The sequence below is a fragment of the Aethalodelphis obliquidens genome, unplaced genomic scaffold (assembly GCF_003676395.1).
Source record: "Aethalodelphis obliquidens isolate GAN/ISIS:26980383/991018 unplaced genomic scaffold, ASM367639v1 scaffold89, whole genome shotgun sequence".
In the NCBI taxonomy this organism is placed as follows: Eukaryota; Metazoa; Chordata; class Mammalia; order Artiodactyla; family Delphinidae; genus Aethalodelphis; species Aethalodelphis obliquidens.
Genome location: NW_020838033.1, coordinates 1,568,663 through 1,700,811, shown reverse-complemented (window position 1 = coordinate 1,700,811; position 132,149 = coordinate 1,568,663). Strand labels below are relative to the sequence as shown.

Here is a 132,149-nt window from a genome sequence, read left to right as displayed (position 1 = left end):
CACACACACACACACACACACACACACACACACACACACACACACACGGAGATGCCATGAGAAGATGGAGGCAGAGATCAGGGTGATGCTTCTATGAGCCACGGAGCTCCAGAGATTGCCAGTAACCCTCCAGAAGCTAGGAGAGAGGCATGGAACAGATGCGCAGCCTTCAGCAGGAACCAACCCTGTTGACACCTTGGTCTTGGTCTTGTAGCCTCGGGAACTGTGAGACCACACATTTCCGTTGTTTAAGCCACCAAGTTGGTGGTACGCCATGGTGGCAGCCCTGGCAAACCAATACATTCCTTGATCTCTTGTGACTGGCTTTTAGATCTCTCTGAAGCCTCGGCGAAAGGTGGTACAGCCACACGCCAGGGCTTTTCTCTACGCCAGGGTGTGGCAGCCATTTCTGCATTTTAGTATCTCTTGCAACCTGGATAGGCTGAGAATTTCTCCGATCATCAAGTCCCAGTTCCTCTGAACGGTTCTTCCCATAATTTATTTCTCTCCTCTTGTATTTTACTCTCAGCAGCAAAAAGAAACCAGAAACCTAGAAAATCTCTGCTAACTATCCACATTCCTCGCTTACAAGTTCTGTTTTCCACGTAACTGCTAGACACAACCCTGCTAAGCTTTCTGCCACTACGGAACGAGGGTTACCTGCCCTTCAGTTCCAATAACATATTCCTCACTTCCATCTGAGCCCTTACCGTCAGCGTCCTAAGTTCATCTTTCTATTAACGATCTGTTCGTGGAGACGGAGGCTTTCTCTAAGGCAATTTAGGATCTCGACATTGTCCTCACGTTCTTTTGACCTGCACTGTCTTTAATGTACATATTTCTACTAAAAGTCAGTTCAAGGCAATCTACCTTTTTAGGTATTTGTTATGGCAGCCTGCTTCCAGGTACCCACACATGTTGTAGTTTCCTATTGCTACATAACAAATACCACAAATGAGGGGGACTTTCAACAACACAAGGCCCTCCGGCTTTCACACTTGCCTTCAGTTGGTGGTTAGACACCCTTGGCCATTCATTGTCTTTCCCTAATGCGTCAGTGGTGCTCAGGACAGCCTTCAGATTCCACTGTCTTTAGAATTAGTACCTCCCCCGCCTCTCAAAAGCCTGTGATATCGCCACCCCCCCACCCCCTGCCACCCCGGAAGTGCATTCCCTTTTACAGGGTCACCACTGATGACAGTTTGAACAGTTGTCCCACCTATCACTAGTGATAGTGTCTCCACCAGCTGCCTGCCAAGGGTACAAAATCCTGTTTCTGACTCTGCTTCCCCTAGCCAACCCTGGTACCAACTGTATTAGGTCAGGTTCCCAAGAATCAAAACTTGGAAAGTCTTCAAAGAAGAAGGATTGGACAGAGGTCAAGTTGGGCCGAGTTGAACCGTGATGAATTCACAATAAAGGCCTCGGCTGATCTCACAGGAGCTCAGGAGAGGGCAGCTCTTCAAAATTTCCCCTTGAGGCAACAGGTCCGGGTCATTACACCTCTGTGCCAGCTAGTCATTGGATGTGGGCTGCCCTTGGGGAGGAGAGGAGGTGTGACTTTGGGGCAGGTGGCTTTCTTCAGCTGAGAGCCATTCCTGGAGAGAGACTCAGCTGAGAGCTGTCAGCACAAACGCTCTGGAGCAGCTGGGAGAATGAGTGCCTCGACCCTGAAGAGGGGAGACTCTGGGAAGCACACCACAGCATCCGCTGCAATCATTGTTTTCTCCATCTGCTAATAGATAGCATTTGTACTTCATATTAATTTTCTATTTCTGCACAAATTACCCCCAAACTTAGTAGCTTAAAACAACAAACATGTATTATTCCATAGTTCGTTGGTCATGAATCTGACCTCAGCTTAGGTGTCTCTGGCTCAGGGTCACCAAGCTACTGGCTTGGGCTAAGTCACTTCTAGACTCTACTGTGCTGGAGAGCCCACTTCCAAGCTCACTCATGGGGTTGCTGGCAGGCTTCCGTTCCTGGACACGTCCTCCATGGGCTGCCTTAAGTATTTTCATGACATGGCAGCTGGTGATTGGAGAGGTAGAGACCATGACTAAGAGTCTTTTTGTAACTAATCTTGGAAGTGACACTGCATCACTTGTCATATTCCATTCCTGAGAAGCAAGTTGCGAAACCAGCCCAACCAAAGGCGAGAGGATTGCACAGGGTGTGCCTGGAGGTGGGGGCCACCCTGGAGCGGCCTGTCACAAATACTACCTGGCAAACACCAAGCTGAGCATTTTACCTGCACGGCTTTATTCAATCCTCACGGTGACCTTAAGGGAGTTGCTATTAATATCCTCCCTTGCAGATGTGGAAACAGGCGCAGAGTGGTTAGATAACTTACAGCCACAGAAGTGACCGTTAGGGGAGAAAAGGTCGAGCCCAAGTCTGTCTGTGAACAAGCCTGTGTGTTTCTAACTCTTATACTGTCTCCTCTGATAACATCTTGGGAAGGTCGATGTCATTGCAAAGATTGAAGCTAAGTAAGGGGCTACCATGCTTTAGGTGCAAGGACTGGGGGTGAGATGTACCAGTCACAGGGCTCTAAACCCAGGCAGTACCTAACCCAGGAAGTTCTGGGAACACAGAAGAGCAGGCCAGAAATCTGGGTGGAGGGCAATTCTGAAATGGTGGCGTTCTTGATGAAATCAGCTGTGGACATGAGGAAACCCTCCTTCCTCTCCAAGTCCACAGTTGCTGAATAGGGATTGGAAATAGAAGTAGCAGGGTTACACATGAGCTAAAACTGTTACTTCGTCATGCCCCCCAAAGTTCTTGCATAACGGACTGTGCAGAATTATAAGCTCTTAGTAACTGTTAGACCTAAATCTGAGGGCGTTTCCAGGTTATCTTATTGCTGTGTAACAAACCACCCCGAATCTTAGTGGTTTCTAACAAAAATCATTTATTTCTGGTGATTCTTTGGGTTGTGGGGCAGTTACTCTGCTGGCGTTACCTGGGCTCTTAAGCATGCGTTTAGTTGGAGTGTCGGCTGACCTGAAGGGCCTGCTATGGCCTCAACCACGTGCCTGGAACCTTGACAGGGACAGCTGGGACCTCTTCTCTCCACGCAGTTTCTCATCAGTCAGGGGTCTCACCTGAGCTTCCTCAGTCACGTTCCAAGAGAATTAAAGGCAGAAGCTGCACAGGCTCCAGGGCTTGCAACATCATTTCCCCACATTCTATTGGTCAAAGAATTCCTAAGACCGGCCCAGATTCAAGGGAGCTGAGAATGGCCACACTTCTTACTGGGAGTTTAATGGAAGGAGGGGCAAGGACAGACTACAGAAGGGTGTGGACACAAAGAGGCGTGACTCATCGAGGATCATTGTACCGGCGGTGGGTTAGAGGCCCCATGAGACAGGACTGACTGCAGTGTGCCCAAGATTTGACCTGTCTCCGCTGCAGGGCACCGGAATGAGAGATGGCTAATCTGTGCAGGGAGCTTCAGAGTTTGGACCCAGGCAGAAACAGAAACACGTAAGACTTAAAATGTTAGAAGATCCAGTTAAAACAACCCGATTCTGTGGGAAATTGAATTCAAGCTGCTGCTGGAATAAAATAATACACATATACACTGCTTTAGGAAAAGATTCTTCAAACTGCAGGTAGGGCTTAGTGGGTCTTAAAATTAATTTAGTAGTTCATGATCAGCATTTAAAAAATAGAATAGAGGGCTTCCCCGGTGGCGCAGTGGTTGAGAGTCCGCCTGCCGATGCAGGGGACACGGGTTCGTGCCCCGGTCCGGGAAGATCCCACATGCCGCGGAACGGCTGAGCCTATGGGCCATGGCCGCTGAGCCTGCGCGTCCGGAGCCTGTGCTCTGCGACGGGAGAGGCCACAACAGTGAGAGGCCCACGTACCGCAAAAAAAAAAAAAAAAAAAAGAATAGAAAATATCAAAGTGCAGCACAAAGATATTTTTCTTGGATTTTTAATTCACTTTTATAAATAAATTCATAGATATGTATATTGGATAGCCAAGTAATGAGAAAATACATTTCTTACTATGGGTCACAGCCAAAGTTTGAAAGCCACTGATTTAGTATACACTGGGGGTAGGGGGAATATCTACTTTATATTCATGAAAAAAGTGTGTTAACATCAGCATCTAGTCAGAGTTACAAGATGATAAAGAATAAGAATGGTAATTCTATGATTTGGGCAGCTTTGTTCCGTTCTAAGAGGTTTGAAACAAAAGGAACCTTGAACAAGATTTCCTTTCTCTGTGCTTAACTCCCTCACTGGAATCCTTAGACAGAAAGAAACGGTAATCCTGAGCTTGAAAGGCTCGGTAGAAAATAGTCGATCCTCCAGTGGCTACAGTAATAGCTCTGAGGGCAAGCCTCACTGTTGGAGAATTATTTACTTGTTTGTTGTCAGGTTTCCTCCACTGGAACACGGGCTCCATGAGAGCAGGGACTGTGTCTTGTTCATGGCTGAACCCCCGGTGGCCAGGTCAGGGCCCAATACATGTTAGGCACTCCATAAACATTTGTGGAGTAAACAAACGAGGGCACGAATTAATGGGAATAGGGGAAGGAAAAGGAGCCTCATCCAGGTACCACATTTTATAATCCCTGCTTTTCACTGAGTGTACTTTGTAAGCGCTTTCCATCTGTCTTCTTTTTCTTCAGACTGATTCAGAACCCAATCATGATCCTTTTTTTCAAATACTGTTTTCTAGGATATGTTCAGATTATCGTTCAGCTAGACAGAGTAGTGCTACTGAAACCAATCAGCACTGAGCCAGGCAGCACAGAATAAGAGAGAACTAATCACTCTAACTTTGGCCAGCAGCCTTGAAAACATGTTACCCTTCATGAAGAGGTCAGCAGGATTTGTGGGCTGGCCAGCCTATTATGAGGACTGTCACATGAGGATAAGGAAGGAAGAAATGAAGTGAAGAAATACACACAATGGATATGACTACTTTTTTTTTTTTTTTTTACTGTGAACATTAGCATTAAGTTGGTTACCGTACACATCCAAAGGCCCAGCATCTCAGAAATATCATGAAGTGGCACACCTTGTACCAGAGTCTCATAAGAATAAAATAAACAATGCTACATCAAGTGGTTAAAAATACACAAAAAAGTAGTTTTAACAGTCTATAAATTTTTTATACTTAAAATCATGATTGAGTTGAAATTAAAAAGTGCATTTCAATTGCTAAAAAAATAATATTGGTATAGTTAACACAAGGGGGGAAAATCAGTACATTGAGGGATCTGACAGGATGCTGGAATACAGAGGACTCAGGGAAGCTGGGCAAGTTTGGGGACTCAGGAGGGAAGCTTGGTTCCCCCTCCCTACGGTTCCCTGGGGCCAAGCAGCTCTCCTCTCCCCAGTATCTTTCCCATCTTACGAGATCCTGTCCTATTACCTGTCACCTCCCCAACTGGAAGACTCCTCTAAACTTCTTTGCAGCACGAGAGGTACCTGTCCTACATGAGTCCACCTTCACCTTCAATTGCGTCCTCACAGAGGTAGGAGAGGGACACCGCCCTCTTCTGGACTTGACACAAGTACCCCAGCTACATGGCCTTAATCCTTATGACCTAGCAGGCAGAACAGGGACCAAGCAGCTTCTGTTTTGTCAAACTCCTTTGGACAAATGTTCAACATTCAACAACAAGCTTTGTAAACCTAACGCTGAACAATTCCTGGCAAGCAAACTGGATTTTTTTCTTTAAGAAAACAGGAAAAGTGCAAGTGATTTCAGTACTGTTGGGGAAAACAAAAATACAGACAGACAAGTTACACCTGGCCCCCTTGTTACCTAAACCAATCACAGCTTCAGTTTTGTTTTTTGCCAAGTGCTGGGGTTACAAGTGGATGCCTCTATCTGTCTGTATTGCTCAGGGTCAGACTTGGCTGGGGAAAAAGGGCCAGGCAGGTATCTGTTCGCAAGGCCATTCCAGGTGCAAATGCCTCCTGGCTCTAGGGTCTGGTGTCTCCTCTTAGTTGACTACTGACCTGCTTCTTGTGCGGAAGATGCTGCTATGAGCACAAACAAAACTTGTGGTCAGAGAGCTGGTGAGAGTTAGGAGCCCTAAGACAAGTAACTGACACAGAGGGAACACACACTGAATCCTACCCGGGAGGAGCGGCTGCTGCAGGGGACTCCCTACAGGTCAGGACACAGGGCTGACCCCGCTGACTTGGTCCCTGCTGTAACAGACATCTGCTTGGAGCAGAGAAGGTAAGAAGCACTTCCTCATTCATACTCCAGAGCTACCCCTGCCGCTCGTGTCCTTCTCAGAGATGTAATGGCCCTGCGCTGGCGGTGGGACTCGGGAGACAAGAAGTGAGGAGGGTGGCCTTCCTGCTCTGCGTTTAGCACACAACAGATCCCCCATGGGAAGGTTCTGGCTTTCAGTCTCTGGCACCAATATGTAAAAAGGCTAATTCAGATGCCTGACCCACAAGGACCTCTGACCCACATATCAACCTTTGTTTCCATCATGAAGGCTGAGCACTTAGTAATAAGGGAAAATGTCTTAAAAACCAAGATCTATAAATAAATATTGAGCCTAGAGAGAATATTCTATAAGAGACTTAAAAGCGGGATCTTTCTTTAGAAGGCAAGAATAAAGAAGCTAAAGTATTTTGTTGCTCCCTTGTGGACAAAGCCAGTACTGCTGGTGGAGCAGAATCATGCTGCCCATGTCAAGAGGAAGATGCATATTCGAACGTATGGAAGATGGAGAAGAATTCATCTGATTTTCAGAGGCTGCATAGATATGGTTGGGGATACAACTTCAGCAGTAAACACCAAAACTACGCCACACGGTTTCTTCCTTTTTTACTTTTGGAGCAAGTCTAATGAGTTGAATAATGAAGCACAGAAAAGATATTTCTAGGATGGGCTGGAGCTTCTAAAAGAACAAAATATTTCCCACCAGCTTCTGAATGCGATTAAACGCAGCCTCAAGCCCTACGCAGAATGTGAGTTGGTGTCTCTGGCCTTGTGATCACACGGTCCCTTTTCACCTGTCCAAGTCAGGTAAGAAGGAAGCTGTGTGTGCTCAGAGGAGCTGGATATTTAGAAACAACTTGATTCTTTGGCACATCCGCTCTAGAGACAGGCTCTTTGGTTGATCAAAACCAAAAATGCAAGTTCCAGATTTCCTTCCAAAGTTAAGCAAAATTCAGCTCCTACCCCTTCTTGCCCCATCCCCAAAATCATTTTCAAGTAATTTGTAACATCCCTGATCTCACCAGGGAAGCTCACATGGTGTGAAACTAGAAGGTGGAGGAGATACTTCTTAGAGGCAAAGGCCCTTTGATACTCGTGCCAAACGTCTCCTACGTACAAAGACATGAAACAAGCCAACAGTCTGTCTCAGGGATGTGGCTCCTCAGGTGTGAGCGCCCCCCTCCCCCACTCCCCGCACGGCTCCCACTGCTGTGCTGCCTGAGAGTCCCAGGAGAAAAGCCACAGATTCAAAGTGGTTACTTTAGGTAGCCAGTGACCACCTAAAAGAGGCAAACTTCTAGGTTTGGGGACTATCAAGGCATACTAAAGCAAGAAGATTTCAAACAGCAAGAAACTCTTGTCACTTATTTCTGTAGAAATCTACTTTTTGCATTTTGTAAACGAGTATTCCCATTCCAAACAACCAGTGACATCTTCAAATGTCTTGAATTTATTCATTATCAAACATAAGCATTCTCACAATATCACACTATCCCACCATAACATACTGTCGCCAGATAAAAGAAACAAGAATTTATTAACAGCTGCCTTCTTAGACTCCCACTTCACGTGGTTGTTAGTTAGCCTTGAAAACCTGAGTATTAGTATCATCCACTTTAAGGAAAGAGGCATGACGTTTTAAGTCAGAAAGGAAAAATTTCGACTAAGGCCAAAATACTCAATAGCTTTCATTCACTTAAAAAAAAAGCAATCTAATTTCCTCATTTTAATGAGGTCTATTTGTTTTCAGTTTGGGAGGAGAACTGAAAGGGAGCAAGACACCTGTACGCAGCACGAACTGCAGTTCTGACCGTGAAAGATGAGCCAATCGCTACAATGTTTTATCAGTAAGGTGCTCATATCACATGGAGAACACACCGAAACCTCCTTTTTATGACATCCTTCATATACTACGTATCAACGATATTTTAAAAATTAATTAGATGTGAACAAGTAGAAGAGAGTAACCGGAAGTTTTTGAGGGACAGAAGGATGAGAGAGGCAGATCAAACATCAGTAAAGGACTTCTGATAAACCCAGAGAGCAATTTTAAATTGATTTGACTAAAGTAACATTATGGGTACAACCTGGCCAAATGTTTCTCGAAGAGAGAGCGCGTATCAGAACAGGGCATAGCAAGAGCAGCAATCTAGATCCCTTAATCAGAAAGGGGAGGCATTTCAGGAAGACTAAGACGAGAAAAAGATGTTCAAAAGAGATACTCAATGACCTTTAATTTGAAAGGAACATCTACTTTCTGGTGAAAGAAAGGAACATGAGCAGTTAAGATAAGGATAAAGCCTTTCCTCACTAGAGATGTAATACGTGAAGAAATAAGATATACATAAAAGTTTAAAACGTAATCTAAAAGTGACATGGGGGAACAAAACAGAAATACATAAAAAATTCACATCCAAGGTTTTAGAGCTAGTTTGTAGAGACAAATCAATTGGAATAAGAGTGAGTTCCAATACTCATGGAGGATGAATAATCAGAGGTAGGATTTAGATCAGGAAAAGAATGTTCCATGATGCTGGCTTTTTGAAGGCACTCAAGAACAGAGTGAGAGAGACTGAAGCTGCAGTGAGATAATACAGGACTAGTGAGAGATGTACACGCACTAATCTGTCATAAGGAAATAAAAACAACTCCAGGAACACTATGACGAGACATATATTATCAAGTTATACACAGAGTCTAACAAGGTAGAAATCCGCTTTGTAAGTAGCTTCTTACAACAATATAGCTTCTACTTAGGGAATGAGAAAGAGAAGTTTGTTTTCCCGATATGCAATTCTGCAAAATAGTTTAATGAAAAAGTTGATAAGTGGTACATTATCTAGTTCTTTAAACACATTTACTGAGGCTAAGGCTTCAGAGCTGGGACAACCAAGGAGTTTGATTTTCCTTTGAATCTTGCAAAACCTATCCTCTAAGACAAAAAGATCTGATCACAAAGTCTATAAAAAGTCTAGAGAGTATAAAAGTACAGAACTATGAAAGTAGATATATCGATGGCAACTTTTATGGCTTCCATAGAAAGTGTAGAGAGGATCTCTGGTTTGCTTTATCGAGGTAGCGTCAGGGTTGGAAGGTCATTGTTATGTGTTATAAACACTACAGATGACAGAAGCAGGTTAGCTAGGGTGTCGCTAGTACATAATAATGCCAGTATCTCTAGTGGCTAATGACCTTTCATTCCTGAAAAAAATGATCTTTTGGGAAATTTCCTATCTTGGTTTAGGTAAATGAAAATTAAAACCCAATATTTACTTGCTCAATTTTATAGTCTGAAGAATTCCAAGTGAGTTGATTTTTGTAATGGGAGATAGTTGATAAAATTCTTAGGTGTAACTCATCCCTTTTTCATCAAATACTTCCCATACGGTCTGCAACAGCATCGAAATGTTCATATGTGGATCAGTGATGTAATACAAGTTGTCTCTTCTATGCAGTAGCTCAAACAGATGGGTTTCTCTAATTAGTTTTCTTCTCTCTCTCTCTCTTTTTAAACATTAAAACCCCACCTACCATTCTGTGTTTCACTAACGGAAATCTTCAAGATGTGGTAAATATAATACACGTCTGCAGTGGATTTCTATTTCTGCTTGATTTTCTTAAGATTTAAAACTTCCAGTGAAATAAAAATTAAGCTAAACAAGCATATCCATTCAAAAAACATAAAAAGTGAAAAAAATTTCAAGAAGTAGAAAAAGTGTACAAGTATCTCTTCAGAGTATTTTGCCTCCAGTTAGTATATAAGGGACAGTCAAATTACAGGGAGCATTCTAACCACGATGAAAAGGTACTTTCAACCAACGTAGTTTTACAAAAGATGGTACAACTGTGGTAATATCCACGCTCAGTCATTAATTTAGAACGGTTAATGGAAAAACGGCAGACTGTAAAAGTATACATAACTGATTTGCAAAGGTTACTTTGAACTACTGTAGTAAAGTTTTATGTGGAGACTTCCCTGCTTGCTAAAAACAAGGATCAAATCACAAATATACACGGAAAGGAAGCCACGTGCTTTTAAACCGTTCATCTTATTTTCTTCATTCAGATGTAAAGTCTGACTCAGTATGAGCCCGCCCCACTCAATTTGAGAAAGCAACAAGCAGCCTTTCATTCAGGCTAAGGAAGAGTTTATATCTGAATGATAAATCTATGAGAAAAGAATAGAAAAGTGCAAAAAAAATTTAAAAAGCAATAGCAACTCAAGCTGGGAATTTTCAAGTCAGTCTTAACTCTAGCAATGATACAAGCCTTTGAAGACAGTAGAATTAAGTCAGGAGAAACAGCCTCAATTTGGTATCTACGTAATGCTGAAATGTGGCCTTTGTTGTCTTTAAAATTTAAGTACAGATAAGGGCTGAGAACTCAAACTCCTCCCCAGTTCTTTTTTTCATAAACAGATAACAAGTAGTTAATAAGTTTTGAATAAGTCACAGGGTGCTGTACTATAGGTGGGAGGGAACACACCATGTATAAATGCAACTTTTATTTTAGTAAAGGACCCCAATCAAAATTTTAACCCTGAGTTTGAGTCTTAAGCGTGTTAAACCTGATGCACGTATATGTTTAAGGCTTAATTCTTCAGTTCTTCTATTCAGAAGCATTAATGGTATGAATATTCTTAATGCATTTCATTAGGCATATGTCATATGACACTGGTGAGGAGTCATTATATTCTGAGCAGTCTTCCCGAAGACCACAAACCCCAAATCAGGGAGGGTATGCTTATCTAGGGAAGAAAAATTGGAAGTTTCCAGATTGTTCCACAATACATTTCACTAAGAAATGTACTGTTTGACAATGCTGATTTTTAAAAAAAGATAATCCTTTCTTTGCTTCTGTTAAGGGTGGTGGTGATTATTTGCTTAATATTGGTTTTCCTATGTAGTAGATATTTTCTTATGGCTATATTCACTTGAATGGAAAATCAAATACGACTACCTGAATTTTCCAGTGTGTAATTATAGTACACCTCATAAAATGGTTGATTCAATGGTCTCAAGTCTAGAATTCAGAACTGCTGCCCAATATTGTAAATTTATTTAGAACAAAATAAGGTATAACCAATTAACTAAGCTGTAATTTACATCTTAAACATCATTTTAATATTACAAGCTTGGACATGAAATAATGGTATGTCCACACATATACCACACATGGTATATCCACAAACTTGTCATGGAACGCCAAGGAGACTGTGTGAATAAGGGGAGGCAGCCACTAAAGATATAACAGTCATAAATAAGGAATTAACTTTTCTTATTGGTTTGGGTACTTGAGTGTTCCAAGAATGTATACAAATATTTAAAACCACATTCCTTAGAAGTTAATCCAGAAGCAGGAAAAGTATGTCTTGAGATACTTTTCCACCTCATTCCCAAATTCTCCTATGCTCATTATAGAAGACAAAGGCAGTAATCAGAAGGAAAAAATCTGGAAATATTAAACCAAAAAGCTAACAGAGAATGCGATATTTTAAAAATAGGGACTTAACCTCAATGGAAAGAGTTCCAGTTTTCCTACCACAGAGCTAATCAGCCAGAAAAAGTGCTGTAAGTCTATCTGCACACTTAATATTAAAAATAAAAAAATAAATAAAAGTCAGGGTTCTGATTCAGGCAAAGATTTAAAACCTTGAGGAAAGAAAAATGAAGAAATTTCAAGATTAAAAAAATGAGGGGGAGAGAGAGAGAGAGAGAGAGAGGGAGAAAGAAAGACCTCGCTTTGAAACTCAGTTCGCTGAGATGAAAAATTACAAAATTTTTATCTACACTGAGTCTGGATAAATGTGATCAGTTAAATATAACCAATCCGTCAGCCCTTCTGTTCAGCCTTTCTTATAATGAGCTCCTGACTGACCATGCTCTTTAGAAGTTACCCAAACTCTTTCAAACCTGCCCCATTTGCGGCTCTCCTTATCACCAAGAAGGCTGCTATCACATCATCGCTTGCAGAGGACAGGGCAGCAAAACGTCGTTTTCTCCCTCTCACCACAATTTAAACTGTGTTAGAATAGCTCGAAGTTGTGACTACATCCATGGATAGAAGAGACATTTTAAAAGTCATAACCAATTTGTGTTCTTATCCAAATTTCTCAGCCGCTATCAGGCAACATCATGTTTGTGATTTTAGTGTACTATTTTATCTTTTTGTGACAATTAGAAAAATAAAGCAACCTTAAAGTGAGCAGTGTATTAGGAGACTTCAGTTGGTCGTCCCACAGAGGCTGAACCTGAACACATTTCTGGGGGAAGCGAGACGTGACTGAGAGGAAACAGCCTCCGCCACCTCCTCCTCTTGACGGCGAGCAGCTTTACTCAGATTTTCAAAACAGGCCAGCTTCAGGTGACCTCCCTGGAAAAGGCTCAACCCTCTGCAAATCATTCCATTCAACGTACTAACTGAACCGAACGAAACATAGAGGACACAGCATGTCCGTGAGCCTAACAGGCCCCCGAGTGTTAAGCAGAGATTAAAAAACTACCAAGGACTTATGCCAGATTCCGAAAGCAAAACCTCATTTTCGCAGTAACCTGGTCTGGAGACCCTTTCAGATACATCTAGTCTCTGAAGCACCTTTGAGTTGTACGGATGTAAGAATAACTTTGAACTATAGAAGTTATATGCATCTTTAAGAATCACATTTTGATGATTATAAAAATTTTTTCTATTTTACAACATAGGTCCAGCTACACTGAAAAAATTACACTGCTTATTGAAATACATTTCATTTTAGAAACAGACTACTAAAGAAGTCTATACAAAAACTCTAAAATAATTTCTGTAGTAAAATAAAGAGTGCATTAGGAGAGCTACACAAAGAAGAAAATTTCTGTCTTTCTCTATAATGCTTGATATACTGTGAAACATGGCTAGCTCGACTCCGAAGCCAGCACCGAAAGCTGAAAAGAATGTTACGATACACAGTGATACAATTAATGCTCTGGATTAATGTCACAGCCTTCCCGATTAGTACAAAGGAAACCAGGCCTGTCCCCTCTTTGAGGAGAAGTCCAGGATATAAAAGCAAGCATACCTCATCAGCTGATATGAAATTATAAAATTCCACAAGTCTGAGTATTTGAAATTTATAAAAGTCACCAGAAAATGCAAGCAAATTGGGCTTTAGTTCGGTGGTTCCCTGGTTCGACAGTTCCCTCCGTGAGCTCAGGGTCTTCTCGTCCACTCCCTCGGATGTGCCGATTCACCAAGACAATGACAAAGCTCTGGGTGGAGGCTGAGGAGAGTCTGACAGCTACAGAAACGCTCACCAACCCCCACTCTGCAAACTCACACCGGGGGCACGGAACTCGCGGAGAACACGTTTAAGGAGATGGATGTTAGTGATGCTGGGCTGAACTGTTCTTCTCTGCCAGGTGCCGCAGAAAGGTGTCCTCACCCTGGCCCCTGTTATTTAAAGGCTCACTCTTAAAGAGAGCTGGAGGTGGGGGGAGGTGAGGGACTGGGGGGATAGGAAGGTGGTGTGGGTGGTGAGGGTGTGCGTGGATGTGAAGGTGCGAGAAGGGGTGGGGCATGGGCCGAGGGGTTAGCGTGCTGACGGGGTTCATGCTGATGGGAGGGGCGGGGGTCGTGGGGGTGCTCCCCACAGAAGGAACTGGGGTGGCCGGGGAGGTTGTGAGTGGGATCTGGACAGCAGGCGGCACGTTCACGGGGCTGGTCACCCGAAAGCACTTCTCCTTGTGGGCCTTAAGCATGTTGGAGAAGCGGAACCGCTGGCCGCACACGTCACACGGATAGGGCTTCTCGCCTGTGTGAGTTCTGCGGTGCCTCTTCATGTTGGGGCGGCTGGTGAAGCTTTTGCCACAGATTTCACAGATAAAGGGTTTCTCTCCTGAGACGAACACAGACACAAAAACAGGATTAACACACCAGGCGGCAAGTATGTGCCCCAGCTATTCCTCATCCTAAAAAAGGAGGTTACCGCGCCTCTCCCTTATGGCATATTACATTCTAGTAGTCATAAAAGCGTTCCCCAAGGTTGGGACTTCACAAAAAGGAGCAGATACAACGAAAACTTACTTACAACCTACCATCTGGGCTTGGTTAAAAGAACAAAAAGGGCTTCTACAGTAGTGATCTTCCACATCCTACAGGACGAAGTGTTCAAACGGCTTTCCTGTGTTCCAGGGAACCAAGCCCACAGATGAATCTCTGCCTCTAAGCATAGGCGAGCTGATCTGTGAGCAATTTCTGACATTCCAACCCAGAGTAGGACTTTGCTGAAAATGTCTTGGGGAGGACGTAAGTCTCCGCACGTCTACTCGAACGTAATCCTTAGAATGCGGCTTACGCTGTGCTATCTGGGGAAATTCTGGACTGACTCACCCTACAACACAGATTTCGCACCACAGTGTTTCTCTGCAGGCGGCTCTCCATTACGTGGGGCTGTCTGTACACCTGAAGAGCGCTCAGCGGTCCTGGCGCCAGACTACTTATATGCCCCCAAGAAATTCTGACCATCAAGAATGTCCCCACACCATTTCCAAATGCCCACGGGTGTGGGGAGGGTTGAGCGGCAGGCTACCGTTCTTGGTGGAGAACCACTGGGAAAATGAGCCAAAAAGGAAACAAAACCCCCTAGTTCTAAGGGCACTTAGGGAGGATTTGGGTTTGGGTTTGGGTTCTAAGGGCTTAATTTTTTAACTTCCTAACTTTCCTTTGGGCTTACTGCTTAGTTCTATGCTATGTCTGCCTGCCTCTCTCCCCAGGCCATAGGGAGAAACAAAATGATGTCTGGACATACACGTCCATGGTCACTGCATCCAGAATGCTGTGGTGCGGTGCGGAATACCTGTCCACGTGTGCTTCAGTGACCATGTGCTTGTATTTAGCAATTCCTTCACCAATGCTCAGTGAATGTCGCTTGTATCTCTACTGTAGCTCCTGCTGCAAGAGTTTGCTCTCACTTCAATGATTACTCCCTTTGTTTCTAACAGGTGTCCTTATTCTACTCTGTATAAATAAGAGCTGTTGTGTATGGAGTCTTACTGTGTGCTTGGCACTGTTCTAATCCCTTGATACCTTATTAACCTCTGGTGATCCTCACAGCCTTATGAGGTAGGTACGCTATTATCCCTATTTTACTGATGAGGAAATCAAGAAACTTGCTGGAGGTTCTACAGTCAGTGGAGAGGCAGGATTTAAAACTCTGCAGTCTGGCGCCAGACACGTAAAACGACGGCGCTTCACACCTCAACGTTCTGTGCATTCCTGAACACACAAAGGAATGTTATTTTCTTACTGTTTTCCTCCACTTTGGGACTCCTTCTAACACTACGAGCAAACTCCCCTTTATCCATATTGTAGTCCTTATTTCTTCTCTCTGCCTTTGAAAACTGACATCTCCTGTTGCTTCCTTCCATGGAAGCCAGACTTTTCCTCACTTCCCATGAGAGACTGAATCGAACCGTCAGGGGGGATCAGTTTTCTCCATAGTTACCGGTACTATTTGCTGACTATAATATTTCTTTTATCTTCCTACCTTTCGTTATTCAATCACTGCCACTGCTAGGCTCTTCACTGTGATTCACACACATCTTTCTAGATAAATTCTGTCCTGGCTTGTGTTCCTTCCTTTTAATCCATTTCCTCCAATTAAAAACTTCAAATTCTATGTTAAATGGAATTGATTAAATCAGCTGTGGTATGCCCAGCTAATGGAGAGTACCACTAAAAACAATATTATAAAAGTATAGAAATGTAGTTACTGACATGAAAATCTATAATCTATTATCTATAGTCCATTAAGTAAAACAAGCAAGTTATGAACACGTACGCATGGTATTATCCATTTTTAATGAAAAATACGTGTAGGAACATATGGAAAGAAATACAACAAATGTTACCAGTGATCGTCTCTAGATAATGGGATTATGAGTGACATTTTACTCTATTTTTAAATTTATTTTTATTTATTTATTTATTTTACTCTATTTTTGATGCTTATATGTACTTCCTGTTTTCTAAACTAAACAGGATTTACTTGTATAATAAAATGTTTTAAAAGCACACCTGTTTGATAACCTATCAATCCCCTTGACCCCTTCCTCCTTGACTCTCCAGAGTTAACAGTCTTCATTGCTAACAGCCATGCGGAACCAGAGCCTAAGGACCTAATGTTTGAATTATTAGTCTAATACAAGCAAACATTCTCCACTTAATTCACTAATCACTTCCTAGGTTCACTAGACACTTTATTCATTGACAGTTTACTTAATGTATGGACATGTAACTTTCTGTTATGTGCTCAAACCCGGATCCAGTCCTGGATCTCTCTCATCATCCATCTCTCATTTGTAGTCTTCTAGGCTATAATGATTTGCCGCAGAAAGACTAAAAACTATTAGAACTGGCCTACCATAAATCCATGTATTCAAATTTAAATGGGTCCTTTTAACTACTTTTACCCATTTCTTGATGTCCTACCAAATTTTCCACATTTGTTACTCCAGACATAAACCCACCTAACTCTAACTCTCATTATTCATGAGGTCCCATCTCCTAACTGTGCTAATGACTGATGATAAGGTTTCCCTGAAACCTCAAGGTAAGATTACAATGAGGCTGAAACAAGGAAAAATCAAAATGTAACATTTGAAATCAACCACCTGCACAATGTCCCACTTTAAGGAAGTGCTAGTAAATGGGTGGCTGGAGGAGGTACTAACAGCTAAGTCCATCAAGGTAACTAGAAAGCACGTATGTCAATACATCTTATGATGTAACCTAACTGTTACATACAGATAAAGCTAACCTAATGATAAGAAACGGTACTGTAATGAGTCTGAAGAACGCACATAACAAATGAAGACAGAATCTGCAGGGAAGATAGAAAGAGCAGGAATTCGGCTACTTAGCTGTCTTTTGAACTTTCAAAGGAAAAAGTGATCTGGCCAATGAAGACAAGCACCCCAGTCTGCTTATGAATATCCTGGAGCAGCATCAGAAATCTGTGCATCTATATATCTGGCCTACCATCACGTTACAATCGTTCACCTGGATTACTGCAATATCCACCCGACTGGTTTCACCACCTCTATTCTTGCTCCCCATCCTCCAATCCACTCTCCACACTGTAGCCAGAGCGACCTTTCAGATGTGTCACGTTCTGCTTAAAGCCACTGAAGAACGTCCCACTGTCCTCAGAATAAAGCTCAAACTTTTTTACATGGCTTATTCTGTGATGCGGTACTTGCTTACTGCTCTCCAGTACCGTGTCTTATTATACTCCCTGCCTCTCCTCCTCCCCCCATCCATCAAACTCTAACCAACTTCATTTAGTGGTACTTACTATGCTCTCATCACCAAACCACTGTTATGCCTTGCCTGTCTATCACCCCAACGTGACTATAAGCTCTGTGAATCTAGGGACTATTTCAGTCTTGTTCGCTACAGTAGCCCCGTTTAGTAGATTCTTGATTAATATTTATAAATAAGTATTAGTTAATTCTAAGACATGCATTTTCCCCCAAATATTTACATCTGTGAAACTGACATACACCATAACCATCGGTGACGTGTCATTCTTTAATTTGCAGCATTTTCTTAGTGATAGATAAATGAGGTTTGTCTTAAAACTGATGGCTTCTTGGATTCCATGAAGGATGGTACTCACAATTAAGATCACTCAGTTACCTTCCTTTGCTGTAATTTTCTGTCCCTGATGATCTTGTGATTATAATTTAGCTTCTCATATAAATTTATTTTAGGCAAAGAATATTCAGACCAAAGAACATAAGAGTTCGGAAGCACTTGTCACTCAGGCTTTTCACTGTAAATTAGCAACTTTATTTATATATTATTAAGATTGTTTAGCACAGATCAATCCCTCTGGCCCTCATCTGCTTGGGTACACTGACAGATTCTGGAAGCTGAGAACCAGACTCTGGGGTGGTGCTCTTTGCCCTCATGATGTCCTGCGTGTCCCTCCATTTTATTACTTGCTTCATTAAATTTGTATCAGAGTAACTAAGTGTGTGTTTCTGGAGTCAGACTGCCTTGGACAAGTTCTTTACTCTCTGAGCCTCATCTGAAAAATGAAGATAATAATAATAGGTTATTGCAATAAGTTAGAAATTCGAAGAAAGTGCTTAGAACAGTATTTGGTACATGGCAGACATTCAGTGCATTTTAGTGCTGCTATTATCATCATCATCATCATCACTACCACTGGACTGTAAGCTCCTTGAGGGCAAAAAACAGGTCTTAATTCATCCTGTATCCCTCGGCACTGAGCACTGTGCCTGGTACAAAGAGAATCAACAATTATTCTATGTTGAACTCACCCCATGTCCACACCATCCCAGGAAACCCTGCCTGAGGGCTGGTCGGCTTCCCTAGATAAGATCTACCTCACTTCTCTTTAACTGCAAAGAAACAGCCCAATCAGTGTCAGTTCCTGCAATGGCCTTAACCCCCACCAAAACATACTCTAAATGTGGTTTCATCCAGCCTTAAAAGACCTATCCCTTTTCTTCTTTAAAAGCTAACCCTTCTCGGATCCTTTCAGGTACTATTGTAATCCTTATTTAGTACCAAGGAACCAGAGGCCTACAGGGGTTGCATAATTCACTTAAGGTCACACTGCTAGTGAGCGGCAGAGCCAGGTGTGTCCAACTCCACCATCCAGCGCTTTCCCAGTGTGAGCATTACAAACGATACTAAAAGGCAGATGCAAACCAGGGAAAAGGATTTTAATATCGGTGTTAGACAAGGTCCCATATATATAAATATATACAAAGAGCTATATATATAAAGAGCTATCATAAACAATAAGAAAAAGCCAAACACTGCAATGGCAAGATGAATACAGAAAAGGCACAAGCAATTCAGAAAAGAAAATATACTGATACCCAACAAGCATATGAAAAAACATGTTCAATCTTACTTAGCAATTAAGTGCAAATTAACACAGTAAGAAACCATTTTTCACCTATTAATTCAACAATGATTTTACTTAGCATTGGATAGGGTTGGGAAAATGGGTATTTTCACGCGCAGCTGGTAAGAGTGTATGTGGATGGCTATCTTGCAATACATACCACCAAGTCTTAAAACTATACACATCCCTTTGCCCTAATAATCCCATTTCTAGGAATTTATCCTAAGTAAATAATCATGGCTGTGTTAGCCACAAAGTTGTTTGTCACAGTATTATTTATAACAGTAGAAAAATTGGAAACAGAAATCATCTAAATGTCCAAAAGGGAACTGGCTAAATAAAATAAAATAGAGAGAACATCCTTAGCAGGACCACCGTAAAGGTGATACTGATTAAATGAGATAATGTATGTAAAGTATTCAAGATAGTACTCAGCACACATGTGCCTAATAAATGATGGCTATTATTACAGCAAATTTATAAGAAGGACTATTATACAACCATTAAAATGATATTACTGTTAATGACATAATACAGTAAAATAAAAAGCAGGTTGTAACAGAGTGTAAAGACCCAACTTTTGTTTTTTTACTATATACATGAACGTATAAACACTTATGCATAGTATCTATATGTATATTAAGAAACTATAGAATTAAAAAAATATGTGCTAAAATGTTAACAGTAGTCATCTCTCATTGATAAGATGATAGATCGTTTCAATTTTCATATTTTCTAATATACTTTAATAAGTATGTACTACTACTTTTAATGAGAAAAATAAAAACTTAAGTGAATTTAGGTGGCTGTACTCCTTTAGAAGAAACAGGGAATGTTCAGCTTGCCTATTTGGTCAAAGAAGAATACTTAACATAAAGTTTTATTCAACTTATACATTAATCACAAAATGTACACTTCAGTTTCATATTATGGACATTCAAGGGCCTGAAGAAAGAAAGAAGGACAAAGGGGAAAGAAGAAAGAGTAAGAAACGCAGAAGGAGAAGGAGAGAGGGGGGACCCGGGAGGAAGAAGCGCAGGGAGACGGGCAGAAAAGAGAAGGTGAGCGCAGAGGCTTAAGTGGTGGAGGTTCCTTCCAATCTTGCGACAAACATTTACTGGGCATCTACTATGTGCCAAGCGCCGTGTGTAAATATGACACAGCTTCTGCCTTCAAAAAAACTTATTTTCTGTCTAGTTCCATAGTTTCCTGCTGAATTAACAGAAAACTGCACCCTAAAAGCTACTCAGAACTAAGAGCCTATCCAAGAGCCACCAGATTTTAAGAGGAGAATTTGTTAAAATACTCTGACATATCCTGCTATCCACTTAGGCTTCAAAGTTATCACTACCTTTTGAGATGTAATTTACGTAAACTCCTCTCATGGCTCTTCCTCTAGCTTATTCCTTGAAATCAGAGGTCCTGCTCTGAATGGGAAAGAAGCCCACCAGGCAGGTGTTTTTCTTTGGACTTAATAGAGATGGGAACTACAGAGGCGCAGCTACGGGCAGAACTTCCTCACCACTAGTTAAGCAGGGTAAGGAAGATAATGTCTTGTGGTTCTTTCTGGCTCTGCTACTCTGTAGACTAATACAACCTAGAATCCTGTGATTAGATTTTATTTAGAAACTTGAAATATGTTTCACACTGTTCAATTTGTGCCAAGACAGCTAATTCCAGAGCGTCAAGATAAGACAGACGTACAATGCCCCAGTGTTTACAGGGGGCTATTATTCTAACTAGCTTCCTGGAAGCTGTGTGATCCAATGCTTTCAAGACTCAAATCGACGCTATGAAGCATATACCTCTGAAAACACAATGTAGTTAAAATACTACTTAAACTCATTTGATGGATGCGTTCGTAAAAAGTAGTGAATTTTGGTAAATAAAATCCAATCAAACTTTAAGAATATTGAGAGGGTATCCTATTAAAAACAATGTCCTCAGGGACTTCCCTGGTGGTGCAGTGGATAAGAATCCATCTGCCAATGCAGGGGACACAGGTTTAAGCCCTGGTCCAGGAAGATCCCACATGCCTCGGGGCAACTCAGCCCGTGCGCCACAACTACTGAGCCTGCGCTCTAGAGCCCACAAGCCACAACTACCGAGCCCGCGTGCCACAACTAGTGAAGCCCGTGAGCCTAGAGCCCGTGCTCCGCAACAAGAGAAGCCACTGAAATGAGAAGCTCGCGCGCCTAGAGCCCGTGCTCCGCAACAAGAGAAGCCACTGCAATGAGAAGCCCGCGCACCGCAAAAGAGTAGCCCCCACTCACGGCAACTAGAGAAAGCCCGCACGCAGCAATGAAGACCTTAACGCAGCCAAAAATAAAATAAATAAATAAAACCAAAAAAAAAATGGCCTCCATTTTTTAAAGACCCAGAACCCTTTCCTTAGAAAAATAACACAGACACATATGCAAAACAAGTTTCATACAATTTCAGGAGATCCTGTGTCCCAAATAAAGAGTCCATCATCTTGAAGGAACCCACAGTTAAAAGGCACTAACAATCCTTTTTTAAATAAATAAAATTATGAAAGCCTAACTTTTCGGTATTATAAATTTGTATTTTTATATATCAGGTTTATTTAAAGCGGAATTTGCACTTATAATGCAGACTCGTGGCTTAGAACTTTAAGTAAACAGACTCACAGGTGATCATTAACAAGTGCTTGAGACATATCTGTACCTTTCCCAAGAAATTCTTACCAGTGTGTGTTTTCATGTGTTCGTCGAAGTACTGCTTCATGTTGAAATCCTTGCCACACCACTGGCACATGAACTGTTTGTGCCCAATGTGGATGCTCATGTGGGAGCGTAGCTGGTACTTGTACTGAAACCTTTCGTCACAGTTCTGCATTGGACACAGTGGAGATTTTTGAATGCCAAGCATAGCAGCTCTACCTGCGCCCACCCTACATAGCCTGAGATTAGGTATATTTTTCATACTCAAAATAGAACCTGCTTGTGTCAACTATTTGGCTCTGCTATATTTCCGTAGCTGAGTTATAACAAAAGGGAAAATTTCCCAAATAATTATCCCTGGAGTACATCTGACTTCTCTGAATTACTGAGACAAGTAAAATGACTCGTCACGTGTTATTCCCAAACTTAACCTAATCTAAGTGAGTTAACTCTGTGTTAAAAATGACCGCTCTCGGGCTTCCCTGGTGGCGCAAGTGGTTGAGAGTCCGCCTGCCGATGCAGGGGACACAGGTTCGTGCCCCGGTCTGGGAAGATCCCACATGCCGCAGAGCGGCTGGGCCCGTGAGCCATGGCCGCTGAGCCTGCGCGTTCGGAGCCTGTGCTCCGCAACAGGAGAGGCCACAACAGTGAGAGGCCCGCATACCACAAAAAAAAAAAAAAAAAAAAATGACCGCTCTCTATCCAGCAGTGAGGTAACGCAACGCTCAGAGCACGGGTCTGACGGCTCTGGGGAAACGCAGCCTCGTGCCTTGCACGAGGCACACCTCTCTCCCACGGCTCACCACGTAAACATAAGCCAGCCCCCATGCCTGGGCCTGGTGGGCAGCACGTGCCTTACCTCGCATCTGAAGGGCTTCTCTCCAGAGTGCTGCAAGGAGTGCACCTTGAGTGACATACTGCGTTTGAATGACTTTCCACAGGTTTCACAGGTAAATGGCATGTCTTTCGTGTGTGCTGCAACACAGAACGCACTTATACTCAAAAACAGTCCACCCAAGGGCTCAAATGGGAAAAGAGAGATGTCCTGCTGTCAGGTGGTCCTGCCATCTTAATTGACTGTTCTCTAATCTGTGAGGCTTTACCGGCAAAGTTCTGAAGGAATAAATAACAACGTTGCAAAGAAACCTGGGTGTGGAAGGCTCTACCATCCAATTTGGTGATGCTTACCGAAGACATGTTGTATTTAGTTTCAACAAGTCAAAACTGATTCAAATACGGCAGTTCCTCATATCCTGCCCAATCCAAAGTATAAAACACACCAAAAAACGAGGGAAAATTATAGGTGTACGAGAAAAGCAACAGAAAAGACTTACCAACCATGTGTTTCCGTACGTGAGCCATGGTATAGAATTTCTTCTCACAAATTTCACAGGAAAATTTCTTTTCTGCATATCCATGGACGATCTTGATATGTTCGTGAAGGGACCAGAGTTTCTTGAATGATTTATTACAGGAAACACACTGAGCAGGATAAATAGAAATAATCTTTATTTATAGGAGCTTCCAGAAAGCCACGCCTGCTGACTGGCAGCTGAAATGGGTGTGCCTTATTATTATTATTATTTGGCCAAGCTGCACAGCTTGCAGGATCTTAGTTCTCCTGACCAGGGATGGACTGAACCTGGGACACGGCAGTGAAAGCGCCGAGTCCTAACTACTGGACTACCAGGGAAGTCCCAGGAAACGGGTGTGCTTTAGATTCGTGGCACAGGCCAGAATCCAAAACAAATCCACGGAGTCCAGATTCCAACACCAGCGTCCTTATGTTCTATTTTCCAAGATGAATTTTTTTAGAGACACTTTGGGAGTATGAAGACAACGGCAAAACATAAGGCAAAAAGGAAGTTCCACTAATGTCAAAGAACTGACTGAATTAGCGTTATACCTTTGAAAAGAACCTTCAAGTTTTTTTTTTTAATATATGGATTACCAAGAGCAGCTGTTTCCTACACGTGGGTTACTATGCAGTTAATACGTGTTTTCCAGAGAATACAAACTAATTTTAAATTAACATAAATAAAAACAAGATAAAGCGTACGTTAATGGTTATATATCTGTAGAAATAGAACAATGTTTTTGTAGCTTAGAGAATGCACTTGGAGCCTTCATTGACACAAATTATTGAGATTTTATTATATTTTCCCAAATCTAATTTTCTCTATTAAACATTCCCCCCCGGCAGAATTTAATATGACCTCTCAGCTGTTGGCCTCATCCTCCCCTTTCCCGGGGAGCCCAGCTCCGGATCGCTCACATAGGCATCTGCAGGAGACACAGGCGGTCCTGCCTAGTTCCCTGTACGATGGATCATCACTAGTCTAGGCTATCATAACATGTATCAAAATAAAATGGTTAAAAGCAATATTAGGAAGTTCTAGGTAACCATCGGACTCTGGGATGCTGAAGGGAGCAAGTTGTTGTTCACTGTAAATAAAGATCTCTGAACACATTATCCCTTCAGGAAACAAGGACTCTGAGAAGAGTCACAGAGATAAGCCTCCGGTGGGATACTGTTCGAGAGAAGGACAGACAACTCCTATAAGCTATTTTGTAGGGCACGGTTTTAATGTTTACTTGTTACCAGGTCATCAGGATTAGAAATGCAAAAAGAGTTCCTTTAGCAGAATCCACAAAACCTAAATACAAGTTTAAATGAAATTATGGTGAGGAATAGTGAAGAAAGTCACACAAAAAAAGGATTTATTAAATGGTTTCTGTACTTAATGAAGCAAATTTGAGTAAAAAAAAAAAAACTATATAACATCAAGATCAAGATATACCTTTTTCAGCCACGAATCATTACAGAACTAAGTTTGACCCCTAGGGTGCAGCACAGCATTGCACTCCTTTTGGCCTGAACAACAGTTGCAACAGCAACCAATTCAGAACCAGGCCCGGGGCACCAGTAGTTATTGGAGGGTAGGCACCATGATTCAGTCTTCTTTTATTTACCAAGCGTGTCAGAGATCAAGTCACAACTGACGAATCAAAAAGCAGTGAATTTTTAGCAAATATAATTTATATTTTTAAAAAAACCTCTTTAAAGTAAAGCAATGATCTTGGTTGTCGATTAAAAGCAAGAAAGAAACGTGAAAAATAAGGAGCACTCCAAATCAGGAGTATTCCAAGAAACACACTGAAACAAAACAATTTCATCTTCTGAAAGAAGTTTAGCTTAAATATGGTACAAGAAATTTCTATTTTACATATCTTTTGGAGACATTAATAGACTTACCTTTTATGAATATTCATTAATATGCATTCACATGTGCAAACCAACATAGCTCAACATAATATAATTCACTCAACATGATATAATTAGCACACTTCTTAACCTATCACAATATAGTCCTTTCAAGGACTAGCCTGGTTTGGATACCATGTTTTGTTACCTTAACAATACTGCACAGTAGCATTATATAACCCTACTGCCAGGTGGGCAACATTTTCAACCAGCTCAGCCTCGTTTAAAGTCTGCATATTCCCATGGGCTCAGCCTCTTGACAAATTTAGTGTTGTCATCTCTCCACTGGCAAAAAGCAAACTCACTCCTGGAGATCTTCCATTTCCACCAGTCTGATTCATTATGGTTTTTGTCCCCATCAGCTGCACTAGCATCTGGCATCCTTTCAAACCTTAGAAAAGGACCTCTCTCTACTCCTGACCTTTCCTTGATATCTCCCACCTTGACAGAGAAGATGCCAGAATGAATTATATTACATGTCTTACAAGAGTAAATCTCAGTGCAAAGTCGGTGTTGACTTTACCTCCTTGTCAATCACCTATAACAGATCCCCCTTCCAATGTACCTGGGTTCCCACTAGTCCAGCGTCAGTTAAATTTAATGCTTTTGAAAGAAAATGTTAAGGCTGCTTTTGAAAAGACCAAAGCTGGGGCTTTTAAAAAGATAAATTGGTGAAAACTGTCCCTTCGGCCTCTATGGTATTTATTCTCTTGGGCAGATACCAGGTGAGTGTGAACAGCCAGGTTCTATCCTGGAAAGTTTGCCCTCTTGGTGATGAAACCTACCTGAATATTTTTTTCACAGTCTGTTTGCTGGTGAAGGGACAGCTCACTTTCCAGGACAAACTTCTTGCCACACTTATCACAAATCTGCATGCGCCTATGAGTAACGTTCATGTGCTTCTCCAGGTACCAGCGAGTATTAAACACCCTGGGGCACTTCTCACAGGTCAGAGTCTCTTTCTCTTCACACTTAGCTTTCTGGACTGGCGCTTTGGGCTCCTTTGCGGCCCGCTTCTTACGCTTAGGTGGCTCTACACTCTTCCTACGACCTCTTGTAGCTCTGGGAGTAGGGGAAGTGGCAGCTGCGGCAACAGAGGCAGCTCTCCTCGTTCTCCTTTGTGTAACGCTGACCTTCTCCACTATCTTCTCCTTTTTCTTCTGCCTTTCGTTTTCTCCATAGTCATTACTGTCATCCGTGGCCTCTTCCTCACTCTCTTCCTCTTCCTCCTCACTGCTTGTCTTAAGAACAGGAGTCTCTTTGGACTGAGAAGAGACACCCTTTTCCCCTTTAGATACATTTAATGTTTGATTATTAAGGTTTACCTCCACTATGATCTGCTCCCTTTTGTAGGAGACTTCCTCCTCCTCCTCCTCTTCTGTGTCATCAGAATTCTCCCGGTCTTCTTTCACAGCATGCACGTCAGACACTGCTCTTGTCTCCCTGAAATACGGCTGCTCCTCTGTTTCATGGAGATGTGGTTTGCTCATCTTGGTGTCCACTAACACAGAATAAGGACTTCCTGATTCCCTTTTGTACACTTTGGTGGACAGGTCAAGCTCCTGGTTGGCACCATGATAAAAGGTAGGTGGCCCTTGACCACGACGGCTGTCTTCTTGTGCCATCCCTGCTACATGCACAGCACAGTTTTCAACCAGCTCCTGACAAGAACTGACTGTGTGGCTCATTGGTAAGTGGCCTAATTTATGAAGCAGTTCAGACTATAGAGAAATAGCTTTAAAACAGGGTAATTATTAAGACTCAAATCCTTTTCCATCCACAAAGGATCACTCAGATGAAAAAAAAGGTATTCCTGGAACCTGTGTGCAATTCTTCCAGTGTTGCAGCACCAAAGCATAAGTCAAAAGGTTTGGTATTATGGCAAGAGCAGAGCACTAGTGATTTTTCTTTTGAAGAAAGCTGCAAATGACGTGGAGCATCTTATCTGCAAAGAAAAGCAAAGACAAAAAAGATCAGGTATCTCTTATTTCCTTCTTATAGCATGCACTGACATCATACAACAAACATATCTTAAAATGATTAAACTCTTCATATATACAATTCTTTATCCTGCTTAAATGGTTCATTGTGGGCCATCATTTTACTGGGTTACATGAATTCAACAAACATTCTGTTAGAATGTAAATTCTAAGACAGCAGGAGTTTACCTGTCCAGTTCACTGAGGTATTCTTAGAGCTTAGCACAGTGACTACCAGCACTTAGTAGGTGTTCAGTGTATATTTGATGACTAAGTGAATATCTGTTTTTGCATGGCATTCATTATCCTGGACATACTGACATGGCAGAATATATGGTCTGTGTCCCCAAGGAGTTTACAGTCCAGTTACACAATATGTGTTGTCCATGAAACATGTAAGGACCTTATGCTGGCTGGTTTTCTTTTCAATATGAGTCACCACCATCCACCACAGTGAGAGCTCATGGAACAAAGGTAGTAGCGGGCTAGGCACTGTGGACCACGAAAATAAAGCAGCGAATTGACAACTACAGAAGAGAGAGAAACGTCACTGGCCTTAAATAATTTATAATCTAGGTATAGAAATCATTGTTTTCAGGTTTCTTAGAATAATTTCAGAGTGGCTAAGTATTTTTAAATTTGTTCTATGCATAGCTCTCTAGATCCACTCAATGACCAGGTGATTTTTAATGTGTCAGCTGCACAGAAGTCTAAATTCTAAGAAACAGTAACCATAAGGTTGACATGGCTCCAAGAAAAATAAAACCATCCATTAAAAAAAAAAGATGAGAAAGGCACACAATTTGCTTTGTGACATACCTCACATTGCTGCTTAGCCAACCACCTAACCTCTGAGTCATATGAATATCACTGCAAGCACATACCCTATTGATTGACAAAAGGAAGGAAACGAGTATTTACTGAATACCTGCTATGTGCACAGAATTGTAAAGGTGCTCATTATTTATTATTTTTAGTTAATATTCACTACAAAACTTTGGGGTTGACTTTTTTTTTTTTTTTTTTGCAGTAAGCGGGCCTCTCACTGCTGTGGCCTCTCCTGTTGCGGAGCACAGGCTCCGGACGCACAGGCTCAGCGGCCATGGCTCACGGGCCCAGCCGCTCCGCGGCATGTGGGATCTTCCCGGACCGGGGCACGAACCCGTGTCCCCTGCATCGGCAGGCGGAGTCTCAACCACTGCGCCACCAGGGAAGCCCTGGGGTTGATTTTTAAACTTATTTTAAATTTTTTATCAAAGTAATCACTCAAAAAAATCATACATAGTTTTACAAGTCAAATATACTGCAACGTTTATAAAAAAGCAGCCATCCTCTGCCTGCTCCATCCCATCTGAGTCCCATACCTGAGACAAAAGTGTTCCTTTTAGCTGTTCCTCTTCCCCTTCCCCTTGTATTCTTCTTCTTTTTTAAAAATTTATTATTTAAAAAAATTTTTAAATTTATTTTTCATACAGCAGGTTGTTATTAGTCATCCATTTTATACACATCAGTGTATACATGTCAATCCCAATCTCCCAGTTCATCACACCACCACCCTCACCCCCCGCCGCTTTCCCCCCTTGGTGTCCATACGTTTGTTCTCTGCATCTGTGTCTCAATTTCTGCCCTGCAAACCGGTTCATCTGTACCATTTTTCTAGGTTCCACATATATGCGTTAATAGACGATATTTGTTTTTCTCTTTCTGACTTACTTCACTCTGTATGACAGTCTCTAGACCCATCCACGTCTCTACAAATGACCCAATTTCGTTCCTTTTTATGGTTGAGTAATATTCCATTGTATATATGTACCACATCTTCTTTATCCATTCGTCTGTCGATGGGCATTTAGGTTGCTTCCATGTCCTGGTTATTGTAAATAGAGCTGCAATGAACATTGTGATACATGACTCTTTTTGAAATTATGGTTTTCTCAGGGTAGATGCCCAGTAGTGGGATTGCTGGGTCATATGGTAGTTCCATTTTTAGTTTTTTAAGGAACCTCCATACTGTTCTCCATAGTGGCTGTATCAATTTATATTCCCACCAACAGTGCAAGAGGGCTCCCTTTTCTCCACACCCTCTCCAGCATTTATTGTTTGTAGATTTTTTGATGATGCCCATTCTAACTGGTGTGAGGTGACACCTCATTGTAGTTTTGATTTGCATTTCTCTAATAATTAGTGATGTTGAGCAGCTTTTCATGTGCCTCTTGGCCATCTGTATGTCTTCTTTGGAGAAATGTCTATTTAGGTCTTCTGCCCATTTTTGGATTGGGTTGTTTGTTCTTTTAATATTGAGCTGCATGAGCTGTTTATATATTTTGGAGATTAATCCTTTGTCCGTTGATTTGTTTGCAAATATTTTCTCCCATTCTGAGGGTTGTCTTTTCGTCTTGTTTATGGTTTCCTTTGCTGTGCAAAAGCTTTTAAGTTTCATTATGTCCTATTTGTTTTTTTTGTTTTTATTTCCATTACTCTAGGAGGTGGATCAAAAAAGATCTTGCTGTGATTTATGTCAAAGAGTGTTCTTCCTATGTTTTCCTCTAAGAGTTTTATCGTGTCTGGTCTTACATTTAGGTCTCTAATCCATTTTGAGTTTATTTTTGTGTATGGTGTTAGGGAGTGTTCTAATTTCATTCTTTTACATGTAGCTGTCCACTTTTCCCAGCACCACTTACTGAAGAGACTGTCTTTTCTCCATTGTATATCCTTGCCTACTTTGTCATAGATTAGTTGACCATAGACGCATGGGTTTATCTCTGGGCTTTCTATCTTGTTCCATTGATTTATGTTTCTGCTTTTGTGCCAGGACCATACTGTCTTGATTACTGTAGCTTTGTAGTATAGTCTGAAGTCAGGGAGTTTGACTCCTCCAGCTCCATCTTTTTCCCTCAAGACTGCTTTGGCTATTCAGGGTCTTTTGTGTCTCCATACAAATTTTAAGATTTTTTGTTCTAGTTCTGTAAAAAACGCCATTGGTAATTTGATAGGGATAGCATTGAATCTGCAGATTGCTTTGGGTAGTATAGTCATTTTCACAATATTGATGCTTCCAATCCAAGAACATGGTATATCTCTCCATCTGTTGGTATCATTTTTAATTTCTTCCATCAGTGTCTTATAGTTTTCTGCATACAGGTCTTTTGTCTCCCTAGGTAGGTTTATTCTTTTCTTTTTTTTCTAAATTTATTTGTTATTTTTATTTTTGGCTGTGTTCGGTCTTTGTTGCCGTGTGCGGGCTTCTCACTGCAGTGGCTTCTCTTGTTGCGGAGCACAGGCTCTAGGTGCATGGGCTTCAGTAGTTGTGACACGCGGGCTCAGCAGTTGTGGCCCACGAGCTCTAGAGCACAAGCTCAGTAGTTGTGGCACACAGACCTAGTTGCTCCGTGGCACGTGGGATCTTCCTGGGCCAGGGCTCGAACCCGTGCCCCTGCATAGGCAGGCGGATTCTTAACCACTACGCCACCAGGGAAGCCTCGGTAGGTTTATTCTTAGGTATTTTATTCTTTTTGTTGCAATGGTAAATGGGAGTGTTTCCTTAATTTCTCTTTCAGATTTTTCATCATTAGTGTATAGGAATGCAAGAGACTTCTGTGTATTAATTTTGTATCCTGCAACTTTACCAAATTCATTGATTAGCTCTAGTAGTTTTCTGGTGGCATCTTTAGGATTCTCTATGTATAGTATCATGTCATCTGCAAACAGTGACAGTTTTACTTCTTCTTTTCCAATTTGGCTTCCTTTTATTTCTTTTTCTTCTCTGATTGCTGTGGCTAGGACTTCCAAAACTATGTTGAATAATAGTGGTGAGAGTGGACATCCTTGTCTTGCTCTTGATCTTAGAGGAAATGCTTTCAGCTTTTCACCATTGAGAATGATGTTTGCTGTGGGTTTGTCGTATATGGCCTTTATTATGTTCAGGTAGGTTCCCTCTATGCCCACTTTCTGGAGAGTTTTTTATCATAAATAGGTGTTGAATTTTGTCAAAAGGTTTTTCTGCATCTACTGAGATGATCATACGGTTTTTACTCTTCAATTTGTTAATATGGTTTATCACATTGATTGATTTGCATATATTGAAGAATCCTTGCATCCCTGGGATAAATCCCACTTGATCATGGTGTATTATCCTTTTAATGTGTTGTTGGATTCTGTTTGCTAGTATTTTGTTGAGGATTTTTGCATCTATATTCATCAGTGGTATTGGTCTGTAATTTTCTTTTTTTGTAGTATCTTTGTCTGGCTTTGGTATCAGGGTGATGGTGGTCTCATAGAATGAGTTTGGGAGTGTCCATTCCTCTGCAATTTTTTGAAAGAGTTTGAGAAGGATGGGTGTTAGCTCTTCTCTAAATGTTTGATAGAATTCACCTGTGAAGCCATCTGGTCCTGGTCTTTTGTTTGTTGGAAGATTTTTAATCACAGTTTCAATTTCATTGCTTGTGATTGGTCTGTTTCATATTTTCTATTTCTTCCTGGTTCAGTCTTGGAAGGTTACACCTTTCTAAGAATTTGTCCATTTCTTCCAGGTGGTCCATTTTATTGGCATACGTTGCTTGTAGCAGTCTCTTAGGATGCTTTGTATTTCTGCGGTGTCTGTTGTAACTTCTCCTTTTTCATTTCTAATTTTATTGATTTGAGTCCTCTCCCTCTTTTTCTTGATGAGTCTGGCTAATGGTGCATCAATTTTGTTTATCTTCTCAAAGAACCAGCTTTTAGTTTTATTGATCTTTGCTATTGTTTTCTTTGTTTCTATTTCATTTATTTCTGCTCTGACCTTTCTTTCTTTCTTTCTTTCTGCTAACTTTGGGTTTTGTTTGTTCTTCTTTCTCTACTTCCTTTAGGTGTAAGGTTAGATTGTTTATTTGAGATTTTACTTGTTTCTTGAGGTAGGTTTGCATTGCTATAAACTTCCCTCTTAGAACTGCTTTTGCTGCATCCCATAGGTTTTGGATCATCGTGTTTTCATTGTCATTTGTCTCTAGGTATTTTTTGATTTCCTCTTTGATTTCTTCAGTGATCTCTTGGTTATTTAGTAACATATTGTTTAGCCTCCATGTGTTTGTGTGTTTTACGTTTTTTTCCTCTGTAATTCATCTTTTTTTTTAATTAATTAATTTTTTTGGCTGCCTTGGGTCTTTGTTGCTGCGCGCGGGCTTTCTCTAGTTGCGGCAAGTGGGGGCTACTCTTCCTTACAGTTCGCGGGCTTCTCGTTGGGTGGCTTCTCTGTTGCAGAGCATGGGCTTTAGGCGCATGGCCTTCAGTAGTTGTGGCATTTGGGCTCAGCAGTTTTGGCTCGCGGGGTCTAGAGCACAGGCTCCATCGTTGTGGCACACGGGCTTAGTTGCTCCGCGGCATGTGGGATCTTCCTGGACCAGGGCTCAAACCCGTGTCCCCTGCACTGGCAGGTGGATTCCTAACCACTGTGCCACCAAGGAAGTCCTGTAATTCATTCCTAATCTCATAGCGTTGTGGTCAGAAAAGATGCTTGATATGATTTCAATTTTCTTAAATTTACTGTGGCTTGATTTGTGACCCAAGATGTGATCTATCCTGGGGAATGTTCCATGCGCACTTGAGAAGAAAGTGTAATCTGCTGTTTTTGGATGGAATGGCCTATAAATATCAATTAAATCTATCTGGTCAATTGTGTCATTTAAAGCTTCTGTGTCCTTATTTATTTTCATTTTGGATGATCTGTCCATTGGTGTAAGTGAGGTGTTAAAGTCTCCCACTATTATTGTGTTACTGTCGACTTCCTCTTTTATAGCTGTTAGCAGTTGCCTTATGTATTGATGTGCTCCTATGTTGGGTGCATATATATTTATAATTGTTACATCTTCTTCTTGGATTGATCCCTTGACCATTATGTAGTGTCCTTCCTTGTCTCTTGTAACATCCTTTATTTTAAAGCCTATTTTATCTGATATGAGTATTGCTACTCCAGCTTTCTTTTGATTTCCATTTGCATGGAATATCTTTTTTCACCCCCTCACTTTCAGTCTGTATGTGTCCCTAGGTCTGAAGTGGGACTCCTGTAGATAGCATATAGATGGGTCTTGTTTTTGTATCCATTCAGCAAGCCTGTGTTTTTTGTTTGGAGCATTTAATCCATTCACGTTTAAGGTAGTTACCAGTATGTATGTTCCTATGATCATTTTCTTAATTGTTTTGCGTTTGTTTTTGTAGGTCCTTTTCTTCTCTTGTGTTTCCCACTTAGAGAAGTTCCTTTAGCATATGTTGTAGAGCTGGTTTGGTGGTGCTGAATTCTCTTAACTTTTGCGTGTCTGTAACGCTTTTGATTTCTCCATTGAATCTGAATGAGATCCTTGCTGGGTAGAGTAATCTTGGTTGTAGGTTCTTCCCTTTCATCACTTTAAATATGCCATGTCACTTCCTGCTGGCTTGTAGAGTTTCTGCTGAGAAATCAGCTGCTAACCTTATGGGAGTTCCCTTGTATGTTATTTGCCATTTTTCCCTTGCTGCTTTCAATAATTTTTCTTTGTCTTTAATCTTTGCCAGTTTGATTACTATGTGTCTTGGCGTGTTTCTCCCAGGGTTTATCCTGTATGGGACTCTCTGCGCTTCCTGGACTTGGGTGGCTATTTCCTTTCCCATGTTAGGGAAGTTTTCGACTATAATCTCTTCAAATATTTTCTCGGGTCCTTTCTCTCTCTCTTCTCCTTCTGGGACCCCTTTAATGCGAATGTTGTTGCTTTTAATGTTGTCCCAGAGGTCTCTTAGGCTGTCTTCATTTCTTTTTATTCTTTTTTGTTTATTCTGTTCCACAGCAGTGAATTCCACCATTCTGTCTTCCAGGTCACTCATCTGTTCTTCTGCCTCAGTTACTCCGCTATTGATTCCTTCTAGTGTATTTTTCATTTCAGTTATTGTATTGTTCATCTCTGTTTGTTTGTTCTTTAATTCTTCTAGGTCACTGTTAAACGTTTCTTGCATCTTCTCGTTCTTTGCCTCCATTCTTTTCCTGAGGTCCTGCAACATCTTCACTATCATTATTCTGAATTCTTTTTCTGGAAGGTTGCCTATCTCCAGTTCATTTAGTTGTTTTTCTGGGGTTTTACCTTGTTCCTTCATCTGGTACATAGCCCTTTGCCTTTACATCTTGTCTATCATTCTGTGAATGTGGTTTTTGTTCCTCAGGCTGCAGGATTGTAGTTCTTTTTGCTTCTGCTGTCTGCACTCTCCTCAATGAGGCTATCTAAGAGGCTTGTGCAAGTTTCCTGATGGGAGGGACCGGTGGTGGGTAGAGCTGGCTGTTGCTCTGGTGGGCAGAGCTCAGTAAAACTTTAATCCACTTGACTGCTGATGGGTGGGGCTGGGTTCCCTCCCTGTTGGTTGTTTGGCCTGAGGCAACCCAACACTGGAGCCTACCTGGGCTCTTTGGTGGGGCTAATGGTGGACTCGGGGAGGGCTCACGCCAAGGAGTACTTCCCAGAAGTTCTGCTGCCAGTGTCCTTGTCCCCACGGTGAGCCACACCTACCCCCCGCCTCTGCAGGAGACCCTCCAACACTAGCAGGTAGGTCTGGTTCAGTCCCCCCTGGGGTCACTGCTCCTTCCCCTGGGTCCCAATGCTCACACTACTTTGTGTGTGCCCTCCAAGAGTGGAGTCTCTGTTTCCCCCAGTCCTGTTGAAGTCCTGCAATCAAATCCCACTAGGCTTCAAAGTCTGATTCTCTAGGAATTCCTCCTCCCATTGCTGGACCCCCTGGTTGGGAACTCTGACGTGGGGCTCAGAACCTTCACTCCAGTGGGTGGACGTCTGTGGTATAAGTGTTCTCCAGTCTGTGAGTCACCCACCCAGCAATTATGGGATTTGATTTAACTGTGATTGCACCCCTCCTACCATCTCATTGTGGCTTCTCCTTTGTCTTTGGATGTGGGGTATCTTTTTTGGTGAGTTCCAGTGTCTTCCTGTCAATGTTTGTCCAGCAGCTAGTTGTGATTCCGGTGTTCTCGCAAGAGGGAGTGAGAGCACGTCCTTCTATTCCACCATCTCGGTTCCTAAACCCCTTCCCCTTGTATGTACTTTCATATTTCTAAACAATTTGATTATATTTCCTTTTTTGTTGGCCATGCCGCCTGGCATGTGGGATCTTAGTTCTCCAACCAGGGACTGAACCTGGGCCCTCAGCAGTGAAAGCACCGAGTCTTAACCACTGGACCACCGTGGAAGTCCCTGTGATTGTATTTCTATTTCCTGACTTTTTTTTTTTCAATTTTAGATAGTACCACTTGTCTCCCACTATAGTTTTCTTACCTTATTGCTCCCAACTCTTCCTTCATCCTCCCCATATAGTTGTATCACTTTTTTGTTAAGTGATTTATTGCTTACACTATTATGACTATAATACGTAATTCACAACTATTTCTATCATTCCTCTGCTATTGTCTCTCTTCCATTTTCTCTCCTTATGGATTTATTCTTTTAAAAAAATTATTTAGGGAATTCCTTGGCAGTCCGATGGTTAGGACTCTGTGCTTTCACTGCCGAGGGCCTAGCTTCCATCTCTGGTTGGGGAACTAAGGTCACACAAGCCGCGTGGTGTGGCCAAATCAATCAATTAATTAATTATAAAAATTATTAATTATTATTAATTATTAATAATTAATTATAAAAAATTATTTGACTTTCATTTTAGTAGAATTTCAGAAAGAAACGGTGATAAGTGCCACCATGTTTTACTTGACATCTGAATAGATATATTTATACTCTTTTGTATTTATAAAAGAGGAAATTATGCCTCTGAGAGGTCAAATTATTTGTCTAAGATCACCTAACTATTAAATGACAGAAGCAATGTTTGACTTCAGGCCTGCCTGACTCCAAAGCTCATGGTCTATTTCTACTATGACAAATGACATTCCAAAATAATTAAAACTCAATTATTCCTGTAACCACATACCTTTTTGCATCAGTTTTGTACCTTGCATTTTAAGTAGGAAAATCATAGTAGCTTTATTTTGTATTGCCCAAACTTCTGACCCGTGGAAATAATGTAAACTACTACAAGTACCAGTAAATAAACTTAACCACATTAATTATCTCAAATTAAGCAAGGGAGGGCAGACAGTAAAATTCAATTAACCAGAAAAAGAGAGGAATAAAACAAAATCATGAAGACAAAGAAAAATAAATGAAAGGATATCCTCTGTGGTAGTGGTCAATTTGTTTTTCTGAAATACCCCTGACCCTCAGCCTTCTGGGCACATGACAGACCTGCACTTTCTGACCCTGCCCCCTCCCCTGTAGTTGGGTGGGGCTGTGTGACTATTTCCAGCCAGTACAGCTGAGTAGAAGTGATACATGGAAGAGCAATGTGAGACCCTCCAGCCCTCTCTTCCCTCTGAGACAGGGACCAGCGATCCTTAAGGTGCTGACTGCTGTGATTGCTATCAACCTGGGACACCAAGTAACAAAATGACCCACAGGATATGCATAAGGCTGTGGATCTTTAAATTTTTTTGTTTTTTATTTAATTTGAAGGAGAGCATGTTTTCAAAGCCACTGAGATTTTTTTTTTTTTTTTAAATACATCTTTACTGGAGTATAATTGCTTCACAATGCTGTTAGGTGTTAGTTTCTGTTGTACAACAAAGTGAATCAGCCATATGCATACATATATCCCCATATCTCCTCCCTCTCAAGCCTCCCTCCCACCCTCCTTATCCCACCCCTCTAGGTGGTCGAAAAGCACTGAGCTGATCTCCCTGTGCTATGCTGCTGCTTCCCACTACAAAGCCACTGAGATCTTGTGTTGTTTACTGCTGCAGCATAACCTGGCCTCTCTGAGCTGATACAGGTGGAATCCAGAAGTGTGGTGCTGCCTCACCAAAAAACCTAAAGTATATGGTGAAGGCTTAGGAGCTGGGTAGAAGGAGGCAAGGAAAAAGTTATCAGAGGCTAAAAGGAGAGCAGCTCATATTGCACAGTGGTGACGAGAGTTAATATGCCATAAAAACTTAGAGCTCTAGTGGGAAAATGGACTATTAAAAGAGTGTGTTGGTTACTCTTGGCTGTATTTGACAAATTATTATTTGAAAAGGATGAATTCAGAAAAGAATCAGTCGGTTTCCAATCATAAAAAAAGGAGTCCAGAAGGTCAGTGATTTGTAGGGTTAGAAGAAGCAGGTGCTTAACACACAACTGAGAAGGTCTCTGAGCTACAAATGCTGATCAGAATTCAGTCTTGAGGCAAGGATCAAGTGAAAGTTTTGGCCTTCACAACCACTGATAAAACCTCCCAACTGATTAAGGCAGTGCTGAATAAAATAGCTTTTCTAAAAAGAGACTAAAGAGAGGTTCTCAAGCAGTCTCTTAGTCTGTTTTGCTATAAAGCACGTTTCTTTGATGTGAATTAGTTCAAATGCTATTAGTAAACAGGGAAATGATGTCAATATAACACAGAAGTCATGTTGGTTTATACGAAATTTTCCTGTTGGAAGTGATCAGGAGAAAGCTTTCCCAAATTAAAAAGAAAGCTTTAGCAATATATGAAAACACTAAGAAAAATGCTAAGCATCCCACTTCTGTACCTTCCTTTAATGCAAGTTGTGGCTGGTTCAGCTGCTTCATGAACCACTGCACTTTCCACTTTATATCTGGTGAAGTTGAGGGTATATGTTTTTCCTCCTGTGTTTAAAAAAGAAAGAAAGTTTTTGATTGCTGAAGCATACACCATACCATAGATCAAATTTTTACTGTAATGAAATTAGTCCTATTATACGTAAATGTCTTCAACACCCCAAAATCTCAGAGGAGGAAACAAGCACCCAGGGGACTGAGTCTGTAAAGCTCCCACCAACTGATGCTGAGTGCATATGCCGCTGGAGATTTAATATGCTACTGTTTTTATTTTAATTAATTTTGCTTTTATTAGTGCACTGGTTACAGTGTTCCACAGCTTTTGAGTGGTCTGCCCAATCCTGTTTTTCCCATAAGCCCTGTTTATTTTAGTGTGCAATTTTTGCAGAATTCAGGAAAGCATATACGGCATTATGGCAGAAATACCTGTATTCAAAATTAAGTCAAGGAAGAAGTATGAGACCAACAAGGCAGAGTTATGCAGCAAATCCATGAAGTATGGCTAGAAAAGACTGGTGGACGTGGCTAGGGCACATGGAGCTGACTGGAAACAAGTAAGTAAAAATCCAACTAAGTTTTTGAGAGTTATACTGCCAAAACGACCACCAGCCTGGGCTTGAGAGCCTATGACTATTCAAACCTCCTTAAAATGATCTTTGGGGTCCCAGGCATCTATGGCAGGAAGTGGACTAAGAAAGCTGTTCGTCCCCTTAAAGGGGTATATTCCTCATTGTCCATTTGGGATACAGCCAAGGAACATAATAGGAAAAAAAGGAGGAGGAGGTCCAATAAGATGGAGCTAGGGGAGCAAAGAAAGAACAGACAAGTTAGCTAAGGAGCCAAGTCTGGGCCTCTTCGAGAACATTCCCCATCCCTGGAGGGGTCCTCTCAATGACTGCTCAGAGGAACTGCAGAATTTGCTGCAGTCCACTGACTGCTATATGTCTCCTGTTCTTCCCCCTTTCAAATGGGACTGTTTATTTTTATCATCCTGTCGCTAGTCACCACTGTATATTGTATGTGACGGCAGCCAATCATTTGCCAATTTCTTTCACAAATCTATGGATCAGAAAGAGCAACATCTGGGCCTGATGTGGAGACTACTATGTGCATCATCTCCTCACGAACAGACCACCAGTCATCACATCCTTGCGTCACTCAGAGATCCTGGACTTCAAGCTTGATGCCATGATTTGATAGGACCTTGGGGTTCCCTACTTGGGGAGGAAGTGAGTGTATTTTGCCTGTGAGAGAGGGTAGATCGACTATCTGGTGACCAAGAGAACAGTGCTGTTTATTATATATTTTCAGCTGTCTCCCTGGCACCAGCAGTGTTGTGCTTCCTGGCCCTGCCTAGTTACATGGGACTACATGACTAGATCTGGCCATCATGTTGCGAAATAAGCAATGTGAATCACTTCTGAGCTAGTGAGAGACCCTCCAGACTTCACTTCCCTCTTAGCATGGTGACCAATAGTGTACAGGAAGGTGGTGGTTCCATCAGCCTGGACCACTGAGTGACACGGGCAGAGCTCCCCTGCTCATCTATCATGGCCACGTAGTGAGAAACAAATCCTTCACTGTTTAAGCCACCTAGATTGGGAGGTGGTTTGTTGCTGCAGCATAACCTAGCTAATGCAGTTCTTTATGAATATGTATTACATATATCGATGGTCTCAGTCTTAAGCTAGACAGCAGAGACAGAATTGCTAGGTGAAAAGTTTAAAAATCAGACAGATGAAGGGATCAATTCACATGGGAATTCTCTACTTAACAAGTTTGAAAATAAGACTTTTCCTTATTTAAAAAATGACAATTAAAGTGCTGTATTCTATTTTTTGGGGGGGCAGGGGCGTGCCGCCCTGCGTGGCTTGTGGGATCTTAGTTCCCCGACCAGGGACTGAACCCGGGCCCCGGCAGTGAGAGCGCTGAGTCCTAACCACTGGACCACTTGGAAATCTGCCCTTTTTTGCTTTATATGATTTTAAATGATGTACACATATATAGGATTACCATATGAACCTGCAGTGGAAGAGCTGAGTCTTAAGCACTGGACCACCAGGGAAGTCCCCCCATATGAACCTGAAAGTGACATCTCACCACTATTAAAATCAGGAAGGCTCATCGAAACACCAATAAATCACACTGTCACAATAGAAGACACCATCTAACTGTTCACTTTGAGACACATACGGGCACTCTGCCCACATTTTACTTTCTTCCTTTGGTTTTGGCACCTTTTCCCTTGTCTGAGTTTTGGTGATAATCTTTCTTTAGTCTCTTTCCAGAAAACTTAAAATATCTCCTAAGGGCACAACAGAGTAACCTTTGCAATACCAAAACCGCATTAGGGAAATTAGAACCTTCCATGTTCCATTATCCAACTCTTCATGCGTATCCTCAGTTCTAACTTACTTATTACAAATCATCTTAGTTTTTTAGAAGACTCTCTAAGTGAATGTATTGAGCTCTAAGAACCTGAAGGTAGACAGAAGAGGCAAATAAGAAATAACCCTCAGTGATATTTAAAGCTGCTTAAATTCATCCCTCTATGGTATTAAAACAACACAAGTTCATCTGTTCTTAAAGATAATTGTCTGAAGTGTCATAAAATAAGTTCCAAAATGAAGTGGGTCATTCCTTAGTGTCTTGCTACAATTAGTGTACACAACTTGGGGGAAAACGTGGTGTGTATGTCAGGGGTTCACCAGCTGAGAAGCAGTCAGTCCTAGTACTGTAAAAGCTGGACCAGCTACTGGGAAGAAAATACAGTTTTTAAAAAAAAGTTAGAACATATGACAGCATATATACAGATAGTAAAGTACAGCTTCCAGAAAGTGCTTTTTTTCAATGCCATTTTTTCCCCACGTGGACCACAAAATAAGTTTATACAGTCTTCAAGAGTGTTTATTAGTTTTAAAAGGAAAACAATTTTGTTCCCTGAGAAGTTTTAATAGTTACTTTCAACAAATTTAATTTTTTTCTATTAAAATATGTACCTAGGCATCCTCCTTGTATGTTAAAAAGACACTATTTTGGACGAGTCTTTGCAAGTTGAAAAGGCAGCCTGGTAAGGTATATCAGTCTGATACCCCTGCTTATTCCACTCCTTCAGAGTCATGGCCCCTGACCTGTTTCCAAAGCTCAAACCACCCATGTACTGCCAGACCTTGGTCCTGCTGAATGGAGAGGTTTCTAAAGCATACAACTACCCATGAGGATCAGGCCAAAACTAAAACCACCAAGAAATGGAAAGAATCAAGGAGGGAAAGATAAATACCTATCAGCAAAGTTCTTTCAAAAAGAAAAACAGATCCACTAGGAAGAACGGACAGGATGACATTTGGGTCTGTGATAGCAATGCACTGGTCTGATACTTTAGTCAAAGCTTTCCTGCTTTTGCTGAGGGCTACTCATTTTTTTCTCATTAGGAAACTATGTCAGTGATACATCTGTCAAATAACAACTAATCTCAAAGTCTTTGGATGGTCAGGTAATTATTTAACAACTACTATCTGCTTACTATGAGTAAAAAAAAAAAAAAACTAGAAATCTGAAAGTTTGGAAGAGACACTGCATGCAGGTGGGAAAATCAGTAAAAGTTTTGTGAAGGATAGTACATTTCAGGAAAACTTCAAGGGCAGGCAGGTTTTAGACTGGCAGAAATGAAGGCAGAAAAGGTCACTTCTAGTAAAGTGAAATTCGAATGGGGTAATAGTGAGGTATATTCTTAAACAAGAGACCGTGTAAGCTGTTTAGTTTTGCTAGCATATAGGGCTTGAGGAAGGGAGAGGTGGCAAGATAGGTGAGTTATTTATTTTATTTTTAAAATAAATTTATTTATTTATTTATTTTTGGCTGTGTTGGGGATCTTCATTGCTGCGCACGGGCTTTCTCTAGTTGCGGCAAGCGGGGTCTACTCTTTGTTGTGGTGCGCGGGCTTCTCATTGTGGTGGTCTCTCCTATCGCGAAGCATAGGCTCTAGGCGCGCGGGCTTCAGTAGATGCAGCACGTGAGCTCAGTAGCTGTGGCTCACGGGCTCTAGAGCGCACGCTCAGCAGTTGTGGCGCACGGGCTTAGTTGCTCCGTGGCATGTGGGATCTTCCCAGACCAGGGCTCGAACCTGTGTCCCCTGCATTGGCAGGTGGACTCCCAACCACTGAGCCACCAGGGAAGTCCCAATAGGTGAGTTATTGCCATATCGTGGCCAACCTTGAAGGCTGGACTGAAGAGTTTGTCGTTAATATGGATGACAAGATAGAGCATCAAAGGTTTTTAAGGAAGGAACTAATATAATTAGAGTTGTGTTTTAGGGGTCAAATTACATGACGACAAACAATTGTAGACCTATATGTAAGTATATCTTTGAAACATATATATGATAAAACAGATATACAATTAAGCAAAATAGAATAAACTTAAAATAAGTAAAGAAATTGAAGTAGAAAAGGAGTAGGAAAATAATACCAGGAATTAGGATAAAAACAAAATAAAAGCACAAACGATTTTACACTAAATCCTATATTAGTACTGACTAAAATAAAATTTAAAATATCCAAATTGTAATTCTAAAAAGTTCTCTACAAGAATGCATTCCTTATGAAACAATTAATTTCCCTACCTAGTAATTAAACTAAGTTTAAGACTCATGTCCACACTAAAACCTTAATTTTGTTTTTTTGATAATACAGTAGGTTCTACTTTCAGTAGGCCTAAAATAAATGAAATCTCACCATGTCCTGTCTCTTCCTTAAAAACAATCTGTAAAAGCAGCCACTATGGAAAACAATATGGAGATTCCTCAAATAATTAAAAATAGAACTACCATTCGATCCAGCAATTCCACTCCTGGGTATATATCCAAAGAAAACTCCTATGTTCAATGTAGCATTATTTACAATAGCCAAGAAATGTAAGCAACCTAAGCGCCCATCAACAGTTGAATGGAGGAACTTCCCTGGCGGTCCACTGGTTAAGACTCTGCGCTTCCATGGCAGGGGGGCACAGGTCCAATCCCTTCTCAGGGAACTAAGATCCTGCATGCCATGCGGTGCGGCCAAAAAAAAAAAAGATGGATAAAGAAGATACGGTGTGTATGCATACATATGTATTTACACACACACACACACACACACACACACACACACGAATATTACTCAGCCGTGAAAAAGAATGAGATCTTGCCATTTGCGACAATATGGAGGGATCTAGAGGGTATTATGCTAAGTAAAATAAGTCAGATACTGTATGATTTCACTTATATGTGGAAGCTAAAAAACAAAACAAGTAAGCAAACAACAAACCAGAAACAGAGCCACAGATACAGAGAACAAACAGGTGGTTACCAGAGGGGTGGGGAGCCGGAGGCGGGGGAGGGGGGAGGAGAGAAATAAATGAGGGAGATTAAGATCTTGTTATTTTATATTAAAAAAGCCATATTATTATGGTAAAGAATGTGTGACCATACAGGCTTAATGATGGGATCAATAATTAGGGTTCATTTTTTTTTTGGCTGTGTTGGGTCTTTGTTGTTGCGCGCGGGCTTTTTCTAGTTGCGGGAGCGGGGACTACTCTTCTTTGTGGTGCGCGGGCTTCTCATTGTGGTGGCTTCTCTTGTTGCGGAGCATGGGCTCTAGGCGTGCCAGCTTCAGTAGTTGTGGCACGCAGGCCCTAAAGTGCAGGCTTCAGTAGTTGTGGCGCACGGGCTTAGCGGCTCTGAGGCATGTGGGATCTTCCCAGACTAGGGATCGAACCCACGTCCCCTGCATTGGTAGGCGGATCCTTAACCACTGCACCAACAGCAAAGTCCCGGGGTTCATTTTTAACCTAAATTTTGGTACTGTCAACCCTTAAATTTTACCAACCTATGCCTCAGTCTGCCAACCTGAAAACGGGAGCCAAGAAAACAAACTGCAAAACTGAAAAACTTGGTAAATTCTACCCTCTGATCTACGAAACACATATGGTAGTGGTGACAGTTATATGCATTTATACGATACTTTAAATTACATAAAGCACATTTATCATACATTTGTTAAACATTTATTAAATGCTTACTTTCTAAAGGTGCTCACAAAATCGACCTGGGATGCACTAGAAAAGCTACCAACACCAACATGTAAAAGTCAACTTTACAATAAACAAAACCTCAAATGACATATATCATTGGACCATATTTTAGATAAACATCATAAAGTGTTCTCAGATGCCTATATTTTATACAGTTGAAAAACATAACTAGTTTTAATGCAATCTCATCTAACAAAATTTAATGTCAAATAATTATTTTTAAGCAGTCCATTTAATCCGTTATCTGTAAGAAATGAAACTGAGAAATGCCTGTCACCTCCAACTTTGGACAAACCTTTTGTAAAAATAAAATTTCACTGCAGTTTTTCACATATGCATTTATTTATTATAAATCTATTTATTTTGGGCTGTGTTGGGTCTTCGTTGCTGTGCGCGGGCTTCCTCTAGTTGTGGAGAGCGGGTGCTACTCTTCTTCGCGGTGCGCGGGCTTCTCATTGCGGTGGCTTCTCTTGTTGCGGAGCAGGGGCTCTAGGTGCGTGGGATTCAGTAGCTGTGGCTCACGGGCTTAGTTGCTCCGTGGCATGTGGGATCTTCCCAGACCAGGGATCAAACCCGTGTCCCCTGCATTGGCGGGGGATTCTTAACCACTGCGCCATCAGGGAAGCCCCACATATGCATTTAAATGGGACTGTCGTTGCGTTTCCTCAGTAATATGCAAGTGAAGCTAGTAGAAGAGTACAAAGGAGAGGTACTTTTCCTAAGCACTATCGAATTACCTTCAAGCATCAACAGTCTCCACATTTCCTTACAAGATAATAAAAACTAATGTGCATTACTCATCACACAGTGGCTTAAGCAACCTTAACTTTCACCAATAACCCCTAGGGCCAAAGACGAAATCTAATACTAAGTAGGTTACACTGCAGGACCTGGATGATTACAACATATTTTTACAACATCTTTCCATTATTCAATTCAATTCACAAAAGTCATCTACAGACAGGAGAATGTAATTTAAACAAAGGAGTTATTTTTAAAAGAAGAGTAAGAGTTTTGTATTACTTAGAAAGTCTCAGTCTAGCTTTAACCAAAGGTTGTTTTATGGAACGCAATTATCACATTTAATGCACTAGTCCATTTTCAAAATGGCTATCAATGTGAGTACCTTGATCATTAGTAGTTGATATCCTGCCTATTAGCTTTATTAAGAAAAATCAGAGACTTAAATGGCCTTGTGAATCTTACTTTTCTTAAACTCCTTAAAAGTAACACTTTAAGTTAGAACTGAGACCTGTTTAGCAGTTTCAGATGTTCACATTGTGGCTACCTATAATGTAAGCCATTGTGAGAGGCCTATGTATACATCAAGTTGACTAGATCATTGTGAATTTGAATTAAAAACTCATTTAGAAAATGAAAATAACTGAGAAATGCGCTCATTACACTCATACGTTATATTTTACAATGTGTGAACACCACCAGGAGATGTTGGAATTTAATTTATATATTTGACCTACCGAAAGACAAAGGATTGTTACCATTTTCTCATTAACAAAAAATTTTTGACACTTCAAAAATTAACATTTGGAAAAAAGTTTAACTGAACTAGTCTTAAACCAGGTATAAACAACTAATCTAAAACAAATTATTTGAAACCCTATGGGAAGGGTTAATCCAAACCATGACATACCCAAAACATGTCCAACGGAAAAAGATGAATTGCTAACATACAACTTGCCTTTTCCTTCCTAAGTCTGTATTTTCCTCTCCTTGGCTGTAATTCTTAAACTTTTAAGAATCTTTGGAAAACCACAAATCCTCTCTCCCCACAAAAATGAACACACAAACATTTACATGCAATTTCAAGGAGTCTGCCCATTTTGAGAAACCCATCCATGGATCCCCCTAAGGATCTCCAAACCCCCGTCTAAGAACTCCTGTCGTACAGCAGCTTTTACTTTTCTATATTTGTAATATACATTTAGATTAGGTTTGTAAGTTAAAATTTCCTCTACCTCCTTTGCTCTTCTTTCCTACATCTTTTTCTCTGAATCTCTCCAGCATATCTATGGTCATAAAAGAATTAACAGTTGAATGAAAGAACTGTGTTGAGTAACATCATTAAATGTAGAATAAAAGATCTTAGTATAAACCCCAATATGCTAATTAACCAGATGTATAACCTCAGAGAAGCCAATTAATCTCACTTGATCTCAGTGTGTTCCCCCGTAAAAGAAGAATAATAGTACCCACACCTATTTAATCTGATAACACAGGCAAAGTTCCCAGTACATAGGGGGCTTTCAGTGTTGGCTCCTTTCTCCTTCCTACTTGAGAGGATCATTCCTAAAGAAGTTATAGATTATGGATAGCAGAGCAGAGATTTATGTAATTTTAGAGTTTGTTGCATGCATTTTTCCACAGTGAACATGATGCAGGAGATGAAAGAAAAGAAAAGATGGGGAACGGAAAGTTTAAAAACTGAAGTAGGCCATAAGCAACCAAAGAAAGAATATAAACTGAACTTTATCAAAATAGAAACCTTTGGGGTGTCAAAGGTCACTATCAGAAAAGTAAAGAGATAACCCAGAGAATGGGAAAAAATATTTGCAAATCATAGGTCTGATAAGGGTCTAGTATCCACAATATATAAAGAACTCTTACAACTCAACAAAAAGATAACCCAATTTTTAAATGGGCAAAACACTTGAATAGACATTTCTCCAAAGAAGATATACAAATGGTCAATTTGTACAGGGAAAGATGCTTAATATCTTTAGTCATTAAAAAAATGCAAATCAAAACCACAATAAGATACCACTTCATACCTCCTACGGTGGCTATGATAAAAAACTGGAAAGAAGCAAGGGTTGGCTAGGATGTGGAGAAATTGGAAGCTTCATACATTACTGATGGGAATATAAACTGGTACAGTCACTTTTGAAAACAGTTTGACAGTTCCTCAAAATGTCAAACATAGAGTTACCACATGACCTGTCATTCCACTCCTAGGTATGTACTCAAGAGAACTGAAAATATACGTTCATACAAAAACTTGTATGTAAATGTTCATAGCAGCATTGTTCATAATAGCCCCAAAGTGGAAACAATCCAATTATACACCAACTGATGATGAATGCATATATAAAACCTATATCCACACAATGGAATACTATCAGTCATAAAAAGGAATGAAGTACTGAGAAGTGTACAGCATGGATGAATCCTGAAAACATTATGCTAAGCAAAGAAGCCAGACACAAAAGACAACACATTGTATGATTGCATTTACATGAAATGGTCAGAATAAGCAAATCCATGAAGACAGAAAGTAAATTAGTGATTGAGAGGAGCTGGGGTCAGGGAGGAGCAGGGAGTGACTGCTATAATGGATTCCAGGTTTCCTTTTGGGGTGCTGAAAATATTTTGGAAATAGATATTCGTGATGGTTGCACAGCTTTCTGAATACACTAAAAAACACTGACTTGTACACTTTAAAATGGTGAATTATATGGTATATAAATTATATCTCAATATAAATAAATAAATGAAATGAGATGAAATAGGCTATCTGGACATTAGTAGTCCAAAGATGGTCTGAAATAAAAGATTATCTGAAAATTAGGTATTTTATATAAAAATGACATTATTGATTTACTGGATAGGTCATAAGTGATGAACTGGGCTCTAACAGCAGTGATGCAATGAGATTGAGTGGAAAATTCAAAACCACCCACAGTGCTGAGCGTCACAGAATTTGGACTGGCTCTATTTGGGCCTTTTCCATACTGCTCTGGGCAGGTGACTTTACTTTTCGAACCCTCAGTTTTCTCAGCTACACACTTAAGGGATTCCCTCCCACCAGTGACACTTACTGTTTGTCCTGATTGTTTCTTTCCATTTTCTTGCCTAGCTCATCTGGTCACCTACTGCCACGCAGTATTCCCAACCTTTTCAACATTAAGGGCTTTAATGTTGAGCCCCTTAATTAAGGGCTCGCCACTCTTCATACGCCCCTCCCATGTTCCCATGGAGCACTGTTTTTTTTGTTTTTGTTTTTTTGCGGTACACGGGCCTCTCACTGTTGGGGCCTCTCCCGTTCTGGAGCACAGGCTCCGGACGCGCAGACTCAGCGGCCATGGCTCACGGGCCCAGCCACTCCGCGGCATGTGGGATCTTCCCGGACTGGGGCACGAACCCGTGTCCCCTGCATCGGCAGGCAGACTCTCAACCACTGCGCCACCAGGGAAGCCCTGGAGCACTGGTTTTAAAAGTTATGTCTCAGAGGGACTTCCCTAGTGGTCCAGTGGTTAACACTCCATACTTACAATGCAGGGGGTGCGGGTTTGATCCCTGGTCCGGGAACTAGGATCCCACATGCTGCGTGGCACAGCCAAAAAAAAAAAAAAAAAAAAGTTGCGTCTAAGAAATTGCATTTAGGTCATACTTTTTTATTTTTTGCTGACCAAATATAAAAAAGTAGCCTAACTTTTTGGTTAGACTCTCCAGCTTTTACCATAATTTCCATTTGACTTTCTGAATACTAAAATTAGTTTATTAATCTCAGGATGGGGATGCCTGAGTTAAGGGAATATGCTATCTACAATCTTGAAATAAGTATGACACTAAATGGGACTGGCCCATAGCCTTAACCATGGTATAGGTAACTTTTTCCAAAAACAACACTAGGTCTACCACACTTTCTCAGAGTAGAGAGAGGTATGACCACGTATAACACCATTCCTTGATGATTCTATTCCATCCTCTGCCTTGATCAGAAGGCGTTTAAGGCAACATGCCAAATGGGATGTAGAGGCAACCTATGAAGCCTCAGATAACCTGCCATATCCATTGCTTCCTTACTGTTAATAGTCCTTTCTTTTTAAAACGTAAGCTGTAGGCTGAGTAAAACAAAGCCAGGTAGCAATGCCACAACTGTGTCAAAATTAAAGGCAAAAGTGCCCAATCACTCTGTAGGTGGTGTAGAGCACAACTCTACCCGACAGAGGTGTTCTATGCTGGATGGCGGCAAACGGAGCCAATGGATCCTCCCTCCCTTTTGGGAAGTACAGCTGAACATAGAGAAGAGGTTGATACTGGGGTCTGGGTTGTAACCCTAACCACGCTGAGTTATGGTTAATGAATCCTCACGAGATATCCAGTGTGTCACAGTCTTGGAAGGGATAGGACTCTTTACTAAAATTGCTACTTCTCAAACATAGGGTCTATTTGTGAATGCCCAGATCTCCTTTTTTCCTCTAAAGAGAGATACAGCTTTTAACTTTTGTTTTTCTGATTATAAAGGCAAAGTTTATAGGTCAAACGGGTTTATGCACTGTGTTTTCTGTCCAATTACCACACTCCACTCTTCATACACAAGCTTTAACTATCATCTACACGCAAAGTACCAAGAGTCTAATATAAGAAGATATTTATTTATTTATTCCTTCAAATAATTATTGTATTGACCCCAGCCTTCACAAGCTTAAATTTGTTTGGGGAGCAAGAACTATACACAAAAGATAAGTCACAACTGGGTCTTCCCTGGTGGCTCAGTGGTTAAGAATCCACCTGCCAATGCAGGGGACAGGGGTTTGAGCCCTGGTCTGGGAATATCCCACATGCCACGGAGCAACTAAGCCTGTGCGCCACAACTACTGAGCCTGCACTCTAGAGCCCACGCGCCACAACTACCACAGCCACAACTACGTGCGCCTACAGCCTGTGCTCCGCAACTAGGGAAGCCACCGCAATGAGAAGCACGCGCACCGCAACGAAGAGTAGCCCCTGCTCACTGTGACTAGAGAAAGCCTGCGCGCAGCAACGAAGACCCAATGCAGCCAAAAAAAAAAAAAATTATAAATAAATTTATTAAAAAAGTCACAACTGCCAAATAAAACAAATGGTATTTTTTAAAAAGGTGCCACATAACTATTTAAAAGGGCAAGAAAGATGTAGAATGGACAGGCTATGGAAAGCCTTGTGAAGAGCATGAGATCTGAGCTAGGTCCTGAATGATGGAGGGATCTGAAGAAGCAGAGAGGAAATGAGAAGACAGGATGAGGAGAGCAAGGCTGTTACCATGAAGAAGCACAGTATACTTAGGCCCAGTCAAAGGGACTTTACCAGGGGTTAGCTGGTGATAAGGTTATAAACGTAGTCAATGTAGGGACAGAAGATGGAAGGGTTTGGCGGTAGAGCTGAGAGATGTGGGCATCACGAACAGTCGCAGAGAGAGTCAAAAAAAAAAAACAAAAGGGAGAAATCAACAGAGCTTTCTCATTAGATGTGAAGGATAAAGAAAGATATCAAAGATGATTTAGACAATTTGAATTTCCATACCCACATCTAACAGGAAGATACAGGTGGGAGAGCACATCTTTTTTATTACTGTTAAGACAGCGAGCCTCAATCCAGAGATCTAGCTCTATCTTTTGCAGAGTGACTAGATAAGTTTTTTGCTAAATATTCCTAACACTCCTTTGCAATGACGACCGCTACCAAAAAAATTAAGTCCAAACCTCCTTCAAGATTAGACCCCACACGCCACAACTATTGAAGCCTGCGTGCCCTAGAGCTCGTGCTCCACAAGAGAAGCCACGATGAGAAGCAACGAAGAGTAGCCCCCACTCGCCACAACCAGAGAAAGCCTGCGTGCAGCAACGAAGACCCAACGCAGCCAAAAAAAAAAAAAAAAAAAAAAAAGATGAGACCCCTCACTTTACCTTTCTAACCTCATCTCCCTCCACATCCCTCCACAAACTCTATTAAGGTCTGTCTACTCAACGTTCCCTGAGCGTGCCATATGACTTCTCATGCCAGTCACTTGTGTATCCTGCCCCATCAGCCGAGAATGCCCTTATTTCTCTCCCCATCAACTGAATCTCACTAATCTCTCAATATTCAGTTCAAACACCACTAACTCTTTCTAAAAATCCCCAGCCCCTATCACTTCTCCTGTGTGTATTTCTACTCTACTACTCCTGGCTTTATTATACTTATTTCATCCCGTATTGTAAAAAATTTGTTTATATGACCACATTCCCATTGCCAGCGATTGATTTAGAGGCGGGTCCATGATTAAGTTTTGGACAGAGAGATTTAAGGGAAATCAGCTGGAAAGCTTCTGAGAAAGATTTCCAAACTCTTAAAAAAGCATAAGAAAGCACTAACCACCACCCTCTGCTGGATGTCATCTTGTCTGGATATGATGCCTGGAACTGTGGTACCCATCTTGCATCCATGATGAGAACTGGCTAAAGGACAAAGCAGACAAGTCCAAGATGGCAGAGCAGAAAGGTGGAAAGAATGTGGGTCCTTGATGATGTCACTGAACCACAGATTTAAGCCAATCCTAGACTGAGGCATCTTGTTACTTGTTATGATCAATTTTCCTTATTTCCAAATTATTTTGAATTGGATTTTCTATCATTTGAAGCCCAAGGCATCCTAATTTATAGAGTCATGTTTGAGATGCAAATTAGACATCTATGCAGAGACATCAAGTAGTCAATTGGATTAGAAGATCACGGGAGAAGTCAGGACTGGACCCATATATTTGGGAGACAGCAGCATACAGAAAGAATCTACATTTCAGGGCTGGGAAGACAGGATAGATAGAGACAAGAAAGCTTTAGGGCACCCTATGGGCAGAGGAGAAAAAGCCCACAAGGAAGAGAGAAGAAATTAACACTGAGGTAAAATGAAAACACTAAACTGCAATGCGCAGAAGCCAAGAGATTCAGCTTCAAGAAAGAGCTGTTCAGCTGCATCAAATGCTGCTAAAACACTGAGTAAGAGAAAAATGACCACTGAATGTAGTGGCTGAATAATTCCTTAACATAAAGGCCACCTTGTCCTTCCACAGCCTCCTTCTCCCTGAAGAAACAGCCGTCTTGAGTTAATTAGTATAATGGTTAAGGGCTCAGACTTGGGCTGAGTTCTGGAGCTACCACTCCTAGCTGTGGGGCCTACCCTGTGAGGAGGAGGGAATGGCAGCTGAGGAATGGCAGCCGGAACTGGACTCCAAATAGACAAAAAGTTTGCATTCGGTTTTTAAAGATGGGAGAGACTTAAGCGTGTTTAAATGCTGATGGGAAGGAACACCTTTTACCACAAGGAACCCATTACAAGAAAACATTTTGGAATTTATTAGAGTAGGTTAGTTTATTAAGCTTTAAAAAATTATATACAGGGCTTCCCTGGTGGCGCGGTGGTTGAGAGTCCGCCTGCCGATGCAGGGGACACGGGTTCGTGCCCCGGTCCGGGAAGATCCCACATGCCGCGGAGCACCTGGGACCGTGAGCCATGGCCTCTGAGCCTACGCGTCCGGAGCCTGTGCTCCGCAATGGGAGAGGCCACAACAGTGAGAGGCCCGCGTACAGAAAAAAAAAAAAAAAATACAGATGAAAAAGTATAATAAAGCCACAAGATTAATCTCTACCTCATTTCAGAACCTATCAACCAAAAGAAAAAAGATTATCTATCACAATAAGTAGTAATAGTAAATAGTTAATAAAAAGTGCCTAATCTTCTCTTGGTTATACTAAAGATGATTCCAATATTAAAACACAAAGTACTAAATCATAAAAGCTCAGATATTTTTAAAGCTAAGGAAATCTATAACATAGCTACCTAAAACTGTTTGGAATACCCTCCTAAACACTTTGTCTTTTATATATATATATATTTATACAGCAGGTTCTTATTAGTCATCAGTTTTATATACATCAGTGTATACATGTCAATCTCGGTCTCCCAATTCATCACATCACCCTCCCCACCACCACTTTCCCCCCTTGGTGTCCATACGTTTGTCCTCTACATCTGTGTCTCTATTTCTGCCCTGCAAACCAGTTCACCTCTACCATTTTTCTAGGTTCCACATATATGCGTTAATATATGAGATTTGTTTTTCTCTTTCTGACTTACTTCACTCTGTATGAGTCTCTAGATCCATCCACATCTCTACAAATGACCCAATTTCATTCCTTTTTATGGCTGAGTAATATCCCATTGTATATATGTACCACATCTTCTTTAACCATTTGTCTGTCGATGGGCATTTAGGTTGCTTCCATGACCTGGATATTGTAAATAGTGCTGCAATGAACACTGGGGTGCATGTGTCTTTTTGAATTATGGTTTTCTCTGGGTATATGCCCAGTAGTGGGATTCCTGGATCATATGTTAATTCTATTTTTAGTTTTTTAAGGAACCTCCATACTGCTCTCCATAGTGGCTGTATCAATTTACATTCCCACCAACAGTGCAAGAGGAAAGGTTCCCTTTTCTCCACACCCTCTCCAGCATTTGTTGTTTGTAGATTTTCTGATGATGCCCATTCTAACTGGTGTGAGGTGATACGTCATTGTATCAGTCTTTAATACATTCTCAAATCTGAAGTATTTTTCCCCTTTGGTCTTATTGAAGAAATACGCTGTCCGGAGATAAGACTTCTATAAGCTTGTGTACACAGCCACATAAGAAAATATTAAAACATTTTAATGTTCACTTCAGGAAATTCTAAAATTTAAAACTACTCCAAACTAAAATATGACCACTTCAAAGAAAAGGGGATAATTTCAAAGTTAAGACAAAAACAGCTTTTGATACAAACCACGGCATGTTGCAGAAGCAGTAACCTAGTTTCACTTTGAGTGTAGTGTTTGTTGCCCTCAAGGGATCTGCAACTTTCGAGCAAGATTTTTTCATTAAATGCCATATAACAGGTAAAGCAGAGGAGGAAAAAAAGTCAGTACATCTTCATGCTACAACACATCTCAACTGTTCAGTTTAAGGGAAGAAAAGCACAGTACTTACGAACACATACATATACAAACACGCACACATATACACGTATCACATTGATAAGCTTCTGTTAGCTATTGGTGAGATAAAACTACAATGTTAACTCAAGGCTAACCTATAGAACATGTGGCAACTTAACAATCTGCTTGTGAGGCGCAAAACTCCCCAGCATCACACAAAATTACGCTTGACTATTTGCTCCCTGGTTCAATAATTGGTCAGTAATAACCTGAGCAGAGAAAGCTGGTGGAAGATGTTCAAATAGACAAAAGTTTTTCCACATAGAATTCTTAGTTACTTCTTCCCAAAACATGGTTCTCTATATTGAGCTGTGAATACTATGCATGTTTCAGAAAGACAAAAATCCCAAACACCCACATTTCTGAGTGAACAACCTGTTCCAAGACACTATCTCCCTATAAGCCCCAGAGAAGTTACTTGGAGGGTATAAAATAAATTAATTAGTAACAATACACACTTTAGACATTTATATTTTAACTGCACTGGAATGTCTAAAAAATGAGCCTATGAACAGCAAAGGCACTGAGCCCAAGAGGAAGTGAACAGACTCCTGGCTTGCAGACAAATGAGTGGGTGGAGGAAATATTTATGTGGGGAGGATGATTTTTTTACACGATGCTTTTCTTAATCTAAAGAAAACCACAGCTCTTCGCAATATAGGTGCTATAAATAGATGTAATCAGTCAAAAACCTGAATAAATACTTGTTTGCCTACTTGTTTTGTTTTCAAATAACTTTTGTCACAACCCAAATCCAATGCGTGATCAAGATAATCAAGCCAACGTGACCAAGCAGGTTGCCCAGTTAAAGGCCTGGGGACACAGGACCAAGACTAATTCCCCTGCACCTGTTTATGCTGAAGAAAATATTTTAATTAGTAATGTGGGTTTTTCTTGTAATATCTTTAAATATACTTCCCTCACCAAAATCAAAGAGTTTTCACACTGGTTCACATCAATGTAAAATTTCTACCAACTACTTTTGGCAACACCTTCAAGAAATGTGGCTAGGGCAATCAGAGTTCTGATCACAGAACCATTGTTCTAGTAACTGCTCCCTCCTTCCCCAGCTCCTCCCCCCCAAAACCCCACAACTATCTATGATCACAAAGTCCCTGTCAAGTAAGTATTAGTCTCTTTCATAAATAGAGGAAATTAAGGCCTGCTGACTAAAAGGTGAGAGGGGCTCTGAGAGAGTAAGAACTAGTTGAGTATATAACTGCTATGCTCTTTTCTCCCTTAAAATAAAACCCGATTGGAGGACAGATGACTTTTTTTGGAAGTGGAGGTGAGGGTTTCTGGTAAAGAGGTAATGTAATCTAGGTTTTCTAATATTTTTACAATGGACATGTATTCCTTTTTTTTTTTTTTAATAAATTTACTTATTTATTTATTTATTTTTGGCTGCGTTGAGTCTTCGTTGCTGTGCACAGGCTTTCTCTAGTTGCGGGAAGAGGAGGCTATTCTTTTGTTGTGGTGCGCGGGCTTCTCATTGTGGTGGCTGCTCTCATTGTGGAGCGTGGGTTCTAGGGGGGCGGGGTTCAGTAGTTGTGGTGCACGGGGTAGTTCACTGCTCCATGGCATGTGGGATCTTGCCGGACCAGGGCTCGAACCCGTGTCCCCTGAATTGGCAGGCTGATTCTTACCCACTGTGCCACCAGGGAAGTCCCTATTATTTCTATAATAAACCAAACAACTGATCCTAAACTTAAAAACTAAATGAATTCATCAAACCTATTCAGATTCAACATATAAGATCATTTAGATGCAAGTGTTGATGAAAGTGCAAACGTAAGTTAACTAAGCATAAAAAACACTTACATCTACACCAAGCCTCAAAACACCAGCAGACTTTCAGTAACACTCAACAAACATTTATTGAGTACCTACCATGTATGAGGTGCCACAGACATAACTACGAACATGATAATACGACCCCTGGTTTCAGAAGCTTACAATATTGCCAATTAGACAGGGTGGCCCCATATCCTATTTTAATGAGCAAAGTCCTGGTTTATACCTGTTTCTCCCAGAAAAGAGGGGACATATGACCAAGACTCCCTTCTCTCCCAGGGAAGCCCAGATTAATTGTTAATAATGCCCCTCTCACATATCCACAGTCTGGATAATAAATGGTTACCATTTATGCAAAAAACAAATATACTACTGTTCCTATATGGCAATAGGTTTGTAAAATGTGTATCATATCCAGATTTTATCTCTTTAAATTCATTTTATTCATTTTTATTACACATTAGATTTTCTTAAATTATGCAAGGTAACTTATTTTAGACCTTCGTCTCATTCTGATATATACCTGTCATACAATAAAATCAAAGATTTGCTTTAATCAAATAAGAGAAAATCAAAATCTGATTTTACCACATCAAAATGTATACAGAGGGACTTCCCTGGTGACGCAGTGGTTAAGAATCTGCCTGCCAGTGCAGGGGACACAGGTTCGAGCCCTGGTCCGGGAAGATCCCAAATGCCGCGGAGCAGCTAAGCCCGTGAGCCACAACTACTGAGCCTGTGCTCCAGAGCCCACGAGCCACAGCTATTGAAGCCTGTGCGCCTAGAGCCCATGCTCTGCAACAAGAGAAGCCACCGCGATGAGAAGCCCGCGCACAGCAACAAAGACCCAGTACAGCCAAAAATAAATAAATTTATTTTAAAAAAATGTATACAGAGTAAATAAATCAAATGAATAAAAAAGAAACTTTAAAGACTATAAGCCCCTTGAGGAGAGATAGTTCTTTTAAAAATACTACTTCAACATTCTAGCCTGTGTCTAGCTCAGTACTGAGAACATAATGAGGTCCAGATTGAGGCCTGTGCTCTAGAGCCTGTGAGTCACAACTACTGAGCCCATGTACCACAACTACCGAAGCCTGTGCGCCTAGAGCCTGTGCTCCACAACAAGAGAAACCGCTGCAATGAGAAGCCCGCGCACTGCAATGAAGAGTAGCCCCCGATCGCCACAACTAGAGAAAGCCTGTATTGTAGCAACGAAGACCCAACTCAGGCAAAAATAAATAAATAAACATAAATCTATAAAAAAAATTAAAAAAAAAAACACTCAGGAGGGACTTCTCTGTGGCGCAGTGGTTAAGAATCCGCCTGCCAATGCAGCGGATACGGGATTGAGCCCTGGTCCGGGAAGATCCCACATGCCCCAGAGCAACTAAGCCTGTGCGCCACAACTACTGAGCCCGTGCTCTAGAGCCTGTGAGCCACAATTACTGAGCCCACGTGCCACAACTACTGAAGCCCGCATGCCCTGAGCCTATGCTCCGCAACAAGAGAAGTCACCACAATAAGCCCGCGCACTGCAATGAAGAGTAGTCCCCACTCACCGCAACTAGACAAAGCCTGCACGCAGCAACGAAGACCCAACGCGGCCAAAAATAATAAATAAATAAATAAATAAATTTATATATTTAAAAAAAGACTCAGGAGCCAGCCTGATAAGCTCCTAATGGACAAAAACAGGACAACTGAGTATCAACAAGGATGAATAACAGTAATGCACTGCAACACTTCAAATGTGCTTAAATCCATTGGTCACCTTTAGAGGATGCTAAGAGAACCAACTCATTCTTCTGAAAACTGGTATGTGAAGGGCAAGAATCAAGCATTTAGTCTGCCATTCCTATCAGATCTGTACCTCAAGGAAACTAAATATTTGTTGAGGGGAATTTTTTTTTTTTTTTTTTTTTTGCGGTACGTGGGCCTCTCACTGTTGTGGCCTCTCCCGTTGCGGAGCACAGGCTCTGGACGCGCAGACTCAGCGGCCATGGCTCACGGTCCCAGGCGCTCCGCGGCATGTGGGATCTTCCCGGACCGGGGCACGAACCCGTGTCCCCTGCATCGGCAGGCGGACTCTCAACCACTGCGCCACCAGGGAAGCCCGAGGGGAAATTTCTTTTTATAGAAGCATTCCAGCTAATAATTGAAGAAGAAGTTATAGTGTTTGGTATTATTTTGCAACCCATGATGAATTAATAGATATAGGCAAAGATCATCAGTGGCTGGTAACAGTACCGAAGAAGAAACAACCAGCACTGTACGTCTCCTGGTAGAATTACACACCACCAGCTATTAGTCTTGCCCCGCACCCACAAGAAAAATTGAACCTTAATCTGATCAAGCCTGTAGATCTAAAAGCCAATTTACAGGAAGGCACCGAGGAACATGTTAACCGATATCACGTGGGTACAAGCAGCACAATCCAGACTATGGGAGACTATACAATAAATGATAGGGATTCTTCAACAAAAATTCCAAGGAAAAAGAGAAAGAAAGGAAGGAGAACTTATAAAGAGACTTAACAGACATATTAGCCAATCACTTCTTTTGAACTTAATTCAACATTCTAGCCTGTGTCTAAATGTTGAAAACACTAACTGAAAAAACAATTATGAGTCATTTGGGAAGTACAGACACTGACTGAACACTTAATGATGGTCAGGAAGTCTTTTAGTATAATCATAGTATTAAGTTGTCTTTTTTTTTTTTTTCACACACACACACTGTATTTTATTTTTACAGGAGATAAACTGACACCAAGCATTGTAAATGGATGACCACAACAAAAGCAACAATGATTGCAATTACCAAACACGAAACACTCTCATACTACGTCATAATATTGCCATTCAGTCCAGTAATCCTCCACTGTAACAGCTCCTTTACTTTGCAGTGAAAATTGATGTGTATATTTTTTGCCTCTGAGTCGTTGTGGGATTTTTTTTTTTTATTCAAACAGAAAGTCACAAAAATTATAATCATCCTCATCAGTTCACTCAGTCCCACGTAATTAATTTTTTTTCATTTTGATCTTTTGTTAGCACTTTTATGAAATCATCAGTTTTCCATTAGAGTTCTGAAAATGCTTATTCATTCAGTTCAGCAGTATAGTCAGTTACCAGAAACCTGTACTTGTCAGAGCCTTTTCCATGAATTCCTTGAAGATGAAACCCTTTTATAGGAACATTTTTGCAAAAGCATCAGAGTACACCCAGAACTGTCTGTAAATGACAAAAGACTTAAAAAAACACTGAACACTTAATGATGGTCAGGAAGTCTTTTAGTATAATCATGGTATTGTCTTTTTTTTTTTTTTTTTTTTTTTGCGGTACACGGGCCTCTCACTATCGTGGCCTCTCCCGTTACGGAGCACAGGCTCCGGACGCGCAGGCTCAGTGGCCGTGGCTCACGGGCCTAGCCGCTCCGCGGCATGTGGGATTTTCCCGGACCGGGGCATGAACCCATTCCCCTGCATCGGCAGGCGGACTCTCAACCACTGCGCCACCAGGGAAGCCCTGTCTTTTCTTTTAAAAAGAATTTTTGTATATAAAAATAATATGATATGACATTTAGAATTGCTTCAAAGTAATTGGAGGGAGGGAATTATAGTGAGGGTGGATATATATGAAACAAGATTAGCCATGTACAATAATTGTTGAAGCTGGGATATGGGTATATTTCGGCTCATTATATTTTCCCTTTTTTTATATTTGAGAATTTCTATAATATAAAAAGGGTTTTGAAAGACCAAAAATAATATCATAATTTAGAAACATACAGGACACTGTTAACCTGACAACAATGGAGAAAATATATTTTATGACAAGTACAATTAACTCTAAATTAATCTTTTGACTAAGGAATTACAGAAGTAAAATATAGTGTGAAAATCCCTCTGTATTATGACTACATTTAATATTCTTTTATACAACTTAAATTTTATATCTCTAAAAACTATAATGTAAGCAGTATGGTATATTTCTTTTTTTTTTTTGGCGGGAGAAAAAATATTTATTATTAAATAGAAATAAACCCAGCTATACATTATGGTAAGTGTAGAGTACTTTGTGTGTACTTTTTTTTAAATTTAATTTTATTTACTTTTTTAAACAGCAGGTTCTTATTAGTTATCCATTTTATACATAGTAGTGTATATATGTCAATCCCAATCGCCCAATTCATCCCACCACCACCCTCACTCCACACCAGTTTCCCCCCTTGGTGTCCATATGTTTGTTCTCTACATCTGTGTCTCAATTTCTGCCCTGCAAACCGGTTCATCTGTACCATTGTTCCAGGTTCCACATATATGCATTAATATACGATATTTGTTTTTCTCTTTCTGACTTACTTCACTCTGTATGACAGTCCCTAGATCCATCCACGCCTCTACAAATGACTCAATTTTGTTCCTTTTTATGGCTGAGTAATATTGCATTGTATATATGTACCACATCTTCTTTATCTATTCGTCTGTCAATGGGCATTTAGGTTGCTTCCATGTCCTGGCTATTGTAAATAGTGCTGCAATGAACACTGGGGTACATGTGTCTTTTTTTTTTTTTTTTGCGGTACGCAGGCCTCTCACTGTTGTGGCCTCTCCCGTTGCGGAGCACAGGCTCCGGATACGCAGGCTCAGCAGCCATGGCTCATGGGCGCAGCTGCTCCACGGCATGTGGGATCTTCCCGGACTGGGGCACGAACCTGTGTCCCCTGCATCGGCAGGCAGCCTCTCAACCACTGCGCCACCAGGGAAGCCCCATGTGTCTTTTTGAATTATGGTTTTCTCTGGGTATATGCCCAGTAGTGGCTGGGTCATATGGTAATTCTATTTTTAGTTTTTTAAGGAACCCCCATACTGTTCTCCATAATGGCTGTATCAATTTACATTCCCACCAACAGTGCAAGAGGGTTCCCTTTTCTCCACACCCTCTCCAGCATTTGTTGTTTGTAGATTTTCTGATGAAGCCCATTCTAACTGGTGTGAGGTGATACCTCATTGTAGTTTTGATTTGCATTTCTCTAATAATTAGTGATGTTGAGCAGCTTTTCATGTGCTTCTTGGCCATCTGTATTCTTCCATGGAGAAATGTCTATTTAGGTCTTCTGCCCATTTTTGGATTGGGTTGTTTGTTTTTTTAATATTGAGCCGCATGAGCTGTTCATATATTTTGGGGATTAATCCTTTGTCCGCTGACTCGTTTGCAAATATTTTTTCCCATTCTGAGGACTGTCTTTTCATCTTGTTTGTAGTCTCCTTTGCTTTGCAAAAGCTTTGAAGTCTCATTAGGTCCCATTTGTTCATTTTTGTTTTTATTTCCATTACTCTAGGTGGATCAAAAAAGATCTTGCTGTGATTTATGTCAAAGAGTGTTCTTCCTATGTTTTCCTCTAAGAGTTTTATAGTGTCCGGTGTTACATTTAGGTCTCTAATCCATTTTTTTTTTTTTTTTTTTTAGCTGCTCTGCGGCACGTGGGATCCTCCCGGACTGGCGCGCGAACCCGTGTCCCCCGCATCGGCAGGCGGACTCTCAATCACTGCGCCACCAGGGAAGCCCCTCTAGTCCATTTTGAGTTTATTTTTGTGTATGGTATTAGGGAGTGTTCTAATTTCATTCTTTTACATGTAGCTGTCCAGTTTTCCCAGCACCACTTACTGAAGAGACTGTCTTTTCTCCAGTGTATATCCTTGCCTACTTTGTCATAGATTAGTTGACCATAGGTGCGTGGGTTTATCTCTGGGCTTTCTATCCTGTTCCATTGATCTATATTTCTGTTCTTGTGCCAGTACTGTATTGTCTTGATTACTGTAGTTTTGTAGTATAGTCTGAATTCAGGGAGTCTGATTCTTCCAGCTCTGTTTTTTCCCCTCAAGACCACTTTGGCTATTCAGGGTCTCTTGTGTCTCTATACAAATTTTAAGATTTTTTGTTCTAGTTCTGTAAAAAATGCCATTGGTAATTTGACAAGGAGTGCATTGAATCTGTAGATTGCTTTGGGTAGTAGAGTCATTTTCACAATACTGATTCTTCCAATCCAAGAACATGGTGTACCTCTCCATCTGTTTGTACCATCTTTAATTTCTTTCATCAGTGTCTTATACTTTTCTGCATACAGGTCTTATGGTATATTTCTGATTTAATAAAACTTTAATCCCAAATACGCTAACACAGAATGATCAAAAGTATAAAAGAAAAATTAAACATGTTAGAAGTAAAACAATTTGCCTAGTAAGGTCATCACTCAGTCAAGATCAGAATCCAGCCTTTAGAGAGTAGACATTACTGTATCCCAGATACTAAGTTAGCTTTTAATGTTTCAGTGACAGGACAATAAAACCGAACCACAAACTTCGGTCTTCATGTGGAACTTACTATGTAGACCTGGCTACAGGTAAGGTTTTAGATCTATATTGCTTAAGCACATAGCCAATATTTTAGTAAGAACTGCCATTAAAGCTGCTTTATATGTGTTCTCCAGCTGATATGCTACACAGTACATTCTGCCACCTTCATACTTACAGGTCGAACTAAGAAACCATTATCCAAACAAAATACATGTATGCTTATACAGAGAGACTTGTGGGTGTGCAGAAGACCATTTTAGATGAGTTTCTAAATCTGCTGTACTATGAGGTGACCAGGATTCTCTTCTTATTCAGTCAGTGTTGTGGTGTTGCTATCACCGTAAGTGATATGGCCGTAAGCATTTCACTGTATAAAAGTCAGATGTAAGCACAGGTCATAGCCACGGTTCTCACCATTCAATGAAAAACTACCTTCTTCCTTCCTTGGTTTTCTCCCTCCATCATGAGCCAGCAAATATCATGTATTCTCAGTTCTAAGCTCCATTTTATTGTTTCTAAAACAAGGATGCTACATACTTACTTTTCCTCAGTTCTAGGATGCTATTGATTTTTTTTTTTTTTTTTTTTTTTTTTTTTTGCGGGTGGCCTCTCCCGCTGCGGAGCACAGGCTCCGGACGCGCAGGCTCAGCGGCCATGGCTCACGGGCCCAGCCGCTCCGAGGCATGTGGGATCCTCCCGGACCGGGGCACGAACCCGCGTCCCCCGCATCGGCAGGCGGACTCTCAACCACTGCGCCACCAGGGAAGCCCTAGGATGCTACTGATTTTAAGTTCTTATTTTATGGTCAAGTTTGTGGAAGATCCAAATGAAGCAGCTATAGTCTCTGACTGAGGATCCAAACCTCATATTCATTTGGGGCTTGTTCCTTCTACCTTACCCCAATATCCAAGGAACCAACAAGTCCTGTTTTTAAAAACTGCCCTGTCCTCCCTGTTCCAATTGCTAACGTAACCACTGAGTTCAGGCCCTCATCACCTCATACACAGATTACAACAGTCTGTCTGCCTCCCTCTTTCAAACCCCCTTACACAGAGATTTTTTAAAGTCCATTTTCCTAAAGAATTTGGATCATGTCACTCCCCAGCTACAAACCTTTACTGGTCTCTAGAGCCTTGGAGTAAAGTTCAGTTCCTTAGCAAAGCACTCAGAAGCCCTCCACAATCTGCGCCCAGCTGACTTTTTCAGTCTTGGCTCCCAAAGTCCTCCCCGCCCACCTAACATCCTCATGCTATTTTTCAAATGAACCTTGACTTTTTCCACTTCTAAACCTTTGACTATGTCATTCTTCCCTTCTACCTAGAACATTCTTCCCCCTGCCATCCACATGACCATAACATCCTAGCCGCCTGTCAAGACCTAGCTCAAATGCACCTTCTTCATGAAGCTTTCCTTGACCACCATTTTTGTCTCGTAGAATGCTTAGGAGGATTTTTATTTCCTTTTAAAAGGACGTGTAAGCTAATGGAAAGAATACTCAACAGTTCTGTTTAAACTGGGAGGAAAGTGATTTTTAAAAATCCATATCCATGTGATATTGTCAAGTTCTTCCTCCTCTTCCATAAAATAAACTGCTTCAGGGGATGATTTAAATTAATGTAGAGTTTGGATGTCATGGTTTGCCTCAGGAGGGATTTTCTGCATTAGCAAGCGCAGAGTGAAAGATACTCAAGTAGTACCCCATCTGTAATGGTATTCTGCCTCAAGACCAGCACCTTTTTCTCCTTCAAGAACTGCTTAATACTTGTATTCTCTCAGAGCCAGACACTGCAGACAGTGTAACCATCTGGCACAAGTTAATTTTCTAGTAAACAAAAGGTGGCTATTTTCCATGTGCTCCTGGAGACAGGGACCTGTAACTGGACTGAAAAGGGTTATCACTATGCAAGAGCTATACTCATCCATGTTATAAACCATTTTTCTGCATGGACACGAGAAGGGTGGGGAAAAAGACCTTCAAACTTACCCTAAAATAGCCTTGGAGAGAATGACTGTGAACATCAAAAGATAACTTTCAAAGATAATAATGTCAAAGAAAACTTAAATTTGTCTAAACAAATACAGACATCCAGATACATTATATATGGTATATACATAGGTACACTGTATGACTAAAATTAATCTGTGAACAGATATTCAAGCTTATTCAAGTATAGAGTTTAAAAGCTTTATTTAGGATGTTTCCAAATAGAAAACTGATGTTAGTTGAAAAACTAGTGAAATCTGAATTAAGTTTGGAGTTACGTTGATAGTAATGTACCAGTGTTGGTTCTTAGTGTATGTAAGACTGTAAACAATAACAGAACTAGATGAGGGGAACTACACTCAATATTTTGTAATAACTTATAAGGGAAAGAATCTGAAAAAGAAAAAATGTATATATATCTGAATCACTTTGCTGTACACCTAAAACTAAGATGACATTGTAAATCAACTATACTTCAATAAAAAATTAAATTAAATGAAAAAGTTTTTAAAAAGAGTAATATATGTGAAAAATATCTCAAAATCCTATACAAACGTTATACTCATTATTATGCTTTGTGTTTATATGGTTTTCTACTTTATTCATAAGATATAACCATCTGCAATATTTTCATATTTCTACTTTTATAACTAAACAAAATGTCAACACAGTGAAGTAATTTTCAAATGTTAATTTTCATAGTTTGCCAAACATACAATAAAAATGTTCCAACTTTAATGTTCCTACCATTTTATTTTACCTGTTCTAACAATTATAACAATGAATTTAACTAAGAATGATTTCAGATTAACTTCTCTAATATAAAGCACTCAACTTTTATAATATATGTGGAGCAAGTAATAAGCACGGAAATATGTAATTGCTTTTAAAGAAATATTTGTTTTCAATTTAGGTTTCAGAGTAATGTGGAAGACTAAATTATTTTATCTTAAATGGCTGTTAGGTAAAACTCTAAGTATCAGTAATAGGTTAGGAAATGGAAGCATAGTTATAGAAAAAAGGGAAATAAACTTTTAAGAGCACTGGACCTTAAATTCTACCATTATTCCATAAACCACAAAAAGACCACACAGTTATTAAAGGTTATCAATCATCATTTATAATATTTCTATATAGTTAGTTGTACTCTGTTATTATAATATTTTTAAGTGTAGATTTTAATCCAAGGTTTTCCTTTTATAACCAAGAAATAAATGCATATGTGTTCATTTTGAGGAAGAAAAAAGAAGAGAACTGGATGAGGTGGTATATAGGTACTCTCTTTGTAACTTTTCTGTAAATCTAGAATTATTCCAAAATTTTAAATTTTTTATTTTAAAAAAGAGAACCTGGGCTTCCCTGGTGGCGCAGCGGTTGAGAGTCCGCCTTCTGATGCAGGGGACACGGGTTCGTGCCCCGGTCCGGGAAGATCCCACATGCCGCGGAGCGGCTGCGCCTGTGAGCCATGGCCGCTGAGCCTGCGCGTCCGGAGCCTGTGCTCCGCAACGGGAGAGGCCACAACAGTGAGAGGTCCGCGTACCGCAAAAAAAAAAAAAAAAGATAACTTACTGGGATAACACAAATTGACATAATCACATTAATTAAAAGATTTTCTTTGAATTAAAAAAGTTGGTTTATTAGTTTTTCTCAAAAGTGAGTTTTTTTTAAACTTTTTTTGGGGGGGTGCGAGCTGTGCCGCTAGGCTTGCAGGATTTCAGTTCCCCCACCAAGGACTGAACTGGGGCCTTCAGAGTCTTAACCACTGGACAACCAGGGAATTCTCTAAAAAACTGTTTTTTTAAACTTTGATGTTTTTAAACTTTTTCAGGTTTACTTGGTAAAGACTATCAATATGAAACGGGCTGGGTTTTTTCAGCCGGATTCACCTACAAACATGTATAGGTATGTTTTACGGCTTAAATCCCAAACTGGCTAATGCCAAGATAACCTGACTGACTTCTGACATCAGCTGGTATGGCCGACTATAGCTCAGAATGCTATGTGAATATGGAATAACCTTCCTTAGAACAGCTTAGCACTATTTTCCTAAGTGTGAAGTGTGCATATTTTTGGACCCAGCCATCGAGAATTCCTCATTAGTAGATAATACGACAGGTATACAAAGATGTGTACACAAGGGCATTCGTTATAGCACTATTTAATATAACAAAAATTTGAAACATAAATAATGATATACACAGACACTGGCATACTACATAACCGAATTATGACATAGGTTTATATTAACAGACACAGAAATATGTCCACATGAAAAAAAAAAGACTAAAGAACGTGTGGGAATGGAATCATGCAATCTCACTATGTAAAACTATGCATATATATGCTCATATTGAGAGATATCTCAGGACAGGGGTAAAGATGGGGAAGGAGATATTTTATTTCTTTCTTTATATTTTCTGTAATCCTTAAATAATTTTTTTTTTTTTTCGGTACGCGGGCCTCTCACTGCTGTGGCCTCTCCTGTTGCAGAGCAACGGCTCCGGACGCGCAGGCCCAGCGGCCATGGCCCACGGGCCCAGCCGCTCCGCGGCATGTGGGATCTTCCCGGACCGGGGCACGAACCCCCGTCCCCTGCATCGGCAGGCGGACTCTCAACCACTGCACCACCAGGAAAGCCCCTTAAATAACTTTGGATAAACCTGTACAATTTTTTAGAAAAATAATAAAGCTATTCTTCATAATGCTATAGAAGCAATTTGTGTCACACTCAAATAAGACATTAAGTACCCAAATATGTAATTTTTAAAAAGTGATCCCCTGTTCACAACTGAAAAAGGCAAAATGTTTGTTATTAAACTTACTGTAAACTATAAACGTAGAAAGCTGAGAAATAGTTCTACTATAAAAACATCAGACATTAGCCAAAGACTCTAGGCTGTCAATGTTAACTGCAACATTAGCTATATAATAGCTAACAGACATGACACGTCACAGTATTATTATGCTTAGCTAGAGCTACACTATAGTTATAAATATCACGTTATTTCACATAGATTCTATTTATAAATATGTACCTTAGCTGAGATCAGTCAATAGATTTTTTTTTGGCACAAGCGACAGAAATCTGTCCTCTTGCCAAGGGTTTATCTTTCCATACCAATGAATTGGGGAGCTGCAAGAGAACTTATAACACATTCAGTATTCTCCATTATATGAGAGATGAGGGAAGAGGAGGCTTTAAAATGCTAAATGGTTCCTGTAAGGTCAACAGCTAGTTGATGGCAGAGCTGGGCCTGTCACCCAGATTCTGGTCATAAGGCTCAAAATGAATTATTCCTACATACCCATTAGGATGGCTAAAGTTAAAAATACTGACAATTTCAAGTGTCGCCAAGATGCAGAACAAATGGGACTTTCATGTGTTACTGGTGGAGATGCAAAAGGGCACACTTTCTCTGGAAAAGAGTTTGGCAGTCTCTTATAAAGTGAAACATACACACACCATAGCATCAAGCAGTCCCACTCCTAGGTATTTACTCTAGAGGAATGAGAACTTACATTCACCCCAAACTAGAAACAATCCAAATGTCCTTCAACCGGTTAATGAATAAACAACCTGTGGTACATCCACACAGTGGAACATTACTTGGCGATAAAAAGGAACACACTGTTGATCCACACAAAAACTTGGATGAATCTCATAGGCGTCATGCTGAGTGAAAGAAGCCAGTCTCAAAAGGTTACATACTGAATGATCCCACTTACATAGCATTCTCCAAAAGACAAAGCTATAGAGATGGACAACAGATCAATGGTTGTCAGAGTGGAGGGTGGGGGAGAGTATGAATGAAAAGGGATTACAGAAGGAGTCTTTGGGTGATGGACTTGTTCTGTATCCTGATTGTGGTGGTGGTTACACGAATCTATATAGGTATTGATACTCAAAGAACTGTACACATGTCAAAATGTCAATTTTACTGTACATTAATTTAAAAATTAAAATAGGGACTTCCTTCCACGCACTGCAACTACTGAAGCCCGTGCACTCTAGGGGTCTGTGTGCTGCAACTACTGAGCCCACGTGCTGCAACTACTGAAGCCTGCACGCCTAGAGCCTGTGCTCTGCAACAAGAGAAGCCACTGCAATGAGAAGCCCGTGCACCACAACAAATAGTAGCCCCCACTCGCTGCAGCTAGAGAAACCCCGCGTGCAGCAACGAAGACCCAATGCAGCCAAAAAAAACCCCAAAGCAACAAAAACCCCAGGGATTTCCCTGGTGGTCCGGTGGTTAGGACTCTGCGCTTCCACTGCAGGGGGCATGGGTTCAATCCCTGGTCGGGGAACTAGGATCCCGTATGCTGTAAGGTGTGGCCAAAAAAATACATAAAATAAAAAATAAAAAAATTAAAACAAATTACTTACTCAGTCTCTGGCTTCTAAAAGCCAGAAATATTTATGGATTTTTAAATTCAATTTTAAAATTAATTTTTCAATTAGCAAAATAAAATGATTTGATGGGTCTCTTCCTATAAAATCTCAATGCCAAGAAAAGAATACACTCAACTTGGCAAGTTACACAGCCTCATTTTGTCTCAATTTCTCCGTTGGCAAAATGGGGATAATAATACCTACCTCAAAGGGTTATATGAGAATTAAATGGTAGATAAATAAATAAATAAATAAATAAAAATATAGACATATTCACAGTATACATAACTTTGGGTATGGAAATGGAAGACAACTCCAACCGAGTAACTTTTAAGTTTTGTCCTTCCAGAGAACCAGGTTCTGATGATTGCTTTTCTGATAGAGCTGTCTCTGAAATACAGTCCAAGCCCGGCGTCTGATTTTCACATAGAAGTAAAAATTCACTATTGAGTCCTTGATGTATTTTTATTCTGTAACCACTCTACACAAATAAATTGTTGTTTAAACCAGACTCTGTGTTAAAGAAGATTACACTGTATATATTTGTATATATTTGTTTGTATGTATTTCATAGTCCTCTTAATTCTACCTAACTTAATGAATAGACAGGTAGCCAGTGCTCTCGTGTGTGTGTGTGTGTGTGTGTGTGTGTGTGTGTGTGTGTATGTATTAAGTAATAGTAGGTTTCCTACCTCTCAGAAGAACACAGTTTAAATGCTAGGCAAAATGAGAATCTAACCTTAACCTTTCCAAAGTTTCAGGTCTTTAAGAATTACCCCTCTATATGGAGTAAGGTCATAAGCATGATGATTTTCTTCATGCCACATTTCTTAGCTTTCTACTTTCAAACTCATACCTTTAAGCCCAGCTTTTTGTTTTATCACTCCCCCACCCCCATTTAATCCAGTAAGCATTTGCTTAGCACCTACTTCAAGAAAATACTTTTTGTTAAGCTCTATTTTGGGCAGTGATTTTCAAACTGTCTGTCCCAACCCAATTTTTACAAATGAAATAGAATAAAATAACAGACTGCCTCACGGATGGTAAGGGTAAATACTGTTTCATGAAGCTTTTGTTTCAGTTGTGGGTGGGGACATGTATGCGAGTGAATAACGTAGGCATGCATATACTGCTCTTACTGTGGATCATGGTCCAAAAGTTCGAGAAACAGTGTTACAGGGATTAAATAAACATCAGCTCTAGATTTAGAACAGTACAACCCTGCAACAGTTGGCTTCCCTGGACATGTTTTTTGGTACTCACTGCACCACCTGACCTTAGAGACACAAGTCATCTTAAAGAAAAAAAATCTAACTTTCCATTTGAGGTGATGAGAAGGTTGAGGAGATACTGAAAGGCAGAACAAACTGTCCTTTGGTTATTGTTACAATCCCCGACAAGTTGGAATGGATGCAGAAGTGTATACTTTCTTTACCGCAACCTGACAGGAGGAAACTAGCCATTTGAAATGAGGTAATTTTTAAATTAAAAAAAAATTATGTCGTATACACTTGCATGGATCAAAAATTTTAAATACAGAAGAGAATACAGTGAATAGAGCATTACTCATGACAGCTATACCAGAAACAATCCAAATGTCCATTAATGGTAGAATGGAGAAATAAATTATAATATACGCATACAATGGAATATTATACGAGAATAAGCTAATTATTCTTACATATAATGATATGGGTGCATCTTATAAGCCATACTCAAACGAGTACACACTGTATTACACTTACATATGGCTTAGAGATTTTCCATAGTAATATACAGTTTCTTCATTCGTTTTTGTAGCCATATAAAATTTATTCAATTGCATGAATATATGTTAACTTATTTATCCAATTCTTACTGATGGGCATTTAGGTTTTTTCCAAACTTTTGATGAGTTAATTTAAATGACTTTGCATGCTTGGTATGCTAAAAAGAAAACTGAAGGGCTCAGGATCTTTCAGGCAAGGTAACTTCAAACTCTAGCTCCTAGTATATTAATACAGGAAAAGTCCCTGGGCATCTGGGTCACAGTTTTAAGAGGAACTGGGAAAAAATACATATTTATTTATGCACAAAACTGAGATCATAAACACTCTCCTTGCCACCCCCTCAAAAAATGAAACACTTCCCATGTATTTCAATGTTTCTAGGCCACTGATACTACTCTAGATCTATTAAAATGATACATTCAGAAGGGTGAAAACAATTCATAAGGACCTAGTTAGAGAACTCATTTTATAGCTCACACAGTATAATTAAGAAGTTATATTCCATTGAATTCCCCAAACTGAATCAAAACTCCAAAGCTGAAAAGTATAAATGTGTAAAAGACTATATTCTACACTAGCATTAAAGACAAAAGGAATCACCTACCACTGCATATCTTGGTGAAATCCAGGTAGAGTCACAACCCTCTGACGCCACATGCGTAGTAAAGACCAAAAAATCAGGCTAAGGAGCCATTCTTGGCATCATTTCCATTCTTACTCTCTTCCAACAAACCCTTCTCACCACACACTGATTCATCTATCAGGAAACTGACAAAAGCAACTAGCTATCTGCTAAGCCATTTGACTCTAGTAAACTAGAAAAAATAGTAATTAAAAAAAATAGCACCCCTTTCCAAGAAAAATTTTACTTAGCAAAATGTATTATAGTTGAGAAAAAAATATGTAACTCAATCATCTAAATTTCATTTGTTTAGTCAGTCTGGGCTCACACAGCATTAATGATGGTGTTATTAATATTATACATTCTGGCCGAGGTTAAGTTCTTTCAAGTGTTCTGCAAAGTCTAAGGAGAGTCTAAGACCATTATTTGCCAATCCCTCTTTATCAGCAACCCAATACTAGTGACTGATTCCACTGATGGGCAAGCCCCTAGGTGGCTCAATAATAAAAGAAAATAAGGCTTAGCAGATTCCCTTGAGGTAAATTCTAATGCATTACTGATGGGTCTACCTTATCTGAAAAGTCTCTAGCTAACTTTGGTGGGTTCATAGACTTAACACAGTGATATTCTGCAAAAATGACAGAATAATTTAATTCTATAGAACCCAAGAAATCCTATTTTAAAAGCTCTATGCACTGAATAAAGCTGTATACATGCTCTTGAAACTACTTTTCAGAGTAACCAGTCTCTTAAACTATATTTAAAAAAGGAAAAAGATAATGTCATATTTTACCATAAAACTGCCTTTCTGACTAAAAACCTCAGAAGAGCAATGGGGATTCTTTAAGAAAAAATGTTCATAAGTGTCTTCAAAAATCAAAGGTAACTGCTATATAAACAAACAGATTAACTAAAGCATCTGATGTCTTCACTGATTCTACCAAGCACTTTATGGCTTGCATTAACCATGAAAATTTACACAAGGCTTTGCACGTGATTCAACTCTGGACACAGAACTTATTGAGCTACATTAATGTCCTAAAACACCCCTTTCACCGCATAAGCTCTGTAAAGGCTTAAAACAAGCACAGCCTGTGGGTAACACTGTAGAATTTGGAGCCAAGTTTTATTGTCTCCACGAAGTTCAGCCAGCCATAGAGCAACAAATCAAAGTTCCAATAAGCACAGTGCACCTGCAAGTCTTAGGTATGCTCCAAGTCAAATATTTGCAATTTTTTCATCCCAAATCAGCACAGATGAAAGTATGCAGATCGCAGAACCAGCCCCCTAAATCCTGGAAGCCAAAATGATCTGTAGTTTCACTCCCACATCACTTGTGTCCTACCATTTATTGAGTCCTTAATGTGCATATGTGCCAGGAACTGTTCTAGAAGTTTGCATACATTATCTCTAATACCTATAACAAATCCTGTTCTGATGAGGAAACTGAGGCTGGAGAGGTCAAGGTGACTTGTATAATGCCATAAAGCCAGTGGCGCTTTATTCAAACTTCGTTCTCCCTGGCTCCAAAGAGCCACCTCTGTGATCCTCCCTCAGCTAAAGTCACTAACTCCAACAGCAGCTCTCCTTTATCAAAGTAAATTCAAGGGCCAACTGTCTGAAATGATGACAAAGATGAGAAAAATATCATACCTAAAACCATGGCACAAGACCCAGGATTTCCCAGCGAGGAAGCTCAGTCACCTCCTTCAGAATAACTAGTTCCAAAGGCTATGATTCAAAATCAACTGACTTTTTGGAACAAGGGAAATGAAACTCAAGAGTGTATTCACATTTTTGGTGAAATTTTCTAAAACTCTTGAGAAAAAGGTGATTTCTTGAAGCAATTCACTTTTACAGTTTACTTCTTTGATAGGCTTCAGACATTCCAAAACAAAATCACATCCGCAGCATTACTAATCAACTTTTTTCTACAGACTTGAAAAGTATCTTCTTACCACACTACAAGATTACTTCCCATACTTAGAGCAGAAATGGAAACAGCTCTGGGTGTCACGAATCAGATCTTGAGGCCACAGTTGCAGAAAGTAGGTGCTGTTTCCCTTGAGTAGGAGCTGCTGATCTGAAACCTCCCAAGGGAAGGGTGTCTGAAGAAGGGTGTCTGACAAAGAGCATTGAAGAAACTAAAGCAAAAGCTGTTTGTATTAATGAGAGTGAGCTGCTGGCACCACTACTCCGTAAGTGTTTCACTGCTATGCAATTGTTTTCCAGCTTCCAAGCTCTGAATCTGGCAGAGAGAATGCTGTTCTCACAGCCATATGAGTTACATGATCAGCTGCTTTGTGGTGTGTGGGTGTTTAAGTAAGTGACTGGTTAGAAGAGGTTCTGCAATATTAAATCAAGGAAGCACACACTGTCCCCTGAGATTTTAATGATTTGTCACTATACTACACTGACAGAGAAAAGCAACAAATTTGCAACTTTGAAATACTTTTGAGTTTAGGATAGGCAAATAATTTCTGACAGTAAAACTTTAGGCATGACATGAAAAAAATATATAACCTGTAATATAAGCCACTTCAATCACGTTTATTGAAAATCCTTCCATTAAAACATTTAAAAATGGATGATTCTGATGGCAACATCACCTGAAAAAAGACATGAAATCATATTTAATAAAGTTGAAAAACATTCACAGAGCAGGTGCTCTATTAGGGGAATGATAAGGCCTTCTTTTAAGAGATGAGATCAACCTCAAAGAACACAAAACAATTCCAGATACGCATCACAAAACAGACCACTGACTGTTGTTGAAATTTACTACATTTAGAAGATAGTGCAAGGAATATACGTTATCAACTGGTCAAATTTAGGCAAGTTATTTTGAGTTCAGTTTTAACTTTTTCTTAAACTCTCACATACATCTCTTTACAGGAAGACAGGCAAATGATACCTTACAAATACCTAACTCACTGTAATCAAAGAACAGAACGCAAGGATACATATTTAATCTACTTTGTTGCTTATTGCTCAGGATCAAAGTAATGCCAATCCTCCAGAGACAAACAAAACAAAGCAAAACACAAAACTCAAATTCCTTTCACTTTTGCATAATATAGATCTTAACCTGAGGTCCCAGGACCAGGCTCAAGATGATTGTAATTGCATACAAAATTATGTGTGTCTATTTCACCGAGAAGAGGGTCCTAAAGGCTTCCGTGACTCCAAAGAAAGGTTAAGAACCACTGAAGTAGACTTTTCCAGAATCCCTAAAACTCAGCAGTGAACATTTTAAACAAAATTATACTAAAGGTAGTATCTATCTGAATACATGTGCACAGTCCTGATACAAACATCCAAGATGCCTGCCAGCCCTATCACAGTACAGCTCACCACTCTCAAATCAGCCCTTCACGGGAACATCACCTGCACACACTCTCACATGCCAGCCACAGCAGCTCTTCATTCCCTAAACATATACATGTGTCAACAAAGCATGTGCTAGTTGCCATTCCCAGAACAATATGGATCTGACCATCTCTGGGAAAAAATACACGTTCTTCCTAAAATATTACCCTATATATTTACTATGCCTTGACCATAGATGTTAAAAATTACAACAAAAATAAATGAAATTTAAAATACAATGAAATTCCCACACACCATATGTATGTAATTAACTGGGAAAAAAGCATCACTCAGGTATTACTGAGGGTCCATGGGAGATGCATATAGGGGAAACACTGTAATAATGATGCTTGAACACGGGACAATCAAAGCCAGACTCACGCAGCACCATCCTGAGAACATGGTTGTGGAAGGCACCCTTCTCCAAAGGCAAAAGCACATTCCTTTGATTGGCACAAGCCATTCCTGACAATGGATCCGCGATGACAGGGACTGTTCCGCAATCAGGAAGTGTGCGTGTGTGTTTTGTGGGGGAGGGATATGCTAGATGTGATCAAAGACTGGCTCTCTTCAAGAAGAGCATATGGGATCTTAAATCGTGAAGACAGTCTTCGAGGGTGAGGCAGGGGCATTTATCATTTCTACAGGAGACATTCCTCGACAATGAACATGTTCCGTGCAGATGTAACGCGGGTGTCACTACCTTTAGTGGCTCCCATCTAAGAATCTCAAGCAGAGCCTGATTGGAGGGGAGGAGGTGGTGGGGGTGGAGAAAGGTCTGCATTACCCTCCGGGTGAGTGTTGGGCGGTTGTACACTAGATACATTTTATCTCAGGCGGCACAATACTCCCGGGGGTTGGGGGTTTGGGCGCAGCCGCAGGGAAGGAAGGGGAGGTAGGGGGTGCAAGCCACCAGCTTCAGGGCAGGCGAATCCTCGGAGGAGGACCGGTGCAAACCTCCCCCTCGGCCCGCTAACCCGTGCAACACCAGCCTCTCCTCGGGCCGCGGGGCGAGCGGACTCTGCAAAACTGGAGTCCGGCCCGGGTCCGGGAAGGAGGGGGCGAAGGTGCAGAAGCGGGCGCCCCCGGCCCAGGCTCGGGGCCAGAAGAGCGCAGCGCCCCGGGCCTCCCCGCCGGATGGGGGCTGCTCCGGCCTACTGGACGCAGCTGCCTTGGCGAAGGGCTCACCCGGCGCCCAGAGCCCCAGTCGGCTCAGCGGGCGGCGGAGAGGAAGGGCTGCTGCCAGGGGCGCAGCCGCGACTGTGGCGTGTGCGTTGGGGGCAGGGGCCCCTACTCACCCGGGCCGGCCGCCTCCGCCTCCGCCGCCCCGACCACCGCCTCGGCGGTCCATCCCTGCGGCGGGGGGCCTGTAGCCGCGGCGCTCGAGTAACAACCGCCGGCCGGGCCGGCCCCTCCCCCCTGCCCAACGTCTGTCCTCAGGGCCGCTCCGCAGTCCCGGCCTCGGCCGCCGCCGCCGCCGCCGCCGCCGCCGCCGCCGCCGCCGCCGCAGCGCTACGTGGCCGCCGCTCCGACGTCTCGCGACTCCCTTCCGAGCGCGCGAGGGCGAGCGGGGCCGGCGGGGCGGGCGGCGCGCGGGGAGGGAGGCAGGGGAGGGGGTGTGCGTGTGTGCTTGTGTGTGCGGAGAGGAGGGCAGGGAGGGAGGGAGGGAGGGCGAGCGCCGGCGAGAGCGCGCGCGCGCCCGCGGCCCCTTCCCTCTCCGGCCCCCCCGCCCTACGGGGAGCCCGACACCTCCCTCCGCCCGCCCCCCTGGCATCCCGGCCGCTGGGCGCGGCAGCGCGCATGCGCAGCCCTCAGGGCCGGCCCCGGCGCACCTTTTCTCCCTCCTGCTCACATTGTGAGCGCTCCGCCGCCCACAAAACTGCCGATTCCCGCTCCACCCCCGCCTCCCCCACTCCACCCACTCCCGGGCACCCAGGTAAAGGCGTGGAGTGCGCGTGCGCACCGCTCTTCTTGTGTTTGGGGGCGTGGCTGCTGAAAGGAAGCCAAAATGTATAGTGGGAGGGAGCTTTGGGTTCTGGGGGGTGGGATTCCACGAAGTGGGGGGCGGGTTAAGATTAGGGAAAGGTGAAGTGAAGAAAAGTAGGCTCGAGTGAGATTTAGAAGTAAAAGAACTTCTTTGGTTTATGAAATAAGGTAAGAAAACAAACAACTTGACTCTGGCCTCCTTGTTACTGAAGAGCAGTGTGAGTGACAGAAGACAGAAATAAAAGAGGTAAAATATAAGCAGTAGTGGTCGTTCGCTAGAGTAATGGGACAGCTAATAAAGCGAGAAATTTAGAGATCACCCAGGGTGGCCAGAAGAACATATTTAGAGCCGTGCTTGTTCTGTGGCCAGAAATAGGGAAGGGGATATGTGTGTGAGTGTGTGTGCGCGCACGCGTGTGCGCTTGAGACAGGGAGCTGCTGAAAGAAAGGAAGCCTCCATTTAAGTATTATAGCATTATGACTAATTAGCTATTAATCATTAATATAATTAAGGGTACTATTAGCTAACAAGGTAGCATTTATCCAAGTTCATAGCCAAGAGAAGTAGTCCATAATTGAAAGTGCTTGGAGTACAGAGAGAGGAAATGAACCCAGCAAGGTAAAGGCCTTAGACGGAGTAGAACCAAGGCATGACCTTTCCCACCATAAACCAAACTTCCTTGATGATTTCCAAAGTTTAACTTTTTTTTTTTTTTTTAATGCGGTACGCGGGTCTCTCACTGTTGTGGCCTCTCCCGTTGCGGAGCACAGGCTCCGGATGCGCAGGCTCAGCGGCCATGGCTCACGGGCCCAGCCGCTCCGCGGCATGTGGGATCTTCCCAGACCGGGGCATGAACCCGTGTCCCCTGCATCGGCAAGTGGACTCTCAACCACTGCGCCACCAGGGAACCCCCTTTTTTTTTTTTTTAATAAATTTATTTTTTCATTTTTGTCTGTGTTGGGTCTTCGTTGCTGCTCACGGGCTTCTCTCTAGTTGCGGCGAGCAGGGGCTACCCTGTTACGGTGCATGGGCTTATTGCGGGGGCTTCTCATTGCGGTTGCTTCTCTTGCTGCGGAGCTCGGGCTCTAGGCGCGCAGGCTTCAGTAGTTGTGGCTTGTGGGCTCTAGAGCGCAGGCTCAGTAGTTGTAGCGCATGGGCTTAGTTGCTCTGTGGCATGTGGGATCTTCCCGGACCAGGTAGCGAACCGGTATCACTGCACTACCAGGGAAGTCCCTCCAAATTTTATCTTACTTGGAATTCCTTATTATCCTTCCGGAGCACAGTCTCCGGACGTGCAGGCTCAGCGGCCATGGTTCACGGGCCCAGCCGCTCCGAGGCATGTGGGATCTTCCCGGACCGGGACCCGAACCCGCGTCCCTTGCATCAGCAGGCAGACTCTCAACCACTGTGCCACCAGGGAAGCCCTATCCTTCCATTATTAAAAGCACACTTAACAAATGTTCTTGCACTGAGGCTGAGCTCTCAACATTTGGAAGACACATGCAGGTATTTCTCCCCAAAATAGCAGCCCCCCAAAAATTCCTGTGGAGAGTAAAATGACCTGAGTCTGGGAAAAGGTTAGGGAAGAGATGGAAACTTTATAAAGGGGTTTGAGGGTTAACTCCGTCCTTAGCTACTTTCAAAAACCTATGCTTGGTTTTTATTACACTTGGACTCCATACTCTAGGGATTGCAATTTAGCAACTTTGGGTCGTGTTCTTCAATAGTGAGTGTCTTCAGTAGGTAAACACTAAAAATGATATCATATTTTAGCAAGTAGAGAAAATCTTCAGGCAGAACAGGAGGAAGCAAGCATAAGTAGTAAAAGAAAAGACTTAGATTCAGTGTGAGAAATAACTTGGCATCCGTGGAGGCTGGTGAGCCTGGAATATCTGACTGAGGTGTCCAGCTTCGCCTTCTTGGACATTTGATCCATCCCCCACCCTCTGCCTGTCAGGGCTACCCTGCTTGGAAGAGGGGTATGCAGAGTGACGGATAAGGAACCAAGTCTCTAGGAGTTTCTACCCACAGGCCAAACCTCTGAAGGGCTCCTCGTCATTGGAATAGTAATATTGTCACCTTCCATTTGAAGCAGGCTTTATGGTTTTTGCAGAAAGGTTATGTCCATTATCAGATCTTGCAACAACCCCATGAAGCAGGCAGAACAGGTATTATTCCCAGTGAAGGAAATCCAGGCCAAGGTATGTTTACTGGCTCAGCCCATGTCACCCAGCCCAGTCAACAATGGAGGCAAAGCAGGACTCCCAATGTGCTGTCCTGTCAAAGGGTTTAACAGGCCTTCTCGGAAAAACAGCTACATATTCCTCTGGATTTAAAACAGGTAGCCTGGCCATGTGAGGGACGATAATTCTAATATTCAGTTCTACATCTGCATCTCCTTTAGTTCATGGTTTTTTTCATCCTTGCTCTCTCCAGGACCCTGGCACTTGCCCTGTGTATCTGAAGCCTTGGCAACTGTTACTCTGGAAGGCCCTGGGCCTGGCAAGGCGAGCCCAGTCCCTCTGCTCTCCCTTAACTCTTCCCCCTTGAGAAGCTACAGGAAGAAGGGCTGTCATCACTTTGCTAGTCCCAGTGCCTCCCTTCTTCGTCTTAGCAGTCATTATAGGCAACATTTAGCACCCACATCTGGCCTTATTGGAAGACGAGGCTTCTGTCATCCTGGTTTCCTGGCCCTGGATAGTTCTTCACTAACTTTCTCATTAAGGCCGTGGGCAGAAACCAACAGAACCCCCTGCCCCCCCCTTTTTCTTTTGGTCACGCCACGTGGCTTGCGGGATCTCAGTTCCCTGACCAGGGAATGAACCTGGGCCATGGCAGTGAAAGCCTGGAATCCTAACCACTAGTCCCACCATTTTTTTTTTTTTTTTGATTTAAAAATTTTAGTGAAAATTCTTTATATTTTGACAGCTCTGGAAACCTTCACAAATTTAATTTAAACAGCAGCAGAGTTATCTTGTTCCTGTAAGGTGAGCTGGACAGGCTGGTACAAGCTCCCTATTCACTGCGTTTCTTTGCTCCCCAAGTTTCCAGGGGTGTACCCCCAGTCAATTATAGTCAATAATAGTTCTTGCCACCTGTACTTATAGAGGGGCAGTGGTTGTGGCTCCCTGCCCACCCATTAACTAATGTAACCCCGTCCTACTGCACCGGACTTGGGGCCAGAGCCCTGGTCGTGGTCTCCTAGGCCCTAATACTTGTAGTGCTGTGACCTTTGTACAGTCACTCCACCTCTGAGGCTTTGTAAAAAGAGGGGATTATATGGCTCTTAGTGCCTTCCAGAGCTGATACCTAGGATTCTACTTTAGAAAGTTGACTGTGTTCGTTAATACCTTGGAATTCCATTCCTTTCCTAAGAGTTACTATCCAATTCTCATCTTTAAGCCCTTCCTATTGGAAACTGCCCCTTTTACAGAATGGATAAAGCTGTCCCGGACTCCCCTTTTGTATTCACTTCTTTTTTCTCAGATCTCTAAGCAATAATGTTTAAAGACAGCTCAGAAAGCTGGACTTTTGGCTTGTCTGCCATGGGGCTCGTACGTGTGCGTGCACTTGTGGACATGTGTATATGTAGTCCATGGGTGCTTTCATTCTGTGCCCCCTCAGCTCCCACCACCCCCACTAAAATTCCAGAGAAAAGTTAAAACAAATGCCAGAATGCACCAAAAGGCCAGGTATGTGAGTGGAGCTGTTTTGCTTTGGGGATGGAGATGAGGGAGGCCATTGAGATAGCCAGTGTCACTTCAGTCTCGGCTGGTTTTAGCCGTAGCATGGCCTGGGACCATCATTTGGTTCATAGTTCCCTACAGCTGTGGTCTCTATACATCAGCTTCTCCATTTGAAACATCTCAGAGTTTGGATCATGATTCCTCTGGTGTCCTTATCATCAAAATGCATTTCATAATTTAAAAAAAAACACACATATGGGGACTTTCCTGTTGGCGCAGTGATTAAGAATCCGCCTGCCAATGTGGGGGACACAGGTTTGATCCCTAGTCTGGGAAGATCCCACATGCTGCGGGGCAACTAAGCCCGTGTGCCACAACTACTGAGCCTGCGCTCTAGAGCCCACGAGCCACAACTACTGAGCCCACGTGCCACAACTACGGAAGCCTGCGTGCCTAGAGCCCGTGCTCCACAGCAAAGACCAGCCACCGCAATGAGAAGCCCGCGCACCGCAGCCAAGAGTAGCCCCCGCTCACCGCAACTAGAAAGCCCGCGCGCAGCAACAAAGACCCAATGCAGCCAAAAAAACCCCAAACCAAAACCGAACAAAAAACCCAAAAAACAAACAGAAAACACATATGTGACAGTTTCTACAAATCTTTCTTTTACAGTATTTCATTTAATCCTTCCCTCAACCCTGGGAGGTAGGAAGGGCAGAAAACATTTCTGCTCTTTATTTTTCACAGCAAATTAAAAACAACGTCCGGATTTTAAGGGTAACATGGCCAGAATGAAATCCTGGGTCTCCAGGGTCCAAGTCCAGGACTTGTCTGTGACACGGTACTGCAGCCCTTTGCTGGACACCATACAAAGCACATGGAACAGATGTGGTCTCTGCTGTCTGGAAGTTTGGACTCAGATGGCCAGCCACGATTCTGGCCAACATAAAAGGACAAAGTGATTCACGGTCGACTCACATACGCCAATAAAGAAATGAGTTAAATAGATAAGGAAAGCCATGTTTACCTGGCCTATTAATGATTTTTTAAATTCCAGTTGGGTAGAAAGGACAGTGTTAATGAGGCTAAGGTTTTAGGCCAATCCCATTCTGCCTACTTGCTTCGCACGCGGAAAAACTATTTGTAGCTGCACTGCTGCTCTTTCCCCTTCTTGTCTTCAACATTCTATCAACCTTCCTGAAATAACTACTAAGTGTCTGTCATGCAAGGTGGGAATCAAGGACCATGAAGAAATCATCTCTACCCTCAAGCAGCCTCTCTAACCATCCTCCTCATTCAAACCACTTGTGAAAGCATTAGTTAACCCTGCGTCTACCATCTCTACGGATGGAAGGACAGATTAACTTAGTCTCTGTCCTGTTGTGTGAGGGTCTGAGATTCATCTTTATCCATGCAAGATGGCCAGTTAGGACAGTAGAGAGGTGGGCTTTGGGATCTGAGGGACGCTGGTTCTACCCCAGAGAAAACAGGCTACCACACTACCTGCAATAGCTTAGCTTCCTGGATATCTAAGCAAAGGCCAAGAGGAATCCTGGGGTTAGGGAGTGTGGGCAGCCCAGGGCAGGGACCCACAGCAGGAGAACATCTCCCATCTCTAAATGGACTGTTGCAGCCCAATTCCTCCTTGGGGGGGTTCTGCCTCAAGGTCCATCTACAGGGGAGTGATCTAAGGCAGTTAGGCCCGAATTGTGTTGGAGTCTTTAAAGAGGTTCTGGGATTCTTTTAGGCAGCGTGCTTAATTGTTGTCAGTAATTGATGTGACATATGCCCCAGAGGCATGCACTGAGGTCCAATGGAAGACATGGTTTTTAAAAATTGGAATTAATTAATTAAAGAAGGCGGCTGCTCGGGGCTGTGAGTTCATGCCAGACTCCGCAACCCTAAACCTGGCAATCCACCCAACCGGCCTCGCTACCTGAGGAACAATCCCCAGATTCTCACAGAGGTGGGATGGGAGACCTGGGATGCAGTGCAGGACATGGGGGCTGCAAGGGGGAAGGACAGGGCTCAGGGAACCCCCTCTTAGCTTTTGTGACCCTCAAAAGGCTCGTCTCAGGAGAACAGTTTGGGAGCCCCAATAATCGTGTTGGGGGGGGCCAGAAAACTGCAGAAAAGGGAAGGCATGGCCAAAGGAGGTGTGTGAGATTATGGGGGAGGGGTGGCAAAGGGGATGAGGGTGTCTGAAACTGGGGGCTGCAGTGGGACCTGGAGTTGTTAGCAGAACTGAAGAATGATGGAGCCCCTCAGATAGCGCCTGGGAAGATCTGGGGGTGGAGAGGACCCTGAAGGCGGAGCTCAGAGGAGGTGGAGCTCAGAGGAGGTGGAGCCTGGATGTGGGGGGCGGGAACCCAGTGCCTGGGGCCTCTGGCATTCAGAGGTATTCATTAAACCCCTGACCTGAGGGCGTTAACTAAGCTGTGGCAGCTTTTCACAGGAGTTGGGTTAAGAACAACAATAACAACAATAATAACAACAATTAACGATAATGAGACCTTACCTGCAGCAAGTTGTTCCTAGAGCTTTGTAGGCATTAAGTCATTAATTCCCCTGGCCCCTCAGGGCCACCTTTTTCTAGAAGTGATGGAGGCGCTAGAGGACACAGTTAATCCTGTGGGGCCCAGCCTCCTGCCATTGGCTGGGTGAGTCCGTTCACATCCAGGGGGGTAAAATCCAGGCTTCACCTCCCATTTCATAAACTGTTATAATCTTTTGCGTTTACTTATAGGGTCTCTGAAATGATACTTAAATGGGGTGAGTATAGAAATGTAGAAATCAGCCATCACAACACGTCTAAACAACTTTGATGCGAAAACTCAAGTCCCACCTGACAGCACCAGGCTGGATAATATGCTGCAGTGGAGAGTGGCCTGCAGATGACCAGGGAGTGACCAGGAACTGACCATCTGCTTGAAGCCGGAACTGGTGGCAAGGCTGAGCCTTGGCCTGCAAACAAGGTAAATTGGAGGATTTCAGGTGTTTACCCCCCACAGACCAAGGACGGAAGTTTAGAGTGAGAGCTAGAGGTGAGTAAAAAAAGGAGGATCATTCTAGATTGCAGAGTCATATGGGATGCAGCCTGGGAGCCAAACCCTGAGCAAACCTAGTGCCAATAGTGACTACCCTTGCAGATTTCAACCGTTCTTTTATTTGTGTGTTTCACGTAACAGTGACTACAAATTACACACACTCAATCCGAAGACAGACTTTCACTTACATGCCATAGATGGTGAGAGTCATCCTCGTTAACCTATTCAACATCAAAGACAGCAATATAGACAAAAAAATCTCAGTATGCCTAACAGAATGGGTATCCTGGTCATCCTTAGGTCATGGAGCAGTGGGAATGATGCTCCCCATTAATGGCGAGGGCAGGTGAGATACAGAGCAGGATCTGAGCTTCTCTGAATCTCAGAGTTGGGCAGAAGAAGAAAGTGTGTCACAGCTGAAGTGCTATCACCATTCATATCAGGGAAATAAGAGGGACCAGTCCTTACTATTCTGACCCTTGCCATCCCTCTAGAAACACAGCCTTCCCTCCCTTCCCTGTATTAGTACAGAGAAAGCCACCTTCTAGAAGGTACTAGAACTTTCAGGGCTTGAATACCAATCTCCCTTGCAGATTACATCACAGAACATAGAGTGAAGTGTTATATGGTGGACTTAGGGAACGGAGTATTCTGGTTAATCAAATAATCTGGTTTTAAAGTAGTACTAAACACATAGTAACATTTGGGACCTACTAAAATTATTCATTGTTTATCCAAAAGTTCAGATTTAACTGGGTGTCCTGTGTTTTATCCACTTGCAGGTAAACTTCTAGGAGATCCAAAGCCACTCCTTTGGAGTTCCTTAGAGAAAAAAGCTTCAGGTTCATTGGTGACAGAAAAATGGGGACAGAGAAGATAGGGAAGCAAGAGGCCCTAAACCAGGTGCCCATCGACTCAGAATCACGCTTACCATCACACTGGGTGCATAGGTAAGATGTCACCAGGTCTTTAACTGGCCCTGTGTCAAACCAAACAGTTGTTTCAGAGATCTCAGGGAAGAGCTTAAGACAAAACATCACCTACTCTCTAATATTATCCAACACAGACGGAGCCTCACCTAAGAATGGGAAGAGACAGGGGCAACTTACATCCCTCATTTCATTTTGCCAACAGAGACGAAGAAGGTGCGTGTTCCCCTGAGCAATGTGTTGCCATTCGGAGGAGCTGCATATTTCCTCTGTGCCAAAGAATCCCCTGGTGCTTGGAGACCTCCTTCCTGTCGTGTTGATGGTCCCGTGGAAATGGGCCCCATAGGAAGCTTGGTTCTGCTCTGCATGGCATTGACTGTGCATGTCTTTTTCCTGACCAGGTTGCTGTTCTTAGCACCTACTAAGCACCTAGATGTCCCCAACTTATTGAGTGCTTTCCACTGTCCTAAATGTTGCGCCTCTGTTATCCCATAGAATCCTTCCAACTTCCTTTTGAGGTAGGTATCCGCATTTCACAGATGAGGAAACCAAGGCAGAGGGAAGTAAAGTAGGAAATAACTTAAGGTCACATAAGCCTTAGGTGACAGACTCAGGATTGAACCCAGGGGGTCAGACTCCTTTGAACCACAATGCTGTACTGCCCGACACCCCAATTCAGTCTCACCACTCTCCTGCTCAGAATTCTTGAATGGCTCCTGTGATAAGCAGAATAATGGCTCCCTAAACCTGGAACCTGCGAATACCTTACATTGGTGGAAGGGACTTCGCAAATGGGATTAAAGTTAAGGATCTTGAAATGCAGACCTTAGCCTGGATTATCCAGTGGGTCCAATCTAATCACAAAGGTCCTTAGACCAGAGAGGCAAGAACATGAGAGTCAGAGAAGGAGATGTGACCAGGAAGCGGTGGTCAGAACGGTGTGATTGCTGGCTTTAAGATGGGAGAGGGACAAGCACCAAGGGATGTGGGCAGCTTCTAGAAGTAGGGATAGGCAGAGAGCGGACCCTTCCCTAAAGCCTCCAGAAGGAACACAGCCCGCTGCCGCCCTGATTCTGGCCAAGTGAAGCTTCTGACCTCCAGAACTGTCAGATAATACGTCTGTGTTGTTTCATGCCACCCAGTGTTTGGTGATGTGTTACAGCAGCAGTAGGAAACTAATACAGCTTCCATTGCTTAAAGGGAAATCTGACCTGCTTTGCAAGGCGTTCAAGGGCTTCATGTTATCTTCCCCCTGTCTAAGTGCCTGGCTAGCTTATGCCCCCCACCCCATGCTTTACATACTGAACTTCTTCAGGATCCTCGACAGCCGTGCCCTTTCTTACGTCAACGCCTTTGCCTGGAACACCCTATCCTCCCTTGTTTGTCTGGCAAACTCCTCATCCTTTATGTCTCAGCTAAAACAATACCTCCTCTGTGAGGCTTTTCCTACTTCCCCCAAAGGAACGTAGGGCTCCTTTCCTGCATTTCATGCCTCTGCTGCAATTCATATGCACTTCTGTTAAAGCAGATATTAAGAACCGGTCACTTCCCTCCCTGGGTTAAAAGCTATTTGAGGGCACAGGACCTCTCTTCTCACCTTTGGTCTCCCTTAGTACCTAGCATGGTCCCCAGCACATCAAATTAAGGTCCCCAGAGAATAGAGCTCTTATCCTGACCTGTGCACTGAACCAGTGATGCAGCCCCTCCAGCCCCGTTTCTCCGTTGATAACAAGCGTTAGGGGGGAAATCATCCCTTCCCTTCCCTAGTGAGAGATAATGACAAAGAAAGCGAGACACGGGAGTGTTTCAAGTTAAAAAAGAAGAAGTGCTAATCAAAGTTTTGTGATATTCCAGCTGTACCCACGGTAGACAATGCTTCCTCTCCAAGTCTCAATTTTTTCAGCTGGGAAATGGGTCTAGAGACGAGCTGTACGGAGACAGGAGCTGTGGCCACTTCGCGGCCTATTGTATCCCCTGCATCTACACTGCTCTGGATTCTCAGGTGAATCCTCTGATGCTGGTTGGTGAAGATCTCGAGGGAGGTTTTTCCACATTCTTCGGATTCATGGTTTCTCTCTAATGTCCACGCCGATGTTGGGTCTCATCTTGAGCGAAGGTTTCCGCACATCACATTCTATGTAATTAAATTCCTGGACACTGAGTCAGATGTGCCGTCCAAGCCTCCAGACTCACCCGAGGGCTCTCGCACGGACACATCAGATACAGGTTTCTTTCCAGTAAGAATTCTCTGATGTTGTATAAGACGGTTGGTGACACTACCCAAATGAAGGCTTATTCACATTTATTACAGTTAAGAATTTTTTTTCCTGTGTGAATTATCTGATGTTTAATGAGAAGCAAAAGGCAAATGAAGGTCTCAATAAAGGCCTATTACATACCCAGCCCTGGGCTGAGGGACTCCAAAATGTAAGGAATGGCCTCTGCCCTCTAGACATCTACAGCCTGGTTGGGGAGACAAGATTCATGTACATAAAACAGCTGGGGAACACGAGACACTGTGGAGTCATACCAAACCCCAGAGTGTAATAGAATTCAATGGGAATTCAGAGAAAGGAGCGGACCACCAGAGACTGACTAGATGGGAAAGTTGTATGAAAGAGGTTGGCCGTTAGCTTGACCTGAAAGGATGGTAGAATTGAGGCTGGAAGAGAGGAGAAAGGTGTTTCCCTTGAAAAAGAGAGAAAAGAAAGGAAGGAAGAAAAGAAGGGAGGGAGGGAGGGAGGAAGGAGGGAAAGAAACTCTTTCTAATGTAGGGATTTGCCCGTTGATTCAGGAAACTCCCACAAACGTAGGGCAGCAGCCTTTGAACATTTTCTTTCTCTGACGCTTTTCTTGTTTTAGAGCTCAAGCCCCTTTCACTTCTACCAGGCACCCCTCAGAAGCAATGCTCTGCTGCTGCCCTGCACATGCCAGCCACGCCTCGCCTGCCACCTCCGCAGCATTCTTGGGGCCCATTCCAGTTTCACAACCAGGTGACAGAGGCACCAAACAGGGAGAGACCCCCACCAGGAGAGGGGCCCAGGAAAGCACCCAGAGGGCTTGTATTCAAGAATGTGTCCCCCCCACCTACACCCACCGTCACTACCTCTAAAAAAATTTCCATATGGGATGCTGACACTTAGAGAGAATGAGGGTCATCAGATCTGAAGCTCTTTAAAATATGTCAGGTGTTTTTTTGTTTGTTTTGTTTTTTGCGGTATGCGGGCCTCTCACTGTTGTGGCCTCTCCCGTTGCGGAGCACAGGCTCCAGACGCACAGGCTCAGCGGCCATGGCTCACGGGCCCAGCCGCTCCGCGGCATGTGGGATCTTCCCAGACCGGGGCACGAACCCGTGTCCCCTGCATCGGCAGGCGGACTCTCAACCACTGTGCCACCAGGGAAGCCCCGTATGTCAGTTTTACAGAAGTTTTCTGGGAACATCAGGAGTAGGGAATGCTTTATAACTTTTCCTTATTTTCTGCATCCCACAGAGAGCAGCAGATGAGCAAGAGGGTGGAATTTGCAGTGTCTCTTCTTGGTTAGATAGTTGGAGGACTTTTTCTGCCAATTACAGTGGTTAACCACTGACTCAACATCCAACATCTGCATGAGAGGTTAGAGCCTTCATTCATGGACAAGTTTCCAAATGAAACAGGGGTACTACCTCTCACAGGTGATGTAGTCAGAGAACAGAGGAGAGTGGATTTCACCCTCAACAAGGTGGCTGCTTTCTGGAGAGGTGGCGGGGCCTGGAATTTCCCAGCATGGTGAAATCGGGAAGCGCCTTTTGCAGCCCTTGCCAGTTTCATGGCCCAAATGGTTTGTTTGGACGTGGAATTCTTTTTTTTTTTTTTTAAACATCTTTATTGGAGTATAATTGCTTTCCAATGGTGTGTTAGTTTCTGCTTTATAACAAAGTGAATCAGCTATATGTATACATATATGGACGTGGAATTCTTAAGCTCTTAATTCTGTCCCTGCTTCCTGTGTCACTTCCCTAGGAGACTGAATTCATGAAGGGCGGGACCTAGGCACCCCCGCCCCCATAGAGAGAACAGAATGGGGGCTGATGTCCTTGGGGTCTTACCATATGGACATCCTGTTGGAACATTCTTCACTCCTCCCCAGCAAGGCACACTCTGCTCTGTGAAGAATCCAGGCAGGAAGTAAAGGAGATCTCTGCGGCCACAGTGGAAATGCCCAGACTCTCAGGAACCCCGGATGGTCATCCAGTCTGACCACACATACCATTCTGTTTTCATTATTAGTGTCTGTCCTGACTGCTAGTTCATGGGCTCCCCCAGGACAGGAGGCATGTGTGCCCTAGACACCAGTAGAGCCATTTCAGTGTGTATCACAGTGCCTGGTACAGAGCAGCTGTTATTAAATATTTGTTGAATAAATCAACTATAAATGTGGAAGTGATTCCCTTAAAGAGCTCTTCGCTCTTGCTTAGATGTTGAGTTACATTACAAGATGGGTGTGTTGGGGGTGCGTAGGGACACCCTTGGGTAAGAAATGCATGGGAGGGCTCTGGAAAATAGCCCCAAAGTTCCATTTGTATCTGCTGAGTAACAGGGAACCCCTGCAGGTTCTTCGGGTCACCGACAGGAGAAGGCAAGCGGGCGCGGGTTTTACAGGCTGTATTTGATCTGGAAGAGGGTAGGGTTACCCGAAGAACAGTGCGTCTTCTGGGAGCCACCTAATCGCAGTGGCGAGCTCCAGAGATGACTTTTGTGGCTGAAGGGTGAATGTTTCAGCCGGGTGAGTGTCAAGAATGCGGTAAGAGCTCTAGGGAGCCTTGCTGCTGTGTGAACTCAGAGCTGACGGTGGAAACAGAAGAGCCAGTGCAGGAATAGCCAAAAATGGCCAAAGAGGAAGACGCCTTGGGACCCAGCCCGGGATCCTGGCGTTGCACTGTGTGGAGTGGGGGTGAAACCAAATAGGAAGATGTGTCTTTCTCCTGAGGGCAGAGGCCGTGTCTTAAGCATCTACACCCACAGCTCCAAGCAGAGTGAGCGCCTTGCACACAGGAGCTGCTTAATAAATGCTAGATAAATGAATGCTGGTTGTCTGGCTCTGGGAGGCACTGAGGATGTGAGAGCTTGTGCGAGCCCCTGAAGCCCTGTTTACTGTCTTCTCTCCTCCGAGCTCCTCAGCCCACTCTTCTGTGTCGTCCCACCTCTGCTTTAAGCCAGAAGATGTTCCCAAAGATTGCGGCTCTAGGTGGACAGCAGAGAGTAGGAAAGGTGACTCTAGCACCTGCCAACTGGGTCTCAGCCTCAGCTGGTCCGGTCGCTCCCTCCCTTCTCCTTGGGGTTCCCACTGCCGATAGGATCCCACCCAGCCCCCCACCCAGTCATCAGGTGTTGTTCACGTTTCCTCCTAGTCTTTCTCTCTTTGATCTCATCTGGGCAGGCAGGGACATGTCACTGCTGGAAGCCTGGCATAAGCAGATGTGTGCGTGCAGGCACACACGACCCCTTCCCTGTCTCGGAGCCACCGTCTGGGCCTCTGCCCCTGGCCTGACCCATCTTTATGAGGCCGGGGCTCTTCCTCTCCAGGTGCTGAAGGTAGCCTCTGAGGCGAGAGAGCCAGGCATTTTGCACATCCGTGTCTGCAGCGTTGGCCTCCCTCAGGGGCTTGGGGAAGATCCACCCATAAGGAAGGAACTTCCAGAGAGACAAGAAACCAGGAGCCTGACCTCGTGATGCCCACAGCACCTGGCAAGGAAGGTACCAGTTCTGCTGTCCTGGCCCAGACCCAATTCTCTCTTCCAGCATCCACGCCTTCCCTGGCTCCCCTCCAGGCCGACAAGATCTGCTCCAGTTGGGGAAGGATAAGTATGGTCTAATGAGTAGCGGCAGGAGAGGGAGGCCCCCATGATCTCGGTCACATCATACCCTGGCTCTGTGCCTCAGTTTCCCCCTTGAGAAAGTCTGCCCCTGCTTCCAGGGTTCGGAAGTTCCCTGGTCTCACTGGGGAAGAAACCCACAATGGTGTTGTGTTCCCTTGCAGCCAGGAGCCGCCCGCCCTGCCCTGCCCCACCCCAGGAGGACTTGCTAGTTGGTGAAGCCCGGCCAGCAAGGCAGGGTCCTGCAGGATGAAAGCTCGGAGACGCCAGAGCAGGAATAATAATGATAATCATCGGCTGTGGCGTCTCAACCGTCCAGGAATGCGAGGCCCACGCCCTGCGCTCCCCACACCCCGAGACACTCCGAGGGCTCCTCTCCCTTGATTTTACTGCAGTGATCCCACACTTAGCCATTCCCAGCCCAATCCATTTGGGTTCCCAAGGACTGCAGTCCAGCTCCTGGCTCATCCAGCCCCCAGGTTCCCCATGGGAAGAGTGAGCTCGACTAGAGGGTCGAGGGTAGGATGCCAGGCTCCCTGGAGGCTCGGGCTCCTGGGTTTCCCAGAGAAGCACTCTGGCCATCCCTGGCCTGGAGCGCTTTCCCACAGACCCATTTTTGTCTGGTCAGCTTGAGGTCCAGGAGCTTTGCCTGTGTCAATACAAATCAGAATTCAAGTCCTGGCTGGGCCACACATTAACTCGCGGTAGGACCTTGGGCAAGTTTCGTTTTGTTTTTAACTTCTTTGGGTTCACTGTCTCACCTGCCCCAAAACTTCCAAGGTTCCCCCTCGTTCACTGAAGATAAACTCTGAATCCCGTAGTCCAGCATATGGCTGTTGAAGATTCGGTTCTTTGTTTTTTTGGCCGTGCCGTGCAGCCTGCAGGATCTTAGTTCCCTGACCAGGGATTGAACCACGGCCCCCTCCAATGGAAGCGTGGCGTCTTAACCACTGGACCACCAGGGAAGTCCCAAAGATCTGGTTCTAATTCACCTTTCCAACCCCACTCTTCTTCACCCTCCAGATGCCAGCCACAAGTGACTCCCTACTGTTGGTCATGCATATCCCATGCATTTCCCATTCTGGGGTTGCCATCCTTCTTTGGGAATGTCATTTTCTTCATTTCTACCTGGCCAGACCTTCCTAGCCTTTGAGGTCCAGGCCAGAGATCATTGCTTCCATGACTGCCTGACTCTCTTCCCACCTTGGGAGGCTGGTTCTTCTTTGTCTGAACCTCAAGCCCCTGGGTCCACCCTCTGCCCTGGTTATGTGCATATCTCCACTTGCCCACTGGGGTCATCAGTGTGCTGAGGTCTCCATCTTTGTGTCCTCATAGCGCCTAGTACAGCATCCTGCATACACGACACATGCTCAATAAATAAGTGTTGGGCATAAATTGTAGCAAATAATCATCCCCACCCTATTAACTTCCCCACACAAATGTGCTTTGAAAAAGTAAAAGTAATTATTTTAATATAAAATTGTATGCATGTGTGTTCTCCCCAGTTTCCTCAGGGTAGTGGAACGCAGGTACCCAAGTATCCGGTGAAGGTCTTAGCTCCCTAGCATTGGGCCGACATGCGGAAGGCTTTTCTCAACCAGTCGCTGGTCCAGTCTGAACTTGGACGCTGCCTAGCAGGAGGCGAGCTCTTCCCTTCCTCAGAGAATGGCAATCCCATCCCTTGGGGGCTTCCGTTTTTCTAAGCCCCATCAGCCTCCATGTGCCGTGGGACTCATATGCCAGCAGGACCCCTGGATTCAAGTGTTGTTAAGAGATGAGAGGTTGGATGTGTTTAGAAACCTCTCACCTGGATCCTTATGAGAACACCTTGGAGCAGTGTTCACTGCTGCTGCCTGTTAGTGTTGTTAATAACAGTAAGAATAACTTCGGCAACGCCTTGTATTTACTTAATGCTTTTCTCCAGGGAGCTCAACTAATCTTTCCCTCATCCCCAGAAAGAAGAGAAGGACCATGGCAATGAAAGAGAAGTGAGCCATTGCGGCCACACTTTGAGTACTAGCATCCTTTGTTCTAAGAGGTAAATACAATACACAGCACTGCAGATGTGTGGAACTGATAAAGTAGGAAAGCAGTTCATGCCCTGGGACCCGAAACCTATGACTTAAGAATTTTCCCCCAAATCAAATCCTGAGTGAGATGTTAACTCTCATACTGAGAAGTTACGTCTCATCAATTATAAAATTCGAGCATGCGCCCTTCATATAAGTTCAATTACTTACAAAGTGTACACACAGCCTACTACCCTTATATCTCAGGGCACAATATATACTTGGGTGAGGTTTGTTTTTAACCATGGTGGAAAGTATAATTCACATATCAAATAGTGACCTTGATAATTACAAAAAAACGTTTTGTGGCTGTCATCGTGTCAGACCTGATCGGGTTGTCCCCGTGTTAACCTCCTGATGGGGCTGACAAAGAGCTCGTGTGACAAGCGCCAGTGGTGACACTTTCTTGTGTGCCAGTGCAGTGCTTTGCTGAATTAGTGTGATCTTTAACCTGCAGCTCCTTTGCAGGAATCTTTTTAAACCCCGTGTCCATTTCGTGAAGGTTAATTTAGTTCAATTTAGATAATATAATCCGCAATGTCATTTAACTAGGCAATGGAAACTGTGATGCTTTGCAGGTTTCTAGCCATGAGCTAGGGAGTGGGGGAGCCCTGTCAGCCCCTCTGGTACCCTTGCTTCTGTGTTTCCCCCTGCAGACCCCACGTGTCGTACATCGCCCATGGCTCCGTGTCCAAGGTCCCCTGATTCACTCTGAAGGGAGTCTTCTGCAACCCCACGTCATTTCCATCACTGCACCACCATTTCCTCTTTCTCCAAGCCCCTCCTGGCTATATCAGCCACCTCAAGCTCAAGCTTGCTTGCTTTCTTTCCTTTTCTTTTTCTTTTTTTTTTTTTGGCCACGATGCATGGCTTGCGGGCCTCTTGGTTCCCTGACCGGGCCCTTAGCAGTGAAAGCGCGGGGTCCTAACCACTGGACCACCGGGGAATTGCCTCAAGCTCACCCTTTCTAAACCTTCTTTGTCAAGCCCACCTTGCTCCCTTTCTTCCCCATCTCCAATAAGGACACCGCTAAACACTCAGTTGCCCAGACCAGAAACCACAGGGTCAGTTTCCCCTCCTTTCTGCTTGCCATCCTTCCAAATTAGTCCACTTTCTTTCTTTTGTTTTTTCCCTTGAGCAGTATTTTTATTTTATTTTTTAATTGAAGTATAGTTGCTGTACAATATGATATGTTATAGGTGTACAATATAGTGATTCACAAATTTTAAAGGTTATAGTCCATTTACAGTTATTATAAAATATTGGCTGTATTCCCCGTGTTGTACTATATATGCTTGTAGCTTATTTTTTTTAATTTAATTATTTTATATTGGAGTATAGTTGATTTACAATGTTGTGTTAGTTTCAGGTGTACAGCAAAGTGATTCAGTTATACATATACATATGTCCATTCTTTTTCAGATTCTTTTCCCATATACGTTATTACAGAATATTGAGTGCTATACAGTAGGTCCTTGTTGATTGTCTGTTTTGGATATAGTAGTGTGTATATGTTGATCCCAAGCTCCTAATTTATCCCTACCCCCCATTAGTCCACTTTCTAAGGGTCCTCTTTTTGGTGTCTCTGGCCCTGACCATTGCTGGGTTACTTAAGCAATTGGCCTCCCTGCCACTGTTCTCGTCCCCGCTCATTTCCCCTCCACATCTCTGCCAGAGAGTTCTTTCAAATACAAGAGTCTGATTTGGGTCCCCCCTTCCTAGCCTCTCCACTTGCCTCAGGCCTAGGGGCTAAAGTTCGAACTCTTGACAGAGTACTGCCAGCCCAGGCCCTGCTGACCCTTCCAAACTGCTCACTCCCAGCCACCCTCCCTGCTCTCGACCCCTGGGCAATCGCCCAGGAGCCCCACCTCGAATACCATGTTCCCTTCTCGGCCTGATGACTTATGTTACTAAACCTCTAAGACTAGCATGCCCCACACCTCCCAAACACTGAAGGCAGGGAAAGTTACCCCGTCTTCCAAGCGCTCCAGCACTTGGTATGAAATGCTCTTGTATTATGCTGAAATGTGATTGGTTAGCTGTCTGTGTCCTCCGTAAACCACTGGTTCCTGAGAGCTTAGACCACATCTATCTTATTTCTATCCCCTTCTTCCTAGCGTGGTGTGGTGCAGGCTCTCTGTGAAGCGCTGTCCCATGGACAGGAGGTGTTGGGAGCTTCTTCCCACCCATCACCTGCACTGCCCCCTACTCCACCCCCCAAAGGCTAACACTTAAAAAACAATACGAGGTACCAGGTACTGTTCTAGAAGGCTTGGGCATATTTGCTCACTTCATCCTCTCCTCACCACAACACCATGAGGTTGCCACTCCTGGCATCTCCATTTTACAGATGAGGAAACTGAAGCACAGAGAAGTTATGCATCAGTTCCAGGTCATGCAGCTAGTAAGTGGCTGAGTCAGGAGTGAAACTCAGCACCCTGGATCCAGAGCCCTGACGGTAACCTCGGTGGCGTGGAGTCGGTCCCATGCCACTTCACTCAGCCCTCTCACGGTTCTCCCTTCCCTCCACAAGAGTGGCTGCTGTTCCAAGGCCAACTGAACACCCTTCCACCCTGCCCAGGCGTGAGCTGAGGGTCCGGTGGCTCAGGTGGCTCTCTCCCCCGAGAGGGAAGGACAGACATGACAGTCTGCCTCTGGTCACCCCTGCCCTACTCTCCTTTGGGGCGGCCCCATGCCCAGCCACTCCATTCCTGGGCCAAGGGCTCTTTGGGGGGGATCTGACTCCTGGTCTCAGTAGGTCCAAATCATTTCTCTGGGAGGGTGTGGCTGAACCACGCACATGATCCCCTCCCCTGCCCGCCAGCCCCTCGGGCACCTGGAGGGCTTTCCCCACCTGTTCCCCCTGATCAGCTTCTGGCCATTAATAATATCTCATTCTTCTCTGGGGCTTTTTGTCTATTCTGCCTTGCCTGCCCACACTTCCTTCCTGTTCTTTCTCTTTACAACAAGATTGGGTATTTTTAAGCTGAGGTTTCCACTCATCTCTTACTGTCCAGTAGTTTGCTAGCCCTGGAGGCTACAGTTTGTGGCCTCATGCTGGGCCCAGCCTTGGCCCTCACCCTTAGCCATCTCTATAAAGCTCCCCCTTCTCTACTTTCGGGGGAAACACCCTAAACTGGCTGTTGGTCGAAGCTTTGGAAACTGTGCAGGACACGTAGGGAGCTGACCCCCTCCCACGATGCTATAAGATTGTATATGGAGCCAGGTGAAGATGACGAGTGCTGGAACCTCACCAGGCCTCCAGGGTCACCTCTCGGTCCACCTGTGTGACCCACATTAGGTGGAGTCAGGGGAGCTGCTGGTCCGTGGTGTGCACCATCTTTGCAGCTTTGGAGATGTGGCTCGGGGAGCTCCAACTCCCTCTCTGCCCTCCTGTAATGTCCAGGGTCCCCACCTCCAGGCAGCCCTTCTTGCTTTGCCTTCCGCTTCAGCCCCAGCCTGGCCCCCCATTGCTCAGTCCTCACGGATGGCCTCCAACCTCCACAGGCTTCTCTGCACCACGGGTGCTTAACAGAGAAACTTTTGTTTGAAGCCCAAACAACTGCAAAGGGAAGATAACTGAGCTTTTAGGGTTTCCTAGTTATTGTTTGTTTTTAAGTTTGGTTTCTGTCCTTGGCTTTCTTAAAAAAAAAAGAGAACAGTGGCAACTAAACGAGTTGATAGCCGAGATTTTTGTTTTTAAGCAACTGATAGTGACTCACTGCAGGCTGTTGGGCCCACGGCTAATGTTCTCTAAAGTAATTGATAGGCGTAAGGACAGCCCCAAGCACCGAGGTGTCCTACTGCGCCCTCTGAGTCACCATGAAGGATTAAAAGTATAGTCAGCATTGTTTTTATGTTGACTGTGCTTTATAAATTTGAATTTGTTAAAAAAAGGGTACCCTCCCCCCCTGCCCAACCCCGGGTGTAGTGTATATAGCAACTAACTGATTATTGATTGGAAACCAGGGAACTGATGTTCCGGGCAGTCTAGTGGGCCTTCAGGACTTGTGGACTATAGTATCTGCAGCCCTCAACCCCGGCCTCGACCCCAGCCACACCTCTGCTTCACACTCTCTTAACAGTCCCCACCACTCCCGCCGGTCAGACGCTCCGTGGTCCGGTCCTGAGCAGCGAAGCCTTCTGACCCCACCATGAGCTGGGACTACAGCCCTGTTCCGTCTCGCTCGTTCCCTGGCACCCCTTTTGGAGTTGGTCAGTCATTCAGTCCACAAACATTTATTGGGCATCCCGCACGAGCAGAGTGCCGTGCTGCGTGGCTACTGGGAAAAGTCAAGAAAATGTTGGTGCTGCCTTCGGGAGAAAACACTCTCCCACCACAAACACCCAGAGAGCTGCTTACTACAAGTTCAAAAGAACTCCGTCTCAGAACCAGAGGGGTAACGGGGAGCCAAACAGGGTGGGCTTTATCAGAAAAGTCTTCTTGAAATGGGGAGATTGGAGCCTAACTTTGATTCTCAGAAGGGCTGTCCCAGCTGAACAAATCGGTGCCCAGGGTTGGGAAGCTCATCCTGGCAGTGGGACCCAGAATTCCCCTGCCACCTCTGCCAGGAAGCTGCCTTGTGGATCCTGGGCCGCCCCTTCCCCTCTGGGCCAACTGGGCGATAAGGACGGGGGACCAGCCCCAGCAAGGAGGAAGTGGCCTGGCTTCCTGTTTGTTTGTGAATCTCAGAGCAGCACCGTGCAGCCATGAACCCCAGCAAAGCAGAACAAGCCCAGCCTGAGCCCAGAGTTCCAGGGAGACCCACCAACCAACCCAGCAAGTCCTCAACCATCTGGGACTCCAGAGCAGAGACCCATCCCAGGGCAGCCACACTTGGAGGGCTAGCCTGGTAGCAGCCATGCCAGGTCGGCAGGGTAAAGAGGTGGAGTAATGACTTCCCCAAAGAAGTCAGAGTCACACATTCATCATAGGAAGCCTCTGGGCAGCTCCAGGGGCTCAAGCAATGCCATCTCCCCACCCCAAAGATTATTTCCTAGGACCCTGGACACAACCCTTTTGCCTTGTAAGAAAACCTTGTGCAGAGATTGGACCCTTTGAAAAATGGGGCAGCATTCATTGTGGTTTTGTTTGCAACAGCAAAACACACGAAAAACCACCAGCAAGTCATCCAAAAGCCAATTCGTGACAAAAAAACATGATAGATCCATACTGGGGGAAACGCTGTAGCCATTAAAAACAATGGGGTGGATTTGTTTGTGCTGAGATGTCCAAGATATTTCAGTAAATGAAAACAGCAAGATACAACAGCGTGATCCCTTTTCTGCAAATAACGAACAGCAGAGGACATGTTCATATAGGCTTAGAGATGTATGTGCTCTAGAATGCGTGACTTTTTTTTTTTTTTTTTTTTTTTTACTGGAAGGAAATTTAAGTAACCTAACAGCGGTTATTTCGGGGAGAGGAACTGTGAAAGAAAAGTGGTGGGAAGGCATTCAGTGTTCATTATGTATCTTCCTGTACCGTTTGCATTTTAAACTGATGTATATATGATATTGAGATAGATATACATATTTTAAAAATATTACCTGTGGGCAATGGGATTATGGTCCATTCTGTTTAATTCTTTGTACTTCTCTGTATCATTTAAAATAAAAAATATCAAAGCAATAAGTATTATTTTTAAGCCAATTTAAAGAATCGGGCAGTGTGCATTTGCAAGATGAAACAGGGTAGAGCTAGGATCATACATTCTCCAGGACAACTGATGGAGGAGATGGGGAAAGTGCTTTGCTTTAAGATCAGTACACATCAGTAACAGCAGGGCCATTTGACATTCCACTTTGTGGATTCCTTATGGCAAATGTTTGAGCTGTCTCTGGTTTCCTTTAATCACTCCCTTTCCCTGTGTCTTCCCCCATTTCATGGCCTCATCATTTAACTTTCTTTTTTTTTTGCGGTACGCGGGCCTCTCACTGCTGTGGCCTCTCCCGTTGCGGAGCACAGGCTCCGGACGCGCAGGCTCAGCGGCCATGGCTCACGGGCCCAGCCGCTCCATGGCATGTGGGATCTTCCCGGACCGGGGCACGAACCCGTGTCCCCTGCATCGGCAGGCGGACTCTCAACCACTGCGCCACCAGGGAAGCCCTCATCATTTAACTTTTGACCTGAACCAAACAATAAGAAACAGAAATCTGAAAGGAGAAGAACATATAAAATATGACTTCAATACACACGACCTGATCACCTGTCATTTGGACTAACTTGTATTCGCTTCTTTATAAGGACCTGTATCTGTTTCAGATTCTAATCCCCTGAAGCATCTAGCCCAGGACTGCACACAGTAGGCGCTCAATAGTTGTTGGATGAATAAATGGAACAACTTGTGTACATGACACTTGTCCTTTTCAGGTCTATTCATTCATAGAGTATCCGCAAGGTGGAAGGTCAAACCACCCCTAAGCCTATCAGATTTGATTTTGCTCCTCCTCACGAGTGTTTGGGGGAAGCTGGAAGGAAACTCTTGGGGCCTCCGAAGGAGAATGTGATGTCCCCTCTGTGTCTCACAAATTCATTAACGACTGTTGAGCTCCCCAAGCTGACCTCAGGCTGCCAAAGCCTCACTACCCAGCACACTTGGAGCCTCCCTGGTTTTAGAAAGAGTTAAGCTGAGCTGGTGGCAATCTCCCACCTGGCGAAGAGAGGGGCAGCACCAGTTTGGCTGGTGGTTGGGGCAGGACACTTGGTATGTTTACAGCCACAGATGCCCAGGGGGTTTTGTATCAGGAAGTCGCCTGCAGACGGTCACCTCGATCTATTTACTTACCCTTAGAGCTGGTGCTAATGTCCTCCTGGTCCCTTCCCTAGGATATTTTTCTGAACATCTTGTGCTTGTCAACACAGCCTGGCACCTGCAGCAGCAGGCAGGTTGCTGCCATCTGGTGGAGAAGAGAGGCCACAGCTTTGCCGGGCTGGGCCTGAAACAGACTTGAGAGGTGGAAGGAACCTTTGAGAACAGCTTCTATGACAGTGGATTTCAAACTTTTGTAGCTGTGGAGCCCTTCCTTTAAATGACAGCAGTGACTAAGGCCTTCCTGTAAAACTGCTAAACTCAGCGCTGCTCTGGCTGGAGCAGGGGAAACACTGGACCCGTTCCACACTCCCCCGAGCTCAGTTGGCAAACAGCTGATAGGGTGTTTACCCCTTCATTGTAAGGATGGGGAAACGGAGACCTGGAGATATAAAGGGACTTGCAGAAATTCTCTGTACAAGGCACACTTTGGAATCTGTGCAGCCAACCTGTACCCTCAACCGCAAATAAAGAAGGCCTGAACACAGCTTCCTGAGTACTAGATCGAGCCACCTACCCCAAGACATCCGGGCTCCTGGGAAGAGAAGCCTGGAACTCAACTTCTTGTTTGAATCAAACCAGGGTTAGACCCATGATGGTCCCTATGCCCCCTTCTCAATAGCTATAAGCATGGAATCAGGGGCACGTAGATGCCCATTGCTACCTCAGAATTCCAAAGGAGTTTCCTGATCTCTGACATCAGGGAGAGGCAGGCAGCCCCTTAGAACACAAACAGGGACAGAACGAGACTATTTTGAGCATCTCCTGTGGGCTGAGCCCTGTGCTGAGCATTTTCTCAACTGTCAACTCATTTATTCCTCAGCAGCACTGCAACGTGGATATTCGTATCTTTAGTTTTGATAAGAAAAAAAAGGATGATTGAAGCAGCTAAGTAATTTACCCAAGGTCTCCCAAGCTAGTCATTGGCAGAGTCAGAATCCAAACACAAATCTTTCTAATTCTAGAACCCATGTTCTTTCTACAAACTTAGTTGCCTTCTGGGGTGATAAATCTGGGATGCTCGGGCCAGCTTGGAGTTTCACAGTGTCAGCAAGGATGGCTGCAGTGCCCTGGAGGGAAGGGCCTTACGAAGGAGAAGGTGTTGTCTCTGCCTGCTATGGTCTAGCTGGGGATGGAAGTGTGCCTACGAAGAGAATGAAGACCCCTCATGCACAAGCCCACCTGTGAGTGCAAAGGATTTACAGGACAAGGGGGCCCGGATATAGAATCCTGGAAGCTGAGAGATGGGATGAAAACAGTACTAGACAGAGTGTGGACACCTGGATTCCATGCTTGGCCTTGCAACCCGCATCCTGTGGGACGTTGCGCAAGTCTCCTCCCCCTCCTCTCCCAAATGAAGGGGTTGTTCCTGAGGATCTGAAAACCTGCTACTCAGTTCTGTGCTGTTGTGACTCCAGTGGGGGTGGAGTTAGATAGGAAGGGATCCCCAGAGGAAGTGAGTGAGACGGGAGGGTTAAGGAAACAGCATTTCACACAGGGAGGATGGTGACGGCAAGCGAGGAAAAGAAGTCGTTGCTAGCCAGAGGCGGCAAGCTCCTCTGCTCCTGAATGCTTGGTGGAGATTAGGGTTGGCACAATCTACAATGAGGAGCATCTGTGTGTTCTTTTGGGGTCTCTGACTGTTCAGGATAGACATGGCATTAACCAAGAGACTCCTCCACCCGGAGGCTAACGGTCCCAGAGTCCCCATCTCTGGGGGTCATTGCTGCACTGGGCTCCCTTCCTCGGCTGTGGCTTGGGAAGTCCAATCCGGCAACAAGTCCTACCTGGAGAGCAGAGGAGTGGAAAAGAAGTGGGTTCACCCCAGGCCTGGAGATCCTCAGACCTCTGGGGGACCATTGGGTCCTTCCTTCCTAATTCCTATCTGTTTGCTCCTCCCATTCCCACCCTCTGCCTAGCTCAGGGCCATCTGCAGCCGTGGAGACAGACGGTGTCAGAAGCCTGTGTGCCAGGGCCTCAATGTGACTTTGCTTCCAGTTTACCGTAGCCTCCGACACAGTCAAGGACTTCGGCAACAATTACACTGTATCTGACTTCAAGCCCTCAGCCCCTCCCTGGTGCCTGAGACTTCCATATCCCAGGGTTCATCCCTTCTCCAAGGCTGTCTAATGCCCTTAAGTCAGAGGTCAGCAAACGTTTCCTATAAAGGGACAGATAGTAAATACCTTAGGCTTTGAGGGCCATATAATCTCCGTTGCAAGTATTCAAACCTGCTGCTATAGTGCAAACGTGCATAGACATGTTCCAACAAAACTCTACTTATGAACACCGAAGGTTGAATTTCATATCATTTTCATGTCACAAAATAGTATTCTTTTGATTGTTTTCCAACCATTTAAAAGTGTGAAAACCACTGTTAGCTCATGAGCTGTACAAAAACAAGCAGTGGGCTGCACGTGGCCTGCATGCCATCGTCTGCCAGCCTCTGACGTGAGTGTCTGCAGCTCGTTCAGCCACATTTAGATGGTCCAGGCCTGTCATTGATGGAAGGCTTTTCTGGCTAATCCTCGTGGCTTGTCCTATCTTCCCTGGATGACAGCAGCTTTAAGTTCCTTCAAAGTAACCTTGCCCTTTCAGCTTTACTCTCTTTTCCAAAGTAGCTTGATTGGAGGGAGCTGGAAATACACCCTCCTCCCTCTCCACCCAGTGTCCTGAGCAAAGTCATTTTCTTTCAACTATAAACTATAAACTGGTTTCCCCAGGCCAGTACCTTTCCATTCCCTCTTCCAGCCATGTGCATCTGGGCCTTGTCAAACATCCCAGCCTCTACTGGCTGGGGCAGGCCTCTTCGCTCCTTTTTTTGTTCAATTCTCAACCCCAGTGCTGCCGGAGTTGCATTACATGTAAGGCAACTTACATTTATGTAAGGGAGGCCTTAAATGTAAGGAAAGGCGGGAAGAAGTCAGCCACAGAAGAGGAAGGATTTTGAGTTGGGCCTGAGACAGAGAGGGACCGGGATTGAAAGAGGGAGGCGAGAGAGGAGAGGTGTTCCAGGCAGAAGCGGGAGAGGGTGAGCTGTGGGCAGGGGACAGCAAGGGGAGAGTCCGTACGTGGAGGCCACAGGAGGCGAGAGGGTGGTGAGGCTGGGAAAGCGATCTGGGTAGGACCTTTGTGGGTGGGTCAGTCTGCTAGACCCTGAGCACCCTGCTTCAGAGCAGCTCGAGGCTACTTAACACAATGGCAGGGGAGGAGAATCAGGGGCCTCGACCCCCAGCGCTCACCTCACTTCTAACTTCAGTCCTGTATGTCTATTCCTTCATCTCTTCATCTGACAAACATTCAGTGACTCCCACCAAGAGCCAGCCATGTTTGACTTGGGGGAAAAGATCAGGGGGTAGTTGGGGGGGAGAAGAGGAAGAGGAAACGTTTAATCAAATAAGGGTCCTGCCCTCCATAAATGTAGGGCTGGAGGGAGAACACATGTACACACACACACACACACACACACACACACACACACACACCTGCAACCCAAATGAGCACTAAACGCCTCATGGGACTGTGGCTCAGCGGAAGTTTTGTGTTAAAGAAAGAATTGGAGCTAGCACTCAAAGGATGGGGACATCTGGACCTGTGAAATGTGGGGGAAGGGCTGTCCGGGATGAAGCGACCGTGCGAGCAGAGGGGATGCAGTGAAAGTGGGGCTGGGGGGTATGCAGACAAGAGCAAGGAACTCAGTTCGGTGCGTGTTTTCAATGAGGAGTGTTATTGGCATTACGTTTGGGACAATTTTTTGTTGCATGAGTCTGTCCCACACAAAGCAGGTCTCATAACATCCCCGCCACCTCTGCTTCCCATCACCTAATGCTAGTAGCCGCTGCCCCTTTCCACCCGCATTTTTAGACAACACTTCCCATCCCATGGGAGCCACCAGGTAGGTATGTGAAGGCAAGCAGTAAAGTATAAAGTTGGACTAGAAAGGTAGCGAGCAGAGGGCCTCGAATGCCAGGACAAGGCATTTGCAGTTTAGTAACCAAGGGAGGAGTGGCTGCTGACAATTTTTCAGGAGGAAGGGGATGAGATCTGCTTTAGAAAAATTAAGCTTGGAGCAGCGTGCAAGATGGACAGGAGGCCTAGGAAAGGTGGGGACATCAATTCCAGTCTCCTGCGACTGTCTCACCCAGGTTATTTTCAGTCAAGGTGGGCTACTTTGCCCACAGTATTGGCAGAGGGCAAAGGTTGAGGGGAGGGCCTAACTGCTCTCGCCCTGCTGATTGCTGGACCACCAGGTGATTAGAATAGCATCTGCTACACGTCAGACTTTGACAATGTTCCATTGTCTCTCCCTGTCTTTCAAATCGACCCACGTGGGGATGACACAGCTCCTCCCCCTTCAGTCCACACCGGCAGAACTTGTGTAAAATGCAGCAGTAAGGAAAAATGGTGAGACTTCGAGGGTCCCACCCCGCCCCCGCCCTCCATCCAGGGCCCATTGCCTTCCTAGTCCGGGACCCTCGGGGCCTGAACAAGGGAACTATTCAGTCTGACCAAAGGAGAGACACTCCCTGCTTGGCCCCCTCCCTGGCCAGGACAGGACACGGCTTTTGATCCAGGGCCCAGAGGATCCGGAGCTGATAAAAGCCAATTGTGGCAGTTTCTAGAGAAACCCAGAGGCCATCGGGGGGACTCCGCGGCTAAGCAGCCAGTTAACAGCCCTTGAACATTTGTGAAAAGAATTACTTGGCGGAAGTCAAGGCAGAATGAGGCCCCTGGTCTGCCACTGGCACTGTCTGTGGCAGGGAGGCTACAGGCAAAACCAGCAGGAACTGGCCAGCCGGACGCCGAGGGGCTGACCTGGAGGCAGAAGGAACCCAGAAGCTGGGGACCTCACACACCTGGGTTGGAAACCCAATCTCCTGCCATATGCAAGAAACAAACTGCTCTTTTAGAAAGGGCCTGGGGAAGAGAGGAGCCTCCTGCCCCGCCCCCCAAGGGTGTCCAGAGCAATAAACAGAGGAAAGGAGGAAGGCCGCTGAGTGGAAGCCGGTCTGGAATCTATTTAGCAGTCATGCTCTTTCTGCTCCGGTCTTTCACGCGTTTTGTGAGTCCAGGCACCTCACCCCTCGCAGGTCTCACTGCTCTTACAGCACAAGACACAAGTGGGAGGAGCTAACCGGAGATAACTGATGCCAGGGAGGTGGTGAGGAGATGGGCTAGATGAGGCTCGCCCATCAGCAAACAGAACAGGTGGGAAAGGACGAGATCCCTGGGGAGAGGGCCTGGGAGGGGAGCGCGGTGCCGGGAGAACTCAGTCCCCAGCCCACCCGAAATCTGGGCACCCGTCCCATTTCCCAGCTGACAGCTGGCCCTATCACTCTGGGAGAGGAAATGCAGAATCCAGGTCAGAGACCAGCCTGCAGAGTCCTCTTAAGAGACCATTCTGGGCTTCCCTGGTGGCGCTGTGGTTGAGATTCCGCCTGCCGATGCAGGGGACAAGGGTTCGTGCCCCGGTCCGGGAAGATCCCACATGTGGCGGAGCGGCTGGGCCCGTGAGCCATGGCCGCTGAGCCTGCACGTCCAGAGCCTGTGCTCCGCAACAGGAGAGGCCACAACGGTGAGAGGCCCGCGTACTGCAAAAAAAAAAAAAAAGGACCATTCTCCTTGGCCAGGTGGTGAGCTGGGGATTAAACCGAGAGCAGAGGTTGAAGCAGTCAGTATGAGTGCTCACTGCACGTCATTTCCATTTTATTCCTAAAAGGATTGAGATGGGTGACTGGCATGACCCATTTCTCAATCGTAGGTCCGCTTTCCCTCCCCACCACTCAAAGTGCATAAACCTGGCCCCCCTTCAAAGGCCAAGGCCTTCCTTCATCAAAGCAAAGCAGAATAAGCAATACAAGCCCGCAACAGGCAGGGCACCCGAAGCCACCTCATGTATGTAGAAGTCTAACCAGAGTGCGCCGAGGGCTCGGCACACCTGCATTTTGTCAACCCCTCATTTAGGGGGCGGGCCTACAACTTTCCAGTTGGCCCCCAAAGCCACGGGGGAAGCTAACGAACCTCCACCACCCCTCACTGCCTAAGAACCCACGTAACAACCAACCTCACTTGACACCACTGATTCGTTTCAGGCTGGGCTGGATCTGGAACACGGCACAAAGTGTTTTCTGAAACCAAAGCATTTTCTGCCCTGCTGGAGGTTCTGTCCTAGCTGGCGATACAAACGTGCACACAAAAACTGCTAGAATGCTCTGTTCTGATCCCACGGTTCCCACACACATACAAAAAAAAACCCCGTAAGACTGAGCTGGAAGATCTGGGTGTCGTTTATTGATAGCAGTTTACACACATTTGTTTTCTTCCCGTGGTTGTTTCCTTCAAGGCACAGGCACAGAGCCCTCTAGAAAGGGCAGTCTCTGAACAAGGGAAGCCAGGAACTCCGGATGCACACGTCTCTGGCAGGCCCATGTAGTCCCGGCCGGATGCAATCCTTCAAGCTGGAAATCTGCCGGGTATTTGAGACACCAAGGTGGGAGGTGGAGAGGGAGGCCAGAGGACTCACATCTTGGTCCAGGCCTGCTTTCTCATTATCCAAGTCCATTCCAGCTTTAGGACCCTGGGGTGGGGGTAGGGCAGCAAATCAGCCCACCCACCCTCACAGGGGCAGATTCTTCAATCCGTGCTTCCGCTGGCCCCGCAGCTAAAGAGAATCGGCCTATGGTAAGAGACAGATTGCTTCCTCTCTGACCCTCCCCAGCACCTCTCTTCAGCTGGGTATGTGAAGGAACCACTGGAAAAAACCGAGGCCGGTGTTCGTTGTTGTTCAGCTGCGCATGCCGTCTTCCTCAAATCATGAATAAAAGATAGGCTGGAGGCTACCAGTCTACTCAGGCCGCCCACTGACTCCCAGCTCATCACACACATGGCCCTGCCTGTCTTCTGCCCACTGCCAGTGCCTCGGCTGGAGCGCCAAGCAGGCCCCAAAGACGGGAGCCAAGCCGGTCTGCGTAGGCACTTGGCAACTCTGGGTAGGGAGGCGGATCAAAAAAGGGGATGGAAATGAGAAGAGTGAAAGAGCTTCACCTGATCAAGTAATTAGAGATCCGAAGTGATTTTACTTTTATTTCCTTCACTTTAAGCCAATCATGAAGTTTCACAGTGATTCTGGGGCGGGAGAAGGAAGGTGGTGGTGAGCATCATGGGAGCTGTGGTCCAGATGGCCCAGGAGGTGCGGGTCTCACTGGGGCAGCTGGAGGAGCACCGACTGCCCAGTGGGCAGGTAGGTGATGTTCCGGGAGCGCGACAGCTGGTACGCGATGTCCTCCGCCGCCTCCAGCTTGCGCAGCTCGATCAGGCCGTCGCCCGCAGTGGTGAGCGAGTTGGCGATCAGCTCCGCTGCCTTGGAGTCGCCCTCCGCAGAGATGATGGCTGCCTTCTTCTGCTGCTCAGCCTACGGCGGTGGAAGCAGAAAGACCAAGATCACATCTTGGGGTGCTGGATGGCGGCTACGGCCTCAAAAGGACCACGTTAGGCACCCTCACCGGGTCCCGAAGGAACTCTGGGACTTTACCTCCCCCTCCAGACAGGGTCAACAAGCACTGTCCACCCAATCCTCCTCTCTCCTGTCTTGCCACTGTAGGGACATATTTCTGTTGGCTATGTAAATAGCTGTCTTATTTTAAAGGCCTCAATAATATTAATAGCAACCCAGTCCAGCCACATACTCCAAGGCAGGAGGACTCCAGGCCAAGGAAAGCAGGAGAGAAAGAAAGATGGAATTAATCCTCATCTTTCCCTCCAGCCCCAAGTCAAAGCGACTTTCATCAAAACCAGTGCAGCTAAGCAGGAGCGGCAGGCACGGGACGCTCCCTAAAGTCGCTCTTGGGCTAAACTGGTTCCCGACCAGGAACTCAGGCACGCAGAACGAGGCCTCCTGGCTCCCCCTACCCTTACCAACAGGAGGACGTCTATCTGCAATGCATGACCTTCAGAAGCATGGGAGGAGAACACAGTGTGGAGCCTGTCTGAGATGAACAGACAGCTGTTCAACTGAGGTTCTGGGACTGTCCACTCAACAAATGTTTATTGATACCTAGAATCTATCCCAGGCATGGTTTGGGACATGTTCTAGGTGCTGGAGAGAGGCAAAAAAAGTGGAAAAAGAAAAAATAAGTCTCCATCCACATGGAGTTTATATTCTCTAAAGTTAAATGTCTACCCATATACCTCTCTTTTGCCTGATTCTAAGGACTAAGGTGTCCTGGATTAGGAATAAAAATCCAAGAGAATTAGTGGTGGGGAGAAGGGAATATATGAAATAAATACGCCTTTGCAAAGACCAAAAGACCAGGCCCTACGCAACTATATTGCGTCCCAGCACACTCTGACACATCTGGATGGATTTAGTGCTTGAAAAAAACCCAGTGATGACAGTGCACCTGGTGCAACGTTTGATCCCTTTTGCTGTCAGCTTTCACTATGTAACCACAGTTAAAAATGACCTCTCAGTGAAGCTGAAAATATTTCAGAAGAAACATTTTTATTTGTGGGAGACTGTTTTTGATCATAGGGACGTGGAAAAAAAATTACCCTTCCGTGATTTAAGAACATAACTTCACATATCCCTGACTAGACCCCGAAGACTCTGGAACCAATTGCAGGAGTACAGTCCCTTCAATCCCCTTCCGATGATCCCGGAAGAGATGACAGATGATGAATTTCCAGGCCACCCAGCAAACAGGGAGGCTGAGCAAAGGAGAAAGGGGAGAGAGGCCCTGCCATCTGGCTGGGTGCTCACCTTTTCCACCACAAATCTGGCCCTCTCTGCTTCCTGCTGAGCCACCTGTTTGGCTTCCACCGCTTCTGTGAACTCCTTCCCAAAGGTCAGATGCGTCTAAGGGGAGAGAGTGAGCACGAGATGAGGCAGAGTAATGGCTTCGACAGCGCTGCTGCAGGGCCCGCACGGCCGCTGGAGGAAGAGGCCACGAATGGCTCTAGCAGCTGGAGACAATGTGAGGTCAGAACGCCCTTCCACCTCCACATCCGTGCCCAACCTGAGTTCACACCCCAGAATCCTTGGCTGCCCAAAGTGCTCCTGTACCTCATTCTGGCACCCCTCAGGTAGAACACAGCCCACGGGCACCAGAAGGTATCTATTCGATTGACCACCTCCCTAGGGGAGGAGACCTGTGGGTTCCAGGACCCCCACCACTGACTAGTGCTCTTCCAAGGTCCTTTGATGGCCTGCTTGAAGCCCCCAGGAAGCCAGATGGAAAACTGAGCCCCTGAGTGAGGGATGCAGCTGGTTCTCAGGGATTCAAGAGTGTGATGCTCTCTGCTTATGACTTAACCAGGCCACTGCTTTCTCACAGCACCTCCACCACAAAACAGGAAGAGGACTAGAGGGACGATTTCCAAACCATGATTTTGCAAATCATGGTTTTCCCTATGTGTGAGTGCTTCTGATAAAGGGTTTAAAAGAAAGAGAAGGCAGGTAAAGATATTGATTCGGGAGACGTTTAAAATTCTGATTATGCATAGGTCTTCCCTAACAACACGAGTGACCGAGACTTTGCTGAAGTGATGTATCTGTAATGACAGTGCAAACAACGGAAACAGATCTCAGCACTACTAATGCCTAGTCTAATTTATCTATATTTTTTATTAAAAGGGAAGAATAAAGGGGATAACAGCATTGGTTTTGCTACCAAATTCTACTTGTTTCATTTCCTCCACTACCCTCCCAACCTCTGCTTTAAAAAAAGAAAATAAGCGGCTCAAAACTTCTCCTGAAGAGTAAATCCCAGTCCAATGTCTTCCAGAATTTTTAACCCTCCTAACTCTTAAACTGCAGCTGTTCTAGCTCGCCTGCTCCATTTCTGGACTCTTGTTCAAAGTTTGGGAAAGAAAATACAATCCTGAGCAATGAAAAAGAAATGCGTAATTAAGGAATAAAATTTCTTTCTAAAAGGGCCAGCTGAGGGCAGCAAATTCCCCATGAAACCTAATTTTCTTCTCACACCTCTTAGATATGGTTTCTTGTGGTCAACCCCCATTTCCCCAGAATGGAGTATGTGGTCAAAGTCTAGCAAAATGCCAAGCTTCTCCTCAGGCTTTTACTTAGTGTGTTCTCACGGCCACAGTGTTTAACACTAAGTGGGAGAGCCTGAGGAACCACTCTGGTCCAAGGAGCCAAATGGCTGCAGCCTGGCGTCTTGCCAGTAGAGGGAGCCCACGAGCCCTTCCACGGCTGGAAGGCAGTTGCTGCAAGTGGAGCAGTGCCCCGGGGTGAGCGCAGGGTATGTAGAATGTTACTGTTTAAACAGCTGCACAGGTGCTGAGGGGGAAGCTGCGCCTTTCCCCAGCGACGCACAGGAGAACGGAATGGGAAACACTCTACCTCGCTACCTGAACAAATCACTCCAAATGATTTTCCCCAGAGAATCAGAAACACGACCCCTTCCCCTCACCCTCCTCGATCTGAAATGCTATCCTGCCTGTACTGCTTTCTGTCTGCATTGCGGCATTCAGTGTCATATAAATACACAGACCACACAGTCTCAAGATAGCTTATGCCTCAGAGATGCCCCTGCCTCCCATACCAGGCTTTGGGAAACAGAACCATTCATTTACACTCTGTCACCTTTCATGGGGAGGTCCCAGAGCTCACTTGACTGTGCTTTAGACCCTAGGTGTCAGGAAATTCCTCGGGGTCAGGCTGGGAGGTCTGTGCTAGGGAGAAAGACTATCCCAGCTGTTCTCTAGTCTCTACCCGGCAATTTCTGCCTGTGTCCAACAGGGTTAGCAGGACATCACTTCCTGGGGAACTCGGGGGAACATTCAGTTTGGGGAAGGTGAAAAGTCTAGTGGTCAGGGCCAAAAGTTAAAAGAAAAATGTCTGTGGCACAGGGGAGGTAAAAGAACCTTCTTCTGAAAACAAACCCGAGGAGACTGCCACGTGCCACCAAGAAGGGCCCATGCTTTCAAGCCTTCATTGAGGAAAGCGGAAGGTAGGACCTCACAGTGTCTACCCAGATATGGAACCAGGCACCCTCCCCTGCAGGCACCCCAAGACCCTTACCAAGGATACGTCATCCAGGATGAGCCCAAAGGTTGCTGCTCGCTCCGTGAGGTCGTCGCTCACCTGTCTGGAGACCAGCTCTCTCTGGGTGATCAGTTCTCCAGCATCAAAGCGAGCCTGGTTCCAAGGGAGGGCAGAGGAGCCGGTCAGGATAATGAGGAAGCAGAGTCCCAACCAGTCACCGCCAAGCTCTTCCTGCCAACTAGCGATCTCCTGGGGGCTGGGCTCGAGGCGCGAGGCTGAGGCCCTGTTCACTCACCACCACGGACTTGAGGATCTCGGTGGTGATGGACGGCAGCACGCGCTCGTCGTAGTCCTCTCCGATGCTGGTGAAGATGCGGGGGAGCTGGCTAGCAACCGGCCGGAAGAGGATGCGCAAGGTGATGTTGACATTCTGTAAATCTTAGGGTAGGGGAGGAGTGCTGGAGTTAAAAGTAAAAACCAAAGTGGCCTTCTATGACCTCTCCTACCCCAAATTTGCTATAATTTATAAGTAAAGTTGCCGATTATCAGATCCTAGAGGGTGAGGCGCACCTGTGCGTGGTCTCCTTGGTAGAGAACCCAGCACAGCATCAGCGTTAAAAACTTCTCCAAGGATTCTGGTGATGACAGCTTTTCAGTGTGTCCTGAATGCCCTCTGATATAAGTAAATGCAGATTGTACGTCTAACAGTTGCCATGGATATGCCTGGAACACTGAATATTTTAAGAAAACAGATAGGCCAATGCCAAGAATTCTAGGGTAAGGCCTCTCCAAGGCCCAGTGAATGGGGCCCAAGGAAGGAGTGTGCCTCAGAGAGGTGACCGTGGGCCCAGCAGACAAGCAGTCTAAGGCCTGGCTGTAGCCTCAACTCTGCTGTTTACTAATTATGCGGGATCACTAAGCCTTAGCCCATCTCAGCTTATTTCCTCACATGTAAGAATGGGGATGATTTCATCTGCCTCCCAGGCATGTTGGGAGAAACCGAAGGAGGAAACAGATATAAAAGCACTCTGTCAAATGCGCAACAGATGTAAGGGGTTATCAGACTCATCTAGGGGCGGTTTCTCATTACTTGGCCGAGTCAAAGGACCCAGGGAGGGAATTACAACTTCCCCTGACAATGCAGTCCTACTCGGAGCTAAGGCACTGTCACGGCCTGCTTGCAGTCATCAACCATATGGACCAAACGCCCATGAGATGAGTTCTGAACCAGGCACCAGAGTGGGAAATGGTTATACACCGTCCCTGATCTCTGCAAGTTCCTATCAAGTTTTGAAGATAGGTGTATAATGTATCCTTAGAACAACTGCAAAACAGTAGAGAAAGAAATCCCAAAAAGGAGGAAAGTTCAGAACTAGGCCTTTGAGTTACAATATGATGTTTCTTGATTAACCCCACCCACCGCTGATTTCCTCTGATGTAGCAGGCAGGCCAGACCCTTCACAGGAGGCTCCTCCTCTCTCTGGCCAGGAGCGACAGGACAGATCAGTCAACACCAACGTACCCTTTCCCCGCCTCTGCCCGACGCACTTCTCATCCTAAAGTGCCAGTGCAGACGCACATTCCTCACAGGAGCTCTCTTCTCGGCTTCCCCTCCATGCTGTAGTCCCCGCGCCCCACTCTAATGCCTGTCCACATGGCTATCTCCCTAGCTAGGCCAAGCTCCTAAAGGCTCCCACTCTAGTCAACTTTGAACTACCCCACCCTCTGACCCAGCACAAAGCCTGCCACTATGACAGAAAGCAAACATCTGCTGAGGAACAGCAACACCCATGCAACCCCCTCCTCCTGCTGCACAGAAACGTCACGGCCAAGACAGCACCTGCCGTTCCATCCACTGCCTGTGCACCTCTATGTGTACGACGGGGGGAGAACCATGACAGCAATTCATTCAGGCTCCAGCTGGGAAGCCAGTGGCGTGTCAGACCAGATTGCTCTCAGGGATGTGGGCCTTGGCCTGTGAGATAACAACGTGAGGGCAGCACTGCTGGAAACAGAGGCCTTGGAAAGCAAGGCAAAGGGTAAGTCAGCTGTGAAGGCAAACAGAACGGCTGGAGATCCGTTTACAGTCACCCTGGGAAACAAGACCTGATGGGAAGGGTCAACCGAGGGAGCAAAGGCACACTCAGATTTCTTTAAAATTGGATTGCTATGTAACTCTTGAAATATATCTTTGTTCATTTCTCTAAATTTGTACAACTGTGTGCGTATTTTAAGTATACAGGCATACCTCACTTTCTTGAGCTTCACAGACACTGCATTTTTTACAAATTGAAGGTCTGGGGCAACCCTGTGTCAAACAAGTCTATTGGCACCATTTTTCCAACAGCACCTGCTCACTTCACGTCTCTGTCACATTTTGGTAATTCTTGCAATATTTCAAACTTTCCCGATATTATTATATGTTATGGTGATCTGATGATGGTTGGCATTTTTTAGCCATAAGGTAATTTTAATTAAGGTATTGTATATATATTGTTTCTTTAGAGATAAAGCTATTGCACCCATAACAGGCTACAGTATGGGGTGAACTATATGCACTGGGAAACCAAAATATTCGTGTGACTCGCTTCATCACAGTATGTGCTTTGTTGCGGTGGTCTGGGACCGAACTCACAACATCTCTGAGGTACGCCTGTATATTTCTTTCTCTGTAGCCACATAAAACTCTTCACGGAAAATATGCCAGGAATTCGTACTACGAGAAGTTCAACCCGTTCGGGATCCCACAGCAGCCCTTGACACTCTCTACTTTACCTGACCCACAGACAAGACTCACCTTTGCTACCAGTGATTACTGGCACGTTACGTGGTCGAGAGCGGCAGTCAAAGATAATTGGTTTCTGTACCCAAGGGATGAGGAAGTGAGTCCCTTCCCCTACGACAATGTCCTGCACTCCCCGGAACCGGTCAAAGATGACAGCTCTGTGCCCAGCATCCACTAGGAATGAAGAATAAGGACGGGTCAGAAAAATCCCCTCACCCTTTAACCTAAAGGATCATGGTTTTGGAAGATCGCTGGTGCCTTCCATTCATTTATTAAGTCTCCCTCTCCTGCTCTTTCTTCCTACACTTCTGGTCTCCAGAGGCCTCTGAACAGCTATAAAACTAAGCAATCACTTCCCATCCCACATGTCCTCCCAAGGACTTCGGTAACAGGATCTGTTCCTCAGCATCCTTTCTCCTTGAAACAACTGGCTGCTGATGTTCTGATTAACCACCTCCCAAAACTTCTTTCTAAAACTCACCAGTCTTCACTGTTACCACAGTCCATCCTGGTTCCAATTTAACTCAGTGTTTCCGGAAGCAGCATCCTCCCTATGGCGATCCTAAAATATGGAAGGCCCCACTTTTTCTTTCCAATAGATTGGTTTCTCTAAGGTTTGAAGGGGTTACAGAGCTGTCTTGATGATTCAGAAAGAAATTAGTAATGGTGACTACTGTTTGGCTATGCAGGGGTGGCCAAAAAGATCAGAGTATAAAGCTGCGCCACAGAAGGAGAGCAGGCTTTTCTTTCTTTTCTTTTTTTTTAATAAATTTTTTATTTTATTTTTATTTATTTTATTTTTGGCTGCGTTGGGTCTTCGCCGTGTACGGGCTTTCTCTAGTTGTGGTGAGCGGGGGCTACTCTTCGTTGTGGTGCACGGGCTTCTCTTGTTGTGGAGAACAGGCTCTAGGCACGCGGGCTTCAGTAGTTGTGGCACACAGGCTCAGTAATTGTGGTTCACGGGCTCTAGAGCGCAGGCTCAGTAGTTGTGACACACAGGCTCAGTAATTGTGGTTCACGGGCTCTAGAGCGCAGGCTCAGTAGTTGTGGCACATGGGCTTAGTTGCTCCACAGCATGTGGGATCTTCCTGGGCCAGGGATCGAACCCGTGACTCCTGCATTGGCAGGCAGATTCTTAACCACTGTGCCACCAGGGCAGCCCAAGAGCAGGCTTTTCTGACCAGCTGTTTTCTGTCTCTGCCTTTTTAGACATTACAGTTGGCCCAAACACCTTCACTCTGAAAGTAATCCTCCTCTTGTCAGGGTCACACATGAGGTGGGTCGATCTACTGCTACTTTCCAACAGTGAAAGCTAGAGAGTATCAGAGGTGAAGGGGGTCTTAGACATAAAGCAGTTCGATCCTGTGGCTTGACCAATGAGAAAGCTGAGGCCTGCGGAGGGGAAAGTGACTTGCCTAAGGTCACAAAGAAAAGTGGAAAAGCCAGCTTAAACACCCAGCACACTGTTAAAAGCTGGGCAGTGCATCTCAAAGATATTTTCTCTGGAAAGACTCAACCACACCAGAGCAAAGCTCCTACTCAGGACAAGGTCACCGAAGGGCTAAAACCCTTGCTGAGTTATTCCACACACAGGCAGAAGAGAACCAACGAGCTCTCCATTTCAGCTGGCCAGTGAAATCCTGGCACTCCGCTGCAGCATCACTTTAAATTCACAAGAGCAGGTGGAAACGTCCAGCTGGGCTGGGAGGCTCTTGGTGAATAAAGGCTCTGAGAGAACCTATGGCTACAAGGACAGAGGCCCTGATGACAATGCAACCGTGTGGTGCAAGACGGCCGTAGGTGAGCCCTCTTGGTCACAAACACATTCACGGACAGCGGCTGCCAACAGGAGTGTCACACAGGCTATGAAGACCAATAGAAGTCCTCTGGCAAAGGGCAGTGACCCACCACCCCTCAGCGCCTCACCATTATACAAGGCAGAGTTCACCACGCCTCCTGCAACGGCTAAGGCCAGGCCAAACTTGCCAATGGACTCAAACACTTTGGCAGCCATGTCTCCTTCTGCTGGGCCTGCTCACACCTAAGTGGGTAAAAACAAAACAATTCAATCCCCAAATCCTCAGAGTAAAGCCCTCTCTGAGGCATCACATGTACCTGTCAAGTTGGCTATTTCTTCCCCCACTCTTGAGAGCTCTAAATTATCGACTGAAGGACATTTCATAAATAACACTCTGCAGCTTGTATAAGTGTATACTCGATTCCTCTGCGCTTTCTTCTCTACTACTTAAGAGAAAGGGTCTGGGGTCCTTGGTTCAAAATTGGAAGGAGGCATGGGCTTGATACCCATAGAGAACTTAGCCCCACACCAAACACCCTCCCATTTCCTGGACAGTCAGGCCCCAGGACAGAGGCAGCGTGGCTGGTTCTGTGCAATTCTGGTTCAGAAAAGCATGTGATTCCAAGAACAAAATAACAATAATAGCTGACCTTTATACTAGGTAGTCTTCTAACAGCAATTTCCATATTTAATCCTCACACCAACCCGTATGAAGTAGATAACTACAGATGAGGAAACTGAGGCACACAGAAGTGTTAAGTGACACCAGGAGCCTAAGCTCACGCAGCTATGAGGAGGGCTACCAGGATTAGAACCTAGAGGTCTAATTCTAGAAGGCACATCTTAACTCCTCACCACGCGGCTTCCCAACATCAGGCGTTAAGAATGACGTTCTGCGGTCAACATATCACGAGAACCAATCGGGCCAGAAAGGCCCTAAACAGCTGCACCCCGAGGGAGAACCCTGGCACGGGTCGGGGTAGGGGGGCTGAGGCGGGGTGGGCGCGAGCACGGCTGACCTCACTAGAATCTGCTCCAGCACTTAACTTTGTCTCGCTCCGCCCCATTGCCGTCGTCCACTTCAGCCTCCCTACCTCCTCCCCAGACCTCAACGTCTCTACCTTCATCTCTCCCCGTGCACTTAAATCTTTCCTGAGACCAGGATGCCCAGTCCCGACCCCTCAGCTTTTCCATTCCTAAGAGCTTCTAGATTATTCCTCACTCGGGCCCCATACACACCTACCTCACTCTACGCAACCCCTGGCTCCTCCCGTGCTCACCCCCTTTCCCCTCCGACACGAGGCGGACCCACGCATGGACCCCGCCCGCCCAAACCTGGGGTTAATGGGAGTGCAGAGGGGGACTGCGGAGACGCCCGGACGCGGGTCGCGGCGATTCCTTTGCATTCTCACCTGCTGCCACTCTGACCTCCACATGAATTCCCCAGACAAACATATTGCGCGTGCGCCGGGCAGCTCCCCCTCTTCCCCGCCTTCCTTCCAAGATCCGTGCCTCCGATTGGTGGGGACGAGCGCTGTGCATTCTGGGAAGGGTGGCTTGCAGCCTTACCCTAGTTCCCGGGCTCTTCGCAGATGAACTACAATATCCAAAAAGCCATGCAGCGGCTGGCCCGCACTGAAAAACCTTTCTCTTTGGTGGTACTAAAGGCCCAGAGGTTGCCGCAAAGCCTTTTGGGTGCTGTAGTTTCTTGAGGGATAAATGCACGTGCCTGTCCTGAGCAGATTTGGAGCCTGCGAGAAGGTGGGCGCTAAAGCCCTCGGAAGGAGGGGCTGGGCCTGCTGGCTGGTGGCAGAGAAGTGCAAGGGCAAGTTTAGGGCTGATGAAAGAGGGCGGGTGAGCACGCTGCAGAAAGTCGTGGTGAAGTAACTGGTGGGCTGAGAGATTGAAGGGCTGGCTTCTTTCCAAAGACCTATCTAGAAGCGACCTGAGTTGTGGGACCTTGATTGCCAGACCAGAGAGAGCCTTAGAGACCACCTGGACTAGAAAATGAGACCCAGAGAGAGGAAGGGAGTCATTCAGGTTCATGCACCAATTAAAAAAGGGGTTGGGCTGAGTCTGGGTCCTGTGGACACCTTTTTTTTTTTTTTGTCTAAAAATGGTGGTTAATTTTCTACTGAATTTTATTCATTTATTTTAAATTAATTTTTATTGGAGTATGGTTGCCTTACAATGGTGTGTTAGCCTCCACTGCACAACAAAATGAATCAGCCATACACATACAGATATCCCGTCCCTTTTGGACTTCCTTCCCATTTAGGTTACCACAGTGCATTAGGTAGAGTTCCCTGTGGTATACAGTATGTTCCCATTAGTTGTCTATTTCATACATAGTATCAATAATGTATATGTGTCAATCCCAGTCTCCCGATTCCTCTCACCCAACCCCTTTCCCCCTTGGTATCCATACATTTGTTCTCTACTCTGTGTCTCTGCTTTGCAAATAAGATCATCTATACCGTTTTTCTAGATTCCACATATACGCGTTGTTATATGATATTTGCTTTCCTCTTTCTGACTTCACTCTGTATGACACTCTCTAGGTCCATCCACGTCTCTACAATTTCATTCCTTTTTATGGCTGAGTAATATCCTATGGTATATATGTACCACATATTCTTTATACATTCCTCTGCCGATGGACATTTAGGTTGCTTCCATGTTCTGGCTATTGTAAATAGTGCTGCTATGAACATTGGGGTGCATGTGTTTTTTTGAATTATGGTTTTCTCTGGGTATATGCCCAGTAGTGGGATTGTTGGGTCATATGGTAGTTCTATTTTTAGTTTTTTAAGGAACCTCCATACTGTTTTTCGTAGTGGCTGAATCAATTTACATTCCCGCCAACAGTGTATGAGGGTTCCCGTTTCTCCACATCCGCTCCAGCATTTATTGTTTGTAGATTTTTTGATGATGGTCATTCTGGCTGGTGCAAGATGACATTTCTTTTTTTTTTTAAGTCTTATTTGGAGAAGTTGCAAGGATAGTACAGGGAACACATGTTTACTCAAATTCATCTATTGCTAACAATTTGCTCCATTTGGTTTTTTGATCTAAAACAATAAAACAGCAGGTTATTTTATCAGCAAATTGGGTTTATTTGGGAACAGCAAAGAATTGCAATTCTGGACACGTAATCTATGGCAACACACAGGCAAGTCTGCAGAACAAAGGAGAGGACCTTTCTTTTATAGTGGAGAAGGGGGAGTTGAGAGGGGCTGTCATAAACAAAGAGTTGGAGGAAACTGGGAATTTGAAGGTGTAGTGGCTTTTCATTGGCTGAGTTGTGACAGTCTCTTATTGACTGGGCTGTTGCTGGGCAAGGAGAAATTCAGGCAAAGGGAAAATTTTCCTTCTCCCTGCTGGATAGTAAAGTAGTAACCTTCTTCCTGTTGGAGATGCAAAGCTATCTCTTCCTGTTGGGTTTCTACCTGTTGGTAGGGTGTGAGAGTTCCCCCTTCTGGCCTCCTGACTCAATTTAAAATGAGGTTTCTGTTTATTCATTTTCACATCTTACCATTTGTTCCCTTCTTCTGTCCCTCCCTCTCTTCTTCTCTCTCTTTGTATTTTCTAAGAATAAGCATATCCTTTTATGTAACTTGAAAAAGTTTAATCTACCCTCTGCATTCCATTTTTTTCCGTTGACCTAATAATGAACTTTATAGCAGTCTTCTCACCCCCTCCCACCACCCAATACGGGAAGCAGTCTAAGATTAGGTACTATATTTATTTTTCATGTCTCTTTAGTCTCCTTTAATTTGTCCTCAGCCTTCCTTGCCTTTATTATATTAAAATAGAAAAAAAAAAGAATGTTTCTCATTTTGAGTTTGTCTGATATTCCCTCATAATTAATTTGTTGTTTTGCATTCTTAGCTGGGGTAGCTAAGTGGTGTACGGACACTTAATTTTAATGAAACCAGGCCCATTTCTGGATTCTAGTATGATTGGATTCCTCCAACTTCTTTTTCCTGCATTCCTTTCCTTTCTGTCCCCCTTCTTTTTTTTTTTTTTTTTTTTTTGCGGTACGCGGGCCTCCCACCGCCGTGGCCCGCCCCGTTGCGGAGCACAGGCTCCGGATGCACAGACTCAGCGGCCATGGCTCACGGGCCCAGCCGCTCCGTGGCATGTGGGATCCCCCCGGACCGGGGCACGAGCCCGCGCCCCCCACATTGGCAGGCGGACTCCCAACCACTGCACCACCGGGGAAGCCCAATTTTTTTTCTTTCTTTCTTTCTTTTTTTTGCGGTTGTCCCTCTTCTTTGTCTCCACTTGGCACCAGTGGGATGCCAAATGACCAGAGATACACGTGGCAGCTCTCTTCAGGTGGTATGGGTTTGCCCTAACTGCCCACAGTCTTTTCCTCTGCCTACCAGAATGCAAGCTGTATGAGAGCTGAGTGTTTAGTCCGCTGTCCTCATTGTTCTATTCCTAGAACATACAACAGTGCTTGGCACACAGTGGACACTCAATAAGTATTTGCTGAATGAATGAATAATGAAGGGCGTTGAAGTAGCTGGTTAGGCAGGCTGTGGCCAGGAAACGCAAGGCAGGATGCTCTGGAATCCTGTAAGAATAGCCTTAGTATTGTCTGCTTCTATTCTAACCTCACGAGCAGGAATGCTGGAAATATGAAAAGAAATCAGTTTTTGAATGTTTTATAACTTTCAAGTCTGTGTATCTGCAGCATCCCGCTTGAGTATCATTACAGTCTATTATCCCTCTATAGATAAGGAAGTCGAGGTTCAGAGGTTAAATGACCCTTCCTCAGGGTCACTCACCTAGTCAGAGCCAGACTGGACCGGAACACACGTCTTCTAGGTCTAAGCCTTATATTCTTTCCATTTCCCCACACTGTGTCCTGGGAAGCAAAGGCAACAGGAAAGCTCACGTGACATGAGGGCATCGTGTGGACCTGGGCTAGCTGTAGGTGGAGAGGTGGGGAGGATGAAGTATAAGGATAATGAGGAGGATATCTGGGAAGAATTTAATTGTGCTGAGGCAAAAATTAGGGACAGAGCAGCACTGATGCACCAGCTTTAGGAGTGGATCCAATTTGTTGCTACACAGAGCATTTTCCCCTTCAGCTCTTCTTCCCAGACTGGTGTACAGGTTGAAGATAAGAACAAATACATCTTGAACACCGCCTGTGGACCAATTGCTTCATAAAGACATAATCTTATTTAACCCTATTTTCACATTACCCTTTTGGAAATGAAGAAATGAAGATTCAGAGACGTCAAGTAACTTGCTTACAGTCACACAGCTGGTAAATGGCAGATATGTATGATATCATAGCCAGTGCTTTTCCAAGCTGTGGGAATGTGTGATCTGTAAGTAATAAGTAAACGAAGGTTGATTCTACTGCCAGGCTCATTGCTAACATGGGAAGGGTGGTAATTAAGCAAATAATTATAGAAAAGCATCTCTTTTTCTTCATTTAACACATATTTTGGAGGCCTCTTGTGTCACGCTAGACATTGGGGATAAGTGATGCAGAAGATGGAGAAGGCCCCTGTCCTCATGGAGTTTACATTCTGGGTTAAAGGGAGGCTGGTATATACAGAGAAAGACAAGTACACAAAGAAATAAATGATATGGAATTTTGACTAACTTCATGAGGAAGCAAACAGATAACAGGAAGACGGTGAACCGGTAAAAAAGGCCTTGATTGCAAGTAATAGAAAAGTGGACTCAACTGACAAACAATAAAGAAATATATCAAATAACAAGTCCCACGGGAGAGCAGGTCTGGGGTTGGTTAATTTAGTGGCTCACCAAGGCCATCAATGCTGCAGAATCTTTCCATCTTTCAGCTTTGCCATCTTCAGATGTTGACTTTCTTTCTCATGCTTGTCCCCGCAAGGTCACAGGATGACTGTAGAAGGTCCAAGCTTAATGTTCTCACACAGCAATAACCAAAGGTCAGAAGGCAGGAAAAGGACATGTCACGTTTTGGGTCCCTTTATAAGAGCTAGGTAAAGTTTCCCAGAAGCACCCAACCAGACATCCACCTATGAGTTATTAGGCAGAATTGTATCATCTGCCTATTTCTAGACAAGTCATTGGCAAAGGAATGGCATTGCAATGTTGGAATTGGATGAGCCAAGAGTTTACCTCTGGGACTGGGGAGGGCTGGCTTCTCCTAAACCACATGACTGCCTAATACGCTAACAAATCACAATGGGGGTTCTTGTTAGCAAGGAACTGGATGCAAGGGAGGATGGATGTTGGAACTGCAACCAGCCGTGTCTGACACAAAGGGTCCCTTTTGAGTGAGCTGGTCAAGGAGGCCTCCATGAGGAGATGACATTTAGGGCAAGATGTAAAGGAGTTAGACATGAAAGGTTGCGTGGGGGCTTCCCTGGTGGTGCAGTGATTGGGAGTCCCCCTGCCAGTGCAGGGGACACGGGTTTGCGCTCTGGTCTAGGAGGATCCCACATGCCGCGGAGCAACTAGGCCCGTGTGCCACAACTACTGAGCCCGCGTGCCATAGCTACTGAAGCCCGTGCGCCTAGAGCCCGTGCACCGCAACGAAGAGTACGCCTGCTCGACATAACTGAAGAAAGCCCGCGTGCCGCAACAAAGACCTAATGCAGCCAAAAATAAATAAATAAACAAATAAATTTACTTTTAAAAAAAAGGTTGTGTGGGATGGGAGGTTGCCTTCAGGCAGAGGGAATAGCATGTGCAAATAGATTTGGCTGGTAAAGAGATGAGGAGCCCTTTTTAGATTCAGACAGTTTATTACTTACAGACACCAGAAGGAAGAGTAGCCGAAGGAGCCAGCTCGTCCTGGCCCTTGTGTAGGGCGACGCTGAAACAAATGGGGGCTAATGTTAGGACACTCTGTTTCTGAGGAGCCAGTGCCCTGCTGCAGCTAAGCAGGATTAGTGTTTGCTGCTGTATCCTTGGTGCATGGGGGTGGGGTGGTGGTGGTGGTGGTGGTGGTCGCGAGACAGAAAGCCTCAGACCTCACCAGAACCCAGAGGCTATGAGAAACTGTCTCATGACAGCTTTCCCGTGCCTAGGGAAGCAAGTGAGAAATGGCCTTGTAGCAGCTCCTCACAAGCTCCCTTTTGTCCCAGGAGGATCACACGGTGCTCTGTAAGACAAATTCCACTGAAGTTTCAGCGCTGTCGATATGAACTATGTTGAGACCCGTAAGGTTGCCAGGGCGCCACGGTGGAGCGTTTTCCCTACAGTGCAAAGACCTTCAGGCAGGCTGGACCTTGGTCCACTGAAGGAACCAAATGTGGCTGAAGCATAACTAGTGAATGGGACTGGGAGTGTTACCCAACATTACAATGGTGAAATAAGCATATATAAGTATAATGTATACATATTCTTTTTCAGATTCTTTTTCCTTATAGGTTATTGCAAAATATTGAGTATAGTTCCCTGTGCTATACAGTAGGTCCTTGTTGATTATCTATTTTATATATAGTAGTGTGTATATGTTAATCACTATCCTGTACACCTGAAAGTAACACAACATGGTAAATCAACTATACTTCAATTAAAACAAAAAGATGGGAACTTCCCTGGTGGCGCAGTGGTTAATAATCTGCCTGCCAATGCAGGGGATATGGGTTCGAGCCCTGGTCCGGGAAGATCCCACATGCTGCCGAGCAACTAAACCCATGCACCACAACAACTGAGCCCGCGTGCCACAGCTACTGAAGCCTGCACGCCTAGAGCCCGTGCTCGGCAACAGAGAGAAGCCACTGCAATGAGAAGCCCACGCACCACAACAGAGAGTAGCCACTGCTTGCCTCAGCTAGAGAAAGCCCGCACGCAGCAATGAAGACCCAACGCAGCCAAAAATAAATAAATAAATAAATTTATATATTAAAAAAAAAAAGATGGATTATATACAGTCAAGTTAAAATGAAAAAAATTTTAAATATTTACTTACTCATTGAAAAATAACAACAGTAAACTCATCGTTTTAACACGTTTTTATAAAAAATAAATATAGTTTCCCAAATAAAAAGATTTAATGAGAAGAGTGGCATTGCTTTTTTTTAATAAATTTATTTATTTATTTATTTATTATCAAGGAAGAAAGGATTTGGGGACTAACCAGCAGTCTGCAGTACCTCACTTTCAAGTATGAACAGACAAGTGACGTAAGTCCATTTGAGAAAAGCCATAACATGAAAAAGAACAACAAAGCAAACAGAAACAACTAAGCAAAACAAAAGCAACACAAACAAAAAACTTGGCAGAATCAGAGACAAGGCAAAGAGCATGGAAAATCTAAACCAGCCACAACCAACCAACCAACCAACCCTATAATTGATATACTCAGATAAAGAGAAAGATTCTACCATGCATGAAACTAGAACAAGATGCTATTAAGAAAAATAAGTAGAGATGAAAGATGTTTTCCCTTAAAATCAAGAACAAGCCAAAGGCTTCCCTGGCGGCGCAGTGGTTAATAATCAGCCTGCCAGTGCAGGGGACACGGGTTTGAGCCCTGGTCCGGGAAGATCCCACGTGGCCGTGGAGCCACAACTACTGAGCCCATGCACCACAACTACTGAAGCCCGCGTGCCTAAAGCCTGTGCTCCGCAACAAGAGAAGCCACCGCCATGAGAAGCCCACGCACCACAACTAAAAGAAAGCCAGCGTGCAGCAACAAGGACCCAACACAGCCAAAAATAAATAAATACATTTAAAAAACAAGGCAAAGATACACACTTCTGTCACTTCTATTCAACGTTAGGAGATCTTTGCCAGTATGATAGTTACAACAGGCACAGAAAAATAAATAGGAGGCATACAGATTGGAAAAGATGAAGTAAAACTGCTTTTATTTATTGTGTATGTAGAAAATCCTAAAAATTTTAAAAAGAAACTATTAGAATCAATAAGTGAGTTTAGCAAGGATGAAAGAAGTAAGGTTAATACACAAACTGAACAACAAACTGAAAGATGGAAACTGAAAGTCACAAACACCCTTTACAATAGCACCAAAACCATGAAATACTTAGGGATAAATTCAATACCACCTGTCTGATAAAAACTACAAACATTGCTAAGAAAAAATTTTAAAGGCCTAAAAGAAATGGAGAGATATACCATATTCATTGAAGAGAAAATTCAATGTTATTAAAAGATCAATTCTTCTCACATTAATCTATCGATTCAAAGTGATCCCAAACAAAATTTCAGCAAGTTTCTTTCTTTTTTTTTTTGTTAAAATTCACAAGTTAATTCTAAAATTTATGTGGAATTGCAAAGAACCTAGAATTGGTGAAACAATTTTGAAAAAGAGAACAAGGTTGGAAGGTTTAGTGTACACAGAGGATATAGTGTCCATTCATCCATAAAGCTACAGTAATCTAGAAGGCGTGGTATTGATTCTCAAAGGAACAGAGAATCCAGAAATAAACGCACACATCTGTGGTCAGTTTTTGGTTTTTTGTTTTGTTTTGTTTTTACAAAGATGACGATGTTATTCAATGGCAAATAGATAGTCTTTTCAAAAATGGCACAGGAGCAAGTGAATATCCAGATGGAAAAATGAAAATACTTGACCCTTATCCTACTCCACACACACAAATTAACCTGAAGTGAATCATGGACCCAAACATAAAAGCTAAAACCAGGGGCTTCCCTGGCGGCACAGTGGTTAAGAATCCGCCTGCCAATGCAGGGGACACGGGTTTGAGCCCTGGTCCTCCAGGAAGATCCCACGTGCCATGGAGCAACTAAGCCCATGTGCCACAACTACTGAGCCTGTACTCTAAAGTCTGAGAGCCACAACTACTGAGCCCGTGTGCTACAACTACTGAAGCCCACGCGCCTAGAGCCTGTGCTCTGCAACAGGAGAAGCCACCGCAATGAGAAGACCATGCACCTCAACGAAGAGTAGCCCCGGCTGGCCGCAACTAGAGAAAGCCTGCACACAGCAATGAAGACCCAACACAGCCAAAATAAATAAATAAAGTAATAAATAAATTTAGGGGGGAAAAAAAGCTAAAACCATAAAACTTCTAGAAGAAAAGCAGGACAAAATCTTCATGACCATGGTAAGAATTTCTTACATAGGACAAGAAAGGCACAAATCATAGAAGAAAAAAATGGATAAATTAGACTCCATTAAAATTTAAACTTCTGTTCTTTGAAACAGACTGTTAAGAAAAAAAATTTAAGCTACAAACTGGGAGAAAATATCTGCAATGTATTTATATGACCAAGGACTTGTATCCACTACATGGAAAGAACTCTTACAACTCAAGAACAAGAATACAAACCCAATTTAAAAAAAATAAATAGACAAAAGATTTGAATAGACACTTCATCAAAGTTAGTTCATCAGAAAGCTAACAAACACACGAGAAGATGCTCAGTATCATTAGTCATCAAGGAAATGCAAATTAAAACCATAACAAGTTACTACTATATACCCTCTAAAATGATTAAAATGGAAAAGCCTAAAAATATTAACTCCTGATAAGAATATAGAGTAATTGGAACACTGCTGGTGGAACTGTGAGCACCACCACTTTGGAAAACTATCTGGCATTTTCTTATAAAATTCAACATATATTTACTATACAATTCAGCAATTTCATTCCTAGATATTTATCCCAAAGAAACAAAAACCTGTGTCCGTACAAAGACTTGTGTACAAATGTTCATATCCGCTTTCTTCCTAATAACTCCAAACTGGGAGCAACCCCACTGTCTGTCACAAGGTGAATAAATAGAAATCTGTGGTGTGCAGCGGAATACTACCCAGCAACGAGAAGAGATGACTGATACGGCAGCAATATGAAAGTCTCAAAACCATTATTCTTAGTGAGAGAAGCCAGGTGCGAAAGAGTGAAAATCGTAAAATTCCATTTATGTGAAACTCAAGAAAGGACAAGTCTAATCTATAGTGTCAAAAAGCAGATTGGTGGGTGCTTGGGACCAGGAAAAGGGGGTGATTGACTGCAGATGGGCTCAAGGGAACTTTCTGGGGTGGTGAGAATTTTCTATATCTTGATTGTGGTGGTGGTTACATGAGTTTTTAAAGAAGATTTATTCATTTGGTTGCATCAGGTCTTAGTTGCGGCTCCTGGGCTCCTTAGTTGTGGCATGCATGTGGGATCTAGTTCCCTGACCAGGGATTGAACCCAGGCCCCCTGCATTGGGAGTACAGTCTTATCCACTACGCCACCAGGGAAGTCCCTACATGGGTTACTAATTTGTCAAATTTTATCACACTTAAATAGTTTCCTTTTATTGTGTGTAAACGACACCTTAATAGGGTTGATTTTTCTACAAAAATAAAAACACTGAGAGAGAGAAATTCTTTTATTTTTTCTTATTAGTCATCCATTTTATACACATTAGTGTATACATGTCAATCCCAATCTCCCAATTCATCACACCACAATCCCCATCCACTGCCGCTATCCCCGCTTGGTGTCCATACGTTTTTTCTCTACTTCTGTGTCTCAATTTCTGCCCTGCAAACCGGTTCATCTGTACCATTTTCTAGGTTCCACGTATATGTGTTAATATACGATATTTGGTTTTCTCTTTCTGACTTACTTCACTCTGTATGACAGTCTCTAGACCCATCCACGTCTCTACAAATGACCCAATTTCGTTCCTTTTTATGGTTGAGTAATATTCCATTGTATATATGTACCACATCTTCTTTATCCATTTGTCTGTCGATGGGCATTTAGGTTGCTTCCATGTCCTGGCTACTGTAAATAGTGCTGCAATGAACATTGGGGTGCATGTGTATTTTTTTTTTTTTTTTTTTTGCGGTACGCGGGCCTCTCGCTGTTGTGGCCTCTCCCGTTGCGGAGCACAGGCTCTGGACGCGCAGGCTCAGCGGCCATGGCTCACGGGCCCAGCCGCTCCGCGGCATGTGGGATCTTCCCGGACCGGGGCACGAACCCGTGTCCCCTGCATCGGCGGGCGGACTCTCAACCACTGCGCCACCAGGGAAGCCCGAGACAAGTTTAATTCCAGAGAAAATAAAGTTATTCAAGATAGGAAACAGTATCGTAGTACACAACATGGCTCGGCTGTGAATAACATTTTCATAGTCATAATAATACAAGCACTTAACGATCTCGTAAAAGGTGAGACGGCAGCTGTATTGGGAACACGAGGGAGGGAGATGATGTATATGTATCTGAGTTAAATCTTCAACTTCCGTAAGTCACACTTACAGCTAAAAATTCAGCAGTTTTGGGATTTTGTTAGAAACATGAAGGGCAACACCAAAAGAAAAAATACAGGGACTTCTGTTTGTCTTTGTAAGGCTTCTGGAATTCTCTGAGTTGTTTAACGATGTACATATATATATGTATCTCTGATTAAAATAAAAATTAAAAGAAGAACGAAAGATGGTATAAAGAAAGATGTGGTAGAGACAACAGACTTTTAGCTAAAGGGAGATTTCTTTTGTATTTTGTATATATATTAATTTTTGGATTATAAAAAATGTAAAATGTGTTCACTGTAGAAAATAAGAAAAAAGCATACAAAAGCAAACAAAAATCACCTCTAACCCCAACCTTCACAAATGATCACTGTTAGAAGTTTGCTCTTTCCTTCATTTTTAATGTATAAATAATTGGAATCAGATTGAATATGCAGATTTCTATCTGACCTATTTTCACTTTACATTCTCGTGTGAGAATTTTCCTGTCATTAACTCTTCTTTGTAAGCATGGGGGAAGAAAAATAGAATAGGAAGCAAGGAAGTGGAAACTGAGTGTGTCAACAATTCTTTTGGGAAGAGGAGAAGAGAAATGAGGTAGAAGCTGGAGGATGACATAGGAAAAGCGGGGGGATGGGTCCCCCCACCCACGGGAGAGACTCAATCCTGTCTGCAGACCAATAGGAATTATCGGGTGGTGAGAATGATGATTCGAGAGGGTGGTTCACTGAAGGAGCAGAGTCTTTGGAAAGGCGAGGAGTGGAAGTGGAGGCATCGCCATCTCTGGCAGAGGAGGAAAAGGGTGGTGCGATGCAGGATGCAGGAGGGTTAGGGTTTGGTGGTGGGAAGTGGCAGAGTCACATCAGATGGTTTCTCAGTACGTGTAAGATCATCTTTTGAGAGGCAGGTGGAAGAGGAGGCACGAGATGTCTTGGGAAGTGGAAGCAAGACTACCAGAGAAATACAGCAGGACTGCTGGGCGGAGTCAAGCCCACGAGAAGTCTTTGAGCACCAGTACCCAGTGACGTACTCAGCCTCGTGATTCTCTCCGGCCAGGGTCAGCTACTCAGGCCAGGCTCGGGGAAGGCGGATGGTTGACTAAATCCAGGGTTAGGGTTTTGTCAGGTGGGTTATGACAACAGAAAGAGGAGAAGGGTGGGGATGGGTAGAGGGATAGCAAGGGGTGGACCTTAGAATCTAGGCTGGACAAGAAGAGGGAAGCCAGGAAGGGCTGATGGCTAGTGAGGAAGTGGTACCCAACAAGGAGGTCTCAATGAGCTTGCAGAAGTGTGGCCACAGGCAGACCCAAGCAAGCAGGGTGGAAGGACACGAGGTAGTGGTCAGGGGGTGGTGTTTGGAGTTAGAGATTTCAGAGGAGGTATAGTTCCTGGTGAGGAACAGGTAGTAACACAGTGTGGCGAAGGTACCTACATGGATCACAGGAGCTTCAAAGGATCTGGGATTTTTTTTTTAATTTATTTATTTATGGCTGCGTTGGGTGTTCGTTGCTGCGCGCGGGCTTCCTCTAGTTGTGGTGAGCAGAGGCTGTGCTTCATTGTGGGGCGCAGGCTTCTCATTGCGGTGGCTTCTCTTGTTGCGGAGCACAGCCTCTAGGCCTGCGGGCTTCAGGAGTTGTGGGACGTGGGCTCAGTAGTCGTGGCTCGCAGGTTCTAGAGTGCAGGCTCAGTAGTTGTGGTGCGTGGGCTTAGCTGCTCCGCGGCATGTGGGATCTTCCCGGACCAGGGCTCGAACCCGCGTCCCCTGCATTGGCAGGCAGATTCTTAACCACTGTGCCACCAGGGAAGGCTCAGACCTGGGATTTTTAAAGAAGGGAAGAAGGAGGAAAAAGAAATGGAAAGCAGGGAGGACTCTTATCTCTCCTCCAAGCCCCAAGGTGTTCAGTGTGTGAGAGAAGAAAAGCCTTCAATTGAACAGGCTTCTGGAGAGACTTCCACGTGGGACTGGGTGTTCCTGACAGAGGGGAAGACAGAAGGGAGTTTGCCAGTCACAGGCTGGGAGCAGCAGGGGTCCCTGTGGGAGGACTGGGGGCCAGGGTAGGGGTTTGGGTCAGATTGGAGGGATGCAGAGGGATGAGAGTCAGAGAGACCTGTGGTGACTTCTGGTGGGGATGGGGGTGAAAGGGGAGTGAGGCGGGGGAGACGGGTGTGGGGCTTTTGAGATGGGGGTGGGTGGGGGTCTCCTCCCATCTTGATGCTGCCTTCCCTCGGTGGCTTGGTCTTCCTTGGCAACAGCTCCCAGATCCTGTTGATGGGGGCGCCCAGACTCTGTCTCCTGTTCCTTCTCCTGCCCTCACCTGTCTTCTGTGAGCAGAATCTGGAGGTGTTGTGCCTTCCCCTTGGAAGGGAGCTGACTTAGCCCTAGATTTGCTTATATTTTGGCTTGTTTGTCCCCCTCTCCCTGAAACCTCTGGAGGCCACGTGGATTTCCCTTTGAGCATCCTGTGCTTAGACCATACCGTGCTCGAGGTGGTGCTTCCCAGGCCTGTGTTTGATTAAACTGGATTCATTCAGGAGGGGAGAGGGGAGGGAGGCATGCTTAATGAGCTCCTTCTACATCTAGGCATATGTTAGACCATTTAAAATCATGTTTGTGGTTTCCCTAGCGGGGCCCTGGCACTCAGCAAATGTTAAGGGTTATTATTTAATCCTCCTAACACCGCATTGGATACGTATTGTTACCTATCCTATTCTATGTATTCACTTAAGTATTTCTTGAGTGCCTGCTGTGTATCAGATGCTATGTTAGACCCCTGGAATACTAAGTGTATATGAACATGCTGGTCCGTCTTAGTTTAACCCCCAACCCCCAGATCCATTCTCTGTCCCGCCCCGTAGGTGGGGAGGCCAGTCCTTTGGCCTGCATCAACCCAGCTCACTTGCCCACTACATCTGGGTGGGTTAGGCCAATGGGAGGCACTGGTAGAAGATGGGGTGAGAGAGAAACTGAAGTAGTTCTTCATGGCTCCTCCCTAGCTTTGGGCTGTGTTTCTGGCAGCGGCATGACTGCCACATAGGTCCAAACCCTCTTTGCGATTCTCTCTCTCAAGGGACTTTGGTAACAATATTCCCCTGCTCTCCTCCCACCCAGCACCCAGCTCACCCAGAGCATCCTGCAGCCCTTGTGTCCGAGTCAGCGCGTGAATCCATCCTCTCCGGGTCACCAAGCCTCAGGTCGTAACCAAACAGGTCTCTGAAAGGCCACAGATTGTGGAAAGGGGGCAACTCTGTTGTAGGGAAAAGGCACTGAACTGGAGAATCAGGAGGCTTAGGTCCCAGCTTTGTCACTCTTGCCAATTCTGTGACGCGACACATTTGCCTCAGTTTCCTCCTCTGCTAAATGGACATGGGAGAACACACTTCTCATGTTCAAAAGTCTTACACAGAAGCACCTCAGGGGGCTTCCCTGGTGGCGCAGTGGTTAAGAATCCGCCTGCCAATGCAGGGGACACGGGTTCGAGCCCTGGTCCGGGAAGATCCCACATGCCGCGGAGCAACTAAGCCCGTGCGCCACAACTACTGAGCCTGCGCTCTAGAGCCGGTGAGCCACAACTACTGAAGCCCGTGTGCCACAACTACTGAAGCCCGCGTGCCTAGAGCCTGTGCTCCGCAACAAGAGAAGCCACCACAATGAGAAGCCTGTTCCCTGCAACAAAGAGTAGCCCTCGCTCACTGCAACTAGAGAAAGCCCGCGTGCAGCAGCAAAGACCCAATGCAACCAAAACTTAAATAAATGAATAAATAAATAAATTTATTAAAAAAAAAAAGCACCTCAGGACTTGTGCAAATATTAGTTGCTGTTATAATCACATCCAACCCCTGTCCCCAGGACAGGATGCCCGCCTCATGCAGGACCTTTTCTTCCTGTTCCCTCAGAAATGCAGTCACAGCCAGGAGTGATGAAAACATTTCACTCTGGTTGGATGCCACACACAACTAACTCTTTACATTAAAAAGAGAGTTAAAAAATCATGAAAATTACACCACCTTTCCTGCCCTGGAGTTGTTTTAAAATTTTTCATTCTTTTCTTTTTCCTTTTTTTTTTTTTCCAGGATTGTTGAATAAGCAAAAATCTTCAGCTTTTCAAAGGCCGTGTGGAGGGCTTCCCTGGTGGTGCAGTGGTTAGGAATCCGCCTGCCAATGCAGGGGACACGGGTTCGAGCCCTGGGCCAGGAAGATCCCACAAGCCGCGGAGCAACTAAGCCCGTGCGCCACAACTACTGAGACTGTGCCTTACAGCCTGCAAACTACTGAGCTCGTGAGCCACAGCTACTGAAGCTCGTGCGCCTAGAGCCCATGCTCTGCAACAAGAGAAGCCACCGCAAAAGCGTGCTCGTCGCAACTAGAGAAAGCCCGCTTGCAGCAACGAAGACCCAACGCAGCCAAAAATAAATACATAAAAATTAAAAAAAATAAAAGACCATGTGGAAAAAGAGATGGATGGGGCCTGGGAAGTGCTGACAAAGCCCTGAGGGGGGCTCTGATTCACCTTCAGTCTCTGAGGTAGGATGGAGGGGCAGGGAAAGAGATGGGGAGGGGGTTGGAGCCTGGAGGGCTGGGGGCTAGGTATAGACCTTCACAGACAGCTGGATGTGGTTCTCGGAGGTGTTATTCCATTTCCACTGAAGCCTGGAGGGACCTGGCACGAGTCACACAGAGTAGTCCAGGTTTTTTTTAAAGGGGGAATTTCATGATAAGGTGAAACTGAGGAGAGGATGCTGGTCCTGGGAGTGTGTGGGAGGGGGAGGGGATCTGAGCAGGGATGGGTGTTCACTGAGCCCCCAGTACGTGTGAGGCCCTGTGTCAGACTCTAAGGAAACAGAGGTGAAGTAAGCATGGTTCTTGCCTCGAGGAGCTTTCAGTCTGGTAGAAACATCTGGATATAACAGGGCGGATTGTGGATCAAAAGCTGTGGAAACACATCAGTCATGGCCCAGGAGTCTGGCCTGGAAGAGATGGCATCTTGCTGGGGTGAGGCCTCAGCTCCGGTGAGAGTGAATGTCTCCTACAGTTGCGGGCGGAGTGTCTGTTGGGGGGACTAGGAACTGGGACTGGGCCCATTCTGGAGATCGGTCAGAGGGAACTGAGGTCCTATGCTCCACGGACTTGGACTCCAAGCTGACCTGGGACCAAGAGCAATGCTCCTTGTGACCACTAGGAGGAGCCAGTGTCTTCGAGTGGACTGCAGGGTGGCTCTCTCTAGGGAGAGGGAACATTCAGTAGGTGGGAAGGGAGAGCCCCAGAGGTCTCCAGGTCTCCCAGAAACACCTCTTCTTTGACCTGGGCTCTGGCTATCTCCTCTGCCACCCTCAGGGTGGTGGGGGGAGTGGGGTTCCAGGTTCTGCGAAAATAGGCAGGTTGCACATAAATCAGAAGCAAATCTACAGTCACCTCCCCAACCCAGAGTAGGAGCAACTTAGGGGACAGCTTTGGCCAGGCCACTCTACCCACCCGAGCCTCAGTTTCCCCATCGGTAAGATGTGAGCATTTGGTCAGCCGGATGATTTCCGAGGCCCTCTGCTACGGTTAAAGGAAGGATTCCACAGCCATTCCTGCCACCTGTGGTTCCTGGCACCTCCCTTTCCCCTGGACCCTTGGCCTTCACTGATTTCTGCTGGTGTGCACTGCAGAGCTCTCTGCCGCTGCTTCCCCCTCCCCAGCCCATAATTCAGGGGCAGTGCTCTGGTGGCGGGGTGGGTAACGTGAGAAGCAGAGTCCCCGGGAGACTGGGGAACCTCCGCTGAGACCCATGCTCTCATCATCACCTGGGCCACACTCTCGATCTGCATCTTATTTGCAAGGACAACCTGGTTCCCAGTGGACAGCCAGACCCCCAGGCCTGCATCCGAATGCAGCCAGGCTGAACCCGCCACACCCATCCTAGGCTGCCCTTCTTCTTGGGCTTTCCCTCCCAGGGGCGGCTCTGCCACCCTCCCAATCACCCTGTCCTGAAGTCTGGGTATCAGCCTCAACCTGTCTCTTCTCACATTCCCTTTCTCATATTCACGTGGCCCAAAGTCCAGACAGTCTTACCTAGAACGTGCCCACCTCTCACTCTCTCGCCACTCCTGTCCTGGTTTCAGGCCTATGCTATTTCTTTCCGGAACCGGTCGGTCTCTCTGACTCCAGTCTGTCCTCTCTCTAATCTATCATCCA

At 44.3% G+C, this 132,149-nt stretch overlaps 2 protein-coding genes and 1 long non-coding RNA gene across 7 annotated transcripts; 1 reads left to right on the top strand and 2 right to left on the bottom strand.

The window, feature by feature from the left end:
* Positions 1-11,246: 11,246 nt before the first annotated feature.
* Positions 11,247-75,435, bottom strand: ZNF652 (zinc finger protein 652). Of its 2 annotated transcripts, XM_027094565.1 has the most exons (7): positions 75,109-75,435; positions 37,613-37,709; positions 25,864-27,023; positions 23,148-23,295; positions 22,673-22,788; positions 21,838-21,982; positions 11,247-14,080 (listed from the first exon to the last, which is right to left on the bottom strand). In XM_027094565.1, the coding sequence occupies exons 3-7, from the start codon at positions 26,764-26,766 to the stop codon at positions 13,569-13,571; spliced, it is 1,824 nt and encodes a 607-aa protein (XP_026950366.1). In that variant the 5' UTR covers positions 26,767-27,023; positions 37,613-37,709; positions 75,109-75,435; the 3' UTR covers positions 11,247-13,568. The 2 variants fall into 2 exon arrangements, with proteins under 2 accessions (XP_026950366.1, XP_026950367.1); XM_027094566.1 differs by lacking the exon at positions 37,613-37,709.
* A 165-nt stretch (positions 75,436-75,600) lies between these two features.
* Positions 75,601-97,009, top strand: LOC113613651 (uncharacterized). 3 transcript variants are annotated; one of them, XR_003430313.1, is made up of 6 exons: positions 75,601-75,746; positions 82,227-82,455; positions 83,662-83,974; positions 85,459-85,693; positions 87,458-91,348; positions 95,465-97,009. It is a non-coding gene; the product is annotated as an uncharacterized LOC113613651 (long non-coding RNA). The 3 variants fall into 3 exon arrangements; XR_003430314.1 differs by lacking the exons at positions 83,662-83,974; positions 85,459-85,693; XR_003430312.1 differs by lacking the exons at positions 83,662-83,974; positions 85,459-85,693; positions 87,458-91,348; positions 95,465-97,009 and adding an exon at positions 83,310-83,370 and having other exon boundaries at positions 75,611-75,746.
* Positions 97,010-104,460: 7,451 nt separating this feature from the next.
* On the bottom strand, positions 104,461-115,287 carry PHB1 (prohibitin 1). Of its 2 annotated transcripts, none has more exons than XM_027094341.1 (7): positions 115,192-115,287; positions 113,908-114,022; positions 111,994-112,155; positions 109,492-109,634; positions 109,233-109,349; positions 106,950-107,045; positions 104,461-105,602 (listed from the first exon to the last, which is right to left on the bottom strand). In XM_027094341.1, the coding sequence occupies exons 2-7, from the start codon at positions 113,993-113,995 to the stop codon at positions 105,390-105,392; spliced, it is 819 nt and encodes a 272-aa protein (XP_026950142.1). In that variant the 5' UTR covers positions 113,996-114,022; positions 115,192-115,287; the 3' UTR covers positions 104,461-105,389. The 2 variants fall into 2 exon arrangements, with proteins under 2 accessions (XP_026950142.1, XP_026950143.1); XM_027094342.1 differs by lacking the exon at positions 115,192-115,287 and adding an exon at positions 115,115-115,190.
* Between the last annotated feature and the right edge of the window lie 16,862 nt (positions 115,288-132,149).

Bases quoted from the DNA above. Each gene is read 5' to 3' on its own strand.
- ZNF652 (XM_027094565.1), bottom strand. From the start codon at position 26,766: ATGAGCCACACAGTCAGTTCTTGTCAGGAGCTGGTTGAAAACTGTGCT. The intron at 23,296-25,863 runs GTAGGTTTCATC...TATCCTGCTCAG, and splicing joins ACTGTGAAAAAAATATTCAG to TGTGTTTCCTGTAATAAATC. The intron at 14,081-21,837 runs GTAAGAATTTCT...TGTTCGTCTCAG, and splicing joins ACACATGAAAACACACACTG to GAGAGAAACCCTTTATCTGT.
- PHB1 (XM_027094341.1), bottom strand. From the start codon at position 113,995: ATGGCTGCCAAAGTGTTTGAGTCCATTGGCAAGTTTGGCCTGGCCTTA. The intron at 109,350-109,491 runs GTGAGTGAACAG...CCTTGGAACCAG, and splicing joins AGATCCTCAAGTCCGTGGTG to GCTCGCTTTGATGCTGGAGA. The intron at 107,046-109,232 runs GTAAGGGTCTTG...CTCTCCCCTTAG, and splicing joins TCCTGGATGACGTATCCTTG to ACGCATCTGACCTTTGGGAA.